Raw genomic sequence first — 141,748 nt, forward strand, 5'->3', positions numbered from 1 at the left:
CATGGTGAGCAATGTGTAATGTTTATAATATAAATTATTTATTTGGAGATTAATTTGGTCATGAATATAAAATCTCAATCTAATTTATAATGTTGTTATCTAAAATCTTTATTGATCATAGGGTTTCTTTTTCTTCAAACAACAAGAAAGTTCTGGTTTCACTTGCTTTAAAATAGAGCATGGGAGATCAATGTGTGATTTTATATTATAAATTATATCAATTAGAGATTAAATTTGGTCCTAAATATAAACCTCAATCTACTTCATCCCTTAAATTTATAATTGGTTTTTTCTAAAATATTCTATATTAATTATAAGGGTTCTCACCAATAAGTCTTTTGCAATTGGAGGAGTTGAAAATTGAGAGATGTGATGCATTGGAATGCATTGATAAGATAAGAGTTCAAGAGGGGATAGTATGGTGATGGTGACAATAATCAAAAGAGCTACGACACTTTGTTTTCCAAATTTAAAATTCTTGAAATTAGTGGTTGTGACAATTTAGAAATAATATTGCCAATCCTTCTCGGTGGATAGCCTCTGGAAACAATAACGATATGGCAATGCAAGAAGTTGAAATATATATTTGATAGTTCAAAGAGGTCAATGTTATACTCTCCTCTCTAGAAAGAATGGAAACTTTTAGCCTACCAAGTTTGTTGGTTTTTTCAGGGAGTATGAAAAATCCATCTCTTTGTCACCGCAACGGTTAGCACCCACGCGTCCAAGCACCAAGACACGTTCTTTTTCCTTGGCCCAAGTAGTTGTTTTAAATCAAAGGTGACAAGTGAAGAGGCCTGATGTTGCTGTTTCTACAAGGAGATTGCTTGACGAAGGAATCCCACAGGTATCCTCAGCTCGCTTCCCCATTTTATGTTCAGATTTTTTTTTTTTTTTAAACATTTAAGTCTCTCTCTTGTGAATTATACATTGTTAATTATTTCATACACAAAAAATGATTTACATTAAATAAAATAAGATACGAGTGTTACAAATACATGCGCAAGCACGTATGCTTTTTATTGCAAGAAATATAGTTAACATGGAGAAGAATGTCCCCACTAACTTCTCTCTCCACTTTCCTCTCTGTTTAATTTCTCCATCATTAGATTAGCTTTCAATGGTTGGATTTAAAATTGAGTAAAAATATTATTATAATATGAAATATAATAAAAATTTATCGTATTAATTACTTATATCAAACTCTAACACTTAACAATATAAATTCATTTATATATTTTTATTAGTTTAATATTTAATATTTTAATAATTCTTTATAAAGTAAATCTTAGCCATTGAAGTTTGATATAATGATGAAAATATTAGGTGGAGAGAAAGTGGAGAGAGGGGTTAGTGGAGACATTCCTCTCCCACAGTTAACCAATGCTTAACACAAAAAAAAAATTATTATATATCTTGAATTTCTTGAAATTATAATCGGATAATGATAGTTTCCTATATTTCAACCAAATTACACATCATCTACTACAACAAAAAATCTTCATTACCTTTATTTTCCTAGTTTAGATATTTATGAGCATTACGATTGCGTAAACAACAATGTCTTTTTGAAGGATTACTTGCATCTAAGAAATGGATTGATACTGCTCCTACCCTTGTGAGACAACTAGCACTCCATGTTTTGTCATATCAAGAAGATGACACTTGCATGTCTCTCTTCAAATTTAGTATCAAACTTTGTTCACTTTATCCATGGCATCAGTGATATCATGGGAAGAATTGACAATTATGGGTTATGATTATAAAGATGAAATCAATTGCAGTTCCATTTTCCGAAAGTTACAGAAACTGGACATCTCATGGTGCAAGGACTTGGAATTTTTTATTTCTGTCTACAATATCTATAGAAATTAAGAATTTAAAGTCCTTGACTATTGGTGATGCTCCTCAATTACATATGTCATTGAGAAATACCAGCATCAGCATTGTTTATCCAATCAAAATAAGAATGACGAGTGGCACTTTGATCTCCCTGCCTTGGAGGCCCTCTGTTTTGGAGATGTACCAAAGTTCATCAGCATTGGACCCATGAATTATAAAATGGCGTCAACATCTCTACCTCACATTTGTTTAGACAAAGCACAACTGAATTTGAATACCACAAAGGTAATGCTCTCTTTTTAGATTTCATGATATGCTAGTTTTCTAGATTTCATGCGTGTCTACAAATATCACTTAAAATTAACTGTATGTGCAACACCTCACTTTTATATATATTAATAGGATCATTTTAATGTCTGTGATCACTAACGCCAGGTTTCCGTCCTGGAAAAAGACAGGGAAATTTTTTTTTTTTTCCTTTAACATTATAATCCATTGATCAAATATTTCAACCCTTCAGATAACTGTTGAGTGATCCAATATCAACCCTGCTTTCAACTTAATCTATTATCACCTAAAATAATTTCATACTATACAATCTTATAATATTATATTAAAATAAAGCAACGCTCACCTCCTTTTTCAAAGGATACAAAATAATATTTCCATAAAGCAAGTAAAGTTACTTGCCCGAATATTTACTATACAATTTACAGAATTATAACAGGTATCTCTGCTCTTCAATCAGCTCACCTTCTTCGTAAACATCCTCCTTATCCTTCGAGTTACTAGCCTTCGCTGTTCATCATGAATTGGGGGGTGAGATTCCGAAGAATCCCCGTAGTAGTAATTTCCATCAAACAAATGTGCAGATCACATAAAACATGCAAAACAAGCCATATGGAACAAAACCTTGCGAGCTAATGCAATTAAGCATTTATGCGCTATGACAGATAGACAAGCTGAATAAATAATGCGCAAATAATAGGCAATCACTGCCGCGCATATAATTGGCAATCACTGCCCCATATCTGTTAGACAAGCTGAATAAATAATGCGCAAATAATAGGCAATCACTGCCGCGCATATAATTGGCAATTACTGCCCCATGTCGGTTAGACAAGCTGAATAAGTAAAGCGCAAATAATTGGCAATCACTGCCCCATGTCTATCAGCTGCACGTGATCACGGCTAAAAATCCATGCAAGGAATTAAGGATTACATGTTCTCATGCTTTTTGAATAGCAATATGGCACAAACAAACATGCAGCAATCATACACAAGTGTAAGGGAGGAAAGAACTACTACCTGAACCTTCTGCTTCAAAATCAAACCTTACTTGTTTCCTTTCTCTTAGCTTCTTCGGTGAGCTTTTGCAGATATCAAAACCTATTATTTTAGTAAGGGTAGGTTAATGCTTGATCCAACATAATTTATAAATTAAATAACTCTCTTTAAATCCCAAATCTTCTTTAATCTCTACCCTTACATAATAGTTGGTCATCCTGGACAATTTTTCTTATTTGAACTATTATCTTTGGAATGCTTCCTTCCTTATCTCAACCCATATATTACTTTACTCAGTAACTAGTCATCTTGGTCAAATATAATATATATATATATTATACACATATAATCACACCAGTTGATTTTTATTTCATTTAATCTTTAAACCTATTGAATTCAAATCATGCAAAACTCAACTTTTTATTCCACTGATTTGGCCGAGACAAACACATCTGATCCTAGCCTCGTTTGTCTATCCATTAAGTTGATTCTAACAATCTATTAGCTTGCTAAATCATTTCTCAATTCAAATCAAGTAACCTTAACTATTATTGAGCAAACTTAGCCGAGATATGTGACTTCATAAAATTTAATATAATCATCACTTTAACGTATTCAAACTTAATTTAATCATAACCCAATCACTAAACATCATTGTTTACATACTTACGATCATAACTTCTCTAACTCACTGTCCTATTATTACATTACTCACCCCTTCTATCAATACCTTGGCTTATCATATCAACTCAAACCTATTTCCTAGATAACCCCTTTTTCCTCCTCCTACTTGATTAAAGCTATTGGTTTCAATTACTAATTTAAATATGGAAATCTCCACATTAAAGAACAATGCTTAGATAACTAATTTAGAATCTTTAAACATAACTAACTACTCCAAATCAATTTCATTTCATTCTATCTTCTTCCACATTCGGCAACTATATTTCATATTAAAATAAAATTTTGGATTCAATTCATATTATCCTACCGCTAAACATTAGACACAACCACATGTATAATATACGTGTATATATATTCATTCTTTTCCTTCGTTTTTCAGTGAACCCGATACTCCACAAACCAAACAGCAAGATTGAGCCTTCAAATTCATCACAAAACAGAATTACTCAACATGCAAACGTTATATATATATAATCTAGTTTTCCACCAAAATCCACGGCTAACTTTCTCAACCATTCCTAAACTGATGAACTAGACGCCCTTAGTAAACACAACAGCAAAGTTCAACCTCAAAGATCATCACTAAACAGAATCAAATGATATATATATCTTCATATTTAAGTGAATCACATCTTCTTCCCTTTTATTCGGCAAGCACATAGAACAACAAAACCAGAGATTATTCAAACTCCAAAACTCTCAGCTAACCCGCAAAAGTCCAGCACATATATGTACATATTATCAATCTGTCGTTTACCCCTAACCCGACAACATTATAGCAGCAAAGATTCAACACTAACAATCAACCATATACCACTAACATTCTTCCAGCAACACGGTTAACTAGGATAGATGAGTGAGCCTTACTTAAACCCATATATATATGTACCCATATGTACACTTCATTCTCCAGAATTCAAAGGACCCGAGGCCATCAACAAGCTTTAGTTTCAAAAGAAGAAAATCATTATATAAAAGAACCAAACCACATACGGTAGCATCTCCCCACATATTTGGATTTCCTTAAATCCTCACCCCTGTTTCGGTAATCATAAGCAGAGTAATTTTTTATTCATTCAACAGCAAAACTTCACGTTAAACCAGCGGCCAGCACCCAAACAAAACGCCACTTTCCCGAACCTTTAACCCCTGTTTCGGTCTTAGAAAACAGAGGAAGAAATCCACATGCAACATTTAAACTCACTTATGCAAGCTTTAATCTACTTGCCCCTATCATTATTCCTTTGGTTTCGGCCCATTTCTTCATAACCAAAAATTTCATCTTTCATCACTCTCCAATCACACAGAGAATGGAGAAAGAAAGGTAGGAGAGTGATAGCCAGACTTACCTTAACCGAAAATCAGTCTTGCATGTAACTTCACCTCCTCCGATCACCCACCTCCGTCACCTCCGTGTTGCTCTCGGTCTCTTCCTCTCTCGTGCTCTCTCCGTTTTCTCAAGCATCAAACGAAAAATGAGAAGAGAAAGGAAGGCTGGTGGCTTTTAAGGGCACGTGAAATGTCCATTATGCCCTTCACTTAATTTGTCATTTCTAATTCTATCCTTCCTTTAAATTCTGAAATTATAATATGAACCCAGAAATTAATCCACAATATTTTATATGGATCTTCCTCATCCATTTGATTACTTGATTCATAAAATAATTACTCTAAGAATTTCAGGTCAAAAATCAACTCCCAACTATTTTTCTTGAATTTTCCAAGAAAATAGCTCCTAATTTCAGAAATTAATCCTTAATCCATTTTAAGGATTTTATGCCTCAAATAAATTCTCTACATCATAAGATAATTTCCCTAAAATTTTCTAGTTAATTAGAAACCTCTAAGTATTTTTCCATAATTTTCAGAGAAAATAAACCATTTTTCTCTTAAAATTATCTATTAAAATTATTTAAGCCATTTTTGGGAAATACCTTTTCCAAAATGTCTCTAAACCCTAAAAATCATTATTCCATAATTTTCCCCCTTTATTTGGCAAATAAATAATTTTAATAAATTTTTTCTCTTTTCTACTCATCTTAAATCATAAAATTCGGGGTGTTACAGTATGCGTATATCACTTAAAAATGACACTAAGATATATCTTAGTGTCAAAAAGAAATATAATTTTGTTAATGACCATGAAATTTAAAAGTTTCAAAAAGGGATTTAGATCACTGGTTAGAATAAAATGTTTTATATTGATTCTTTTCTATATTCTTCATTTTTTTAAGTACATAAATTTAACCACTTCAATTCTTGTTTTTAATATTTTCAATTTTTTAATACCTAAATTTCTTGTTTTGTTCAATTACTCAATTTCGATGTTTTCAACACTCATTTAGTTTCTTTTGTATTGAAATCATTAAAAAGAGTAGTAAATAGATAAAAGTATTGAAAACATTGAAAATAGTAGTATCAAAAAATTAAATTCGACTAGTGAGAAAATCAATTCAACAAAACTTTCGAGTTCAACCAAGGAGTTTGGTCCATATTTGATATTTTTAAAATTCACAGTCCTTTATATAATTAATGTTTATAGGAGATTCTTTGGTAAAAAAAATGTTTATAGAAGATCCTTAAATTTCATTTTTACAAACATTAATTACTTTGATACAAAAAATACAATTATTTATGGATTTTCTAATATGCTAATCCTTTTACATTAATTGTTTGTTTATTAATATTAACTAAATGCGGCGTTATAACTCAAAAGGGGTGACAAAAAGACAAACATTTAAGAATGAACATATTACACAACAAATTATATTAATTTATAAATACGTTGATCATATTGTCATCGTGAAGTGAAACATATATTAATTTGACACAATCATTTATGAATATTCCAATATAGTAAGCTTTTAGATTAGTTGATTGTCGACCCATTGTATATTAGAATATTAGAATGGAGCACAACAATTCAAAGGGTTAGATTTAAGAAAGACGATGAACATATGATAATGTATATTGATACTTTATGAAGACGCTTAGTTATCATTGTTTTGATTTATTGTTATGCTTCGATATTATTTAATTTGCTGTACATTACTGCATATAAAAATCTTACTTACAGTTTGTTTTCGTATAAGAATGATCTATTTTGCTGATTGTTGTTATATTAAAAATATTTTGAAATATTATGTATTATTGTATATTTAAATTTTACGAATTGTTTGTTTTGGAATGAGACTGATATATTTTCTTGATTTATTATCCATTGATATGTGTTTGTAGGAATTAGATGCATCCGTAGAAGGAGTTCCTCCTTTTCTTGTAGCTCAAAGCCTTTTGGTGCAGTCCCTGAAGAATGTTAGAGAAATAGAACTTAAGAAATGTGAGAACTTAATATCACTGTCAACTCTATCCATTGCGGCCTCAACAATTTCATTGGAAAATTTGAAAATCAGGGAATGCCATAAACTGAAGTGCAACACAACACGAGGCAGATGTTCAAGTTGATAATAATAATTACTGTTCTATTTTCCCAGCGCTAAAGAATCTGGAAATCGAGGACTGCAAGGAGTTGGAATTTGTATTTCAATCATCAATACCTGGTGGTCTTCAAAAATTGAAGTCTTTGACTATTAGGGAAGTTCCTGAACTAAAATATGTTGTTGGGAACTACCAGCAAGATCAGCAAAATGATGACCATCATTTCGATCTCCCTGCTTTGGAAAACCTCACAATCATAGGTGCACTAGAGATCAACAGCTTTTGTGCCAAGAATTATAAGATGGATCTGTCATCTCTTCAGAATGTTGTGATGATGAATTGCAGCGTTAAATCTTTTGATGATTATGACATGGTGAATTTGACAACTACAGAGGTACACTCTCTTTAACTTTTGTACAGATGATTTGTTCTGTTTAGATAATGTTAATTACAAATGGAGTATTATGTGATCAAAACGAAATTATTTATGACTGTCTTTATATGTTGAGCGCTTTTTTCCCCGCTCAATTCAGCTTTTATATTAATTGTTCATTAACAAATATTGAATTAATTGTTGCCTAACAAGAGTGATATTAATATATGGTTACTAATAAAGACTTCGAATAAAAAAAGTTACGAATGGATTATGCAAATTAACACGTAAAATTATGTCAGTTAGCTCCATGTATACTTGGGAAAATGAAACTTTATTACTCAAAGTTTCAACCAGTTTGATGTTTTAATTAGCATTAATTTGGTCTTAATGATTTCAAAATGTCAGATAAAATATATCTCAAGCTTTGAGTGCCTTATTGACATCAACGTAACATAATTTCACTTAAATGTGCTGTGTTCTGTTATTAACTACTACTACTTGATAAATAATTTGATTCTTTATTTAATGAAATCGTATGGACCAACTTAATATTAAATAAAACATACGGGTCGAATTGCAAGTCTTTGACAGATTCCAATCTTTGTCTAAATGTGGGACAGAATAAGACAAACAAAGGCAATAATTATTTTAAATTGAAAAGATTTTTTTTTCCATTATAAAGGAGCTCATAAAGAGTTGAATTAAGTTTTTATTTTCTTTGATATTATTTGTTGTATATGATATGACTACCTAAAAAATTTACATACTGCTTTTTAAAATAAATCTTCACTGATTGTTTGTTTTGGAATAAGAATAATTTATTGGACAAATTGTTGTTATGTTAAAGACATCTTTGATTTACTATGTATTATTATATATTCCAATTTAGCATATTGTTTATTTTAAAATAAGAGTGATTTATTCTGTTGGTAATAGATATAACTTTTTAAAGATTTGTGCTTGTAGGAATTAAATTCATTTACAGATAGAGTTCCTCCTTTCCATGCATCTCAAATCTTTTTGGTGCAATCATCGAAGAATGTTAGGAAAATAGAACTATGGAGATGTTGTCACGTAATATCATTGTCAACTCTATCCCTTGCCTCTACAATTTTGTTGGAAGATTTGTCGATCAGTCATTGTAGAGATCTAAAGTGCATTGCAGAAGATGAGGTAGATGCTGGAACTCACATCTTTCCAAAGTTGAAACGGTTACTAGTTTATGACTGTGATGCATTGGAATATTTATTCCCTGCATATGCTTTCAGATGCCTGCATATTTGGAGTCTTTGGTGATCAAAGAGGCTCCTTTGTTGAAATATGTACTGGAAGAAGCCAACACGGGGATAATTTAATTCATCAGAATGAAAGTATCAAAATCCACATAGACTTCCCTACTTTGAAAGATCTTTCAATTAAGGATGTGCCAAAACTTGTTAGCATTTACCCTGAAAACTACTATTTGACAGGGTTATCCCCAATGTCGTTCATTGTTTTGGATGGGTTTTCAGAGTTTACAAAACCTTTCAAAGAATTTTTATTTTCTTGGCATGCATAACAACAAGAAACGAAGGTACGACTCTATTCAACTTCTCTTGCTAGTGTTAATATATTCCCCCAATTGATAAGTTATGTTATAATAATACTTCTCCCTACTTCATTCATGTGTTCTCATAAAGAAGCAGAAATTTATAATATTACATCACTAATTCTCTATTTTCGTGAACTATAAGTTTTTTTTGGTGGGTTATTTTCATGCATACATGTTTGAAAATGACATTTATATTTAAAATTCAAATGTATTTGTTTCTTCTTAATCTTTATTAAATAGTTCCATTCATCCTAAATTCTACTGTGATTTTGTTCAAATTCTACCCATTTCAAAAATGTCTTTTTTTAAAAAAAAATTGGAATTGATATATCTTTCATGGAATTTGTAGGCAACTGAGATGCACGGGCAAACTTCAAAAACTCTTATAGTTCGATTCTCCACAATAAAAGAAATTGTTGATCTGATACACATCTATGAATTGAAAGGTCCAAATGATCAACTCTGCAATCAGTTGTTAGAATCAATAGGTCTTCAAATCGTTCATTTGAAAAAATGGAAACCCTTCTAAAATGGACTCCCCATTCATTAGATAGAGAAGCAAGATTTCGTGATCCGCTGCCGAACTTATTCCAATTCAATAAGAGATCTCTAGTGGACACAGAAAAAAATGGGGATGGTCTTGAACCATTGACATCAAGCTTACAAAAGATGAAATTGACAGATCTAAGTGAGTTGGAGAATACATGTGTGGGGCCTAAACATATCAAATGCTTCCAAAGTCTTTTGGAGTTATGCATTAGTGAATGCGAGAAGCTCAATGTTATCTTCTCCACATCTATTATGAGAGGCTTACCAATGCTGATGAAACTAGATATATCATGGTGTGAAGAATTAGTTCACATTGTTGAAGAAGATAATGGAACAAATGATGATGATCATTTGTGCCATGAACCATGCTTTCCTAACTTAGAACAAGTCTCTGTCAATTTTTGTGACAAATTGAGGTACTTTTTCTTTATCACTATTTCTGGTGTCCTTCCAAAACTAAGATCTTTGAGGATAAGTAGAGCCGATGAACTTGAGCATGTACTAGTAAGACAAGGTGAGATGAAAGAGATGGTCATGAAGGATGTCCTTCCACAACTAAGTCAATTTTCAGAAAAAATAGCCCCTTATCTCCCATAAATTAGTTTTAAAATTATAAGTCATTTTTGGAAAATACAAACCTCTTCATAATATTTCTAAATTCTCAAAATAATATCTCATAATATTTTCCCCAATTTTCCTAGGCCTTAAATAATTTTAATAATTATTTTTTTATTTCCTTAAATTCTCATACAAAATAGACTTTTTGACCAATAATTCATTTTTGAGACATTTAAATTTTAGATAATGTCCCTAAACCTCAAATATGCTTTGAAAATCTCTTCTCTACTTTTCGAGACTTCTCTCAAAATTTTGGGCTTTTTTTATAATTATAATTTTGTTCTATATTTTCTCTTATTTAATCTTTTGCCCCTAAGCTCACTATATTTTTCAACTTTTAGGTCAGCTATCTTATTTAACCCGTATTCAAAATTCAAATATTACAATTACTACTAAATATTTTAGCTAATTCATTAATTCTTTTCCATGCAGAATAATTAGAATTGATTTAAGAAAGGTATCACCAAAACTGACGTTAATTTTTTTATCTATAAATTTTTATTCTTTATTGATGTCTCTATTACACAATAATTTTCTTTCTTTGCTTTAAAGTTGTCATATGAACTTTAACATATAATTTGAAGGGGGATAAAATGGGAGAAAAAAACTCATGTCAAGTTGCTTATATCCATTATGTCAAGTTTTCCAATCATATATGAACATGTGTCTTTTTTTGTTTCATGTAGATTTATAACTAAATGTTAATATTTTAAAAATAGTACACAGTCATTTGTAATTGACACAATGGATATAAGGAACTTGATGTGAGTATTATCCTTTAAAATGGCAACAAGAAACTCTTAACACACATAAATATAGTGTGTATGTGTGTGCGTATTTAAAATTTTTTAATGAATTTGACATGAACTAATAAGCAAAGTTTGATCTGTAGTGCTGCCTATGCAGAAACAATATTGATGTTGATGAGCATGATATCTAAAATATGTCAAAAGAACATATCATCATCATCATCTGAATCATTGTTTTTGTTATGCTGAATAATGAAGAAGAAAGGAATCCTAGTGTTAATGAATTCAACGTTTGGAACTGTTTTTTATCTTCTGCTATATATGAAGCAACAAAGAATACTATTGAAGAAGGTCTAAGACCAAAGTTGGAAAAAAACAAAAATTTTTAAGACTTATTTGTTAGCCAATCTCTTTAAAGCTTAGTTTTATATATTGTGGTGTTGGTCTGGGTACAAAGAAAACAGCTACACCAATTTATCATCTTTGTTTTATATGACCACGGGTTTCCAACAGAAGGTGCCAGTTCATGCAAGTCCCAACCTCCTATAAGAGATAACACTCACGCAAGTGCTAAAATATTTGAAGAGGAAGAGGAAGGTAAAATATTGATTTGTTAGTTTTGTATTAGAAAAATACTAGTTATTTATTTTATGGGTTTACAGACAGCTTGATAACATCCCACCGTCCCCGAAATGGCAAGAAAGTTAGCAGTTCTTCACTAGAGAAAAAGCTTGAAAACTCTACTGATGGTACTTGCTGTTTTCTTTAAATGAAATCTTTAATTAATGTCTTCCTTTGATTTGATATAATAATCATTTTTTCATAGGTGACCCATGTGTGCCCCCAGAAACAACTGTTTCGAGTGAACAAACTTCAACAAGCCTTAACCAAACTCCTTCATCTATTATCTCCAAGTATTCTGGTAGCAAGTTTCTTCGTTGTCTTCTTATATTGACACTTCATTCAATCATTGTAGTATCAGAATTGCCAGAACTATGTATCAAGACTACCTTATCAAGCAAAGGCAGATGTTGCTATAAGAAGTGCCATTGACCTTATAGAAGATTCTAGTCTATGCTCTAATGATTCTAGTCATTGTACTTCTGATCTTTATTTTATTCAATTATTATTTTTAATTTACATTCGAACATCACTTCATTAATTTAAGGGATATATTTAAAATGTTGAAACTACTAACTAGTGAACTCCAATATTGTAGATTATGTTGAAATTTGTGATAAGTCTCATCCGTATTCAAGCTCTTCATTTGAAGGTGTTAACGGCGGGGAAAACAAGGAAGCAGGTATGGTGAAAAATGAATCTAAGTCGAATATTGAAGTAAGTAACCCAACTCAAAGGGAACAAGAGTCGTCACATTCTAAAGGTTATTAACCTATTTCCTTTATTGTTGAACATATAAAACATAAGTGAACTTGAATCTTCTTTCCTGTGATCCATGTCAGTACTTCTCATTCTGCATAGTTGATTTCATTATCTTCATTTTCTAATGCGATGGTCTTTTTCTGGGCCAAATTCAAACAATAAATCAATTGACAGATTCGCAACCAAGAAGAGCAATGCCAGCAACACTTTTTGTTAATATTTCCAAAGAAGAATCCTCAAAGGTAGTACAATTGCTATTTCTTCATACATAAGGATTATAGGTTTTGCTTTATATTTCTCTCTAGCTAGTTCTACTACTATTAGATAAGATTCATGTATTGTCATGCTCTATTATAATAAGTACTGAGTAACTGTCATAAAGGCATTTTTCGCATTTACATAGATTGAAACTCAAGATTTTGTATTTAAGAGACCTTAGTTTCTTCGACTAAGATCAACATCTGTTGGCATAAGATATACAAATTTATTCTAGGATAAAATGGAGTTATCCCACTTTCTTATTCACAGCTAAAATGAATTCTCGTTCTATTTACAAGGAAACTAAATTTGACACACAATCTAAAGAAACAAAAACAACTTAAAAGTTCATTGAGGATTATATTTATGATGGTTTATCATCTCAGAAGAAAACAACTTAAATATCTTTGGTGATATACAGATTGTTGAAGTAAGAGCTGAAGATGGTGCTTCAATATTAAAGGCCCCACATCCAAGTTCCTTAACTTCTAAAAGGGTTTGCTTCTTCCAACAATTTTTCAATTTAATATATTTGTTATTCCTATATTAACAATTATGAATGGTTTATTGTACAAGGAACCTATTCCCTTGAGTCCCAATCTCACTATTCTCCCCAGAAGCCCAGGTACAACTGCCAAAATTTTTGAAGAGGAAGAGAAAGGTAAGATGATAGTGTCCACAATTTCAAGATTTATTGCTCCTTTACTTATTTATCTTGGGCAGTGAATTCTTTGCCAGTTGGAAAAGAGCACAAGACTTTTGATCATGGTATTTGTGGCTTTCTTAAAATGAAATATTTCTCGCTGTGATTTACTAACTCTATATTTATATACTTTGACTTGGTATAGGTGACCCCTTTGTGCTCACAGGGCCAATCATTTCAAGTGAGCAGCAAGCTTCTGAGACAATAAGTCCTATACTATCAAAAGCTCTAATGAGTCCTAAGCAAAATCCCATGTCCACTCCCTCTGAGACTTCTTATGGTGAGTTTTTTTGTTGTCTTATTTTACTAACTACCTTTCACTTTATCATTTTGTAATTTTAGAAAGATGTCATATTCTAATTGCTTCATCCAGGAAGAAAGATCCAAGAGAATGTTGGAACCATTGACCAGCGTTTGCATGAAACTTTGGGTGCTATTCAAATTTCTAGCAAGTCTTGTGTCCTTACCATTACATGTTTGCATTTGTTATACTTGACTTGATTCCTTCATTGAATATGAGTATTTTGATTCTCTGAGCTTTCTTTTATTTTAACTCACCTGCTGATTTGATGGTTTTGGTAGGTCAACTTGCTGAATGTGGTTCATCACACATGGCTCCTTCTACTTATGACACCAATAATAATTTCTTAGGTGTTCATGGGGTGAAAGAGATAGCTGATATGATGAAATTAGAGGGTGCTGAGCCTTTCATGCTAGCAGAAGCATTCCAGACTCATCCACGACTTCATCTTTCTTCAGAGGATCGAAGCGCTGAGTTGTTATGCTATTCCTATAGGGTGTTACTAAATATTTTGAACATTCTGGCCACTAGGAGCCCCTCCACAATCACTGAGGCGGACAAGATATTTTTGGCAAAGCATTTAAAGGATGCTTCTGTTCTGGGATTTGACAAGGATTGGCTTGAGTCAGTTAGGAACAAGGTTTTCAATTGTGATGCATCAGAAATTCATCGCATGCAACAAGCTTTGAAGGGTTTAGGCAATAAGCTCCAAGCCAATAAGATAGAGCTTGCAAATATTTGAGACCAGGAGGCAAAAGCTGCAAAACTGGTAGAAATGACTCAGAAAGAGTTGAAGGCCACACATAAAGAATTAGAGGCAGCATATAAAGGGTTGGAAGCAGCTCAATCCCATTTTAATGTTGCACAACAAGAACATGCAAACATTAGAATACGTCATTCCCAACTTTTAGAAGAATGCAGGGAAATTTCAGAACAATGATAGCAATATTCAGAAATGATTGCCGCCAAAGTCAGGCCTTTTGGCTTTTAACATGGATGCCATGTGAAACTTTGTTATTGTTGTTTCAATTAAGGTCATTGTCGTACGTCTATTTCAAATAAAAAAAAAAATATCGTAATACTGTCATAAACTTTGTAATATTGCCGTGTTTTTAGTTTGCACCGAGGTCATCATTGTGCTTGACATTATAGACTTGTGCCCATTGGTGGATAAGGGTTATTGTTTGGTTTCCAGATGTGTTTATGTATACCCATTTGCTACTAATTATATTAAATATAGTGCATCAACTACACACACACATATGATTGGGCATAACTAAGCACTTTGCTTGAACAAAGGAAGGAAGAAAGCGATAAGAACACTAACTCACTTGATCAAGGGTGTGATTGTGCAATCTTTGAATGTGCCTAGAAAGGCTTTAAATTCAAAAGGCATCTACAAAAGCTCTGAAAATGGCAAAAAAATGGATTTATTTCTTGTTTCATTGAATTTTTAAGCATCTCATCCCATGACTCTCTGCAGAGAAACCATAGGAATTTTTGTCTGTCAATGAATTTATATATCAGAGACAATTCCTACCACATGAACCTTTTTTTTGAAAAAAATAAAATCATCTGCGTGGCTACCAGAGCAATAAGCAGAAGGTCTAAGTGGTGGCAAATGAAAACAACATGTTAAAACACTTTATTACAGGACTTGGTTATCAAGTAAATTACAAGTTGAATTCTTTAAGTCTTGAACCCAAATTCTTGGTCAAGCAAATGAATCAACGGATTCCTTCTTATGTGCTATGCTAAACTTGTGTCTTTCCCCTGTTCTTGAGAAAGAAATTAATTTTGGGCAACCATATCTGATGAAGATGTTCTTGATAGGATATTAAAAATGGCATCGCTTAAGTTAAGCAGAATTTGGAGCGTTCAAGAGATCGATGTTCTTGACATGCGAAAGAGTGACCCTAGCACTCACTTTGTTAGAAACGGAAGAAGAGCATAATTGGAGGCATATATGTCTTTTCACAAGTTTACGATTTAGATCAAAACAGGGACTATGATACCGCTACTAAACATTGACCCCACCGCACAAAATTACAAAATATAGAAAATAAAATGAATAGTTTTACAAACAAGAAACAAATATTGTCTTTGAGTAAAAATACATCATTAATAATAATAATTTTTTTTTTTGGAAAATGTCAATTCATTCTATATAACAAGAACAATTATACATACACAAATGGAACAAGTCACTTCTCGGCTCACACAATCCCTGCATCGGATGTCCTCTGCTTTGATCTCACACGAATCACAATACCAACTTTCACTTAAAGAGTAACAAGTGGAAGGTTAATCCTTGTTTCTTGGGAAAATTAGTTTCCAAGTCCTTATAGTTTGCACAAGCTTTGAATTAGGTCATTTGATTTTTTTTTTCCCTTTTTATGAGGTCCTTTAAGTTTATTCTGATAGCTTTGTTAATCCTTTCTCTTCAAAACTGTTAAATAAGCAGTGACAGTGTTAAAGATTCTGTTTGATCAATTAGAGGTGACATCTCCTATGGTTGATGTGAAAAAAAAAAAAATAATAGTGTTAAATACAAGGACTGTCAAATACAAACAGAATATCAAATGGATTAGGGTGAACCAGAACGAAGACAGAGGAAACAAGGGGCGAAGTGCTCGAATCTCGAAAGCATAACACTTGAAACTGGAATTTCTGTATGTATGTGAATCTAAAACCATCGAACCTTGGCTTCGGCAACATCCACATCTCATTCCATCAAATTTGGAGTTCTTCAACCCAGCCTCGAAGTTCTGTTCCTATCGTATCCTAGCTATTGTTTCTTGAAATATGGCCAAAAGTTTTAAAAGGATTTGTGTTCTAGAGAGGGGTAAACGACGGCGGAACCTTGAACAATGAACAGGTTCTTTGTTTTCGTTTTTACTGCTGATGACATAATATAATTGCCGTCTAAGAATGATTTTTGTGGGTGCATCATATGTTTTGAATCTATGGGGATTTGGGACTTAATTTCTGGTATTTTGTAATCTTCTGAAGCTCCTTGACAACACTAAAGCTCAATGGAATAGAGAGAAGATGATGCCCTAGTGTGTGGCTTCTTTGATGCCGGACTTTTTTTTTTTCCAAACACTAACTACTTCCACATGGATTTTTAGTCAGAGTCCACATTGTAAAATATTACCAGCTATCTACCACCTCAAATTGATCTAACAGAAATTTTAACACCATCACTGCCCATTTAATGTTTTTGGAAATGAGGGATTAAGGGAACCAACAGAGTAACCTCAAGGAATCCCATAAAAAAAAAAAAAAATTTCAGGGACCTATTTCAAAACTCATGCAAACCAGAGGGATTGGGAAATTACTTTTCTCTTGTTTCTTTGTGATTTTGGTGATGATTTTAGTAATATATTTTAGTACGATGGCCCAAGTGTACATCGTATTAGGGCTGCACATGGGCAGGGTTGGGCAGGGCGGGACCCTTGCCCGATGCCCAGCCCGAAGAATGAACGGGCTGGAAAATGCAGCCCGTTGCCCAGCCCTGTCCATGAAAAGCCCTAATAAATTTGGGCTGGGCAAATGCGGGTTGGGCAGGGCGGGCTTCTATGCCCAACAAGTTAATATACTATATTAATTAACTAATTATTTATATCCTTCTAAATAATCTAATGTAACTTTATATTAAAATGGAAACTTGGCCTTAATTTTGTTATTACTAATTAATATACTATGAAACTACTTTTTGTAGTAGCTAAGAGGAGTGGACTATGACAAAAAAATTTGTTAGTATATTTTATTAAACTTAATTATTTTTTTAGTTTCTAACTCTCAAAATCATTCAAAAATAAATAAGTATAATGAATACTGAATATTAATACAACAATGCGTTTGATTTAGGAAATAAATATGAGACAAATAAAATATATATAAATAAAATTATATATATTTTTGCGGGCAGGGCCAAATGGGCAGGGCAGCATACCGTGCCCGATGCCCAGCCCTGCCCAACAGTTTGCCCAGCCCAAAAATGCCCAATAATTCTTTTGGGCCATTTTTTTTAGGACGGGCTGGGCATTTTTTTGCGGGCTTGGGCGGGCATAGCGGGCTACTGGGCTTCATGAACACCCCTACATCGTATATTGAAATAGATGAATACTTTAAACAAGACCATATTTGTTCTCAAGAGAATTATAAAGAGATCTTAAAAAAAAAAATTACAAAATAACTCTTGTTGTTCTTCATTCTAAAATTTACTATTACATGTTGCTAAGTTGTTATTAAAACTTTTTAATAATTTTTTTTTAGAAGTTCATTGTAATTTTTTTTTGTTCTATTTGATAATCCTTATTTCGGTATGGTGTTAGATCATCAAATAAACCATATGATTTTAATACATTTAGCTAGCAAATCTGTGAAGTTATATATGGGTAATTTTTGACGCATGGATGATTTAATTGATTATTTTTCCCCAATTCTCGGACAAAGGCAATTATTATTATGATCATCATCATCATCCAAACACAAAAGAAAGCTCTGTTTTGCTTGCTTTAAAACAGAGCATATTTGGAGATTTCTTCAAAACTCATTCTTTGAAATTTGGCACAACATATGGGACTCTAGCTAGGCCAAAAGAATATAAAGCACAGTATCCACACAAGACACAGACAAAAATAGTGAAAAGAAGGCACTAAAAGGAAAAACTTCAACCGTTCATGAGATCTGTATTCCAAAACTAGGAATAATGGATCTTGGGAATTCAAATAGAGAACCGTGTTCCAAAACTAGGAATAATGGATCTTGGGAATTCAAATAGAGAACCGTGTTATTTGCATCAGGCTTACATCGATAGGTTGCAAGACAGAATAAATTTGAGCAAGTATGAAATGAAACCCGAATAATATGGCTATGCCATTCGGCAGTCTAGAGAAGATGAAGTTGCATTATAACAGCACAGAAGAGAAAGAAAGAAAGGAAAAAGAAATGGATGAAAAGTAACTCGTTTTCGCTACCCAGAAATTTCAGAAGTAAATACAAGAAATCCAAGAAGGGGGGGGGGGGAGGATTCGCGAGATAAAGTAGGAGGCACAGTTGGGTGATGAGCCCCTGAAGAAGACAGTAACTCTGAAATTAAATATAAATGAAAATGAAAAAGGTTATATGGAGGCTCATAGGTTCATCCCAAAAAATGAAATAAATAAGCTTCCGACATCAACCAAAAAATATAAATATCGTCATTAAAAAAAAAATTAAATACATGTTTTTGGGAAAATAATTGTAGGATTCAAAACTAATTTTTTTAAAAGTATAAATGCATAACAACTATTTAGTACTCTCTTGCTTCTTTTTATAAGAGCCTAATAATTAAATTACATGTTTTAAGAAAACAATTAAAATTAGTTAAAAGTAATAAATGTATAAGAAATAAGTGACTATTTGGTTCACTGAATCTTTAGCAATGTAATGAAAGAAATGTAATGTAATGACGATTACATAAGTTTATTTGGCACATCATTAAAGAAAGATGATATATAGGCATAAAAACGTTTGGTTGGATTATAAAAAATATAAGAATAGGTAAAAATAATGTATCAAAAGACAAAATTGCCCCTATTTATATATACAAATGTGTATATATAATGATTTAAAGTTCTCTATTTTTCCTCCAAATATACATGATAACCTTATCCATATATATAACAATAGGTTCAAGCCGAAACATACACACACACACGTAATACACAAACAAATATAATAATATGTATGTATGCTTTCTCCCTTGCAACTAACTAATATATACTTATATATATCACTAAATATGTATCAACCATTCAACTAAAGTTCGGTAATAATATGTAGCAGGTGTACGATTGCCAATAATAGATCAAAACTTCCATGAAAGCAAAACAAAAAGGCCATCAAAAACTGAAATTTTAAGAAAGAAAAAGACGTGACTTTCAATGTAAAAGAACCATAGCAGGGTTAATGAATGAAATATTAGTTTGGCCACGGACATAATGGTAGTAGCAACAAAATGGTTGCTGATGGAGATGATAACAGCAGCAACAGAGATGACCAAATAACGATGACTTCTGTTCTGAGGTGATAGCAGTAACGACAAAGAGAATAGGAGTAGCGGCAAAGAAAAATGGTTGAATGAGCAGGCTATCAATAGGGTTTATCTGTGGGCATGTTGGTCAATTTTAAAAATTATAATGGCAATATTGTCTTTTTAGCTTGATTACAAGAGGTCTGCATCTCCATTCATCAGTTTTAGTAGTGTAATCCAGATTCATTTAATGTAATCAGGACTATAAAATGTAATCTCCTTTATATTATATAAGCCCAACCAAACGTATGAGTCAGCCTATTACACAAGGATTACATGTAATCCTCTCTCATGGAATCTAACCAAACAGGATCTAAATTTTCTTTTAATGTATACCTTATTTATAAGGAGGCAAGTAAGTGAGAGATATAGAATAATAATGAGAGAAAATATAAAAGAGAATGTAGTATGCCAAGTTGTCAATTTTTTAATTAATGCAATGTATAAAATTAATTAAGAACAAAAATGATAAAAACAAGTTAAATGTTCAGGCAATCCAAGTGAGCTCTTATAAAAATGACCAAACAATTTTAATTTCGGGTTCATATAAAAACAAGCGGGCGGAGTATTATTTTTAGATGAAATTGAACTCATGCATTGGAGGATTCATAAAGAAGACAAGAATGAATTCATTGGTCCCTAGAGGTGGTAATGCGGGCTGACGGTGCGGATACGGGCCAGCCCGCAGCGGTGCAGGCCCAAAGCGGTGCGGGCTGAAGTAGCCCGCACCTTGTGCCAGCCCGAGCCCGCCAAGGGGGGTTGGTGGGCCAGCCCGCCTACATATTCTTTTTTTTAAAATAGAAACTATTATTATTAATATAAGTTGAGCTTAATTTGAAATGTTAAAATTAGGCTTCGAATCTTGAATTTGAGTAGTAAGTTATGATAAAATAAAGTGAAGATTAATTTATAATTTAAGAATATATTTTTAAAAACTAATATATTTTTTATAAATAATTAATTTAACTAGTTTTTTTATTCAAAGTAATTTAGTTTTCTTATCCAAATTAATTAAGTAGATATTTTATGTATAAATGTATAAGTATCACATGTTTATTTAATTTTATAAAGGCTTTTATAGTGACACAACAAATAAATGAAAAATAAAGGATGGATGATGATCTTCGTATAACTACACACAGAATCACAAATATATAAAGTGTTTAATTACTTATGCAATGATATGAAAGAAGCAATGTTTAATTGTTCATGTGAAATTTGAGAGTCAAAATATTTTAATTATATTAGAAATTATATGAAAAATTAAAAAGAAAAAAAAAAAGCGGGCCAGCCCGCCAACCCGCGGTGGAGCAGGCTCAAAACGGTGCAGGCTGGAATAGCCCGCACCTTGGCAGGCTGGCATATTGCCAACCCAAGCCCGCCTTTTTTGGCGGGCTGGGCCCCCGTATTACCAGCTCTACAGATGTTGATCTGATTTGAACCTTTTTAGTCGCCTTGGGTTAAATCAAAAATAAAACCAAATTATGCAGTAAAGCACAACTCAGGTCGTGTCTCTTGAGGAGCTTTTTATTAATTCCTAAGTTAACTAAGTGACAAAGAATAAAAAAAGAAGGGTTTGGAAAATGATTTTTCAATTAATAAAACTAATTATGAAAATAAGAAATAAATCTAAACTATTTTTTTTTGTTTTTTTTAAATAAAGAGAGAATGAAAAAAATTCAAAATTGGGTTTTAGAAAATCAGTAATAAGAATGCTTCTTGAAAACGGAATGTAGCTATCCTTGCTTAATAAAAGATATGGGAGTAAAATAATGCACCAAATTAAGAAAAACAACCCTAAACACGGTTTAGGTCAAGTAAACTCAACACTTAACTACCCTAAATGCTAGATAGTAATCAAGTTATTAAGTTACTTTTAAAAACCACTTGATGTGCAATTTAAATTGAGTTAATAAAACTTGTTTCCCTCTTAAAGAATGCTCACGGAGACACTCAATTGCAATACATCTCAATCATAAAATCTAAGAACGTGCCAGATGAAATAATTTAAATAAATGCAAAGGAAATATATATAAGTTCAAATCCCAAGTAATACAACTCAAATTAAACTGTAAAAATCCAATTAACAGAAATTATAACGCATAATCTCAGTCTCCAAATCAAATGAAATATCCTTAACACAGGAAAAATCTAATGAAGTCCAAGAGAAAATTAATTGGAAAACTAAATGCTCCCCTGGTTGATACTCTAAGCTCAAGCTACTCCTCCATCTTCAAGAAGCACAAGGAAATTAGCCTCTCATGGCTCTAGAAGAATCCATAATAACTTTAAACGAATGAGGATCCATGGAGGTTGTGGATGGAAGGATGAATATGGAAGATTATAAAGAATACAGCTGCCACGTTCTTGACCGAAAAGAAGAGGTGAAGACTGGAGGTGGGGAATTGTAGTGTGCGGCGGCGTGGTCTATGGAACTGAATGAATGGATTGGGAAGCTGTGTATGCGTGTGGTGCAATTGGTGTTGGCGGCGTGATACTGCGTGTGACTATGAAGGAACTGAGGGTGTGTGAGTGCGAGTCGGTGGTGTGTATGTGCGGCGTCCTCATACATATATAGGGCAGTTGGCGTGTCGTATGTGGCCTCCATATCTTGCAACTGATAGATTTAATATATATCTAAATATCTTCCCAAAATCCGTGCTTCCTATCTCTTGCGTCTTTTTTTTCTTTTTGTTTCAGCTTTCCTTTTATGTTTATTTTCTTTTCTGAGACCTGCAAAAGATGAGTTGAGATATTATCATAAAATCCAAAATCAATTATTTAAAAAGAGATAAAAATATAATAAGATCTCCTATTAAATTTCTAATTTCATGCAATCAGTGTTTGATTCATGATATCCATAATCAATGCAATTTATCCCATTTTAATTGATAATTATCCTCAAAAAGATATCAAATAATATATTAAAATTAAGGATTTATCATGATCCTTGTCCAAGGAACTATGGTCTCTTACACACAAAATCTCAAGTTTATATTCATGTGAATGCAGAAAACACCTTTATGATAATTACTTATCGCAATTGGGTTTGATAATACTGGAATCTTATCGAATAGCAGTAGATCTAGATAGCAATATCAAGCAAACCTATAATTTTATGTACAAAGAAATAACAATAATATTACCTTTGAGGATTCATCTTCTAAAATAGTAACAAAAGGCGTTGTTGGCATTGATCTTCTTGGTTGTGAATCTGTCAATTGATTTGTTGTTTGAATTTGGCCATTCATTAGAAAATGAAGATAATGAAATCATGTAGAATGACAAATAACAACATGGATCACAGGAAAGAAGATTAAAGTCCACTGATGCTATATGTTCCACACTAGAGGAACTAGGTTGATAACCTTTAGAATATGACGACTCTGCTTGTTCCCTTTGTCTTGGGTCACTTGGTTCAACATTCGACTTAGATTCATTTTGAACCATGCTTTCTTCCTTCTTGTCCCTGTCATCAACGCCCTCACATAAAGCGCTTGAATGTGGATGAGACTTGTCACAAACTCATACAACATTAGAGTTAACTAGTTAGTAGTCTCAACGTGATGTTAAATATATCCCCTAAATTAATGAAGTGATGTTAGAATGGAAACTACAAAAAAAAAAAAACTGAATAAAATAAAGAACAGATGTATAATGAGAGAATTACTACAAGGGCATAGACTAGAGTCTTCTATAAGGTGCACTCCTTATAACAACATCTGTCTTTGCTTGATAAGTAGTCTTGATAGCTATGGCAAGTCTTTCACTACATGTGAACAAATGATTGAATGAAAGCCCCACTATTAGAAGACAACAAAGAAACTCACCATCATAAGGCTTGGGCAGTTTGGTCAAGGCTTAAAGTTTTTGCTGATATAGGATTCAATGGCAAGATTGCCTCAGAAGTTTGTTCATTGGAAACAATTGTTTCAGGAGCCACAAAAGGGTCACCTAAGAAAAAATGATTATTATATCAAATCAAAGGATGAAATTAATTAAGGATTTCATTTAAAGAAAACAACAAGTACCTTCAACAGAGTTTTCAAGTTTTTCCTTTGGCAAAGGACTTCTAGCTTTCATGCTATTTTGGAGACCTCGAGATGTTATCAAACTACATATAAAGCCCAAAATAAATAACTAGTATTTTTAATTTCCACAAAACTAACAAGCTATATTTTACCTTCCTCTTGCTCTTGCTCTTCAAAACTTTTAGCACTTGCGTGGGTGTTATCTCTGGTAGGAAGAACAGTAAGGTTGGGGCTTGTGTGAACTGGCACCTTCTGTTGGAAGCTAGTAGTCATATAAAGCAAATATGATAAATTAGTGTGTGCGTTTTCTTGGTACTCTAACCAACACCATAATGTACAAAACTAAGCTTTAAAGAGATCGGCCAGCAAATAAGTCTTAAAAAATTTTGAATATGATGATAAAACTGCCATTTTTTCGCAACTTCAACTCTTCAATAGTTTTCTTCGTTGCTTCATATACAACACAAGGTTAAAAAAAAAAAAAAGTTTCCAACGTTGAATTCATTAACAATACTTGGGTTCCCTTCTTCATTATTCAGCACAATTAAAATAACGATTCAAATGATGACAATGTGTTCTTTTGACATCTTTTAATTAGATAACATGGTCATCAACAGCATTAATATTGGTTTTGCATAGCCAGCACTACAGATAAAACATTTCTTAGTTCGTATCAACTTCACTAAAAATTTGGAACATAATGTTTGCATTATATTTATATATTCATGTGTGCTAGAGATTATTTGTTTAGAATAAAAATATATAAACAAAATACAGTCTCACTTTTGGTGATCCGTTTCTTGAATCAGTTCTAATTATTCCACACGAGAATGAATTAATGTATTAGCTAGTATTTGGTAGTAATGGCAACTTCCTGAATTTTAAATAGTACTGGTTAGATAAGCTACGTTTGCCCACAAGGTGAAAAATATAGTGAGTTTAGGAGGAAAAGTGTAAATAAGAGAAAATATTGAGTAAAAGTGCAATCACGAAAAGATGCCAAGAAATGAAAGTGAAATCTCAAAAAGTAGAAAAGAGACTTCCAACCCATATTTGAGGCTAAGGGATGTTCCTTCAAAATAAAAAATATTCAAATTTAAATGTCCCAAAAATAAAATATTGGTCAAAAAGCCTATTTCGGGTGAGAATTTAAGGAAGTAAAAAAGAAAATGAATGTTAAAATTATTTAAGGCCTGGGAAAATCAGAAAAAATATTGCGAAATGTATTTTGAGAATTTAGAAACATTATGAAGAAGTTTATTTTCTCAAAAAATGGCTTAAATAATTTAAATCTAATTTATAGAAGACAAGGGCCCATTTTTTAAAAACTTCAATCAAAAATAGTTAAAAACTAATTTTTGGTCCAAAAATATTAGAAAAATTACTTTAGAGGCTAAAAAGGCTAACTGATGAGACACTGTTCATAAAGTGTACTTGAATAATTTCTGGAATTTATTCAAAAAGTTTTTTTTTCCCCCCCAACTCGAAGTGATAAGTAAAACTGTAATTTCACCTTGCCAAGCCCAAAAAAAATGGGGATAATTCTTAGCTCAATTTGAGTAAGTAAAATAACGTATCCTGCCTCTCCTCAAACCACTGACTCAGCACTCAGCAGCAAGCACCCCTCAAATTCATTTCCACCCTTGCAACAGCCCGCGAGCGCGCGCGCACACAGAGAGAGAGAGAGAGAGAGAGAGAGAGAACTGAGGGAGGGATCGAAGAAGTGATTGAAGAAGAAAGAAAGCTCTTTCCTCACATGCAACCAAACATTTAGACTAAGGTAAGGACCTTAAACCTTATTCCATCAATACTTCTTCGAGTGGCTGTGTGTTGTGCAAGTAGATGAGAGGTTTGAGTCTGGTTTTTAGAAAGAGAAAGTTAGGGACACATGCATTGAGCTATAAAAATCATATTTAGATTATGGATTAAATTTTTTGGGCGTTGATTTTATTCCATGTATGATGATTTGTGTGACAAGAAGTGGATGAATTTGGAGTTTCTGTTTCTTATGAGAGCTGAAATATGGATTTGAGAAACTGAATTTCTCCCACCGTTATAATGTTTAATTATATACTAAATTTATATCTAAGTCATTGGAATAGGGAGAATTAAGTTTTCTTGAATCTAAAACCCCCTCAACGCATTTAAAAGATGAGTTTATGAATCTGGAAAAATTTAAAATTGAAGGGAAGGCTGTCTAAAACTCTAAAAGTGAATGATCTACACACGGAAAGGGTCTAATGGCTCCTATATAGTTTGTGAACAGGGACATTTAGACAAGAAACGAATTAAGTTTTGCTGGAACTTCAATAGAATAATGGGATTATAAAAGTTTTAAATTACGAAACTACACCTAAGGCATGTCGAGAGGCCATACACCTAGCTTGTATTTTTGTAAGAGGAAGTTAAGTTTTGGTTCAATCTGAATGTGATAATGAGCTTAGTGGAATAAGGTTTAACAGTAACTTTGTTTATTTTCTTTGTATAAAAGAAATTTTACTTTTTTTTTTTATTTCAAATGTGCGGCCCACTCCTTAATAAAATTAAAATAAATTTTTAAGGTTATCGTCTTAAGGTTACCGTGGCTTATAAAATTAGAATCAAATGATGTAACAAAAAAATAAATCAAATGATGATGCTGTCTGTTTTAGTATTTTTAAAATAACGTCCTTATCATAGTGGAATTAATATATTGTTTCTTCAATACCATGTCCAAAACTACAATTTTTTGCAGTTTATGTCAAGTTCATTAAGCAAGTAGAAAAAACACAGAGAGACTCGTGTGTGCCCACATGTGTGCGTATATTGTTGGCATTTTAAATATGATCTTTGAACTCTGTTTTTCTCATAAAAAGGGTAGAATTTCCTGACCATTGCCACAAAATTAGAACAATCAAGCACACATATAATCATGATGGGGAGACCAATGGAGAAGCAGTAAATTGATGCCATTATCAATCAAAATCATACCTTTGTGAGGGGTTGTTGCGTTACTTCTCCCATGTTTAAAGATTGATATGAAGAAGGCTTTTGCTCTGCTTCTTCTTCAGCTTGAGAATTTGCAGTTTCAAGGCTTGCTTGAAGCTGGGTATCTGAAGTTTCTGCAATTAAAGTAGGATTTTTAAATTTTTTAATGTTATAATAAAACTCATCTAATAGTATTTAATTTAAAAGAATAAATTACTTTTATGGATGCATACCATAAAAAGAAAAGTTGGGACAACCACGCACTTCCATCCCTATATCTACTTTCAGAGTTTGAAAATCAATCCCATGGCAGACACTAACAAGGTTGGGAAGTTTTATTAAGCTCAATTGACAAAGCTGTGGAAGCACTTCCATCATGACCACCTCTTTCATCTCATCTTATGGTAATAGTACATGCTCAAGCTCATTGTCTCTACTTATCCACAAACATCTTAGTTTTGGAAGGATATCAGAAATAGTGATGGAGAACAGGTACTTCAATTTGTCACAATTGTAGACAGAGACTTGTTCTAAGTTGGGAAAGCATGGTTCATGGAGCAAATGATCATCATTATTTGTTTCATAATCTTCTTCAACAATGTGAATTAATTCTTCACAGTATCATATTCTTAGCTCTGCCAACCTTGGTAGGGTTCGGATTGTAGATGTGGAGAAGATAACTTTGAGCTTTTTGCATCCGGTAATGCATAACTCTAGAAGACTATGAAAGCATATATGTTTAGACCCCACACGTATATTTACCAGCTCACTGAGCGATAGCAACTCCAACCGTTGTAAGCTTGATGTCAATGGTTCATGTCCATCCCCATTTTTCTCTGTGTCCACATGTATCCAATCAACAATAATTTCTTTTATTTTGGATCGCCGAATTCTGAGAGCTTTCGAACTTTGCCCACACATCTCAATTCCCTACGAATTCCATGAAAGATATATCAATACCAATTTTTTTTTTTTAAACCAGAGCTTTAAAATGGATAGTCCAATTTGAACAAAATCATAGTAGAATTTAGGGTGAATAAAACTATTAAATAAAAATTAAACAAATACATTTGAGTTTTAAATATAAATGTTCTTTTCAAACATATATGTACAAAAATAACAGAAAAAGCTCCCTACACTTACAAAAATAGAGAAATAGTGAGGTAATATTATAATTTTCTGCTTCTAAGAGAAATATGAATGAAGTGGCTAGAGATATTATTAAAAATGTATCTTATCAATTGAGGGAATATATTAAGACTAGTAAAAAAAGTTGAACAGAGTTATGCCTACCTTTGTTTCTTGTTGTTTTGTATGCCAACAAAACAGAAATTCTTTGAAAGGTCTCGTAAACTTTGAAAACCATCCCAAATCAATGGACTCTAGAGATAACCCTCTCAAGTAGTAGTTTTCAGGATAAATGCTTACAAGTTCTGGCACATCCGAAAGAGACAGATATTGTAGAGCAGGGAAATCTATCTGAGTTTTGATATTCTGATTCTCATGAGTTAATCTATCTTCCTGTTGGATTCTTTCAAACACATATTTCAACACAGGAGCGCTTTTGATCCCCAAAGATTTCAAATATATAGGGCATCTAAAAGCATATGCTGGGGATAAATATTCCAATGCTTTGCAGTCAACAACCTTTAACCGTTTCAACTTTGGAAAGATGGAATTGTGAGTTCCCACATCTCCCTCATCTGCTACAATGCATTCAGATGCTCACAATATCTTATTTCCAAATCTTCTAGCAAGATTGTTGATGCAATGGGTAGAGTTGACAATGATGTTAAGTTCGTACACTTCGCAAATTCCATTTTTCTAATATTTTTCAATGATTCAATCCAAAAGCTTTGGGCTACATGAAAAAAAGGAGCTCCATTTGTGGGTGCATCTGCTTCCTACAAGCCAATGAATCATTACAATCTCATTATGCTATGATACATAAGAGGTTTTAGTCAAAGTAACATGCAATACTGGCTAAATTAATTTGAAATGAAATTTAGTTTGATTTCCATTTAAACAATTGCGCTTGTTTTCTTGGTCATATTATAATTGAACAAAAACTTAAGTCTAAATCATCATAATTGTGCGCTGCCACTTCTAATTATCAAAACAAAACAAAACATATCTGCAAAGTTAAAAAAGTGTGTACCTTTGTTGTTGTCCAGTTCACCGTGTTACAATCACTAAAAGATTTAACGGTGCAACTCCACATCTTGTCGCAAATGCCGTTGATCTTTGGTGCATTTTCAATGTAGAGGGTTTCCAAAGCAGGGAGATTGAAATGCAACTCATCACTTTGCTGATCTTGCTTGTAGGTCGCAACAACATATTCTAGTTTAGGCACTCTCTCTATAGTCAAAGACTTCAATTTTTCAAGACCACCGGACATTGTTGATTGAAATAAAAATTCCAACTCCTTGCAATTTTTGATTTCCGTTTTCTTCAGTGTTGGAAACAACTGGAATTGTGAGTAAGTCTATAATTAGAGACAACGATTTGTCTTCAAGTCATAGTGAGGAAAATAACAACTCCAAGGCCATTGTTGTCTGTAGAGCCACGGATATGGACAGTGTCACTGCAAACTTAGAAAGATTGGATTTGAAACGAGGGGTATGTGATGGTCTAGAAGCTTTTGTTGTGAAAAAGAGAAAGCTTGAGAATGGGGATGCTGATAAGAAGAATACTACATCAGAATTTGCAGATGGCTTAAGAAAAACAAAAGCAAAAATGCGAAGGGCACCTTTGAGGAAAGCCAAGAAGGTTGAGGAGGCCTTTGTGAATATAGTTTCTGATGGCAGGGGTGGGTGGCCTTTAAAAGCCCCCTCAAAGTCGTGAAACTTATCTCTTGGAATTGTCAAGGGTTGGGGGCTGCTTTGACCATTAAGAATTTGAAAGATTGTTAAGAAAATTAGGCCCTCAATCATATTTCTGTTAGAAACAAGAATGAGAAGTGAGAAGTTGAAAGCTCTTAAGAGATCTTATGGTATATATGGATAATGAATTGTATGTGGAACCCAGGGGTAAATCTGGTGGTTTGGCTCTTTGGTGGAGGAATGGAGTGGAAATTGAGCCTCTTTATCAATCTACAAACCTTATTCACACTAGAGTTACGTCCATGGCTTTAAATGTGCTAGCATATATTTCTTTCATCTATGGGGCCCCTAAGGAAGATGATAGGGGTTTGCTGTCGAAACGATTGAAGTCCCTAGCTTGTGGAGTCAATGATACTTGGCTTTATGTTGGCGATTTTAATGAACTTGGTTCTCAAGCTGAGAAACAAGGGGGAAGGCCTGTTTCAGTAAGAAGAGTCTTAAACTTTCAGCTAATGATTGATGATTGTGGTTTAATTGAATTGGAATTCAAGGGTTCGAGGTTCACTTGGAATAATAAAAGGTTGGGGGATGCTAATATAAGGGAGTGAATTGATAAGGCAATTGGCAATGTTCTATTCAGGGAATGTTTTCAAAAATGTCAGGTCTTTCATACAGAGCCAATTGGTTCTGACCACCATCTAATTGTTGTTGATTGTAATTACATAGATGAGTTTGTTCCTTAATTGTTCAGGTTTAATGCTACCTGGACAGGTCATAAGCATTTCAGGAATGTCGTTGCCCAGGGCTGGTGCGTAAAGGATGGTATCCCTCTTTTAAAAATTGAAGATTTGGTCTGTAGGCTTAATAAATGTAGGAAAATTCTTATGGAATGGAGTAGGAAAGAGTTTCCAAACAATAGAAAACTAATTGAAGAGCTGAGATTAAAACTTGAGAAGTGTTCTAAAGGTAGTTGGACTGAGCAAAAAGCACTTGAAGTTGAAATGATTACTAAAGATATGGAGGATGCCTCGGATAATGAGGAAATGTTTTGGTAGCAAAAGTCTAGGCTAAATGGGATTAAAGTTGGGGATAGGGATCACTAGATTTTTTCTCAATTCTGTTATTCAAAGAAGATTGAGGAATAAGGTTCTTAGACTAAAAGCTGGAGATAGACAATGGACAGAGGATTCAAACCTGATTAATAAGCTCTTTAGTAACTACTACAATGAGTTGTTTTCGACAAAGAACACTAGCCAAGATGAAGAGGTGTTGCAATATGTACAGAAGATAATTTCAACAGAAGAAAATGAAGCATTAAGCAAGCAACAAAACAAGAAATTGAAGATCCTGCTTTTGATCTAGGAGCTACCAAAGCTCTAGGACATGAGGGATACATTGCTCTATTCTACCAATCAGCTTGTCCTGAGGTAAAAAGGGAGGTTTGTGCTATGGTTTTTGATTTTTTTGTCAGTAATACTTTGTGGGCTATTAACTTAACTCACATTGTTTTAATTCCCAAAATTGATAAGCCAGAAGTTGTTTCTCAGTTTCGTCCAATTGGTTTATGTAATATATCTTATAAGATTATTACGATAATTCTAACTAAAGGATCAAATTTCTAATGAATAAGCATATTTCTCAGCAGCAAAGAGCATTCATTTCTGGAAGACTCATTCAAGACAATATTATTATTGCTCATGAAGCTTTCTAATATCTGAAAAGAAAAGAGAAGGGTATTAGGAGTGACCTGGCCTTAAAAATTGATCTTAATAAGGCTTATGATAAAGTTGATTGGTCCTTCCTCACGAGAATTATGTTAAAAATGGGTTTTAACATGAAGTGGGTTAACTGGATTTTAGTTTGTATTTCTTTTGTTATATTGACCTTTTGGTTTCAAATAAAAAAGTGGCTAGAATTAGGCCTCAGAGGAGTGAGACAGGGGAATCTACTTTCTCCTTATCTTTTTGTTCTCGTTATTGATGTTTTACCTCTTATGTTACAGCACCACATTAATACAGGTGATTTAGAGGGAGTAAGGCTCTCAAGAGGTGGCCCTATCCTTTCACATTGCTTCTTTGTTGATGATATTTTGATATAAATAAAGGCTGAGAAAAATAACTATTTGGTTCTAAAACAGATTTTGAAAACTTTTAGCACTGCCTCTGGTCAAGAAATTAACCTTCATAAATCATGCATCTACTTTTCCTCTAATGCTTCTAGTGAATTAAGAGATGAGATTCAAAATGTTTTGGAAATTAACAGCTCTATTGAACCTGGTAAGTATCTTCACCTCCCTCTTATTTGGCCTAAATCTAAAAGTGCTCTCTTGAATTTTGTTAAAGATAAAATTAAAAGGAAGTTGCAAGGTTGGAAGCAAAGACTCTTGACATTTGTAGATAAGGAGGTTTGAACAAAATCAGTTGCTACCTCCGTTCCTATTTATTCAATGTCTAGCTTTTTGTTTCCTAAGAAAACATATAGGGAAATTGAGAGCATGATCTCTGATTTTTGGTGGGGCCACAATGAGCAAAATGGAGAGAAGATTCATTGGAAACTTTATGGAAGCAAAAATTGGTGGAATGGCAACATGGTGCTGGATGAGTATTTTAGAGGGAAGAGAACTTTTAAGCAAGAACCTCTTCTGGAAAATTGGTGGGAAGAGTAACGTTAATTTCTTTGGGCAAAAATGGTTGGCATGGGATCCGAGCTGTCAACTTTCTGCAAGTCCAACTACTAATACTGAAAAATCTTTGAAAGCGGGTGATTTAATCTCAAATGATGCTTGGGATTTACACCAGATTGAGTATAAGCTTACTGAGGTAGAAAAGAACAAGATCAAGAAGCTGAGGATTCCTACACTTAATGAGAATGAAGTGCCTCTTTGGCTGTTATGCAAGAATAGCGTCTATACTGTAAAGTAAGGTTACCATTTTGCCAAACAAGAAGAAGAAAAGGAAGCTTTGGTGTGGCCTAGTAGCTCCTATATTGTACCTGCTAAGCTTTGGAATTGTGTTTGGAGTTTGAATGTTCCACCAAAGATCAAACGCTTCATTTGGAGGTTATTGAATGGGGCAATTGCAACTAAGGAGGCATTGTGCAGAAGGAAATGTGCTGCTGATATGAGTTGCCCCATCTGTCAAGCTGAGATTGAATATATTACGCACCTGATTCTTTTATGTCCTTGGGCTAATAGGTGTTGGTTTGGATGTTCATTATCTTTAACTATTAATAACAACCAAATAGTTTGTATCAAGAGGTGGCTAGAGAAAATGCTTCTTCACTGTAAGGATGTTGATGATAAAAGTAAATCCCTCTTTGCGGCACTTTGCTGGGGATTTGGAAGGCTAGATGTGATTTTATTTTCAGAGCAATTCAGGTAGATCCGGTGAAAGTTGTCTCCACTGCTTCACTGCTTGCAAATGAAGTATGATTTGCTAAAGACTGATTTTGTGCAAAGGCAGAGATGTAGTAGTTAGAGCATAGCAGGGGAATTAAGATGGAAGGCACCTTCTGCTGGACCATTAAAAATAAACTTTGATGGTGCATTCAACACAAACTCCACCTCGGCTGGTGTTGGGATTATTTGTAGAGACCATAATGGTTACCCTCTTGGTTGTGTGAGTAAGAAAGTTGTTGCAATCTCTCCCCTTTCAATCTGAATGTCTTGCTTGTAAAGATGCAATAATCTTTAGTGATCGTTTCAGTTGTGAGAAGATCAGTTTGGAGACCGATTGTCTGGAATTATATAGGGCAGCTATGAATGGTTCATCTTGTAATATAGAATGGCAATGTACTGATAATTGTACTGACATTCTTAAGCTTTTAAAGGCTAGGTCAAATGTTTAGCTCACTGTGGTTTCAAGGAGTGGAAATAATGCTGCAGTTTACTTAGCAGCTTGTGCAGAGAATGGGGTGGTTTCCAATGGAATGCTTGTTACAGCACCATCTCATTTTCAACATATTTTAGAGAAGGATGCTCTTAGTGCTATAGAACCGCAGGCTTATATATTTGATTTTAATAGCAGTGATTGTATCGCCAAGGGCAGTGTCAGTGACCGTGTTGGTGTAGGATAATTTTCTGCCATGCTCTCTTTCTCGGATTGTTTCTTTGCATTCTTTTATGAATGCATTGCTTCTGTTTGAAAAAATAATAATTTAATCTGATATAACCTTTTGTTTAAAAACAATAGTATTCCATATAAATTTTGGACCTGGAAAATGAATGCATACAATTATTGTTAAAAATAAAATCCTATTTAAACTAAAAAAAATGACTTTCTTGCGGCCAATATTTCCCAACATTGTATTGATTTTGCCTGCCGGCTAGCTTAATAGAATGTGTCGGCTGGCATGTTTTCAAAAGATAGGTAATGTCGCTCTCTCTCTTGAGCAAGGTACAATTCAGTACGTAGTTTTTTCCTCCTCGGTGTCTCTCTTTTTCGTTTTAACTACAATATTTGCGCAAGTTTGCCGACTTACATTTTAATTTTATTAATTCTTATCATCAATGACGACCAACTATCAATTAGTACATATGAAAAGAAAATCGTAAGTGGAGAGTGCCCTAGAAAATCAAATCTTTAATTTTATGTGGCTGTTTACCCATGATAAAGCACATACAACAAATTTAGGGTTGACAGAGCGATTGCAGATGCGATTGCCTGCCCTTTTGGTTGTGATGGAGATGAAGATTCCTTGCACTTGTTACGTGATTGTTCAAATGCTAAGGAACGATAGAAGTCGGTAGTCACACCTGCTCTCTCGAATGCTTTCTTTTCTCCCCAGTGGAATACTTCATGGCTGACCAACTTGCCACGCATTCTCACATTTTAGAAGAGAATTATTACATCTTTAATCATATTCCATTTTTTCTCATCTGACATGGATAGTGATAATGGAAGCTTATTCCAGAATAATTTTCTTTCTTATTCTCTGTTTGTAAATTAATGTTATTCAGTGCTCATTCGAGAAGGAAAACAAAAGAAAATTGTAAGTCAAGCATATCAATACAAGTACGTCGATTATTTATAGAATTTTGCATATTTTTATCGGCGGGTTCTCTTATTTTCATTACGTATTTCTCATGCCAATCATATAAGCTTAAAGAAATCATTTACGATCAGTCCTTTTGCTCCTTATCTTTCTAGAATATTAGAAAGATCATTTTCAATTAAGTTTTTAAATTTGTTTGTTTAAAATCTAGACACTCTCCTACTTCATTTTTGTTTCATTATTTCCTTTAATTTCTGTTTTATTTTCTTCCATCATTCCTTCTGTCCCACCACGTGTTTGATCTTGTAGATGCAGATATGTTTTTATCATCAGGCAAAAAAAAAAGATATGTTTTTATCAAACATACTTATGTGCAATAATCTTAGGTTTTTCTTCTTTCTCTATCCAAGAATTTGTACCTAATTATTTTTTAAAAAAATACATCAATTTTAGAGTTTTCTTTAAAAAAATCATAAAAAATTAAAAATTGTATATAAGATATCAAAATGTTACTCTTTTTTGGTAGAATCTAATGATTAAAAAAAATAAGAAAAAAATTTGGAAAGTAGGAAAATTTATGGTCGGCGGAAGGGGTAACAAACACCCAAGTCCTTGTATACAATATAGATAAATTGGTAGGCGAAGCGGTGCCGCGCTCTGATGGGATAGAGTTACCTGCTCTGGATTTTTCAGATTCAATGTAGACCATATTGTTGGCCAAAAAAAAAAAAGATGTAGACCATATTTCTATTTTTAATTTTTCAATGATTATGAAGATATAAAATTTAAAATAAAAATAATCATTTAACCATCAGTTTTCAAAAAAATAATTTTATTATTCAGAAAAAAATCATCAATTAAAAATTTATTATCGAACCCGTTGAAATTTTATCTAGAGGATACAAATCTTACCACAATAATAAACCCCGTTTTGCTGTGATGAGTACTAAAATTGAGTAATATGTGTTCATTTTTTTACCAGCAATTTTAGTATGTTCATAGTACCAATATAGAATTTGAAAAATATAAAAGTCCATAACTTGTCATCATTGGAAAAAAAAAAAAATTGCAAGCACATACTATTTAAAATAAGTGAATAAATATTATCTGCTTCCTAAAGGATGCAGTTTATACTTTATTCTTAGTGTGAGTTAGAATCTCCTCATTAATATGAGAATTGTGTTGCTAGATAATTCGTAGGTATTTTGTATAAAAAAAAATTCATACGTATTTTTACAAGAGTTTTTTTTCCCTTGAGTCGTGAAATCTACCCTAATCTTAATATATAAATCTGAAAACTTGTTGGCAAAAATAAAATAAATCTAGGAACTTAATTAAATCCACGGGGACCATATAGCTGGGAATACGAGCAGCCCGCGGGTTGCAGGCCAGCCCGCCACAACCCACGGGTTATGCGGTGCGGGCTGGAGCAGCCCGCATTTTGGTGGGCTGGAAAAGTCCCAACCTTAACCCGCCACAGCGGGTTGGCGGGCCAGCCCGCCAGCTTTTTTTTTTTTAATTTTTAATTTTTAAATCTTATTTTTATTTAATTTTTTAAACTAATAAATGGTGATCCAAAATTTCAAAAGTAATCACAAGTATAAATTATATTTAACCACATTTAAAATAGTCAATATAAATATAAAACAATATATTACAAATATTTTACATGACTAACATTCAACATCAACTTATCAAGTGATAAATTTTATAATTTTTTTTATACAAATGTCATGTTTGATACAAAACACTATCTCTTAATAAATTAGAAGTGTATTTATCTAATTTTTTTTAAAGTTCATTCACCATATTTTTCTAAAATACTTTTTTCTGTAATAAATATTATCTTGTATTTGATTGTAGTTATTAAATTTTTGCTACAAATATGGTATGCTTATTTTTAAAAAATATTTGTTGTTTACATATGTATTATGTAATATGAAAATTGAGATGTAAATGAGAGAAGAAAAATTTCAAATATAATAATATATTATTTATGTGAAAATTAAAAAAAAAAAAGATGGCGGGTTAGGCGGGCCAACCCGCCACAGCCCGCGGGTTATGCGGTGCGGGCTAGAACAGCCCGCATTTTGAAGGGCTAGCAAAATGCCAACCCTAACCTGCTCTTTTATGGCGGGTTGGCGAGCTGGCCGCGGGCCCCAACCCATATTCTCGGCTCTAATCCATAGGCTCATATATACATATGATAGAATAAAAAGAAAATAGATCGAAAACGTACCAGGTCGGATCTCGGATCAGGTCGGTCAGATCTTCTTAACTCATGTTTGAGCTAGACTATAAAAGTCTAAGTTTTTAAGTACACAGCAAAGCACCTCTTTGCAAGAAAGAAATAAGAGAGAGAGAGATAATAGGAAAGCTCAACTACTGGAGAGATAATAGAAAAGCTCAACTACTGGAGTGATTTGAACTGATGGGGTGAAGCCTCTATTTATAGTTTTTGTTAGGGGTATCTTGGGTAGCCAAAAATATCCACTGAGCCCATCAGATAAAATCTAAGATAGGATATATAAATATATCCTTATCTCATAATATCATGATATTTGAATTCAAATCTAAAATCAATCACAACTAATTCTAAATATATATACTTAATATATATTTAATCTCCACAATATAAATTAATTAATTTAATATGAACTAATCAGATTTATATCATAATCGATTGGATATGATTCAGGGTGTTTGACCAAGTCAAACATATCACAATATCGCCTGAATTTTGATTGGTATATTCTTTTTATACCCGGTCAAATAATCCAGCCCATCAAAAGTGGATCCAAGCCCAAAATCCAATAATATCTATCGCGGGTGGGGATGCTGTCTCCTCTAGTGGGTAAGGAAGCGGTGAGATGAAGGAAGAGAGGAGGGTAGAGGGATCGAGGAAAAGAGAGGAGGGGGTAATAATGGAAATCACCAGACTTTGGATACTTTTCTTTTGAAAAATAATAAATTAACGAAAATGATTAAATTGACATGTCAATTAAAATTATTCCAGTGGGAACATTTTTATTGGTTAGACTTCATATTAGCTGGTACTCTAGGAGTATATAAGCAATCAAGCATTTCTCATTATAGTCCCTGTTTTGATCCTAAAAGGAAAATCTTAAAACAAGAAAAAAATTAAGAGAGAATTATAATAAGATCTCAATAAAAAAAAATTATAAAACAAATCTCAGGAATTGTCATTCTCCACTTTAAAATTTGTCATCGTATGCTGTTCAAATTATTGTTGAGACTTTTTAATAATTATTTCTTTTTCTTAAGACTTGATTATAATTGGGAAAAAGACAGAAAAATAACACTTGAATTTGATAATGCCCAAATGGTCTGCTGAATTTAAGAAATCCCAATTTTGTCTCAAGAGACCAAATTGATATTATCATGTTAAAAGAAAAGACAAAATTGCTCTTCATTTTATTTATTGCTTTTAAAATATCAAAGCTCCTACTGGCCGACCGGTCAGTCGCCAGAGCTCCAGCAGTGACAGTCACCTGAGCTCCAGTGACCAATTGTCAGCGACTAGCCGACAATTGGTCACTGGAGCTCCGGCAGTTGGAAACAATTTTTTTGAAAAATTTTACAACATTAGCATAACGGTTAACAGCTTTTGTAACGCTATTAAGAAATTTAGTATAGCAGTTAACAACAGGTTTTCTGGGAAATTCAACAAGTTCCGGCGACTGGAAACAATTTATTTGAAAACTTTTACAACTTCAGTATAACAGTTAACAACTTTTGTAACGTTATCAATAACTTCAGTATAGCAGTTAATAACAGGTTTTCTAGGAAATTCAACAAGCTCCGGCGGTTAGAAACAATTTTTTTTTGAAAATTTTTACAACTTCAATATAATGGTTAACAACTTTTGTAATGTTATTAACAACTTCAGTATGGTAGTCAACAACAGATTTTCTGGGAAATTCAACAAGTTTCAGCAGTTGGAAACAATTTTTTTGAAAATTTTTACAACTTCAGTATAACAGTTAACAACTTTTGTGATGCTATTAACAATTTCAGTATAGCAGTTAATAACAGGTTTTTTAAGAAATTTAATAATTGGTCGTCAGAGCTCTGGCGACCGGAAACAATTTTTTGAAAATTTTTATAACTTCAGTATAACGATTAACAACTTTTGTAACTCTATTAACAGTTTCAGTATAGCGGTTAACAACAGGTTTTTGAGTTTATTAATTGCATTACTGAAGTTGTAAAATGCTACTTTTTAAGTTTTTCAAAAAACTTGTTCTTAACTGCTATATCGAAGTTGTTAATAGAGTTACAAAAATTGTTAATCGTTATACTGAAGTTGTAAAAATTTTCAAAAAATAGTAGTTGTTAAAGTTATAAAAAATGCCATTTTTTTGAATTTATGAGAAAACCTGTTGTTAAATGTTATATCGAAATTATTAGTAGTGTTACGGAACTTGTTAATGACATTATTAAAGTTGTAAAAATACTACTTTTTGAATTTTTCAGAAAACTTGTTGTTAACTGCTATATTGAGGTTATTAATAATATTACAAAAGTTATTAACTGTTATACTAAAGTTGTAATTTTTTTTAATAAAAAAAGTAGTTGCTAAAGTTGTAAAAAAGCCGTGTTTTTGAATTTTTAAGAAAATATGTTGTTAAATACTATACTAAAGTTATTAATAAAGTTACGGAACTTGTTAACGACATCATTGAAGTTGTAAAAATGCTATTTTTTGAATTTCTTAAAAAACATGTTGTTAATAGCATTAAAAAATTTGTTAACCGTTATACTGACATTGTAAAAATTTTTAAAAAAGTTGTTTCAGGCAATCGGAGCTCCGGTAACCAATTATTGAATTTCCCGAAAAACCTGTTGTTAATTGCTATACTATAGTTGTTAATAGCGTCACAAAAGTTGTTAACTGTTATACTGAAGTTGTTAAAATTTTCAAAAAAAATTGTTTCTGGCCATCGGAGCTTGTTGAATTTTCCAGAAAACCTGTTGTTAACTGCTATACTAAAGTTGTTAATAGCGTTACAAAAGTTGTTAACCGTTATGCTGAAATTGTAAAAATTTTCAAAAAAATTGTTTCTAGCCGCAGGAGCTTATTAAATTTTCCAAAAAACCTATTGTTAACTGCTATACTGAAGTTGTTAATAGTTTTACAAAAGTTGTTAATCGTTATACTGAAGTTCTAAAAATTTTCAAAAAATTGTTTCCGGTCATCGGAGCTTGTTGAATTTCCTAGAAAACCTGTTGTTAACTGCTATATTGAAATTGCTAATAGCATTACAAAAGTTGTTAACCGTTATACTGAAGTTATAAAAATTTTCAAAAAAATTGTTTCTGGTCGCCGGAGCTTATTAAATTTCCTAAAAAACCTGTTGTTAACTGTTATACTGAAGTTGTTAATAGCATTACAAAAGTTGTTAATCGTTATGCTGAAGTTGTAAAGATTTTCAAAAAAATTGTTTCCGACCGCCAGAACTTCAGTGACTAATTGTCGGCCAATTGTCGAAGCTCCGATGACTACCACCGCTGGAGCTCCGGCGACTGATCGGCCGGTCAGTAGGAGTTTTGGTATTTTAAAAACAATAAATAAAATGAAGGACAATTTGGTTTTTTTTTAACATGATAATCCCAATTTGGTCTATTGAGACCAAATTGGGATTTCTTAAATTTATCAGACCATTTGGGTATTATAAAATTTAAGTGTCATTTTTTTGTCTTTTTCCCATTATAATTCTCCCAAAAATCAATGCTGTGAACTTGTGAAATGACACACACACATATATCCCTAATTACGCTCTTCATCTGTTTTTAACAAAGTGAGTGTTAGGGCCACTCTTTCGCTTGTTAAGAACATGGATCTCTTGAAAGCTCCAAATTTTGCATCACTTACTTACGCGATGCCGTCTTTGATTACGTGAAATGACATATATGTCCCTAACTACGTAATTTTTCCCCCCGAAAAAAGGTTCATGCGGTGGAAATTTTCTCTGATAGATAAATTCATTGACAGACAAAAGTTCATATGGTTTCTCTGCAGAGAGCCATGGGATGGGATGCCTCAAAATTCGATGACACTGATATTATACGTCAAGGTCGGGCAAAGTATTTAATTATGCCTAATCATATATATAGTTGATGCACTATATTCAATTTAGTCAATAGCAAATGGGTAAAGATAAAACGCATCCTGAAACCAAACACATAGATATATAAGATCTTAACAAGGAAAGTACGTAACCCTTATCCAGCAATGGATACAAGTCTATAATGTCAAGCACGATGACCCTTATGCAAAATAAAAGTACGGCAACATTACAATGTCCTTGACAGCATTACTTTTATTTTTTTTATTTGAAATAGAAGTACGACAATGACCTTAATTGAAACAACAATAACAAAGTTTCACATAGCATCTATGTTAGAAGTCAAACGGCCTGAATTTGGCAGCAATAATTTCTGAACATTGATACCATTGTTCTGTAATTTCCCGGCATTCTTCCAAAAGTTGAGAATAACGTGCTCTAATGTTTGCATGTTCTTGTTGTGCAACATTAAAATGGGATTGAGCTGCTTCCAACCCTTTATATGCTGCCTCTAATTCTTTATGTGCGGCCTCCAACTCTTTTTGAGCCATTTCTACCAATTTTGCAGCCTTCGCCTCTTGATCTCGAACATTTGCAAGCTCTATCATATTGGCTTGGAGTTTATTGCCTAAACCCTTCAAAGCTTGTTGCATGCAATGAAGTTTTGATGCATCACAATTGAAAGCCTTTTTCCCAACCGACTCAATCCAATCCTTGTCAAATCCCAGAACAGAAGCATCCTTCATGTGCTTTGCCAACAATCTTTTTTCCGCCTCAGTGATCGTGGTGGGGCTCCTAGTGGCTAGAGTGTTCAAGATATTTAGTAGCACCCTATAGGAATAGCATAACAACTCGGTGCTTCGATCCTCTGAAGAAAGATGAAGTTGTGGGTGAGTCTTGAATGCTTCAGCCAGCATAGAAGGCTCAACACCCTCTAGTTTCATCATGCCAGCTGTCTCTTTCACCCCAGGAACACTCAACATTATTATTAGTGTCATAAATAGAAGAAGCCATGTTTGATGAACTGCATTCAGCAAATTGACCTACCAAAACCATCAAATCAGCAAGTGTTACAATACAAGCAAACTTAAAGAGCCAAAATACGTACATTCGATGAATGAATCAAGTATAATACAAGAAAACATATAATGGTAAGGTCACAAGACTTACTAGAAATTTGAATAGCACCTAATGATTCATGCAAACACTGGTCAGTGGTTTCAACATTCTCTTGAATGTTTCTTCCTAAATGAATCAATTAGAATATGAAATTTTTTAAAATTACAAAACACTAAAGTGAAAGTTAGTAAAGAAGCCAATAAAGAAACTCACCATAAGAAGACTCAAAGGGAATGGACATGGGAGTTTGTTTAGGGCCAGTTAGAGCTTTTGATGCTATGAGACTTAACGTTGATATTGTTTCGGATGCTTGCTGCTCTTTCTCTATCGGCAAAGAACTCACTGCCTTTATGTCACTTCGATGAGTAGTTACCAAGCCACCTATAAAGCCCAAATAAGAAACTAAAGGAGCTATGAATCTTGAAATTGTGGACGGTATCATCTTACCTTTCTTCTCTTCAAAAATTTCCGCAGTTGTGCTTGGGCTTCTAAGGAGAATAGTGGGATTGGGACTTACGGGAATAGATTCCTTGTACAATAAACCATTCATCATTGTTAATACAGCAATAACAAATATATTAAATTTTAAAATTGTTGGAGGAAGCTAACCTTTTCAGAAGTTAAGGAGCTTGGATATGGGGTCTCTAATATTGAAGCACCATCCTCAGCTCTTACCTCAACAATCTGTATACCACCAGGGATATTTAAGTTTGTTTCTTCTAAGATATTAAAGCATCATAAATATATTCATCAATGAATTTTAACTTTTTTGTTTTGTTTCGTTAGATTATATGTCAAATCTAGTTTCCTTGCAGAGAAAGTAAGGATCATTGTAGTTCTCTGTTTTTGCACATCTTTGCTAAACAACTCATCCAATATGAAGATGAATAAGAAAGTGCTCAAGTTATCTAAAATAAATCTGTATATCTTATTCGAACAGATGTAGTATGGATAAACTTCTTTCTTCCTCCTTCCTTGCTCATTTTTCAACACTGAACTTGAGCCTTCGCTTTCGACATCTTCAAGGTTCCCACCTGCAGTTTCTAGCATCAAACTCCGGCAAAATCCCAGGTATTTCAAACGATGGCGATGTAGGGTCTGTTTCTTTCAGACTTTAATGATATAGAGGGTGGAAAATGAGGTAAGGAATGCGGGCGGGAATAATAAGAAAGAGGATGGAGAGGAAGATGAGAGTGGCGGCGGCTGCTGTTCTGTTTCTTTTAGACTTCAATAATATAGGTTCCAGGACGCAAGGTCGACTTGAGAAATCGAGGCAGGATGAGGAGGGAGTGTGTGTGGCTCGCGCTGGTGGGGGAACGCTGCCCCGTTGCCGACATCTGAGGGAAAAATAGGGGAGATGAAGAGGGGTAAGAGACAAGGGAGATGGATTGGGAATAAGGGAAGAGAGGATAGTAATGAAAATAACCACACCTAAGCATTTTTTTAAATGATTGAGCGGACATGCGGAGTAGAATTATTTGACTTGGAGCATTTTTATTGGTCAGAATTCAGATTAGCTGCCACTCTACAAGCATGCAAGTATTTCTCGGACTATGATGCTGCTGCTAAACATTTACGCCACCCACCACGCAAAATTAACAAGTAATCCTTGTCTCTTTGTGATTTTGGTGATGATTTTAGTAATGAATTTTAGTACGATGGCCCAAATCTACATCGCATATTGAAACAGATGAATAATTTAAACAAGGCCACATTTGTTCTGTTTGACAATCCTTATTTCGGGATCGTGTTAGATCATCAAAGAGAACAAATGATTTTAATACAGTTAACTAGCAAATTTGTGAAGTGATATATGGATAATATTTGACGCCACTGAATGATTTAACTGATTATTTTCTCCCCAGTCCTCGGACAAAGGCAATTATTATTATGAGCATCATCACCATCATCCAAACACAAAAGAAAGCTCTGTTTTGCTTTTTTTAAAACAGAGCATATTTGGAGGTTTCTTCGAAACTCATTCTTTGAAATTTGGTACAACATATGGGACTACCTAGACCAAAAGAATATAAAGGAGAGTATCCACACAAGACGCAGACAAAAATAGCAGAAAGAAGGCCCTGAAAGGAAAAACATGGACCGTTCATGAGATCTATGCTCCAGAACTATGAATAATGGATCTTGGGAATTCAAATAGAGAACCGTGTTATTTGCGTCAGGCTTACATCGATGGCTTGCAGGAAAGAATAAATTTGAACAAGTATGGAATGAAATCCCAATAATTTGGCTATGCCATTCGGCAGTCTAGAGAAGATGAAGTTACAGGATAACAGCACAGAAGAGAAAGAAAGATGTATGAAAAATAACTCGTTTTGGCTACCCAGAAATTTCAGAAGTAAATACAAGAAATCCAAGAAAGCAGAGAGAGGATTCGCAAGATAAAGCAGGAGGCACAGTTGGGTGATGAGCCCCTGAAGAAGACAGTAATTCTGAAATTAAATATCAATGAAAATGAAAAAGGTTATATGGAGGCTCATAGGTTCATTCCCGAAAAATGAAAGAAATAAGTTTTCGACATCAACCAAAAATATAAATATTTTTTAAAAAATAATTGTAGGATTTAAAACTAATCTTTTTAAAAGTATAAATGCATAGCAACTATTTAGTATTCCTTGGTTCTTCTTATAAGAGCCAAATAACCAAATTTTAAGAAAACAATTAAAATTCATTAAAAGAAATAAATACATAAGAAATGATTTTTTTTATGTATACCCTTATTTATAAAGTGGTGAGGGAGGGATATAGAGTAACAATGAGAGAAAAAATGAAAGAGAATATAGTATGTCAAGTTATCAATCTTATGATTAATGCAAGATATAAAATTAATTAGAAGCAAAAATAATAAAAGCAAATTAAATGTTCACATAATCCAAGTAAGCTCTTATAAAAAGAACCAAACAATTTAAATTTTCGGCTCATATAAAAACAAGCGGGCGGAGTATTATTTTTAAATGAAATTGAACTCATGCATAGGAGGGTTCATAAAGAAGACAGGAATGAATTCATTGCTTCCCGTGAATTTAATTAAGTTCCTAGATTTATTTTATTTCTGCTAACAAGTTTTTAGATTTATATATTAAGATTAGGGTAGATTTCACGACTCAAAGGGAAAAAAAACTCTTATAAAAATACCTACGAGTTTTTTTTAATACAAAATACCTGCGAATTATCTAGCAACATAATTCTCATATTAATAACGAGATTTTAACTCACATTAGGTATCAAGTATAAACTGTATCCTTTAGGAAGCAGATAATATTTATTCACATATTTTAAATAGTATGTGCTTGCACTTTTTTTTTTTCCCCAAATGATGACAAGTTATGGACTTTTATATTTTTCAAATTCTATATTGGCACTATGAACATAATAAAATTGCTGGTAAAAAAAATGAACACACATTACCCAATTTTAGTACTCATCACTAGTGGAAAAAAAATCGGACCGAACCGGCCGGTTCAACTGGTGAACCGACCAGTGGTCCGGTCCGGTTAAAGCAATGAACCGGTCATAAAGTGAACCGGCCTCAACCCGGTCAAACCGGGATAAACCGGTGCAAACCGGCAAAAACCGGTAATGAACTGGTTTGAATGATATTTTGCTATTTATCTTATTTTTTCTTATTCAACTCCTAATATTTTAGTCACTATATATTTAAATGAATTTTAATAATAATTTTGGTATTAATAATTATTAATTTTAGTTATTAAGAAATCATAAAGATCAAATCCTTAATGTTATTGTATTTTGTTTTAATTACAATCAAATTATTGTTGTATTTCCTTACATTTTGTTATTAGTGATTATTAATATTGCTATACTTTGTTATTTGTAATTAAATTTTATCATTTTAATGTGACCGGTTTGATCCCGGTTTGACCCCGATCTGACCCATTGACCCTTGAACCACTACCTCAACCGGTTTAGTGTCTGGTCCGGTTTTTTGTTCCTTGCTCATCACAGCAAAACGGGGTTTATTATTGTGGTAAGATTTGTATCCTCTAGAGTCTAGATACAATTTCAATGGGTTCAATAATAAATATTTAATTGATGATTTTTTTTCAGAATAATAAAATTATTTTTTTGAAGACTGATGGTTAAATTATTATTTTTATTTTAAATTTTATATCTTAATAATTATTTTAAAAAATTAAAAATAGAAACATGGTCTTTATTAAATCTGAAAAATCCAGATTAGGTAACTATATCCCACAAGAGCGGTACAGCTTTGCCTACCAATTTGTCTATATTATATATAAGGACTTGGGGTGTTTGTCACCCCTCTGCTACCCCATAAATTTTCCTACTTTCCAAATTTTTGCTTATTTTTTTTAATAAAATATACGACTACTTTTCTATTTTATCTTAATTATAAAAACCTCTTATCTATTTTGAAAACGTATATAAATTTTCCTTACAATTAAAATGTATGTTATACAAATCTTCCTCTTATATTTAATATTCAATATTCAATTTCCATTCACCCAAACCATTAGTTGACCGTTAAGTTTGACTTTAAATTATTTTTTTAATCAAAATGTCTCTTCTTAAATTAATAATTATTTAGATATTTATATTTTCTAAAAAATATTTTTTCATAAAATCAAAAATAATTCTAATACATATATTTTTAAAATTTCTAATATCTTATAAAATTTATTAATTTTGACCTAAATCATAAAATTTTATAATTTTAATATTTTATGACATTCATTCGAAATTATTTACTTTGACTTCTTTTAAATTGTAAAAACATATTTCAAATACATAGTTTGTGTTTATCGTAGAGTTTAAATAATATAAGTTTAAAATATTTTATAAATTATTTAAATTTATGATTCAAAATTTTTAAACATATCTTTATTACAAAAATTTATAAACATGTTTACTCAAAGTATATATATATTTATTAAAAAAATTAGTTAAATTTTTAATTAAGTCTTTTATGTTTGCCTTAACTGAATGAAATTTATGTAACTATAAAAATATAATTTTGGAATTTATCAGAATGAAGAGTAAAATAGTAAGTAAAAGGTATTTTAATATAAATTTTAGTTAAAAATAATATTCTTAGAATCTTTTGAAAATATTCCTAACGGTGTTAACTTATTAGATTAAACTGTATATTTTTAAAATAGAAGGGAAGTCTGCGTAATTGATACAAATTAGAAGGGTAGTCAAAGTATTTTATTCTATTTCTTTTAATCATTAGATTCTATCTAAAAAGAGTAACATTTTGACATCTCATGAGCAAAAAAGGATACAATTTTTTTATGATTTTTTTTAAAAAACTCTGAAATTGATGTATCTTTTTTTAAAAAATTAGATACAAATTCTTGGATAGAGAAAGAAGAAAAAAACCCAAGATTATTGCACATAAGTACGTTTGATAAAAACTGGTCTGCATCTACAAGATCATATATATGGTGGGACTGAAGGAATGATGGACGAAAATAATGAAACAAAAATGAAGTAGGAGAGTGTCTGGATTTTAAACAAATTAAACCAATTTAAAAACTTAATTGAAAATGATCTTTCTAATATTCTCGAAAGATAAGGAGCAAAAGGATTGATCGTGAATGATTTCTTTAAGCTTATATGATTGGCATGAGAAATACGCAATGAAAATAAGAGCACCTACAGATAAAAATACGCAAAATTCTATAAATAATCGACGTACTTGTGTTGATATGCTCGACTTACAATTTTCTTCTTTTTTCTTTTTTGAATGAACACTGAATAACATTAATTTGCAGACAAAGAAGAAAGAAAATTAGCGTGGAATAAGAAAAGATGAAATGTGATTAAGAATACACTAATTCTCTTCTAAAATGTGAGAATGCATGACAAGTTGGTCAGCCATAAAGTTAGCAACTCTCGAGGTATAGTTGATCACAGCCTGCCAATCTCCACACAGCAGTAATCTCGTTTCATCTACTAGGAGGTGTTTGACAAAACCAAAACCTAGGTTTCAGAATCACTTTTCCGTAAAACGAGATAACTTCCTCCACATATTTACTTTGTAATCTGTAAAAGCACTTCTGAAACCATGATTTGGTTTCTATCCAAACACCCACTAGGTCTCTAAACAGGTGTGCAGAAGTACAGTCACTATGCAACAGAATAATAACCTCAATACACTCAGAAAAAACAAAACTATGTCTAAAATTCGCAGACCAGCATAAATGCAGACCATGAATCAAGCCAATTAACTCTGCTATTGCTAATGGAACTATAGAAATCCTGCAACTAAAGCCACGTATCCATCCACTGTTTCTCTCTTTCATAACTCCTCCGCTTCCGTCTTTAGTAATCTTGAAAATCCCAACCAACATCCTTCGTACGAATTTACCCTACTTATCATGAGTAAACAGCTACATAAAGGATTTGATTTTCTAGGGCACTCTCCACTTACAATTTTCTCTTGATACATACTAATTAATAGTTGGTTGCTATTTGTGATAAAAATTAATAAAACTAAAATGTAACTCGACAAGTTTGCTCAAATATTGTCGTTAAAACGAAAAAGAGAGACATTGATGAGGAGGAAGAAACTACGCACTGAATTGTACTTTGCTCAAGGGAGAGAGCAATATTACTTATCTTTGGAAAGCATGCCAGCCAACACATTCTAATAAGCTAGCCATCAGGCAAAATCAATATAATGTTGGAAAATATTCTCCGCAAGAAAGTCATTTTTTTTAGTTTTAATCGGATTTTATTTTTAACAATAATTGTATGCATTCATTTTAAAATGAATTCATTTTAGTCGCCGCTGAAAGTTTTCAGTCACGGCTGCTACGACAACGACTTTTTAGGAACGACTTCAGCGGCAATTTTTATACTTTCAGTGGTGATTTTTTATCGCTGTTAGAAATCAATTTTTTTTAGTGTTTCCAGGTCTAAAATTTATGTGCGACACTATTGCTGACATTATTATTATTATATTTTTGAAGTTTTACCAGTGGCAGGAGGGACAGAACAATAGGAGACTGGTACGGAAAAATAAAAATTTGTGTACATATTTAATTTTCCCAACAAAAATCAGGAAGTTGTATATATAAAAATGGATTCAGTTTGGCACTGAATCTGAACTGTTTGAATCAAAACTGAACGAACCAGTTTAATATAATTTTGTTTTTATATTTTTAATATATATAATTTAAAATAAATATCTTTTAACTGTCAGTTTTTCAAAAAATATTATCTTATTTAAAATTGATGAGTTCAAAATTTTATATCTGAATTATTAACATTGTATTTGGGGAGTTCAAAATTTTTTAATTTATTAACCGCGCTCTTATATACTTTTGTTTCACCAGCTTATTAAGTTTCCGTCCTTTTATCTTTTTTAAATTTTATTTGTGTTTCGAAATGATATATATATATATATATATATATATAAGTCAATATTTCTTTGATTATATCGTCAATATGCACTTTAAATTAGGAGGTGTTTATGTGGAAATAAAACTACAGTTTTAAAAATATTTTTACCGTATATGAAATAAATATATAAAAAAATTTATCTCGATTTACTAAAAAATATTTTTAAAAAGTAGTTTTACACTTATCCAAAACTAATATGCTTTATTTTATATCACAGATTAGACACAAATCATCATGTTTTGATTAGACAGAGAATCACAACTTCAACCAAAAGTAGCATCATTATTTACATAAAATCAAGATGCAGCCTTTTTATACTCTTTTGGATTCTTAATATAAGAGTATGAGTCCGGTCAAAAAAAAAAATATAAGAGTATGAGAACTAATTTAAAAATATTAAAAAAATTAGTTAAATTAATTATTTGTAATAAATATGTGTTAACTTTCTTATAATTAGTTGAATTGAAAAATTAATTTAGTTATAATTTTCCGGCATAATATTTTTTTTATGAACTGTTTGGGCGACTCATGAAAAACATATATGTTCTCAACGCATTTAACATTTTAATTTTTCAATTTGAGATGAAATATGCATTCCAGGTTATATGTTGAATTTGTTGATTTACATTTCTCAAAAGAAGATAATTATGAGATTTAAAGAGATCATTAGAATGAATCACAAGCAATATGATTAAGAAGTTAATTTAATCATTGTCTCTCACTATCAATTTTTTTTATGAGCACCGACAAAGAAGTTCAAAATTGATCATTAAGTTTGAGTTTTAATCAAAAAATAAAAAAAATTTATGATAACTCACATAGAACATCCAATTGATGCGCCTCTCTTCTGCATCCTTCAAGTTCAACGAGGTATTGTTGTATGCACATATAAATTGAGCCTCCATATATAACTTTCGAAAACCCGTCAAATAGTTATTAATTCCTGAAAATTTAGAAAAATGCTTGCCCATCAATTAGGGGTTGACATTTTTTTATGATTGAATTTCAAATATCTCCTTCATGTTTTAGAAATTTAGAAAGGTCAAATTAATTCTTTATCCACACACATGGTGAATACTTGTACTGGGAAAAAAAAGAAGAAGAAGAAGAAGAGCTGTTAAATTTGTGGATCTCCATTTAATTTTTCATTTTTGGCCGACGGTTGATGAACCTTTTCGGAGGAGGGTAATTACAGTGGAGATTATTAGAGTCAATCACAGTCTTCCAACAATTATATTCTTTTATGAGCACAAGGCTCTATATTGGATGTCGACACCATATCACATGGCACGGGGAAGAGCAAGATTACGTAACGGGTGGCTAAAGGGTACGGGCTGACGATGTAGATTTTATTATTTTATTGTGCACGCCATGTGCAAATAGGATAAGGACGAGATGGGCAATAGACATAACGATGAGGTTCCTCTGATTTACAAGTTAAAAATTACAATATTCTCATGTTCTAATCCTATTTATAAAATATTTTTAACATATTTTATATAAACTAAAAAATATTTTAAAATATATTAAATTTTTATTAAAATAGAATTATTTTTTAACTTTATCCATATTTAATATATGCACTTTTCCAAAAAGATAACTATCTACACTATGATAAATGAAGAATAAAATGATACACTGAAACTTTAATGAAGTGACTTATAAATACGATAAAAAAAAAACTTCTCTTTTTGCCCTATAAATAGGACCAAAAGAGTAATTAAGGTATTTAAGAGGTCAAAATCTTAGAGGAAGAAGTACTACCTAATTTGATATTTTGTAAATGTAGTCAAATTACTAAAATAATTTTATATCAGTTTTTAGGGGGAAAAAAGTTATCAAACTTGTCATTGCCAATCCATTTCTTGTTAGTTGTTCAACACTTGTCATTACCAGTTTACAACTTATTAATAAATATCTTGTAATTGTCAGTACATTTCTTATCATTTGCTATTTAACATTTGTTATTGCCTGTTTACAACTTGTTAATAAATTTTTTAATATAAAGGCATTTTTTTCATTTAAATATATTTACAAAATATTAGATCAGGCATAACTTTCTCCCCTAAGATTTTAACCTCTAAGAGATTCTGAATTGGAATATTATAATTTTCAACTTTTTTTTATATCATTTCCTTTGTTTTAGAGAATTTACAATTTTTTAAAAACTATTTACAACCGATTATTCACAGTTTACAAGTGAAATGTATGGATCATATAGAAAGAATTATTCATATTTAGTGTCTAACAATATTTTAAATAAGACTGTCTCCATTAGAAAAATATTTTATATATACATATAAGAACAAGACATCAAATAAGGAGGTGTAAAATAAAAAAACATCATGCTTATGGTAGATAAAGGTCTCCAACATCCTCTACGACAACACATATTGAAGCTAAGAAGTCTTATATATTCTGACTGGGATCTCAAGATCAGCTATACACCTCCGACGAACATAAAAATAAAATGTGCCGACGACATGGCTAAGGAGGCGCACATGCTTACAGAAGAAATGGTCATGATGTGGCACCCACCAGCTGATTGTCTCTCTCGCCTTAGGGATGACTTAGAGTAGTTACTTTTGCTTTTGATAGTACTTTTCAAGTGTAATCTTGCCTCTATTATTTAAAAAAAAAAAAAATCATCTCTTTCTCAAGCGTGGTTGCTTTCAGAAAAGGATGCGAATCTGCTGGTCAAAAAAAGCATATTTTGGTGAAGACTTTGACTAAATTAACTTCTTAATTGTTCATTAAGGATACTCATGTTTTGAAATTTGAGTATTGTTCAGTATCAACTCATCTCTCATCACCGCGCTTCTTGCACTCTTGCACTCTGCTTAACCTCTTACGTTCAGATCTTAGAATCTCTTCTATTTTCTCTTCAAAACAACACTCAAATTAGAGAAAACGAAGGCCAGAATACGTAATGTGTTTATTTTCTATTTCTGTCGTTATATTGACTTCCACAGAGCTCAAGCTCTTTAATGGCGATTTTCAATTTTCGGACTCATTCTATATATATCTGAACCTTGCAACCTTTTAAATTAAATATTTCATTTTAAAATGTGTAAAATTCTCAAGACTTGTTTATTCGAGTTGTTTGTTTCTTTGAATCATGATTTTTGCTTGTTATTCTTTTTCCTCCATTATTCGATTCACAATCAATTAAAAAAACGAAATTGCTAGAATACTTATTGATTATGTTTGTAATATTATTGATAATTTTGATAGTTTAAAACTATAAATTTGACCCTGAAAAACTCCATTCAGGCAGGACTTGTTTGGGGTGTGCTGTTCGCGCTTTCTAACGTACCTTTTTTGGACGCTGAAAAGTTTATACGCACATAATACGATTACTCTAAATTAGTACATCTGAGCAATATGCCTTTCAAACTGGCTTTTTTCAGCAATTTCCCTTCAATAGTGCTATTTGTTCCCTTCCTCCTCTCTTTCGTGTCCTCCTTTTTCTTATCTCCTCAAATGCGCAGCCTGCTCAGCGTTGAAATGTTAAAGAAGTTAGTAAATATGCATTATGATATTTCTTGTACAACTTTAGTTATAATATTTTAGGAATGTCGTCTTTATATTATAATTTGAATATTTTCAGTTATAAATATTTGATTTTTTTTTTGAAAAAGGAGAACTGGGAAATGCATATTTATTTCTTGCCCATTAAAAAAAACGCATTCAGAAAAAAAGGAGAATTGTGAAATGCATTTTTTATATATATAGTTTTAATTGTAATCTTGTAGGCATTATATTTTTAGCATCTGGTTATTAGAAGGCTAATTTGTACCATCCAAATCCTGATATTTATTATGTTAAGTTCTACAAATAACCATACGTCTTCACTTTTTTTTTTTTATGTGAGTTTATGGGGAATAGATAAAAATTTGAAATTAATTATTTATTTCTCCATTTAAGCCTTTTATTGATATACTATTTAATTATAATACCCCATTTAATTTAATATATTCAAATTTTAATTAAATTTAAATTCAAAGTTAATTATTAATTTCTTCATTTGAATCTCTATTGGAAATTGCATTTATTTATAATGTTTTCTATTTAATTCAGTATATTCAAATCTTAATTAAGATATTATTTAAATCTCATTAATTGAGTATATTAGGATCCTATAATCTTATACCCAACCCATTTTCAAACGAATCAGGTATTACACATTTTCAAGAATATAATTGTTGATTGATGATTGATTGATTTTATTTCTATTTAATATTACTCATTTTAGGAAAATAAAAGTCTACCCAATAATAAATAATAAATAAAATAATATATTTACATAAAAAATTTAATAATATGACTTATTAATATAAAAGTTTTATTTTAACTTATAAATAAGATTAAGAAGAAAATACTCCTCTGTCCTATTTTGATATTTTTGGAAAATTTAAATATTCGGCGCGCATCACGGAGATCATGTCCTCATGTACCTTTTTGCTTTTGTTTTTAGTGGGCCTTTAAATTATTGAACCGAGTGGGGGACATTACAGCGCATGCTAATTAATGAAAGACTTTGAATCTTGACTCATTATAAATAGATTTTATAAACACGTAGTATTTAGGGAGTGTTTGGCATTTTCAAAACCGCGGTTTCAGAAATACTTTTCCGTAAAACGAAGTAACTTCCTCTATATATTTATTTCGTAATCCATAAAAGCACTTCTGAAACTATGGTTTGGTTGCTATCCAAACATCCCCTTATTAGCAAAAGCATAGCGTGACAAAAGAAAAATTATTAAATGTTACCCCCAAAAAAAAAATTTATTGAAACTTTAATATAAAAAAGATAGCTTTTGGTGGCTACAGTTAAAGAATCTTGACTATTATCGCACTCTCTCAGTTCTTCTTCCTGTGTTCCTTAAATTCCTTGTTCTGCTTCTCAGTTTTATGTGCTCTTTCTGGTTTCTATCTCTCACTTCCATTCACTTTCTCTTTTGTTGCTCCCTCTGCTTAGATTATTTATGTTCTCTGTCTTCATAAAAGAAAAATTATTAAATGTTACCCCCAAAAAAAAAAATTATTGAAACTTTAATATAAAAAAGATAGCTTTTGGTGGCTACAGTTAAAGAATCTTGACTATTATCGCACTCTCTCAGTTCTTCTTCCTGTGTTCCTTAAATTCCTTGTTCTGCTTCTCAGTTTTATGTGCTCTTTCTGGTTTCTATCTCTCACTTCCATTCACTTTCTCTTTTGTTGCTCCCTCTGCTTAGATTATTTATGTTCTCTGTCTTCATAAAACAAAAACAGATTTCTCTCTGAAACATCTTTGAAGTCGTTGAAGAAAGAAGGCAAGAGAAACAAAAAGACGGTAAAATCTTCATTATTATTGATAACTAATCTTGTAAGTTTAATTATTAGTACTAAATTTCACTCAATATGTTATCTTGTTTATTTTGCAGGACTTTCTCTGTGCTTTGCTATTTGTGTGCTCTAGAGTCATCAAAATATTCCCTTCTACTCTTATTTTCATTCATACCTTCATGTGTATTCAACAAACAAATTAAAAAAAAAAAAGGTAAGAATACATTTTAACTATGTTCTTATGCCAGTAGTATATTCTAATTAGTAATTATGTTTATAATGCTATACCGTTCTCGCTGTTCGTCCGTTTCTTTTTTTTTTTTTTTAATTTTTAATTATTTTATATCTATGTGTGTATATGACAAATTAATCAATATCAGTTAATGAAAATGTTTTAAAAGTTTAATCGAAAAATGAAATCCTAAGCCAATAGCACTTGGTCTGGTGGTGAATCAGCTAGAATCTCATCCTGTTAAAAGCAAAAACAAAAAAATAAAAACAAAAAAAAAACTTGGAGAGAAGCACTTTGATCGCAAAGCCTCGATTTGGATTAGTTGGTTGTTTGAATATCTAGAAATAGGATTCAGAAAAGGTATTGGACACTGGGTAGCCCAAAGGGTATAAAACAAAAAGCAAGAAAAAAAGGAGCCCTAAGCCTTGAGGCTTGTCAGATCAATAGGACTTTTGGACTTGTATATGCTTAGTTGTTGTGTAGACTACTAAGGAAACCAGCCCAACTAAAATATTGCCGCCTATTAAATTCTACTTGAGCTTCTTCAAATGTCATCTCTTTTATTTTTATTTTCAAGTATGAACACATTCTGATTCTAACTATACCTTTATAATTGTTTTCTATTTCTGCACATTTTGTTTACTCTTGTACGTTCGCTCTGGTTATTTCTGCTGCATATAATGGAGTTGTAAAGATTAATAACAATATTTTTTTTTTTAATTTCAAATTCACTGGACTTGATTAAGATGTTTCTGCTCAACTGTTTGTGTGCCCTAGATTTATTGGATTTCTGTCTCAAACCCAAAAAAAGATAAACAAAAAAAGAGAGGTAAGAATGTAAGACAGATTCACAATACAAATAAATAAAACAATAAAGAGATGTGAATCTTCTCATAAAATAATACAGCGGAAGAATCTTTGTGTACCTCTTGCCATTTGTCTTATCTTTAATTATCTCGGGATCTGAGATAAGGGAATAGAGCTGCAAAAGAGAACAACAGTTAGAAGAAAAGAATTGTTCAGGTCTCTTCTAACTGGAATAGGGCACAGTGATGGCAACTGGATTAGCCGTCACCAGTCAGGGAACCTCAAGGGAGCAGATAGGTATTTCACTCGCTCTCAGAATATTCAGCCGTCAACTCAATTGTTGTGTGTCTCACCATCAGAGAGTTATCAACACATATATGGACTGAAAAGCTTAACCCTACTGGGCTTGGGCCTTGTTTGACTGAAAGGGCCACACTCAGAGTATTTTATTAATTTCCTAATATATATCTAAATAATAATTATAATAAAATATCTAACATTCTCCCACTTGGCCCTTATACGTATGTCAACTGCCATGCCTCAGTAAGCTAAGGCTATACTGCAAGAATCATGGCGACAAGTCCCCTCAAGTCGGGTATTATCTTCCATGCATCACAGGCAGCATCCTTACTTAATGGGTATACCTTTATGAACAAACTCAATTTTGTTCGGTTCCTACTTTATGTTTATCAACCTCAAAAACAGAAATGTATATACAATCATAACCAGAGATGATAAACCATAAATTTCATTGCTCATACCTCAACTAATCAATTGGAGGACGAAGTCCCATGTGAGGTACGTGTGAAACAAAGTCATTCGGTTTCAACCCTTTAGTCAAAGGATCAGCTAGCATTTCCTTTGTACCGATGTATTCAACCGAAATTTGGCCATCCATAACCCTTTCTTTCAAGCATAGGAATTTCAGTTCGACAAACTTACTTCGACTCTTATTCCTCTTGTTGTTGGCTATGGCCACTGCAGCGGTGTTATCACAGTACATTCTGATCGGCCTAGAGATCGAATCAACAATCTTAAGCCCAGCAATGAAATTCTTTATCCAGATCGCTTGTGAACTTGCCTCAAAACACGCAATGTACTCAGCATCACCAGTAGAAGGAGCTGTTAGAGTTTGTTTCGTACTCTTCCATGATATGGCTCCTTCTGCTAGTAGGAAGATATAACCAGTCGTAGACTTATTTGTGTCCAAACATCCTCCCAAATCAGAGTCTGAGTAACCAGTCACTTCTAGATTCTCTGTCCTCTTATATGTAAGCATGTAGTGTTTAGTCCCTTGTAGGTATCTAAACACTTTCTTTGCAGCTGTCCAATGCGCCTCACCAGGATTACTTTGGTACCTTCCCAGCATGCCCACAGCAAAGGCTATATCAGGTCTAGTGCAAACCTGTGCATACATTAAACTTCCTACTGCTGAGGCATATGGGATCCTTTCCATTTGCTTTTTCTTGAGCTCGGTTTTAGGACACTGATCTAGACTGAATTTGTCTCCTTTCTCTAAAGGAGTCACGTTGGTTGAACAGTTCTTCATCCGGAATCGTTCAAGAACTTTGTTTATATAGGTTTCTTGAGACAGGCCTAAAAGACCTTGAGTCCTATCCCTATGGATCTTAATGCCAATGACATAAGATGCCTCACCCATATCTTTCATATCAAAGTTCTTAAACAGGAACTGTTTCACCTCGTGCAATAGTCCTAGATCATTGGTTGCAAGTAATATGTCATCGACATATAAAATCAAAAATATGATATTGCTCCCACTAACCTTGTGGTATATGCATTCATCCATGATGTTCTCATCGAAACCAAATGATGTGATCACCTCATGGAACTTCAAGTACCACTGTCGTGAGGCTTGCTTTAAACCATATATTGATTTCGTTAGCTTGCATACCAAGTTTTCTTTGCCTTTCGCAATGAATCCCTCAGGCTGCTTCATATAGACCTCTTCGTCAAGATCACCATTGAGAAATGCAGTTTTAACATCCATTTGATGCAATTCCATATCAAAATGTGCAACTAATGCCATGATAATGCGGAATGAATCCTTCTTTGATACAGGAGAAAATGTTTCTCTGTAGTCGATTCCTTCCACTTGCGTAAAACCCTTGGCAACCAACCTTGCTTTGTAACGATCAATGTTACCTCGTGAGTCTCTTTTGGTTTTGTAAACCCACTTACAGCCAATGGCTTTAGACCCACTAGGTAACTCTACAAGCTCCCATACATGGTTGTTTGCCATAGAGTTCATTTCATCGACCATGGCATCATGCCACAACTTGCAATTCTCATTCTTCATGGCTTGAGTAAAGGTCAAAGGATCATTTTCAATATTAACATCACAGTCAATTTCAGTGAAGTACACAACGTAGTCACTAGGCAATGCCGGCTTTCTCTCTCTAGTTGATCTCCTCAATTCAACTTCTTGAGTTGGCTGAGGTTGCTCATCAGGAACATCCTCTATCACATTCTGTGGTGGTTCCACTTCTGTGACAGGTTGGTCAGCTTGCATATGTTCCTGATGTCTAGCATCATCAACTTGAGTTATGGGATCCACATCATGTTGTATGATAGCTCTAAAAGAAGAGTCATTGACAATTGATGTTCCCTCACCATTTGTGCTAGTGGTCTCTTCTATGTGATCAATTCCTATCTGATCACTCCCACTAATCACATCATTCTCAAGAAACTTAGCATTCCTAGATTCCACAAATCGTTTTGAAGGAGGCGGACAGTAAAACTTATAACCCTTGGACTTTTCTGCATAGCCTACAAAGTAGGCCCTAATAGTCTTAGGGTCCAATTTCTTTTCCTGTGGGTTGTACACTCTTACTTCTGCAGGACAGCCCCATACCCTTAAATGATTCAAACTGGGTTTCCAACCTTTCCAGATTTCAAAGGGTGTTTTAGGCACTGCCTTTGTTGGAACCCTGTTTAGAATGTATACAGCTGTCTTGAGTGCTTCTTTCCATAGAGAAATTGGAAGTTTGGAGCCACTCATCATGCTCCTAACCATGTCCAGCAAGGTCCTATTTCTTCTTTCAGCTACACCATTCATGTCTGGTGAGCCAGGCATGGTATATTGAGCAACTATACCTTGCTCTCGAAGAAATTCTGCAAAAGGACCAGGTGCTTGTCCTTCATTGGTGTACCTACCATAGTATTCACCACCTCTATCAGATCTTACAATCTTAATTGGTTTCCCAATTTGTTTTTCTACCTCTGCTTTATATTCCTTAAAGGCATCTAGTGCCTCGCTCTTATTATAAAGCAAATAGATATACGTGTAGCGCGAGTAATCATCGATAAAGGTGATAAAATACTTTTGACCGTGTGCGGTTAAATCAGGGCAGCAAATATCGGTATGTATAATCTCAAGCAATTCAGAACTTCTTTTAGCTCCCTTTTGTGACTTAGTGGTCTGCTTTCCCCTTATGCAGTCCACGCAAGAATCAAATTCTGAATGGTCTAAGGGTGGAAGTATTTCCTCCTTAGTTAACCTTTTGATTCTATCAATGGAGATATGTCCCAATCTCCTATGCCACAAGCTAATAGAATTCTCATTGATGACACTTCGTTTAATACCACGCGAAATATTAAAAGATTGAACAGGATCACGAATAATTTTAAATAAATTATCAATCATTGCAACGTCTGCAATCTTAACATGATGTCTGCTCAAAAACATAGAGCCCTTCTCAAGACATAAACCATAGTCCAACGGAATTAATTTTGAAATGGAAATTAAGTTCCTCATGTATGTCGGAATATAAAAAGTCTCAAAAAGGTCTACATGAGTATTATTCAAAAAAATGCGATAAGTCCCAACCAACTCCACACGGTCTGGGTTCCTGCTGCCTGATAGAACCCATTCCTCACTCGGATGTGGTGGCCTGCTTGTTAAGAAGCCCTGCATGGTTGTGGAAATGTGGATCATTGAACCAGTATCAATCCACCAAGTGTCATCATCAACATTAATAGCATGAGATTCTAAGGTAACATGAGAAGTAAACATACCTTTACGTTCAAGCCATGCCTTCCTCTTGGAGCACTCATTCTTCATGTGCCCCTTCTTCTTGCAGAAGAAGCATTTGGCATCCTTCTTATTTAAGGCGGTGGCAGGGGGAATTCTTCTCTTTCTTTTCTTCTTGTCATCCTTATTTCCCTTCTTACTACCACCCCTATTGGAGCTTTCTCCCAGATGAGCTTCCTTAGGTGCCCCTTTCCACTCATCAACAGCCTAGTTTCTTCTTGCACACACATGGACAGCAATTCATCAACTGACCATTTCTCCCTATGTGTGTTGTAAGATACTTTAAAGGCATCAAACTGAGGAGGAAGGGAGTTCAGGATTAACTGCACCAGGAATTGCTCAGTAGGCTCCATATCGAAGGATTTCAACTGAGAGGATAAATCTCTCATCTTCATTATATGCTGCCTAGTACCGCCTATACCTGTAAGCCTCATGGCACATAATTCCGACATAATGGTGCCCCCCATCTGCTTGTCTGTCGGTTTGAACTGTTTGTCCACAGCTTCCAGGTATTCTTTAGCAGTTTCGCATTTAGGGATTGCTCCCCGAATGCTCCTAGCAATCCTTGTTTTGATCAGCAGGAGAGTAAGGCGATTGTTTTTCTCCCAGGATTCATAATACTCTTTGGCCTCTTTGTCAGTCGAGCCATCAGCTGGTTTGGGAGGCCTTTCAGTTTCCAGGACATAGTCCATGTTCAGACAACCGAGATGTAAAGCAATGTCTTCCCTCCAATCAGGGTAGTTAGTACCATCAAGTATAATTTTGTTACTAGCATCAGCAACAATGTTAGGGACAGTAAATGCAGCTGCAATATTAGAGAATCAGTCAAACTTCCAAATAAATAGAGGCAATCACAATAACTGTGCCATGTATGCTTAAAACATTAATAAAGCATACAATTATAAATACGTATCACTAAGTTCTCCCTGTGGGCAAAGAAATTAGCATAGCATGTATTTATCTCATATTGATGGAACTAGAACGCATTTATATTTCCTAATACCTGTGGGCTACTTAGAAAATACAAGGCAATTCTATCCCACCCTAATTAAATATACATTGATAATTATCTACCTGTGGGCAAAGATGAATTATGAATGCATATTTAATTACAATTGATATTTTATAAGTCCATTATGTGATTTATATCGCATGCAATAGATAAAGGATGCTGTGGCTACTCCTTAAAGAAGCATGCTAATCACAAATATCATACAAGTGCATTTAAGTCCAGTATATGCACATCTCAATGGAGAATTTAAGCAATTAATTTAATTAACAAGTAAATAATGAACTAAATTCTCCCACTATTTTTATGCAGCCAAATAATTGTTTAAAGCATATCTCATCCCAAAATAAACATTGCAAAATTCTAGTAAATAACCAAATTGCCCAAAATTTAGTATCCAAACATTTAGGCAAACAAACAATTTTGCAAATTTACACAAGATGTGAAATAGCTAAGATTAACTTTTATCTTTATTTAAACAATTCAAATATTTGCATAGAATCAATTACATGTGAAAACTATTTTTCAAATAAATAAATAACTTGCAATTAATTATTTATTTAACATGAACTTATTCTGGAAATTAAAAATAAATGGGCTAAACAGAGTTTAATCAAAATAGGCCCAAAAGGAACATTCTAAAATAACAAATTAGGTGTTCTGGCCCAAAACAGAAGCCCAGTAACCAAACAGTGACCAAAAACCGATTTCTGTGCAAAAACAACAAGCCCAAGACGCACAGTGCAGCCCAGATAGCAAACAGAGAGGGAAAAAAATAATTCTGTACAAAAAAAATCCTCGGCCCAGTTCGAAAATAAAAAACATATGATTACAAAAACCAGAAATCCCATTCGGTCCAAACACAAAATTTTTTTTTTTTAATAGAAACCCAGATCTCGGCCTAAGACCATTCGGCCCAAATTCAGTATAAGTGAAACGGTTCGTTTCATATTAACTGAAACGACGCCGTTTCAAATGATAACAGAAGAAGCCTCCTAAATGCAAAACGACGACGTTTTGGAATCAGGTCTTCTTCCACATGGAGTCGGGTTAGGTTAACCCGACTCCTGACCCGTTTCCGACCTGTTTCGCAGCCCTCTGCAGCCGCCGGCGCCAGCCATGGTTTCCGGCGGTTCTAGGCTATTTTCCGGCATGAAAACCGCCGTTTTCTCTCCAAAAGATGCCATTTCTCAAGGGTGCAACTCACAGAAAGCAACAATGAGCGAGATTTAAATGGTAAAAGGGCCAAAAAGGAAATAAAAAGGAAGAATGAAAAAAGCAGCGTTTTCGGTTCCTCCCAATTCTAACGGAGGTGGCGGCGGTGGTCATCGGAGAGATAAATCTTCTCCTCCCTTCCATCCCATTAACCCGAAAAAGAAACTTAAACAATCAGAAAGGTAAATGACACAACACATCTCCGATTTTGGCCACGCGATCGACGACTATGGCGGTGATCTCTCATAGTTAACGTGAAAGATCATTCTTGTCCCTCATTGGAGCTCCCAAAATCATCACAGATTCAATAAAAATAAAATGGAACTCAAATATAAAACAAAATTTGATCGGACCTTCAGATTTATCCGAATATGGTGATGGTTCATGGGAAATTAAAATTATTTTCCTCCATCCCATTCAGTCCGTAAATATGAAACAAATATCAGATCAAAAATCAAGTTAATCAAATCAAAAGGGATGCTCTCAAAACAATTAAAATAATTTTCAAAGTAGAAAATTAAATAAATTCAAATGAGCATCAGAAAAGCGTGAGGCAAGATGAATCAGAAAACCAGGCTCTGATACCACGTGTAAGACAGATTCACAATACAAATAAATAAAACAATAAAGAGATGTGAATCTTCTCATAAAATAATACAGCGGAAGAATCTTTGTGTACCTCTTGCCATTTGTCTTATCTTTAATTATCTCGGGATCTAAGATAAGGGAATAGAACTGCAAAAGAGAACAACAGTTAGAAGAAAAGAATTGTTCAGGTCTCTTCTGACTGGAATAGGGCACAGTGATGGCAACTGGATTAGCCGTCACCAGTCAGGGAACCTCAAGGGAGCAGATAGGTATTTCACTCGCTCTCAGAATATTCAGCCGTCAACTCAATTGTTGTGTGTCTCACCATCAGAGAGTTATCAACACATATATGGACTGAAAAGCTTAACCCTACTGGGCTTGGGCCTTGTTTGATTGAAAGGGCCACACTCAGAGTATTTTATTAATTTCCTAATATATATCTAAATAATAATTATAATAAAATATCTAACAAAGAATACACACTCAGATGAGTACTACCTTCAGTCCTTAATCAGGTTTTAACTGATCAACCTATCCCCTATCTCTTCTACCAATTTTTGAGTCTCTGGGGCCAACTCTTTTGGTTGGTAGGATTCATATATTCTTTTGTTCTGAGTTGATAATTTCTTTTATTTTCTCTTGGTTTCACTTGAAACAGCACTGATTATTTTTATATCGTGTTTATGTTTTTATTACTATTTCGGTATTTCCCTTACATATATCAATTCTATTCATATAATCAATTCTCTAGCATTTTGATTATGACTTTTGTAGTCTTTTATGACTTGTTGTAACATTCGTATGAATGGCTTCTTCTTTTTTTGGTTGTTTGGCCACCATTGTCTTCTCCCTTTTTCTCCCTTCTTATTTTTCTCCCCTTCAATTTCTTACTTAGATCATTTTTTTAATAACAATGATTTCGCATAATCAAAATGATTTTTTCTTCTTCTTTTGCTATTGAAATTGGTATGCAGTTCTATAGATGTTCCAATCAGTATTATATTTGTTCGGATTGAAATCTCAGAATATTTGATAAATCTATATTACTACCTTCGGTCCAAAATATAAAAGCTATTAGTGTGTATAATTTTAATTTTAATCGTTCAGTCTTTTAATGTTCCGAAATGCATAATTGTGATCCTGAAGGATATTATGTCAATGAACTGATTATTGATCACTTTAATCTCATACTTATTATAATCATTGTCTCTTTCTACATATTTTGTTTACTCTTTTACATTCGCTCTCGTTATTTCATTGTAAAAGTCTAATAAATTCTACTTGAGCTTCTTCGAATTTTATTTTTTATTTTTTTAATTATACGTTCTTAAACGAAAATTTACAAAATAAAAAAAGTATAAATACATTCTGATATAGTGTTAAAATCGTTGTCTATTTCTACATATTTTGCTTACTCTTTTACGTTGGCTCTAGTTATTTCTGCTGTATATAATGGAGTTGTAGAAACTAACAACAATTTGTTTTTAATTTCAAATTCACAGTCACAGGGCTTGTTTGATCTGTTGCTGGTTGGCTGTTTGTGTGCTCTACATTTTTCTGAATTCTGTCTCAAAAAGGGGAAAAAAAAAAAAGACAAGGTAAAAATAATATAATCAGATTTTCTTTATCCAGAGTATTAGTTTTCTATTTGTCTTCTTTCCGTAAATTAAATAGAACAAAATGAACTAAATCAGTGAAGTAAATTAAATCAAAATGAACTAAGTGAGTGATTAAACAAACATTCCTAAAATTCAGGATCTTCCGATAATCTCACAAACTGTCTACAAGTCTCTTCATCAAGGAAAGCGTTTTTTCTTAACTTGGATTAATTCTTATTTTTCTAGTCTCCTCGAATGTATAGCCTGCTGAGCATTGACTTGAATATCTTTCCAGTTCGATCAATTATCTAGTTTTTGTAACTAATGTTTCTTCATCTCAGGAATGGACGGGACATCATTGATGACCTGCTAAGTATAAAATGCTTTTAATTAAGTTAAAAGTACCTAGGTAGCTAAGATGATAGAAACAAAGATAGAAAGATATGTATTCCTCTGGTCTTTAATATAGAAGCTAATTTATAAGACCTATTTCACATATTTATTAATTTTTTTCAAAATTAACTCTATTAATATTCCCCCAACAATAATCAAATAAGAGAGGGATGGAAGGAATTGAGGAAGATGCTTAGGGTGTTTTAAAAGAAACATCACATTAACTAATTTAACTAACATCCTTAATCTACTTAAATTAGTTAATTATATCTTATATTAAGAATTAAGAATTGGAGGAGTACTAAAATATCGTCCATCATCCTATCCTTTGCACCTTGTCGTACTAATTTTTCTCCTATCCTCATCAAACTCCACATGTAGTCTCTATGCAGTACCATGACATAAAACCAACTCTTTTGATGGGTAGGATTCATATTCTTTTTGTTCTGAATTGAGAATTTAATCATGAGCAACATTAAGAAGTTGATTTAATCACATCTTTGAACATAATCATTTATAAGAATAATAAGCATAAGGATAAGATATAAACATATTAGAAATATTTTATAAATAGAATTAGAGAAGTAATTGTTGGGGCATCTTACTTGCGTGATGACACATATAGGAGGACTTTGAAGTGGACTTCATTTGAAAAAAAAAAAGAAGGAAAAAAATAGTTTAATCTCTTTGTAAAAAGTCACTCTATCAGTTCACCTTCCATTGCTCGAACTTTTGCATTCTGCTTCTTCTTCTTCGCAACTTTAGTGCTCTTTTTTCTGAGTTCCTCTCATTTCAATTTCATAACCAAAATACAGAAGCCGAAAAGGAGAGTCTCCGGCGAAGAACATTGAAGTGTCTTTAAAAAAAAAAAAACAAGTAAAAAATTTATAATTCTTACTCTGTATCTTTCCCTCTTGTTTGAATATTGGTATTCTTATTTGCATTTCCTTCCATGTTTAGTCTTTCATATGCTTTATCTGTTATAATATTTAGGTCAAAACTTCTATTTAGTTATTTTTTCAGTTCAGATTATTATTTGTTAGTTTTTAAACCATTCACATTGAATATCTTAAAATACGTATAATTTTATTTTTTTAAAAGAAATTGATACTTCTTTTCGCTTTGATTTTTGTTTGTTCTTCTTCTTTTTCCTCCATTACGTGGTTCACAATAAATTTAAAAAAAAGGAAATTGCTAAAATACTTTTGACTATGTTTATGATATTACCATTTCCATAATTCTTCCATTAAATTTAATCTTTTGTTGCTCACTCTCCTTGTGGTACTCATTAAATATTATTGATAATTTTAATAGTTTAAAACTATAAATTTCATCCTGAAAATGTTCATTTTCGCAGGACTTGTTTTGGGTCTACAGTTCGTGCGTTCTAGTGTACTTTTTATGCTTCCATTCATAGCTTCAACTATCTTTCGGGAAAGAAAAGGCAAAAAAAGAAAGGTAATAATACATTTAAATCAGGAAAAACTGCTGAAAAATACATGTTTGAAAATTTTATTGCCCTAAAGTACCTGATACAGAAAAGCATCAGTACTGTAAAAAGTTTATACACACATAATAATTGAATGTAACTGAATGCTATCAAATCAAAACAGCCTCAAAACAAAAGATCTCAATCATCATCCACCTTCTCCCTTGAAAAAAGAAGGAGGTTGATCAAAGATGGAAAAAGTATCCACCATATATATTGTGGGAAATCTTAGCAAAATGATCAGCTAAGGCCAGATCTCTAAACACATGCATGGTTGATCTGGATCTGCCACTCCCTAAGAATCAAAATCCTAATGTCATTGTTAACAATATCACTCTAAGGATGGTTGGTATCACACCCTCTTGTAGCTAAACTAAGGACATCCGGAAAATCTGATATATGCCCATAATACTAGTACTCTAAATTAGGCACATCTCAGAAATATATTTTTTAAACTGGCATTTTTCAGGAATTTTCCGTTCGATAGTGCTATATTTATTTTCTTTCCTCCTCTCTCTTGCGTATTCTCCTTACCTTTTTTTTTTGGTTTGATAAAAAGATAATATATTAAATTAAAGGGAAAGCAATTAGCCAATTACATAATAAGGTTCACCAACATATTCCTCTAGTCCTATTTATTAGTTACTTATAACATATTTTACGCAGACTAAAAAAAATCTTAAACTTCATCAATTCTTATTTCAAATTCAACAACTTTTCAACTTTATACCCATTTAATATATTTAATATATATTATACCTCACGTAAACAAAGTTAGCACAATAATAAATAAAGAGTAAAATTATATATCTATATAAAAAATTTCTATCAGTGCTCTATAAATAGAAATAAAAAATGTCTTCTCTTTGCTCTATAAATAAAACCAGATGAGTACATGGTGACATTCTGATGGGAAAAAAAATCCTTAAAAAAAACCTAAATCATGATCAATGCAGTGATAGCGCGATATGGATGGGTTCTTTGAATTGAGAAGGAAATATCTAAATGCATTGAAACAAAATTTACAAAAGTAAAAAAGAACAAGACAGAACGAGAAAGATGAAATTATTGAGCTATCTAATTCTACACGTGGGAAGACTTCGAAGCTGACTTCCTTTTTTTTTTTGTTTAAAAAAAATCATTTTATCTCTTTAAATCTCATCCTCACACTTATTTGTAACCCTATCACATTTCTGCTTCATCACAACTTCTGTACTCCAACGAAGTCTCTTCAGGAAAGAAATCGGTAAAATCTTGTAATTCTTATTATGTTTCTTTCCCTCTTGTGTGAATATTATTATTCTTATTTGCTTTTCTTCTCTGTTTAGTCTTTTATATGCTTTATCTGTTATAATATATAGATCAGAATTTTTATGAATCACGTATAGTTATTTTTCAAGCAGTTCAGTTTATTATTTATTAGGTTTCATTCATGCAGGACTTGTTTCGGGTTTGCTAGCTGTTTCTGCGTTCTAGTTTCTTCACAATTATTCCTTCTACTCTTCTTTTCATTCGTAGCTTCGAGCATCTTTCAGGAAAAGAAGAAGCCAAAAAAGAAAAAAAGAAAAAAGAAGGTAAGAATACATTCTAATTATGTTATGTAGTTCTATACTTATGCCCTTCTTTTCTCGCGCGCGCGCGTTGCTTACTCTCATACACAATTGAGAAATGAAGCCGATGACTTGTATATTTACTATTTGTTGATATTATCACTATTATTTGTCTTTGTTTATATATTTATTTTAAATTAACAGATCTTTTTTTAATCTTAGCATATAAATAAAACTTGCGTTTTCTTTATTCTTTGGGCATTTTAGCCCTTGCTTAGTTCAATATAATTTACCAAACTTTTTAGAAAGTAAAGAAGTTAACTTTTTCTAGAAATTTCATAATTAATTGCTTATTTCATTTTTCAAATTCGCACAAAGTTTAACCATTTTTTAAATAAATATATTATTATTTTTATACTAGAAACAAATATATCCTTTTGATTCAATTTTATAATTCTTATGGGCAAGTTTGGGAATATACCTATTTACGGAATTTTTTTTTTGCCAACCCTATATTTATGGAAGCGGAAATTGCTTGCATCTTATTTATTTATTGAAAACAAGAGATTGGTGGTCTCGTGGCTCAAACAAATAGTTGGGGGGTTTAAATTTCAGCTCTTATATATATGTGGTAACTTACTTAGTGGAGGGCTTTTTTGACCCTCAATGCGCAGGAGACTAGAGATGATATTTACTATCGTGTAGTTTGCTCCATGAGCTCATCGAAAGATAATTGTATATGATTGAAATAAAATGATAATTATGATTGTCTTAAAATTTCAAAGAATAAAATACTCTAATCTCACTTTCATTGTCCCCTTAAAATGTTAAATTTGTTAAAATATTCTAAAAAAGATATTTTTAATTAAAATTTGTGTTGACATTTTCTATCATTTTCATGTTGTGTAAAAGCTCTAAAGAAGGAAACTTGATGTCTACAATTGCAAAATTGAAAAATCAATCAAGGAGGCAACGATGGGTTAGATTTTATATCAAATCTTCCTCCACAAATTCTAATAGTTTCATCGTGTCATCTTAATGTTTCATTTTTCTTAGTCTGGATTGTGTGAGATGGGGTTTTGGTTGAGGAGGGAGGGAAGTTTGGAGTGTTGCTTTTAGAGTGAGCTAAAAGGTTGATATATGTGTGTGATGTAGGGTTTATGCTGAATGTGTATGTTGGATAACTAACTGCATTTGCTTGGTAATGAAAGTTCAGTATGAAGAATGCTATGAGGGTTATGTGTGCTGTTAATAGCCAAGTGCAATGTGTTTAAACATGATTTGAAGTTGTTAGAATTTGAAGGTCGATTCTGTTATGCTGATTGTAAAAACTGATTATGATTATGGCTGGGGTTGAAGTTTTTTTATTAATAGCTAAGTAAAACATGTTAAAACCTAATTTGAAGTTGTATATGAAATTGAAAACCTATGAATTATGAATTGAAAATTGTTAATCTATACTTGAAACGTGTTAATTGTGTAATTGAGTTTGTTAATTTTTAAGGTTGTATTTTGATCGAGTTTTATTTAAAGACTTATTGCAAATATGTTATTGAGAAATAAAGTGCTTAATTTAGAATTGCAATGTATTAACTGCGGAATGGAATATGTTAATTTAGAATTCTCTTGTGGTTTCTAATGAAGGGGCATTATAGTTATTTCATAAAATTTTAAAATCTCTTTTTGGGTCATGTGACTTGATTAGGGATTTGGCAAACTTAGTGACTTAAATAAGAATTTGTGTCATTTAAGTATCTTTTTATGGAATTTTTCCTATAATCTTTTAGCCATTTGATGTTTATATTATAATTGAAAGTTGCAGGAAAATTAAGGAGAATTGCGAAATGCATATTCATTGCCTATTAAGAAAACTTCAAAACCGAAATGCATATTCCTTGTGATGTCAATGAATAACATGTGAATAAATCAAGTGTTCATCACTTTAATCTCATACTTATTACATACTAGTATTTTCTATCAAAAAAGTTTTTTCCTCTGCTTTCGCTTGTTTTTTGTTGACAGGGTTTGTGTTCTAGTTTGAGAATTTCTTTTATTTTCTCTTGGTTTCTGTGAAACAACCCTGAAAATTTCTTTAAAAAAGGTAAGGATATATTCTAATTTGATTTTTTTTATTTTTTATATTGTTTTTATGTTTATATTGCTATTTTTCTTATACTTGTATATATACATGCGCGCGCACACACACATATCAATTGTATTCTTGTAATAATAATTTTAGCATTTTGATTATATAACTCCTAATACAAATCTATAACAAAGTGAGTAACAAAGGAAGAAGGAAGAAAAGCCAGGGAGGGGTATGAAAAAACCTCATGGAAGGCCATTGAACCATTAGTATTTTTAGTGGTTTTTGCAAGTTTGGATGCTTTTTCTTTTTAAGGGAAAAACTGTTGGATACGGGAAACTATGTTTAGTGGCATTTGAATAGAAAAACAAGTAGGAAGCTTCACATCATGTCGTTTACATAGTCGTTATTGCAGCTGTCATTGAGAGAAAATGTTCGTGTGCTTAACACGAAACGGGAGGGGTTTCCAGTTAGAGGAATATTTTGTTGAAGAGTTTGACTAAATTAACTTCTCAATTAATAATAATAGTTTTGCATGCTCAAAGGCCAAAAGATCTTATTTTCCATTTCTTTAAAATTCCTATTGCAATTTGTATGCCATTCAGTATTCTCTTTAGGGAAAATGACACATAAATAAGCTTGAAAATGTGAAATGTCAATTTGGGAAGCTAAGGAAATGTAATGATAGAGAGGGAAGTTCTTCTCAAATTGAAATTTTGAAATTCAGGGAAATGACAAAAATGCTCTGTCTTTTTTTTTTTAAAAAAAAAACCTCAGCCCCTCGTCGGTGGCTGGCGGTAGGCAGCCGCAGCCGGGCACCGGTACTGGCCACTGGTGTGATGGCTGCCGATGAAGCCTTTTTTTTTCACAATACATATATATATTTTTGGACATGGGAAAATATAGTTTAAAGTGGCGAGGGTGGGATTTGATCTCACAACCCCTTGGCCATTTGGGCCAATAAAAAAAAAAAGACCATTGGGCCATCAAACATTTCTTAATCTTATGATGCAAACAAAAATATAAGTTGATTCTTTTACTGTGATTTTAGCCCGTGACAACAATTTACCTGAGGATAACAAGTCTAAATTTGATATTAACAAAATAACTTTTCCTGATACATATCAAGAATTAGCATGTACATTAATTAAAAATGACCATAATTTATTTGAAAATGACACGTCTTTATTGGAAAATGACAAGTCTAAACTTAAAATTAACAATGTGTCTTTTCCTGATACATAGCAAGAAATAGCATGTACATTAATTAAAAATAACTATAATTTATTTGAAAATGACACGTTTTTATTGAAAAATGACACTTCTTTAGTGGAAACTGACAACAATTTATTTGGGAATGTACATGTTATTTCTTGTTATGTATCAGGAAAAGTTGCTTTGTTAACATCAAGTTTAGACTTGTCATTTTCCAATAAAGACATGTCATTTTCAAATAAATTATGGTCATTTTTAATTAATATAGATGCTATTTCTTGTTATGTATCAAGAAAAGACACATTGTTAATTTTAAGTTTAGACTTGTCATTTTCTAATAAAGACGTGTCATTTTCAAATAAGTTATAGTCATTTTTAATTAATATACATGCTACTTCTTGTTATATATCAGGAAAAGTTACTTTGTTAAAATCAAATTTAGACTTATTATTTCTCAATTAAGACTTGTTATCTCCAGTTAAATTGTTGTCATAAGCTGAAGTCACAGTAAAAGAGTCAACTTATATTTTTGTTTGTATTATAAGGTTAAAAAATCTTGAGAAAATGGCAATTAGGTCCCACTCAAGGGAATTAAATGCAAAAAGGTCCTTTGAAATCATGAAATTATTTTAAAGTCCCAAAATTTTTTTGCATTAAATTTTATTTGTTTACTTACCAAATTACCCTTCTTCTTTTTTTTCTTCTAAGTTTGCATTGACAACTGAAAGAGCAGTGGTTGACAACTCAGGGTGCAAGGATTGATAACTATCGCGGCTGGTTTGACAACTTATGGTGTGATATGCTGAGAAAATGTGTTGTCAAACCAGCCGCGATAGTTGTCAATCCTTGCACCCTGAGTTGTCAACCACTGCTCTTTCAATTGTCAATACAAAGTTAAAAAAAAAAAAGGGGTAATTTGGTAATTAAACAAATAAAATTTATTGCAAAAAGGTCTCTTGAGACTTCAGAATAATTTCATGATTTCAAGGGACCTTTTTGCATTTAATTCCCTTGAGTGGGACCTAATTGCAATTCTCCCAAAAATCTTTGATAGCCCAATAGTCATCTTTCTTTTTGTTAGTCCAAATGGCCAAGGGGTTGTGGGATCAAATCCCAACCCGCCACTTTGAATCATATTCTTCCATGTCCAAAAAATATATATATTGTGACAAAAAAGCTTCACCGGCAGCCGCCAAAGGTTTTTTTTAAAAAAAAAAATACAAAGGGCAATTTTGTCATTTCATTAAATTTCAAAATTCCAATTTGGGAAGGATTTCCCTCTCTGTCATTACATTTCCTTAGCTTCCTAAATTGACATTTCACATTTTCAAGCTTCTTTATGTGTCATTTTCCCTTCTCTTTATTGCTATTTATATGATCTCAAAAAAATTGGTAAATATACATTGTGATTTTTATGTAGTTTTAATTATAATATTTTATCCTTTTGATACTTATATTATAATTCAGATCTTTTCAATTACAAATAATTGAAAGTTTCCGAAAAATGAGTCTTGCGAAATGCAAATTCTCTGCCCATTATTAAAAAACACCAATAAATAAAAAAGAAATGCGTGCTCCTTGTGATCATGTGAATGAATTAATTGATGATCACTTTAATTTCATACTTATTATACATTTTGTATTAATATGATTTCTCTGGTAACTAAAGCTTCCACATTTTTTTTTATTGACAGGATTTGCATTCTTGTGTTTTGGTTTGAGAATCTCTTTTATTTTCTCTTGGTTCAACACTGAAATCTGAAAAAAGGTAAGGATATATTCTAATTTGATTGAGTTCTATTATTTTTATATTATTGTGTTTTTTTTAATTATTTTCCTTGCACACACATATACACAAATATGGTATTTTCCATGGATTCTTCTTTTTATTTTCCAGTTCATCAATTGGTTTGTTCTGCCCAAATAAGAAAGAAAAGTGTTAGGGTATGTTATCATCATGATTTTATTCGTATGTTAATATGTCTAGTACACACACATATTCAAAAGGATTACTAATCCAATTCAATAAAGTGAAGGAAAAAAAACTGTTTGAAAATTTTGTTTCGAACATTTTAGTAAATTTTTTTGATAAAAAAGAATATTAATACCAATGATCCATGACAGTAGACACGTAGCGACACATTTGCCACGTCATGCCACCGTTGGACGGGCGAGAATTCCTCTGATGGTCTGGTTTGTGGAGACTGAAGACATATATTGCGCCTAATAGAAATATTAATATTTATGTAACAACAATTTTAAAGATTTATTATATTAATATACAAGTCTATCAAAAGTAGTTATTACTAAAGAAACATATATTTCTAATAAATACAATAAAAATAACACTTTTTTTTAAAATTTTATGTTTTAGATTTTTTTAAACAAAAATTTAAGTTTTATATATTTATGATTTTTAAATTATAGTTTCAATGACACAGCTCAAAGCTAAAAGATCATCCATGTTGTTCATGAGAGCTTTTGATGGAATCTTGTTGCTGCCAAAACCTTTTTTTTTTTTTTTTTGCCACGATTATTATATTGCCGCTTCCTATTAGTATATTAAATTTGTGGTTCAATAGTTAACATATTGCTAAGCTATTTAGGAACTCAGAACAATACAAAATAAAAGGACATATAGTATTTTACTTAAATTGTATTATTCCAATAACAACAAAGCTACAGAAATATATAAAAATTAAATCTCCCGAGTTGTTAGACTATTTAGAGCATTATTGGTCTAAATGGTTGGAACCAAATTGAGCCATATTAGGAAGCTAAATAAAAGAACGTGCAACTGTGCAAGCATTATAATATCATAATATTAATTGACTATTTAATATTGAATTCATTATCTAATAAAAGTGACAAAGTGATACAAGTATATTTCAAATTAGCACTACGTACATTTTAGAAGAATGAAATTATGAAATTTCTAATTATATAGTACCTTGTAGTAATGGAAATTACAAAATACTTTAAGACGTTAAAGATATGTGTGAGCAATTATTGAACTGGGAAATTTAATTTATTGTATCGCCATGCTAAAAATTAGTTTTTGTGATCCAAAATAAATTATGTGAGACACCCGGTTAAACTATCTTCAAGATGGTTTACTTTCTTTCTTCTACGTGTTTTATTTAATGGCCAACCTTCCTTTATTTAGTGCTTAAAGAAGCCACTAATTATCACTTTAAATGTTACGTATTATTTATTTTGTATTCATTTCTTTGCCGTTAAATTTTTTTTTTTTGGTGAATTCTTTGCCGTTTAATTTATTAATTGTATGGTTTTGTTTCACACGAATTGTGTTATGATATTATTGTCTAAGAATCTCCTTTAGTTTCTCTTCATTATTCTCTCTAATCTGCTTTGAATTTGAAATAGCTGTGTCAGTTTCTTTAAACCCAAAAATATTGCATTTCCCCAATTTTCTTGTGATGCTTATGTTTTTAACTTTTTGATGATGACTTCTAACATTCTCAGTCATATACCAGAACTTTGAGAGTTTGGAACTGATTAAATTAAACATGGTATTGTGAAATATTTTTAATTTGCAGGACTTGTTTTCGGTGGATTCTTCGTTTTATTCTGCTTTTCATCAAATACTTTGGTCTTCTAATACATCTGAAAAAGAGGTCAGTATATAATATCATACTTCGTCATGGTTTTGTTTTTACATATACGGTTATTGTTAATTTGTCTATTGCCTGGAATACATATTGTGACAAGTCTTAAGTACCATTTTCTTTTGGGAATTATGTTGGAAGCTTAATTGGATAAGGCTAAGTATATTTGAGATATGTATATAGAGGTAGAAGTAAATAATTAAGTAAGATGTGATAATTACCTCCCATGGCAAAATGTCACGAAAGGACGTGAAGCTTCTTGGACTTGATCAAGATTTTTGAAAGAAGGAAAAATCTGCTGAAGAAAGGCTATTTGGCAAATCACAGATGATTAAAAAAGTGAAGGTCATGATAATGATTCTCATTAACTCCAGGACTTCTCATTGATGAATGATTCTTTAAAGTACTGACTAAAGAATTGGACGAGACCAACCAGTCTACTGGTTGGATTAGTGATCAAACTCGGTAATGGCTTGGCTTGGATTAGAAAATCATTTTGGTGGTTGAGCCAGATTAGACCAGGATTGAGCTAGCAATAATTAAGCTGAAACCTGAAGTTAGATCGAGAACTGAAACGATTTTTTAAAAAATTGGACAGTTTTTTTTGGTCTATTAGAAAATATGCTGAAAAAATTAAATTTAAAAACCTATAAAAAATAGAAAAAATTCACCATATGAACAATTGGCTAAATTATACAAAAGTTCCTGAACTTTGGGATCATTGCATATAACCTCCCTCACATCTCAAAGTTTAAATTCAACTCCCTTTATCTTTTACCGTTTTTTCCCTAGTTAATGCTTATCAAAACCAACTCATTACTTTCACTGTAATATTTTTACAATATTATGATCTTATTTTACAATCTTAATAAATTTATTAACAATTTGACAATCGTTTATTAATTAAAATATCAATTTTTGTGTGATTAAAAAATATAACAATAAAATTGAGTGAGATTTTTTTAAATAATAAAATGACATTTCAATCCTTATATAAAAATGATATAATTATTTATAAAATGATTATATTAGATAGGATGCCATGTAAGATACCACATAAGATTGCGAGGTGTCTTATGTTTATCTATCATGACAAATTCCGTTAAAAAGATAATGGTAAGTTAACAGTAAGTTATCCATAATAAAATAATAAAAGATCAGGAGGGTTAAATTTAAACTTTAAAATGTCAAGGAGATTATTTGCAGCTGCCCTATAGCTTGTGCAGTTTTTGTATAATTTAGCCTAAAAAATTCAACATATTTCCATACAATTTCTAGCAATGCAAACTTTATATATATATGTAATGTTATTAAGTTGATAATTAAATTTATTATATATTTATTTATATATATATATATTATTATATATACATATAATTATTTTTATAAAACTTTCATTTAACTGTTATGTCGTCGGTTTTGACAATTAGACCACTAAATCATGAACGGCTGACCTACAGCGGCTGTAAGGATGCTTGTACTAATTTGATGAATGAATAACTTATTTAATAATTACCATACGGACAGTTTTGGACAATAACATCTTTAAAACTAGAAAAATTTAAAATCTTTAAAATATTAAAACAATTGTATCAAGAATATGTCATTTATCACCATTGTTGCAGCTAAAAGTAAATGCAGTCCAATTTAATATGAATAGGAAAATCCAGCAACTACAAAATATAATTCAAATAACATGATCTTTTTATAATGGGAAAACGACTTGAGGACCTTGCATGAATATATAACTAACTACGGTTGCAAATTTTAAAAATCACTGTTGATTTTAAAATGATATTATCATTTTCCCAAGTTAAGACAAAGTGGTTTTAATGATAGGACTAATGAGCCATTTGCTTTCATAACACTTTTGTTCATGCAATCTAAATCTTAAATGGGAAAAAGACATCACTAAAATGCCTTCAAAAATGCTAAAAGACAAATTAGGGTGAGTAAATTTTAAAATCCCAAATAAGACCCCTTGCCATTGCTCTAACTCCCAGTGACTACTTTTACATTGACTACTCTATTTTTACTATTAACTACTTTTGTTTTCAAAGTTCCAATGACTGTTTTTGTATAGCTATTGACTACACAAGAATAATAAATAACTAAACAAAAAGTAGTCGCTAGATTTCTAATAATACTTAATGCCTTTTTTGAATTTTTGAAACAAAAATAGTCAATAGCAAAACTAAAGTAGTCAATAACTAAATGAAAGTAGTTACCAAATTTTTAAAAATAAAAACAGCCAATCACAATATCAGAGCAATCATTAGCTAAATAAGAATGGTTATCGGAATTTTAAAAACAAATGTAGTCAGTAGCTAAAAAGAGTAGTGAAGATTTTTTTTGATAATTACCTCCCATAGCGAAAGGTCATAAAAGAACATAAAGCCTATTGGACTTGATCAAGATTTTTGACCGAAGGAAAAATCTGCGGATGAAAGATTCGCAAATCGGAGATGAAAAATAAGATAATTGATTTTCAAAATTCCCATCGCCGAATGATTCTTTAAAAATCTCCACTAGTAGAAGTTTCCATCAGTAGCCATATGGAGGGCAAAGCTGAGATCGATGGTATTGGAACTATTTGCGAATGGCTAATTTAGTGTTTACTATGATATACAACAGCTAGCTCAAATAGGATCAATCTGCCTTAACAAACAAGGTTCCTAAAGTCTTTGTTATACGTTAAACGCTGGAGATTGAATTACTTTGCTCATAGACATATGTCTTGAAATTAAAAAGGATGTTTGGCATTGATTTGATGGATGAATGGCCATTTTTAATAGCCATAATAGCGACCAGACGCATGGCTTGGAAAATAAAAACAAAATAGTATTATAGTGTATTGCAAACAAGTTTACAGCTGTTCAGCACTTTTACTTTGCATTTTTAAAGATCTTAAGTCACTGGACAGCATCTGTATGATTTGATTACTAGGGATACACTGATTTGACAACTGAAACCCCCGTAATATGATAGTCACACAGACCGACTATAATTAGTTTGAATCCATGTTAGATGGAGGCTGCCTACGTGGCATAGCAAATAATGAAGTTCAAAGTCCGGTGAATCTGTCAGCACGAGAGTGTGCGTTGGGAAAACTCTCAAAGTAGACTTAAAGACGCTGACGGAAAACTCAACCAGATTCTCCAATGTTGAGAGGGGTAGGTTCGCGAGAGTGTGCGTGGAGTTAGATCTCCAAAAGAAACTGGTGCCGAGAGTAATTGCAGCAAACTCTATTTACAATGTGGAGTATGAAGGTCTCTATCTTATTTGCTTTGTGTGCGGTCGATACGGTCATCGCAAGGAAACTTGTTCATGGACGCTCAGGAATCCGCAGCAGCTGGACCCAAGGAACTCAAATGAGACGAAATCAGATGCAGCATCGACTTCAAGGTTGCAGCAGGAAAAAAATAGAGAGCAACCAGATCAGGACTCATCGACGGCGAATTTGAAAATAGCCGCGGAGGAAGAGTTTGGGAGCTGGATGATAGTCAATCGACGAGGCAGATTCCGTACACAAAAAAATAATATGGTTAAAGAAACTAAAAGAAATATTGGGAGTGGCTCGAGGAATGTCAGAGGGCACAGGGGAGAAAACTCTCAGATTCAGTTCACTGTACTAGAAGGTTTACAGGAAGATGAGATGGTTCTGTCAGAAGATAATAAGATTGTAGAGAGAGGAGAAGCCGAATGGTGGCAGAGAGAAGACAATCTAGTCCAAAAAGGTCAGATGGAGAAGGAAAATAGGTTGGAAAAGAGCACTCAAGACGTGGTGGGGTATGCAGGAAAAGAAAAAAAGAGGAGGATCAAGAAGTAAGTCAAATCGGGTAGGAGGAAAAGAAAATGAAATTCCTAATGGGGCCTCTAAAAAAGGTAAGGCCCAAATACCAATTGAGAAGGTGGGCCTAGGAAATAAGGTGAAGGCTAGTAAGGCTATTATGGGTCAAAGGCAACACACCATAGTGCAAGGTAATATCCATGAAATGGGTTCGAGTATTCTGAACTCAGCCACGAATATAGTGTTAGAGGAACAGAACAGAATAGGTCAACAGGGAAACAAATTTTCTGAGAGAGCAACGCAGGACTTGGTGCTAAGGGACTCCCATCAACCGAACCTATCTACTCAACTAATGCCAAAATTAAACATTGAGGTCCCAAGAACAGTAGGCTTACAAGCCCTGACTCCTCAACAAGATGAATAATTTCTTGGGGATCCAGGAGAAAACAGGTTGGGTAGAGACGACACTGCTTTGATTTTAATAGAGGAAGCTAACCATGGAAGCTCAGTATGGCAGTCAAATGAACAGAGGCCGACCTGGGAAGAGGGGGACCTTAACGTTGAGTAAGTGGTTCTGCCTTGTGAATTTTATTTATACTAATGATTGTTGCTTCGTGGAATTGCAGAGGGGCTGGAAATAAGATGTTTCCAGCAACTGTACAAGAAGTGGTGAGGAGGTATGATATAAACGTCCTGTGCCTCTTGGAAACAAGAGTTAGTGGGTGTAGAGCTGATGAAGTGGTAAGACGGTGTGGGTTTAGTAATTGGCTGGGTGTGGAAGCGTCTGGGTACACAGGGGGGATTTGGGTCCTGTGGAATGATCATGAAATGCAAGTAAATTACATCTGTTCTAGTACGCAATTATTACACTGCGAAATTTGTGACTTGAGAAATGGTGAAAAGTACCTTACCTCTTTTGTTTATGGGGAAACTTCTAGAGCAAAAAGAATGAATCTCTGGCATTCTCTGAGAACAATTGCAGGACACTTAGAGAGGGCTTGGTTAGTTGTAGGGGACTTCAACACCTTCCTAAAACCCCAGGATAAACTTGGCGGATCCCCTCCTAATTATCAAGCTATGCGTAACTTTGCTGATTGTGTTTCAGATACGGGACTTATGGAGATACCTATTGTTGGAGAACGTTTTACTTGGGAAAAGAAGGGAGTGAAAGAAAGGTTAGATTGGGCTTTTGGTAACCTTGAATGGGAACTGAACTTCTCATAGAGCAAGGTTACACATGGTTTAAAATTTAAATCTGACCATAGGATACTTGTCATTAATACTGGCACTGGGGCTCCAATTTCAAGATTGACAACACGTCCTTTTAAATACAATGCGGCCTGGGCCATGGAAGAAGGGTTTACGGATGTAGTTGCTAAATCTTGGAACAATACAGACTGGTGTAATGGAGTTGCTACTTTTACACAGGAAGCAAGCTGCTGGAATAAAAATGTGGTTGGCAATATCCCAAGGAAGAAGCAGAAGGTTCTAAGAAGGTTGGAAGGAATTGACAAGGCAAGAAAAAACAAGCTATCCAACAGGCTCTTTAAGTTGGAGAAAAAACTATGGCAGGAGTACTTCAAATTGTCTATGCAGGAGGAGCTGATTTGGTTGCAAAAGTCAAGATGTAAATGGCTTCAGTGGGGAGACAGAAATACTACTTTCTTTCATGCTTCTGCAATCATAAAGAAAAGGAAGAAACGAGTGGAGGCTTTACAAGATCATACAGGCAGATGGGTCTTCGACCAAAACCAGTTAAAGAACATGGCAAAACTCTTTTTCAAGGAATTATATACTAAAGAGGTCGGAGCAAGTAATATCCCAGAATGGGATTCAGATTTCCCAGCTCTGACGCAACGTGATGCCAATCTGATTCATGAAGAACTGAATGATGTTGAGATAAAAAATGCGGCTTTTATGATGGGAGCATTTAAAGCCCTGGGACCTGATGGACTACAACCACATTTCTTCCAATCTCAGTGGGATATCATTGGAAGGAAAGTTTGTGAATTTGTGAAGGAGATCTGGCAGAACCCACAGAGGGTGAAGCAGGTTAATCACACTCATATAGCCCTCATTCCAAAGATTGACATACCAGAGAAATTAAGAGACTTCCGACCTATCTCCTTATGCAATGTCATTCTGAAAATAGTTACCAAAATTGTGGCTAACAGGCTGAAGGGTGCCATGAATTATCTGGTAAGACAGGAACAATGCAGTTTTATTGCAGGAAGACAAAGTTGTGACAATGTCATCATAGCACAAGAAATCATTCACTCTATGAGGTCAAAGAAAGGGAGGAAAGGATGGGTGGCAATCAAGGTAGATATGGAAAAAGCTTACGATCGATTGGATTGGGATTTTCTAAAATCTACTTTGAAATATATCGGACTCAAGGAGGAGATGATTGCCTTGATTATGGCATGTACTACCTCAGCCTCCATGCAAGTATTATGGAATGGGGAAGCTTCAAATCCCTTCCAACCAACGCGTGGACTTAGGCAAGGAGACCCTTTAAGCCCCTATCTCTTCATCTTATGTATGGAGAGACTTGCACAAAAAATTAACAGAGAAGTGGTGGCTGGCAGATGGAAGGGCATAAAGTTTAAACAAACAGGGCCAATTATCTCTCACCTTTTCTTTGCAGATGATTTGCTCCTCTTTGGGGAAGCAACTCTTGAGCAGATTGAGGTGATGAGAAATTTGATGACTCATTTTTGTGCAGTTTTAGGTCACAGGATAAATTTAGCAAAGTCGAAGGCTTTTTTCTCCAAAGGAGTAGGCTTTAACAGAGCTATGGGACTATGTCAACACCTAGGAGTTGGCATGACAGCTGATCTTGGCAAATACTTGGGAGTCCCTCTATTTCATAAGAGGGTGTCCAAGGCAGCCTTTCTCCCCTTGATACAAAGAACACAACAAAAGTTGGCTGGTTGGAAAGGCAGATTGCTAACAATGGCGGGCAGAACGATCTTAATTAAGTCAGTTCTCTCAGCCTTGCCAAGTCACCTGATGCAAACCATGTTAATTCCTAGAGGGATACTACAGGAGTTAGAAAAGAGCAGCAGGAACTTCCTTTGGAATCAACAGACAACGGGCAAGAAAATGCATTTGATCTCATGGGAAACAATAAAACAAGGTAAGGACAATGGAGGCTTAGGCATTAAAGATCTGGTTAGCCAGAACATTGCCTTCATCATGAAACTCTGTTGGGGAATACTTACTAAACCCGAAGCATTATGGGTTCAGTGCCTGAAAGCCAAATATGACTGTGGGAGGGACATCTATCCCTTAATCAGTAAAAAAAGCAATTCCTCTGTTGTTTGGAGAAGTATTACAACTGTTTGGGATAGGTTCCAGAAAAAGATAGGTAGACAGATAAAGAATGGTGCAACTACCTATTTTTGGTGGGACGCTTGGACTCCACTAGAGGAACCTTTAATTCATTATGTAGATAAAAACGTACACTTGTTAGAACCTACAGCCATGGTACGCTCTTTTGTGACGGAAAGTGGACATTGGAAGATACAGGAATGGGAGAGATTTTTGCCTCCATGGATTGTTAACATCATTAAGGGAATCAAGGTCCCGATGGATGTGGAAGGAGACAGATTCATTTGGAAAGGAAGCAATGATGGAAGTTTCACCATCAAATCAGCTTATAAAATCCTGCAGCAGGAGCTAACTACCACTGGCCATTGGAAGAAGGTTTGGAAACTTCAGATTCCGGAAAAGGTCAGATTCTTCTTCTGGCAAGCTATTCATGAGAGACTCCCGACAAATTCCCTCAGAGCTCGCAGAGGAATAGAGATTAGTGAGGAATGCCCTTTCGAGTGTCAAAAAGAAGAGAGTGTTTTACATATCCTGCGTGATTGTGAGATGGCCCGAAATGTGTGGGTCAAAGTTATTAAAGCTAACTTTCTCCTAGATTTCTTTTGCTCTGATTTGCAGGTGTGGATAAAATTTAACTTCAGCAACGAACTGGCAAAGGATGGTTTCAACAGATGGCCATGGAGGAGAGTTTTTTGCTACCTATGCTGGTTACTCTGGAAGAATAGATGTAGCGGAGTCATGAATGGAACTAGAATTCAAGTAGCAAGTATCATCCATGCCTCTTTATATCATATGATGGAATCCTCAGAAAGCGGGAGATACAAACATCAGATCTTCAAGAGTCTGATTCAAACGAATGTGACATGGGAGCCACCTGAGGAAGAGTATGTTAGACTGGATGTAGATGGATCTGTCACCACTGGAGGTCAAGCTGCGTGTGGAGGCTTGCTTAGAGACTCACAAGGCCATTGGATTAGAGGCTTCCAAAGGAAACTTGATCACCTTCCATCGACGGCCGCGGAGATGTGGGCGATACTGACAGGACTAGAGGTATGCAGACAATATAATATCCCCAAGATTAAAGTATACTCTGACTCGCTAGAGGCAATTTGTCTCATCATGAATGACCGTGGCAACCATAACTCCCTGGGATCAGAAATCAACTCAATTAGAAGCATGATCTATTCAGATTGGGAAGTCGAGATTCATCACGCTTCGAGAGAGTCAATGAAATGCGCTGACTACCTCGCAAAGACGGCTCATCATCTGGAGGAAGAATTCACGATCTGGCAGCAACCACCAATGGGCTGTGTTCCACTCCTGACCTTAGATTTGATGTAGAGTTAGGACTCTAATGTTCACTTTGATGTAATTTCAAGACTTTGTCTTGCCCCTCCAAAAAAAAAAAGTCCGGTGAATCTAGTAAAAAATGGAGCTAAATATTTATGTTGTTTCAACAGTCATGTTGAAAACTTTGATCAAAAAAAGAAAATACTAGCAGTAAAGCATCAGGATGTGAAGAGAAAGTTTCAAAAAGACAAAGGAGTTTTCAGTTTTAAGTCTGAAGCGCAGCAAGGGGTTCATCCATATCGACAGTCAAATAAAGAAGAGATTTTTTGTTGGCCGGTGTCCTAATTGCTGGTGGCAGTACCGAAGAGGCAAGGAGTTAGCAAAGAAAACTCAACATATTGAAGATCTATTGGGAAGATGTAACTCCAATATAGTAGCTGATCGAGCAAATATACCAGACGTAAAACACCTTTCTTGACAAGATTTTCTTCATTTTGAGAGCAGAGAGTCAAAGTTCCAAGATCTATTGAAGGCATTACAGGATGATAATTGCAATATGATTGGATTGCAAGGGATAGGGGGAGCAGGCAAAACTTCAATTGCAAAAGAAGTGGCTCATAAACTAAAAGAATCTAACTCGATTGACAAATTCATCTTTCTCATTGTCTCCAAGCCTCCTGATTTTAAAAAGACTCATGATGAACTTGCAAAAGGTTTAGATTTGAAGTTAGAGGAAGTGAATGAAGAAGAACTCTCAAATATAATATGGTCCAGAATCATTAAAATGGATGAAAAGCTGCTTATAATACTAGATGATGTGTGGGAAAAGTTTGATTTGATAAGAAACTTGGGGATTCCATCTAAACATCAATACAAGGGCTATAAGTTATTGATAACTAGTCGTAATTTACGAGTTTGCACAGAAATGGGATGCCAAACGATTGAACTACAGAAGGTGATGGATGAAGAGGCATTGAGTCTTTTTGAAACACATGCTGCTAGTAATAGTTCCTCTTATGGTTTGAAGGGCATGCCACAAAAAATTGTGAAGCATTGTGGAGGAGTATTAGTTGGAATTGTAGCAATAGCAAGAGTGTTGAAAAATCAGCCTACCTCAGTTTGGAAGGATGCTTTGAAAACCTTGGAAGACCATGGTGTTGATCAAAATTTGAAAGAGGCTTATAAATGCCTCAAGCTAAGCTATGATAACTTGGAAAATCAAAGGGCCAAAGAGCTCCTTTTGATATCTTCTTTGTCCCCCAAGTATTGTGAAATTCCTATAGAACTCTTAATGAAAATCTGTTTAGGATTAGGGCTTTTCAAAGAAAATGACAACTATCATTTAAAAAGAAGTAAAGTGCATGGAGCTATAACGGAACTCATAGATTCCTCTTCATTGTTGCATGGTAAGGATGAATGTGTAAAGATGCATGATTTGGTTTGTGAAGTGGTTTTATTGATAGGAGACAGAGATATTCAATCTCAAGAGATTTGAAAATGCCTATAAAAGAGAATTTGAGATATTTGCTGTTTTGGAATATTGTTGATTTTCCTGATGAATTTGATGGAAATGAATTGGAGGTTCTAGTAATATTTTTAAATGGCTCAAAGGAGTTGAATGTCTTGGATATATTCTTTAAGGAAATGATGAGGCTCAAAGTTTTGGTTTTATTTAATAAGTATTTCAAAAGAACTCCACCTCTATCATTAATGAATTCACTCCAACCATTGAAGGACATTCCAGCATTCATTCTTAAGAATTTGGATTTAGGTGATATCTCTGTTTTCATAGGAAACTTGTTGAGTCTAAGGACTATTTGGTTTTATAATTGTTCAATCAATAAATTACCCAGCAAATTTTTGAAACTAAACAAGTTGAGATTGTTGGAGTTAAAAAGGATGCAAAATTGAAAAGAATAATCCTTTTGAAGTGATTGAGAGATGCTCACAGTTAGAAGAGTTAACTTTTGTTGCCAATAGGTGTGACAATGAAGCAATTTCTCAAAATAGATCTCCTCTTACATTACATAGATAAAGTATATCATCTGAGGACTTGTCAAATCATTTTGAGAAGTATGGTTACATGTCAAGATGCATTTGAATAGATGATCAATTAAATCATTTAGTCTCAGAGGCAACATTTAAGCAACTTGTCAGAAGAGCTGAACTTCTTGTCTTGGAAGGAGAGGATGCACAAAGAATATGCAAAAATCTTATCCTTGATATTGTTGCAATAGGCAAGGGAGGCATGATGAATGATTTGATTGTTCTTGATTTGAGCTCATGTCCTACCATGGAGTGCTCCATAGAAACTAAAGATCATGATTATTCTGGTGTCGCTGCTTTTTCTAATCTGGTCGGAATACATCTCTCTAAAGTAGGTGTTGAAGATTTATGTCAGGGTCCTCTACCATCTGGCTTTTTGGAGCAATTAGATATTATGAAGTTGAAGGAGTGTCATAGACTAAAGGCCTAGCCTTTTTAAGCCCTCAGCCCACATGCCTAAGAGTTTGACCTTCATAATAAGATAATTTTAAGATATGCAGGTTTTAAAAGGCCGACTCTTTTAGACTCTTGGCCCTTTAAGGGGGCTAGCCCTTGCTCTAGTTAGCATTTGAATTATGACCTCTATGCTATTGTACTGTGTTGTTTTGGAGTGTCTATAACAAAGTGATAATAAAGCAAGAAAGAAGAAAAGCCAAGGATGAAGAAGTATAGAAAACCTCATAAAAGACCATGGAAACTATTAGTACTTGTAGTGATTTTTTCTTATTCCGATGTTTTGTGTTTCATAAGACCATCTTCTTTTTCTTCTTGAAGTATATAGTACTTTGGTGCACATTGGGTGTGAGTTTATGGCTACATTTGCACCTTTGCCTCTTTAAATAAAAAATATTTTTAACAAAGTGAGGCATTTGGACTTTAATAATAACTAAGACAAAATAGAAGGTTGGTAAGAGCATTTTACTCTAATAATAATAATAGTAATAGTAATAGTAATAGTAATAGTAATAAGGAGATTGATATTGTAATTAAATCTAGTTGGGGATATTATATTGTAACCATTCATCTCTTGCTGTAGAAGTTTATACTTCTGCTTAACTATATATGTACTTGCATTATCATCTTATTATCCAAATCTCTTTCATTTCTCTTTAATAATCGTCTTCTTTAACATTCCAGGCAAAACAAAAAAAACAAAAAACAAAAAACGAAAAACAAAAAGGAGACTTCTCTGTGGGTTGAAATCCCCAGAGCAAAAAAAAAAAAAAAAAGTAACAGTGTATGTGTTTTCTTTTATTTGTATGTTTCATTTCTATTAGTTTATTGATTTACGGTTTCATTGAGCTCTTTAATGGTGATTTGGTAACTTTTCAGATTTTTTATATAAATTATATATATATGGCATTCTAAGATTTGTAAAATCAGTAGTATTTTGTCGTTTTGCTACTCCTATGTTTTTATTTTTCTCTTCATCAATTCTTAGATAATTTCTTAATAATAATAGTTTTGCATGGTCAAAAGCCAAAAGGTCATATTTTCCTTCTTTTTAGTTCCTATTGAAATTTGTATGCCATTCAGTATTCTCTTTATTGCTATTAAAATGATCTAAAAGAAATGGTAAATGTACATTATGATTTTTGCACATTGATATTTATAATCTTTTGGCCTATTGGTATTTATATTATAATTCAAATATTTTCATTTATAAATAATTGAAAGTTTCTGAAAAGAGAGACTTGCGAAATGCAAATTCTTTGCCCATTATTAAAAAAACACCATTAAAAAAAAAGAAATGTATGTTGCTTGTGATTACGTGAATGAAATAATTGGTGATCACTTTAATCTCATGCTTATTGCACATTTTTTATTAATATTATTTCTCTCGTAACTAAAGCTTTCACATATTTCTTGTTGACAGGATTTGCATTCTTGTGTTCTGGTTTGAGAATCTCTTTTATTTTCTCCTGGTCGGACACTGAAATCTTTAAAAAAAAAAAAAAAAGGTAAGGATGCATTTTTATTTGATTGGGTTTCTTTCTGTTATTTTTATATTGTGTTTATATGTTTTTATTACTATTTTCCTTATACACACATATATGGTATTGCGTGGTCCAATTTTTTTTTAAAAAAAGAAGTACCTAACCGGAAAAAAAAGTAATACAATATTCTGAAACTTGTTAATTTGTGGGTGCATAACTCTATATATTCTCATTTTTGAGTTCATCAATTGCTTTCTTCTGCCAAAAGAAAACAGAAAAAAAGAAGGGTTAGGATATATGATCATCTTAATTTTGTTCGTTCTGTTATGTGTAACATACACATAATACTATTAAGACAATTCAATAAAGTTAAAGAAAACCTTGTTTGAAAATTTCATTTCCAATTTTTTAGTAAATGCTTTTTTGAGATAAAAAAGATGATATACTAACACAAATAATCCATGACACTAGAAATTCGGTTACACATTTGCCAGGCATGACAGCGTTAGACCGGGAAAATTTAGTTTGTGTACACATGTAGTGCGCGTTATAAAAATATTGATATTTATGGTCTATATAGTTTTAAATATTTGTAAGTTAATATAACGGTAAAGTCTATCACGTAATTACTAAAGAAACAACATATATTTTTTTAAAATTTTATATGTTTTAGATTTTTTTAAGAAATCTAAATCATATTTTTGTTTATCAATTAGGATAGAAGCATTAGAGCACTCCAATAGAATTTCTCCACTTGTGAGCAAAACCATAATCACTTCTTTGCTGGTTGAAGTTTTACCCAAGCCTAGGGATGAATATCAAAAACATAAAAATATTTCAATGTATATATATTTTAGAATATTAAAAGTAATTTTAAGCTTCTAATTTCATGGGGTTTTAAATTTTTAAATTAATATCTAGCTCTGACGACCCTACTAACATCTCCAAGCATCAATGACTCATTTTACTCATAAGAACTACTTCCTCTAGTCCTAAATATTAGACTCATTTTGTAATGTAATTTACACTACAAAATAAGTCTTATATTTAGGACCGGAGTAGTACTTTGAAGCTGGCTTGGCAACCCCACATTTGATTCAATTTCATAGAATTTTCTTAGTCATGTCACTAAAAAAATTGAATTTTATAGCAATAAAAAGTTATTGCTCAAAGTCCTAAAATCATCAAAGAGTCATCGTTGTTACAAGCGTCACATACATTTGACGTACAATGACAATACTATCTTCAGTTTTTAATATAACATTTAGTTAACTAATTTGAAAATTTTTAAAAAGTTAAAAAAATTATTTAATTAGCTGTGTTAGTTTCTTGTTTGGGCTGCATAACCCAGTTCCGCAACCCCAAAAAAAAAAAAAACAAGAAAAAGTAAATATTCTAACTATTCAGCTTCTTTTTAATATTGTGTTCCCCCATTTTCTTGTGTTATTTATATTTAATATTTATGTTTTTAATTTTTTGATGATGATTTGTAATTTTGTCACTTATATATACCTTTTTTCTGGGTCAATATATGCATTAACGTTAACAGTTTGGAACTAATTAAATCACATATGGTATTCTGAATTATGTTAAATTGGCAGGACTCTTCTTTTTTTTTTTGGGTGCTTATCTTGTTTTTGGTGAATCCAGCAAAGCTTGCATCATCAAACATTGTTCATACATCTGAAAAAGTGGTCAGTATATGCTTGGTCATCATCAATTTGCCTTAACTAACAAGGGTCCTAATAATGGCTTCGTTATTTCTTAAATGCTGGTGAATGAATTACTTTGCTCATAAACATGCGTCTTGAAATAAAAAAAATGCTCGTATAAATTATTGTTAAGGACAGTAAATTTTAGAAATTTTAGTTGATTTTAAAATTGATATTTCAATATCATTTTTGCAATTTAAGATAAAGGGTCCCAAATTGTTAATGACAGAGCACTTTGAGCCATTTGCTTTCATGACATTTTTCGTTTGTATGTTTTCCTTTTCATGAAGATCATACTGTGACGCAAATTAATTCACAACTTTTCAACACTTTTAATTTTCATTTTTTAAGATATTAAGTCATCAGAGCAGCATCTTTCTGATTTAATTATTTGGGGGGATGGGGTATTGATTTGATGATTGAAATCCCAATTAGTATCATAGTCATAGACGGACTATAATTAGCTTGTATCCATGTTAGATGGAGAGCTGCTTGCTTGACCCTGCAAAGAATGAAGTCCAGAGTTTGGTGAATCTTGTAAAAAATGAAGCTAAACATTTATGTTGTTTCAATAGTTATGTTAAAGAATTTGATCGAAGAAAGAAAATACTAGCTGCAAAGCACCAGGATGTGAAGAGAAAGTTTCAGAAAGGGAGAGGTGTTTTTAGTTTTAAGTATGAAGCACAGCAATGGGAACATGAAGCAGATGACATCATCAATATAGATACTAAAATAAAGAAGAAATTCTTTTTTGGTTGGTGTCCTAATTGCTAGTGGCAATATCGAAGAGGAAAGGAGTTAGCAGAGAAGACTCAGCATATTCAAGAATTATTGGGAAGATGTAATTCCAATATAGTAGCTGGTCGAGCAAATGTATCAGACATAAGACACCTTTCTCCACAAGATTACATTCATTTCGAGAGTAGAGAGTTAAAGTTCCAAGATCTTTTGGAAGCATTACAGGATGATAATAGCAATACAATTGGATTACAAGGGATCGGTGGAGCAGGCAAAACTTCAATGGCAAAAGAAGTGGGTTACAAACTAAAAGAATCTAAATCAATTGACAAGTTCATATTTCTTATTGTCTCCAAGCCTCCTGATTTCAAAAAGATTTGTGGTGAACTTGCAAAAGGTTTAGATTTGAGTTTAGAGGAAGTGAAGGAAGAAGAACTCTCAAGTACAATATTTTCCAAAATCACAAAAATGGACAAAAAATTGCTTATAATACTAGATGATGTATGGGAAAAGTTTGATTTGATAGAAAATTTGGGGATTCCATCTGGCCACAAGGGCTGTAATTTATTGATAACCACACGTAGTTCACAGGTTTGTATAGAAATGGGATGCCGAGTGATTGAACTATGCATGTTAAACAACAAAGAGGCATTGAACCTTTTTGAAGCACATGCCAAATTAAATAATTCCTCTCGTGGTTTGAAGGGTATGCCAGAAAAAATTGTGGAGCATTGTGGAGGAATACCAGTTGCAATTGTAGGAGTAGCTAGAGCATTAAAAAATCAACCAGCAACAGTTTGGAAGGATGCTTTGAAAACCTTGGAAGATCATGTTGTTGATCAGGAATTGAAAGAGGCTTATAATTGCTTCAAGTTAAGCTACGACAACTTGAAAAATGAAAAAGCCAAAGAGCTCTTTCTTATATGTTCTTTGTTCCCAGAAGATTACCAAGTTCCTATACAAGTTTTAACCAAAATTGGTACAGGGTTGAGTTCTTCTGGGGAAAATGACATATACCATTTAGCAAGAACTGAAGTGCATGGAGCTATAATGGAACTCATAGATTGCTCTTTATTGTTGCATGGGGAAGATGAATATGTAAAGATGCATGATTTGGTTCGTGAAGTAGCTTTGCGGATTGGAGTCAAAGATATTCAGTCTTTCATAGATTTGAAAATGCCTATAAAAGAGAATTTGAGATATTTGCTGTTCTGGAATAATAATGATTTTCCTACTAAGTTTGATGGAAATAAATTGGAGGTTCTAGTAATATTTTTCAATGGTTTAAAGACGTTGAATGTCTTGGATACATTATCCAAAGAGATGATGAGGCTCAAAGTTTTGGTTTTACGTAATAATTTTTGCATAAGAACTTCAGCTCTATTGTTGATAAATTCACTCCAACCATTGAAGGACATTCGAACACTCATTCTTAGGGATTTGGATTTAGGTGACATCTCTGCCTTAGGAAACTTGTTAAGTCTCAATACTCTTTGGTTTATGAATTGTTCAATCATTGAATTACCAAGAGAATTTTGGGAACTCAAGAAGTTGAGATCATTAGAGGTTGAAGGATGTAAAATCAAGAAGAACAATCCTTTTGAAGTGATTGAAAGATGCACTCAGTTAGAAGAGTTAACTTTTGTTGGTAATGAGTGTGAGAATGAAGAAAAAGATGCAATATCTCATAAAGAATCTCCTCTTACATTACATAGATATCGTATATCATCTAAGGACTTTTCAAATCATTTTGAGAAGTATTATGGTTCCATGTCAAGATGCATTCAAATAGATGATCAATTAAGTCATTTAGTCTCAGAGGCAACATTTAAACAACTTGTCAGAAGAGCTGAACTTCTTATCTTGGAAGGAGAGGATGCACAAAGAATATGCAAAAATCTTATCCTTGATATTGTTGCAATAGACAAGGGAGGCATGATGAATGATTTGATTGTTCTTGATTTGAGCTCATGTCCTACCATGGAGTGCCTCATAGATACTAACGATCATGATTATTTTGGTGTGGCTGCTTTCTGTAATCTGGTTGGACTGCAGCTCTCTAAAGTAGGTGTTGAAGATTTATTTCGGGGTCCTCCACCATCTGGCTTCTTGGAGCAATTAGAGATTATGAAGTTGAAGGAGTGTCATAGACTGAAGAGCTTATTTTCTAATGGCAACTACAACTTGTGTCATCTTAAGTCCATGGAATTGGAAGATTGTCCAATGTTGGCGTCAGTTTTCCAACCATCCACTGCACAAAGTCTGATGAAATTGGAAAAATTAACAATTAGGGACTGTAGTGCATTGGAATGCATCATAGTGAGGGAAGATGGTGACAGTAATCAAAAGAGCTACCAGGAAGCATTGTTCCCAAAATTGAAAATACTCCAAATTGAACGGTGCAGCAAATTAAGGATAATATTGCCAATCCTATTCGCTGGAGGTCTTGCATCTCTGGAAACGTTAAGTATATGTTGGTGTTGGCGGCTGGAATACATATTTGATAAGTTCCAAGAAGGGGAAGATGCCATGCTTCCCTCACTGAAAGAGCTGGAACTTTCTGGAGCACCAAGTTTCATTGGAATGTGCAAAGAATATCACCAACTCATGGGTTCATCAATGCAAAAGCCATCACCTCCGCATTCAAGACACAATTCCAACAACACAAATCAAAGTCCTGCCAGACGTGCTTTCTCTTGGGTTCAAGCATGTTGTTCTCTCAATAAATCGAGGCCCGCCAGTGAAGATGCCAAAATTACCGTTTCTGAACAAAAACCGCATGACCACACAATCCCACTGGTATGCTACACTTGCCTCACTATTTTTGTTCAACTGTCTCTTGCCTTACAATGAAATAGAATAAGGCCTGAGTGTTAAAATCGAATATCTATTGTGATCCTTGTTATGACATATCATTCAAAAGTAGTGTGAAGTACTAACCTTTTAGGGGTGATATTAACATTTGTTACCAAAAATGACTTCGAACAAAATAACAATTATTTTCAGAAAAACGTTATTTGGCTCCCTATTTATTTGAAAAAACAATAGAACTTTTAGTTCTCAAAGTTTCAATTAATTTGTTGATGTTTTAATTACCATTAATTTGATCTCAACGATTTCAAAATGTTAAATGGAATATCTTTCAAGATTCGAGTACCAAATATATGAGGATAATTTAACTATTTATGCAATGACACTGCATGGAGCCAATTAATATTAGTTAAGACATATAGATCAAATTGCAAATACTTTACTGATTATTTATTTTGGAATAAGAACGATTTATTGCAAATATTTTACAGATTCCAATGTGTCTTAGACAGATGAATTTGAATACCACACAAGCAATAAACATTTTAAATTAAAAAGTTTTATTGTATTGGGATCATTTTACTCAAAATTTTATTAACACATTATAAAATGTACTGAATGCGGTCACAGAATTTATAAAGCATTCCTCTAGTTTTGCATAAAAAAATATTTGAAAAAAAAATGAAAGGATGTTATTATTTTGATTCATAGCCACGCTTTGATATTATTCGTTGTGTATTACTGCATAAAAATTACTGCATCTTTAAATTTTATTGATTGTTTAATCTTGGAATACGAATGATTTATTTTACCGATTGATGTTTTGTTTAAAATATTTTTATTTATCATGTATTAATGTATATCTAAATTTTATATATTGTTTGTTTTGGAATAAGATTGATTTATTTTCTTGGCGATAACTCCCTAAAGATTTGTGTTTACAGGGATTAGATCCATCCACATGTGGAGTTTTTCCTTCCCACCTAGCTCATATCGTAAATGGACTGTGTTCTTTCGTTAACTACTGCTTCTCATACTAATATTAATTATAACGCCGCGTTCAATTTATTTAACATTTTGAGGTCATTTATGTTTAATTATTTGACTTATATCTGAGGATAATTTAATTATCTATTCAGTGAAACTGTTTGGACCAAATTAATATTAGTTAAGAAATATGGATCAAATTGCAATTACTTTACCGATTATTTGTTTTGTAATAAGAATGGCTTATTTTATTAATTATTTTTATGTTAAAAATATTTTAATTTGATTTACTATGTATGTACTATATTCAAATTTTACATATTGTTTACTTTGGAATAAGAATGATTTATCGCAAATATTTTACGGATTCCAATGTTTGTTTGGACAGTTGAATTTGAATACCACACGGGCAATGAACATTTTAAATTAAAAATTTTATTGTATTTGAATCATTGTAATCAAAATTTTGTCAACAGAGTATAAGATATATCGAATGCGGTAATAGAACTAATAAAGCGTTCGACTAGTTTTGCATAAAAAATATACTTGAAAAAAATGAAAGGATATTATTATTTTGATCCATGGTTACGCTTTGATATTATTTGTTGTATATCACTGCATAAAAATTATTGCATCTTTAAATTTTATTGATTGTTTGCTTTTGGAATAAGAATGATTTATTTTAGCGATTGATGTCTTGTTTAAAATATTTTTATTTATTATGTACTAATGTATATTTAAATTTTATACATTGTTTGTTTTGGAATAAGATTGATTTATTTTCTTGGCTATAAATATAACTTTCCAGAGATTTGTGTTTATAGGAATTAGATCCATCCGTATGTGGAGTTTTTCCATCCCACGTAGCTCAAAGCCTTTTGGTGCAATCATTGAAGAATGCAAGGGAAATAGAACTATGGGAATGTGGGAACTTAATATCACTGTCAACACTATCCATTGCAGCCTCAACAATTGCGTTGGAAAGTTTGACAATCAGTGAATGTCATAAACTGAAGTGCATCACAACGCATGAGGGAGATGCTCAAGTTGATAATAATAATTACTGTTCCATTTTCCCAACACTGGAGAATCTGGAAATTGAGGATTGCAGGGAATTGGAATTTTTATTTCAATCAGCAATATCCGGTGGTCTTCAAAAATTGAAGTCTTTGACTACAGCGGAAGTGCCTAAACTAATATATGTTGTTGGGAACCAAAATTCATCCGCTCAGAATCAAAATAATGAGTTGCATTTTGATCTTCCTGCTTTGGAGATCCTCTCCATCGATGATGCACCAAAGATGAACAGCGTTTGTTCCAAAAATTATAAATTGGCGCTGTCATCTCTTAAGAATGTTCGGATGTGGAATTGCGGCATTAAATCTTTCACTGATAATGACATGGTGGATTGGACAACTACAGAGGTACATTCTTTTTAACTTTGAACATAAGGTTTGTTATGTTTTGATCATGTTAACTAGAAGTGGCGTATTTGATTAAAATGAAATTATTTTTGTGATGGAAAAAAAAACGAAATTATTTATGAAGGTCTTTATATGTTAAGCTCCTTTTGTTTTTTTGCGGTCAAGTAACTCTGTTATGCTTTTAGATTAACTGCTTGTCGAGACAGTATATATTAAAGTGGGACAAAATAATTCGAGAGGCTAGATTATTTTTCTTGAAAACAAAGATTGAATAGACCATTGTGAGAGGTCTTGTAAATTTATTTTTGAAATAAACTCAACTTTCAAAATACTCACCTTTTTGTTGGATTGATGTATAGTGATATATTTATGATGAAGACGCGTGATTATGATGGTTTAGAGTACAATTTTTAAAATGAAAAATCAAACTAAATTTTATTTCAAATTAATCTAGTTAATATACTACTCCTTCAATCATTTTAGTAACAGTTACTTAACTAACTAATTTAAGTAGATTAAAGAAGCTAAATAAATAGCATAATTCCAATAAATATGATCTGGTCTTCATAAAATATTCTTGTATAACAGTAGATACGTATGGATTTATAAGTTAGATAAATTAGGTTGGAAAAAATGATTAACATGAGGAAAAAGTGAATTAAGGTTGACGAAAATCAGAGACCTCTTATATTATCGCACAGATTTTATTTATTTATTGGCCTGTAGCAATTACATCCATCCATAAATAGAGCTCTATTATTTCTTGCCGCCCAAAGCCTCTTGATTCAGTCATTAAAAAATATTATAAAAATGAAACTTTTGTATTGTTCGCGAGAGTTTACATTAGCGTCAACTTTATCCACTGCATCAACTATTTTGTTGGAAGATTTGTCAATCAGGAGATGTCATCAACTCACTGAAATATGCATGGATCAAATTAATATTAAATAAAACATATGGACCAAATTGCAAATGTTTTACAAATTCCAATGTTTGTTCTTACGTTGGACAATTGAATTTGAATACTACAAAAGGCAATAAATTAAACATTTTAAATTGAAAAGTGTTATTATATTTTAGTCATCTTACTTAAATTTTAATTAGCAAAGTTTTAAATGGAATGGGTGTAACACCCCGAATTTTATGATTTAAGATGAGTAGAAAAGAGAAAAAATTTATTAAAATTATTTATTTGCCAAATAAAGGGGGAAAATTATGGAATAATGATTTTTAGGGTTTAGAGACATTTTGGAAAAGGTATTTCCCAAAAATGGCTTAAATAATTTTAATAGATAATTTTAAGAGAAAAATGGTTTATTTTCTCTGAAAATTATGGAAAAATACTTAGAGGTTTCTAATTAACTAGAAAATTTTAGGGAAATTATCTTATGATGTAGAGAATTTATTTGAGGCATAAAATCCTTAAAATGGGTTAAGGATTAATTTCTGGATTTAAGGGCTATTTTCTTCCACAATTCAAGAAAAATAGGCAGGAGATTATTTTTGACCCGAACTTTTTATGGACATTATTTCATGGGACAAAGAAGCTAATGGATAAGGAAAATCCATATAAAACATGGTGGAATAATTTCTGTGTTTATTCTCTAAGTTCAGAAAAACATAGAAAGGATGAAAGTGAAAACAAAAGTTTATTGAAGGGTGTAATGGTCATTTCTGCTCTCCCCATTTCATTAACCTGGCGGCAGCTTCTTCCTTTCTTCACTCTATATCGATCAAGCAGAGAAAGAAGAGAGAAAGTGAGAGGAAGACGGAGGAGAGAGTGAGTGGCCGGCGAAGTGATCGGAGACCCTAACCATACATGCAAACCGATTGATCGGTCAAGGTGAGCTTCCTAATCATTCTTCCACTCTTCTTTACTGGGTTTGCTCCGTGGTTATGGCGTGCTTGGGGAGAGAGAGACAGAAGGGTAGTGAGAGAAAGTGATGGAAAGGATAGGAGGTTCGGTGAGTTTATGTGCTATGGCAAGACTGAAGTGTATGAAGTTAGTTTTTAAGCTTGCATGTCTTCCTTCTTGCTGTTGCCGTTGGATCCTGAAGTTGCATGTGTATGCTATGTTTCGAAGCTTTGTGCGTGCGTGTCGGGTTCAGTTATAGGAAGGTAAGAAATGAGAGGTATAAGCGTGAAGTGGTTTGCATGTGTGACTGGTTGCATGCGCTGCTTTGCTCTGTTTTGTTCGTCGAAAACAGGGGAAGATTAGCTCTTTGATTCAAAGCTTCGGGATTTTGAGATTGAACTATAAGATTTTGATTGTTCAAGTGCATTTACAGTTACTCTGTTTTTGTTGCTTGAAACAGGGACTTTGTTGCTAGCCTTATGGGTCACTCGGGTTCCATGGGATGATTGGAAAATGATATATAAATGTACACATGCATATGTTTGTTGCGGCTATAGGAATTTTGGAGCTGAATTGTCTAACCTCCTTAAAAGAAAATGGGACGGACAAACATTGAAATAAGGATTAAATGCAGGTTTGATGTATAGAATTTTAAAGAGAAGGATGTTTCTTATATATATAGATATATGCATGTGCCGTGGGGTGCTTGGCATTTGAATCTGAAACGTTAATTTAATTAGACGTTAGGGGTTGATTACCCTGTTCTATATATGTGCTAGATATTGGGTTTAGGATAATGTGAATTTAATTGGAAGTATGTTAATCTGGAAAAAATTTCCAGATTTGTTAAGTTGTGTAAGATGCTTATGGGAAAGAGTAGAGGAGAATCAAAATAGGATGATAGGCTTGAATTGTTTGGTGTAATAATGGTTTTAGGTGTTTAAGTTGTAAAGAGATTAAGAATGAATTTGATTGTTGTGTGTGTGCTGACCGTGGAAGTTGGGGATGGAGAATGTTGAATCTGAAATTGTTTTTCACGAGGAGGTTAGGCTGTGGGGTTAATGGAAGGAGTGATTAAAACATAATTGATATATTTATATATGTTTGTTACGCGCGCGCGCGTGTGTGTGTGTTGATTGGAGATATATAGAAATCTGGTAGCTCCAGATTGAGAAAGTAATTGAGCATTTTTGGGAGTTAAATGATAGCTAGGAATTTGGGTGTTAATAAAGTTGTTGAGAATGTTATTAAGGCCTATCTATAACTAGAACTTGAAGAAAAGATTAAGAGTGATTGGGAAGTGAATAGATGAAGTATTGGTATTTCAATTGAAGCTAGTTTGATATAAGATTTCAAAGTTCTGGTTTAAAGGCATTTTGAGAGTATTGTAAAAGGTGTTAGGAGAGAGTTAAGAGTATAGTTGTATAATGAATATAATGGGAAGTTTTAGATATTAAATGATTGAACTTAGAATTTAATTTGGTGGCTGTTTTGAGGATTAAAGAAATTAAGCTAGGAATTGATTTGAAATTTTATTGTTGAGGTTTGTTTGAGATTTCCACATGGTGGATGGAAATTGTAAATGGATTGATTGATAGTCATGATGTATGAAAATTATTTAAAGTTATGTATTTGGAAAATTCTCAATGGTACAATTAATGGCTAAGGTAGGGGTTAAAATTGGTAATTGATAGAAGTTGTTGGAACGGTTGTTGGAGGAATACTAGACCAAAGTTTAAGATGGTCAATAGATAATTGGAATTGAGATAAAATCAATTGGTGCGATGATATAGATATATATATATATATATTTTGTGTCTCGGCCATGGGTGCAAAAATCAGTAAAGATGGATTTTAATTAATTTCACTTTATTGGGCTTGGATGATTGAGGTATGAAAGACGCCTTGTTTGTCCTTAAATGTAATAGACAAGAAGATAATATTTTGACTAGTTATTAAGTAAAGTAACTCTTTAGGTTGATAAAGAGAGAAACCTTCCACAGTGAATATATTGAAGAAGAAAAATTGTCCAAGACGACCAATTATTATGTAAGGATAGAATTTACAGAAATTTGGAATTTAAAGAAGGTTAGTTAATTTTTAACTTATGTTGGATCAAGTGTTAATCTACCCTTACCAATATGATAGGTTTATATATCTGCTCAAGCCCACCAAGAAGCAGAAAGAAAGGAGAATGGTAAGGTTTGGTTTGGAGGGAAGCTGACCAGGTAGTAGTTCTTTCCTCCCTTACACTTGTGTATGATTGCTGCATGTCTGTTTGTGCCATATTGCTATTCAAAAAGCATGAGAACATGTAATCCTTAATTCCTTGCATGGATTATTTAGCCGTGATCACGTGTAGCTGATAGACATGGGGCAGTGATTGCCAATTATTTGCGCTTACTTATTCAGCTTGTCTAACCGACATGGGGCAGTGATTGCCAATTATATGCGCGGCAGTGATTGCCTATTATTTGCGCATTATTTATTCAGCTTGTCTATCTGTCATTGCGCATAAATGCTTAATTGCATTAGCTTGCAAGGTTTTGTTCCATATAGCTTGTTTTGCATGTTTTATGTGATCTGCACATTTGTTTGATGGAAATTACTACTACGGGGATTCTTCGGAATCTCACCCCCCAATTTATGATGAACAGTGAAGGCTAGTAGCTAGAAGGACAAGGAGGTTATTTAAGAAGAAGGTGGGTTGATTGAAGAGCAGAGATACCTGTTATAATTCTGTAAATTGTATAGTAAAATATTCGGGCAAGTAACTTTACTTGCTTTATGGAAATATTATTTTGTATCCTTTAGAAGAAGGAGGTGAGCATTGCCAGGTGCACGTATATGCTGTCAACCAAGAGCGTTGCTTTATTTTTAATATAATATTATAAGATTGTATAGTATGAAATTATTTTAGATGATAATAAATTAAGTTGAAAGCAGGGTTGAAATTGGATCACTCATCAGTTATCTGAAGCTTTGAAATATTTGATCAACGGATTCTAATGTTCAAGAAAAAAAAAATTCCCTGTCTTTTCCCAGGACGGAAACCTGGCGTTAGTGATTCACAGACGTTAAAATAATCCTATTAATATATATAAAAGTGAGGTGTTGCAATGGGCTAATAGAACTCATAAAGGGTTCAATTAGTTTATCTCTAAAATATTTGGAAATAGAAATAAAAAAACATAATCATTTTGATTTATTGTTATGCTTTGATATTATTTAATTTGCTGTACATTACTGCATATAAAAATTTTACTTATATTTTGTTTACGTATAAGAATGATATATTTTACTCATTGTTGTTATATTAAATATATTTTGAAATATTATTGTATATTCAAATTTTACGTATTGTTTATTTTGGAATAAGAATGATTTATTTTCTTGATTTATTATGCATTGATTTGTGCATGTAGGAATTAGATGCGTCAACAGAAGGAGTTCCTCCTTTCCTTGTAGCTCGAAGCCTTTTGGTGCAATCATTGAAGAATTTAAGGGAAATAAAACTTCAGGAATGTGAGAACTTAATATCACTGTCAACTCTCTCCATTGCGGCCTCAACAATTTCGTTGGAAAGTCTGACAATCAGTGAATGCCATAAACTGAAGTGCATCGCAACATATGAGGGAGATGCTCAAGTTGATAATAAGAATTATTGTTCTATTTTTCCAACACTAGAGAATCTGGAAATTTGGGATTGCGAGGAGTTGGAATTTTTCTCTCAATCAGCAACATCTGGTGGTCTTCAAAAATTGAAGTCTTTGACTATTTGGAATGTTCCTGAACTACAATATGTTGTTGGAAACCACCAGCAAGATCAGCAAAATGAAGAGCTGCATTTCGATCTCCCTGCTTTGGCGACCCTCTCCATCCGAGATGCGCGAAAGTTCAAAAGCATTTGTAGCATTAAATCTTTGGATGATTATGACATGGTGAATTTGACGGCTTCAGAGGTACACTCTCTTTAACTTCTGTACATATGATTTGTGCTGTTTTGACAATGTTAATTACAAAGGGAGTATTATTTGATCAAAATGAAATTATTATGACTGTCTTTATATGTTGAGCTTTTTTTTTTCCCAGCTCAATTCAGCTTTTAGATTAATTGCTTATTTACAAATATTGAATTAATTGTTGCCTAACAAGGGTGATATTAATATATGGTTACCAATAAAGACTTTGAATGAAAAAAAGGTTATGAATGGATTATTCAAATTAACACGTAAAATTACGCCATTTAGCTCCATAAAATATGTCTCAAGCTTTGAGTGCCTTATTGACATCAATACAATTTCAGCTAATGTGATGTGTTCTTTTTTTAACCACTCCTATACTTAGGTATGTGGATAATTCAATTATTTATTTAATGAAATTATATGGACCAAGTTAATATTAAATAAAACATTTCAGTCAAATTGCAAATCTTTTACAGATTCCGATCTTTATCCATATGTCGGACAATAACACACACAAAGGCAATAATCATTTTAAATTGAAAAGATTTTTTTTTCCATTATAAACATTTTACATAATTTTTTATTAACAAATAATCAAATGGAATGGGGCGTAAGGGAGTTTATAAAGAGTTGAATTAAGTTTTTATTTGCTCTGATGTTATTTGTTGTATACGATATGACTACATAAAGAATTTACATACTTAAATTTTACTGATTGGTTTTTTTCAATAAATCTTCACTGATTGTTTGTTTTGGAATGAGAATGATCTGTTAAACTAACTGTTGTTATGTTAAAAATATCTTTGATTTATTATGTATTATTATATATTCCAATCTTGCATATTGTTTATTTTAAAATAAGAGTGATTTATTCTGTTGATGATAGATATAACTTTTTAAAGATTTGTGTTTGTAGGAATTAAATTCATCTACAGATAGAGCTCCTCCTTTCCATGCATCTCAAATCTTGTTGGTGCAGTCATTGAAGAATGTTAGGAAAATAGATCTATGGAGATGTTGGGACTTAATATCATTGTCAACTGTATCCATTGCCTCTACAATTTTGTTGGAAGATTTGACAATATGGAACTGTCATAAACTGAAGTGCATTGTAGAAGATGAGTTAGATGCTGGAACTCACATGAACTATGATTCCATCTTTCCAAAGTTGAATCGGTTAAGAGTTTATGACTGCAATGCATTGGAATATTTATTCCCAGCATACGCTTTCACATGCCCTGCATACTTGGAGTCTTTGGACATCAAAGGGGCTCCTTTCTTGAAATATGTATTTGGAAGAAGCCAACATGAAGACAATATAACTCATCAGAACGAGAGTATCAAAATTCACATGGAGTTCCCTACTTTGAAAGGTCTTTCAATTACGAATGTGCCAAAACTTATTAGCATTTGCCCCGAAAACTACGATTTGACAGGGTTACCTCCAAAGTCGTCCATTTTTTTGGATGGGTTTTCAGAGTTTACAAGACCTTTCAAAGAATTTTTATTTTGTTGGCATGCAAAACAACAGGAAAAAAAGGTATGACTCTGTTCAACTTCTCTTGCTAGTGTTAATATATTCCCCCAGTTGATAAGTTATATTATAATAATATTTTTTCCTACTTCATTCATATGATCTCGTAAAGAAGCAGAAAATAATAATATTATCTCACTAATTCTCTCTTTTCGTAAACTATAAGGGTATTTTGTTGTTGTTTTCAGACATACATGTTTGGAAAAATAACATTTATATTTAAAATTCAAATCTATTTTGTTTTTCTGAATTTTTATTTAGTAGTTTCAGTCGCTGTAAACTCTACCATGATTTTGTTCAAATTGGACTGCCCATTTTAAAGTTCTTGTTGTTAGAAAAATAAATTTGGAATTGATTTATCTTTTACGGAATTTGTAGGAAATGGAGATGTGCGGTCAAATTTCAAAAACTCTAGTCGTCAGGGACTCCAAAATAAAAGAAATTGTTGATTTGACACACGTGAACACAGAACAAAATGGGGATGGACTTGAACCATTGACATCAAGTTTACAAAAGTTGGAGTTGCAAAATCTAAGTGAGTTGGTGAATATATGTGTGGGGCCCAGACATATCATATACTTCCATAGTCTTCAGGAGCTATCCATTAGTGGATGCAAAAGGCTCACAGTTATCTTCCCTGCATGTATGGTGAGAAGCCTACCAATGTTGCAGAAGCTAGGTATGTCGGAATGTGAAGAATTAGTTCACATTGTTGAAGAAGATTACAAAACAAATGATGATCATCATCATTTGTGCCATGAACCATGCTTTCCCAACTTAGAACAAGTCTTTGTCAATGATTGTGACAAATTGAAGTACCTATTCTCTATCACTATTTCTGGTATCCTTCCAAAACTAAGATCTTTGGAGATAAGTAGAGCCAATGAACTTGAGCATGTACTGGCAAGACAAGGAGAGATGAAAGAGATGGTCATGAAGGATGTGCTTCCACAACTAAGTCAATTGGAGCTCATAGATCTTCCCAACCTTGCTAGTCTTTGCTATGGGATTGATTTTCAAACTTTGAAAGGAGACGATAATACGAAAGTAGATGGTTGTCCCAAGTTTTCCTTTTATGGTATGCATTCAAAGAAGTATTTATTCTCTATAAAATTCAAAATTATTATATGAGTTTTATTATAACATTAAAAATCCTACTTTCAGAAATTTCAACTACCCAGCTTCAAGCATGTCCCGAAACAACATGTTCTCAAGTTGAAGAAAAAGCAGAGGAGAACCTTTCTTCTCATCTCAATACTGAACAATCTTTAAATATGGGAGAAAAAACACAACAATCCCTCACGGAGGTATGATTTTGATTGCTAATGGCATCATTTTACTGCTTCTCCGATGGTCCCCCTCATGATTACATGTATGCTTGATTATTTTAATTTTATCGCAATGGTAAAAAAATTCTATCCTTTTTATGAGAAAAACAGAATTTGAAGATCATATTTAAAATGCTGAAAATACACCCGCGCGCGGGTACACACAAGTGCGGTGTATCCCAACTGCTTAATGAATTTGACATGAACTGGAAAAAAAGAAAAAAAAAAAAAACTTATAGTTTTGGACAGGGTATTGAAGAAACAATATATAATTCCATTGTGATAAGCATGCTATTTTAAAAACACCAAATTTGATTTTTTGTTACGTCATTTGATTCTAATTTTACGAGGTGGCAAACCTTTAAGAATTTATTTTAATTTTATTAAGGAGTGGGTTGGAAATCTGAAATAAAAAAAATTAGTAAATAACAATTTTTTTTACAAAGGAAATAAATAAAGTTACTGTCAAACCTTATTTAGGTTCACTAATTAAAAATGTTTAGCCATTTAAGAACCACTTATGATCCCTTAGAATCCCAGAAAGGCCAACAATTAAAAATTTTTTCCCCAAAACACTCTAGGTTCTATCACTAATGCTTTCCTATTATTGGGATAAGATTTTCTAAAATATTTAAAAATTTATAACTAATGCAATATAGCTCCAAAAATAGTGGTTTATAGCTTTAACTTTGGCTCTTGAAAAAGCTTTATGCTCTAACTAATTCTTAGCTCCCCCTACCCCAAAAAAAAAAAAATACTGTGCTACATTTAAAGCTATTGGAGCATTTAAATTAATCAATGTTCATTTTTATCTGCCTTAAGCATGCAGGCTGAACATGGTGGCTTTACAAATTTAATTTTGTGTCTAATATTCCCAAACTTAGGCTAGAGACTTGCTAGTACACCAAGGTCTCTGCTAAGCTCATTATCCTATTCGACTTTAACCAAAACTCAGCTTCCTCTTACAAAAAATATGCTATCCAAAACAGGGCCTTTAGACGTGCCTTTGGTGTAGTTTGGGAATTTAAAACACTTGTTCCATGCCATAACATGTCAAAACTACATTTAAACCTCTTTGAGTCACAACTTTGAGTCTAAACAGGGGATAAGAACTAAAGTTCACAAGGCTAATGCTTTGATATTCCTATTGCCCATCTAATCACTATGTAGGAGCCACCAGACCCTTTGCCTGTGCAATTCATCCGCTTTTAAAGTTTTGGACAGCCTTCCCTTTACATTTTAAAATTTTCCAGATTCATAAACTCCTCTTTTGAATACATTGAGGGGTTTAGACTTTATATTCAACCAAACCTAATTGTCTTTATGCCAATTACTTTGACAGAGCAAGGGAAGAGGATAAAACTTGGTTTAACCGCTTCACTTCATCCATATTTCACCTCGAAGCCTCTAGGTGTTTGCTGTATTTTAGTTCCCAATTAAATATAAATTTAATACATAATTAAACATTAAATTAGTGGGAAAAATTCAGCTTCTGAATTCCAGATTTCAGCTCCAATAAGCGAAGTCAAATAATAATAGTAACCCCACAAGCTTTAATCCATCATTTAAATATGATCTCCATAGCTTAATGCGCCTGTCCCTCACTTTACTGTCTAGAAACCAGATTTAAACCTCTCGTCTACTTGCAAAACAAACAGCCACTGTAAAAAATATTCATGGAACAAGGTTTAAGGTCCTTACCTTGGTCTAAATGTTCGGTTGCATGTGAGGGAAGAACTTTCCTTCTTCTTCGATCACTTCTTCGCCTCCCCTCAGCTCTCTCTCCCCCCTCTGATGCTCTTCTTTTTTGGACTTAGTGCACCACATCTGATACTTTTCAAATTGGCCTATGCATTGGCCCAATTTCCTTTTTAAACTTGAGATAGTGAAATTGCCATTGTGCCATCACTATTGGCACTAAACTTTCCTAATAAATTCCAAAAATTAGTCCGGGACACATTATGAAGATTTTTTTTTAATTAGCTTCTCTAACTCCTAGAATAAGTTTTGTGAAATTTTCAGGCTAATGTTCAATTTTCAGAAAAATAGGCCCTTATATCCCATAAATTAGCTTTAAAATTATAAGTCATTTCTGGAAAATATAAACCTCTTCATTATATTTCTAAATTCTCAAAATAATATTTCATAATATTTTCCCCAATTTTCCTAGGCCTTAAATAATTTTAATAATTATTTTTTATTTCCTTAAATTCTCATACAAAATAGACTTTTTGACCAATAATTCATTTTTGAGACATTTAAATTGTAAATACTTCCCTAAACCTCAAATATGCTTTGAAAATCTCTTCTCTACTTTTCGAGACTCCTCTCAAAATTTTGGGCTTTTTTTATAATTATAATTTTGTTCTATATTTTCTCTTACTTAATCTTTTTCCCCAAAGCTCACTATATTTTTCAACTTTTAGGTCAACTATCTTATTTAACCCATATTCAAAATTCGGATATTACAATTACTACTAAATATTTTAGCTAATTCATTAATTCTTTTTCATGCAGAACAATTAGAATTGATTTAAGAAAGGTATCACCGAAACTAACATTAATTTTTTTTATTTATAAATTTTTATTCTTTATTTATGTCTCTATCACACAATAATTTTCTTTCTTTGCTTTAAAGTTGTCATATGAACTTTAACATATGATTTGAAGGGGATAAAATGGGGAAAAAAACTCAGATCAAGTTGCTTATATATCCATTATGTCAAGTTCTCCAATCATATATGAGCATCTGTTCTTTTTTGTTTCATGTGGATTTATAACTAAATGTTAATATTTTGAAAATAGGACACATAGTCATTTATGATTAGAGAACTCGACACAATGGATATAAGAAACTTGATGTGAGTATTATTCTTTAAAATGCCAACAATAAACTCTTAACACACATAAATATGGTGTGTATGTGTGTGTATTCCAAATTTTTTAATGAATTTGACGTGAACTAATAAGCAAAGTTTTATCTGTAGTGCTGGCTATGCAGAAACAATATTGATGTTGATGAGCATGATATCTAAAATGTGTCAAAAGAACATATCATCATCTGAATCATCTGAATCATTATTTTTGTTATGCTGAATAATGAAGAAGAAAGGAATCCTAGTGTTAATGAATTCAACGTTTGAAACTTTTTTTATCTTCTGCTATATATGAAGCAACAAAGAATACTATTGAAGAAGGTCTATGACAATAACAAAAATTTTTAAGACTTATTTGTTAGCCAATCTCTTTAAAGCTTAGTTTTATATATTGTGGTGTTGGTCTGGGTACAAAGAAAACAGCTACACTAATTTATCATCTTTGTTTTATATGACCACTGGCTTCCAACAAAAGGTGACAGTTCATGCAAGTCCCAACCTCATTGTTTGTCCTATAAGAGATAACACTCATGCAAGTGCTAAAATATTTGAAGAGGAAGAGAAAGAGGAAGAGGAAGGTAAAATATTGATATGTTAGTTTCGTACTAGAAAAGTACTAGTTATTTGTTTTATTGGTTTATAGACAGCTTGATAACATCCCGACGTCCCCGAAATGGCAAGAAAGTTAGCAGTTCTTTACTAGAGAAAAAGCTTGAAAACTCTATTGATGGTACTTGCTGTTTTCTTTAATGAAATATTTAATTAATTTCTTCCTTTGATTTGATATAATTATCACTTTTTCATAGGTGACCCATGTGTGCCCCCAGAAACAACTGTTTCGAATGAACAAACTTCAACAAGCCTTGACCAAAATCCTTCATCTATTATCCCCAAGCATTCTGATGGTAAGTTTCCTTGCTGTCTTCTTATATTGACACTTCATTCAATCATTGTAGTGGTAAACTTGCCAAAACTATATACCAAGACTACCTTATCAAGCAAAGACAGATGTTGCTATAAGAAGTACCATTGACCTTATAGAAGATTCTAGTCTATGCTTCTAGTAATTCTACTCATTGCACATCTGATCTTTATTTTATTCAATTATTATTTTTAATTTCCATTCTAACATCACTTCATTAAATAAGGCATACATCTAAAATGTTGAAACTACTAACTAGTGAACTCCAATATTGTAGATTATGTTGAAGTTTGTGATAAGTCTCATCCGCATTCAAGCTCTTCATTTGAAGGTGTTCAGGGCGGGGAAAACAAGGAAGCAGGTATGGTTCAAAATGAATCTATCTCGAATGTTGAAATAAGTAACCCATCACAAAGGGAACAAGAGTCGTCAAATTCTAAAGGTTATTAACCTATTTCCTCTATTGTTGAACATATAAAACATGAGTGAACTTGAATCTTCTTTCCTGTGATCCATGTGAGTACTTCTCATTCTGCATAGTTGATTTCATTATCTTCATTTTCTAAAGCGATGGTCTTTTTCTGGGCCAAATTCAAACAATAAATCAATTGACAGATTCCCAACCAGCAAGAGCAATGCTAGCAACACTTTCTGTTAACATTTCCAAAGAAGAATCCTCAAAGGTAGTACTGTTGCTGTTTCTTCAAACATAAAGACTATAGGTTTTGCTTTATATTTCTCTCTAGCTAGTTCTACTACTATTAGATAAGATTCATGTATTGTCGTGCCCTATTATGATTTAAGTATATGATAAGCACTGAGTAACTATCATAAAGGCGTTTTTTGTATTTAGATAGATTGAAACTCGAGATTTTGTATTTAAGAGACCTTAGTTTCTCTGACTAAGATCAACATCCGTTGGCATAAGATATACAAATTTATTCTAGACAAAATGGAGTTATCCCACTTTCTTATTCATAGCTAAAATGAAATCTCATTCTGTCCACAAGGAAACTAAATTTGACATACAATCTAAAGAAACAAAAACAACTTAAAAGTCCCTTGAGGATTATATGTATGATGGTTTATCACCTCAGAAGAAAGCAACTTAAATATCTTTGGTGATATACAGATTGTTGAAGTAAGAGCTGAAGATGGTGCTTCAATATTAAAGACCCCACATCCAAGTTCCTTAACTTCTCAAAAGGTTTGCTTCTTCCAGCAATTCTACAATTTAACATATTTGTTATTCCTATATTAACAATTAGGAATGGTTTATTGTACAAGGAACCTATTCCCGTGAATCCCAATCCCACTATTCTCCCCAGAATCCCAGGTACAACTGCCAAAATTTTTGAAGAGGAAGAGAAAGGTAAGATGATAGTGTCCACAATTTCAAGATTTATAGCTCCTTTAGTTATTTATCTTGGGCTATGAATTCTTTGCCAGTAGGAAAAGAGCACAAGACTTTTGATCATGGTATTTGTGGCTTTCTTAAAATGAAATATTTCTCGCTGTGATTTACTAACTATATATTTATATACTTCATTGACTTGGTATAGGTGACCCCTTTGTGCCACCAACGCCAATTATTTCAAGTGAGCAGCAAGCTTATGAGACAATGAGTCCTATGCCATCAAAAGCTCTAATGAGTCCTAAGCAAACTCCCATGTGCACTCCCTCTGAGACTTCTTATGGTGAGTTTTTTTGTTGTCTTATTTTACTAACTTACCTTTCACTTTATCATTTTTTGATTTTAGAAAGATGTCATATTCTAACTGCTTCATCCAGGAAGAAAGATCCAAGAGAACGTTGGAACCATTGACCACCGTTTGCATGAAACTTCGGGTGCTATTCAAATTTCTAGTAAGTCTTGTGTCCTTACCATTACATGTTTGCATTTTTTATACTTGACTTGATTCCTTCATTGAATATGAGTATTTTGATTCTCTGAGCTTTCTTTTATTTTAACTCACCGGCTGATTTGCTGGTTTTGGTAGGTCAACTTGTTGAATGTGGTTCATCACACATGGCTCCTTCTATTTATGACACCAATAATAATTTATCTAGTGTTCATGGGATAAAAGAGATAGCTGATATGATGACATTAGAGGGTGCTGAGCCTTTCATGCTAGCAGAAGCATTCCAGACTCATCCACAACTTCATCTTTCTTCAGAGGATCGAAGCACTGAGTTGTTATGCTATTCCTATAGGGTGCTGCTAAATATTTTGAACATTCTGGCCACTAGGAGCCCCTCCACAATCACTGAAGCAGACAACATATTGTTGGCAAAGCATTTAAAGGATGCTTCTGTTCTAGGATTTGACAAGGATTGGCTTGAGTCAGTTAGGAACAGGGTTTCCAATTGTGATGCATCAGAACTCCATCGCATGCAACAAGCTTTGAAGGGTTTAGACAATAGGCTCCAACCCAATAAGATAGAGCTTGCTAATATTCGAGACCAGGAGGCGAAAGCAGCAAAATTGGTAGAAATGACTCAGAGAGTTGGAGGCCACACATAAAGAATTAGAGGCAGCATATAAAGGGTTGGAAGCAGCTGAATCGCATTTTAATGTCGCACAACAAGAACATGCAAACATTAGAGCACGTTATTCTCAACTCTTAGAAGAATGCCAGGGAATTTCAGAACAACAGTATCAATGTTCAGAAATTATTGCTGCCAAATTCAGGCCTTTCGGCTTCTAACATGGATGCCATGTGAAACTTTGTTGTTGCTGTTTCAATTAAGGTCATTGTCGTGCCTTTATTTCACATAAAAAATAAAAGTAATACTCTAATGGACATTGTAATATTACCGTACCTTTATTTTGCACAAGGATCGCGCATGACATTACAGACTTGTTGTACCTAAGGGTTATTTTCCTTGTTAAGATCTTATATATGTGTTTGGTTTCTAGATGTGTTAATCTTCGCCCATTTGCTACTAGTTAAATTGAATATAGTGCATCAACTACATATGTGATAAGGCATAATTAAGTACTTTGCTCGACACTGACACATAATATGTTAACATCAGTGTCATGTATAATTGTCAAAGGGATGCAGCATCTCATTGTTTAAATTTTGGCTCTACACATTTTCTAATTACATGTTTGAATTTTTAACTCCAGACCTCTAACTGAATCTCATCCAACTGATCATTCAAGCTATCCGCAAGTGACAAAAAATTACCCAACTTGTTCATGAATTTTGTTTGCAATTTTGACTTCAATAACATTTTACGCTGATTTATTTTAGAATTACCAAGGACTTTTATGATAGATTTAAAATTTATTCTGAAAATATTATCATTTAAATTTTGTTCTTAACCTAACAATTAGTTAGATAACTAGTATTTTTTGTGTCAATATCTTTAGCTATATGTTAATCAGTTTGCACATGATTTGTCTTCAATTTATTTTATTATCCTAAAATATTTTGATAGATATTAAGCAACATAATAAAGTTCAAAATTTTTTAAACAAATTTTAAGTAAATAAATAGTTTTTAATCACTTTCTGTTAATCAAGAAATCACCACATTGACTAAGTAATTTACAACTTTTCACTGGCAAGTCAATGGTTTGAAATTTCAATTTAATGGGCAATGATTTTTGCATTTAATTGAAAGCATATTTAGTTTTACCTTAATATCTATCAAAACTATATAATAATTCTGTTTTTGGGTAAAATTAGCTCCTAATTGGTTTTTCCTGCTTGCACAAAATTATTAGTTTCTGATCTATGAAATATTCAAGCGCAAGGATTAAGAAAGCAAGATGTTAAGCAAGGAAACGACATACATAATATTATACAAGACCAGGCCAATCATGAAAAGTGAAAACAAGATGACAACCCCATGGGGGAATGATTAACAAGAGAAGAAAGGAAGAAAATGATAAGAACAACAGATCACTTAATCAGAGACTACTCTCGGATGAGATTGTGCCATCTCTTGAACATACCCAAAAAAAAAAAAAGGCTCTATTCTGAACAAAACTTCACGAAGGCATCTACAAAAGCTCTGAAAATAGCAAAAATTGGATTTGTTTCTTGTCTCATCGAATGTTTAGGCGTCCCATCCCATGACTCTCTGCAGAAAAAGCATATGGAAGTTAAGTTAGCTAAGGGAAAAGAAACCTAAGCAGCAATAGCTCACATCTAAGTGACATGGCATTTGAGATCAACATGGTACATTTGAGATGCATACATGATACTCCTCCGATCTTAAATATAAGACCTATTTTGTAGTGCACCGGAGTATATACTTACAGATTGATTCTTTCTAAAGTTGGAGACCCTCTCCATCAAAGGTGCACCGAAGATCAAAAGCATTTGTGCCAAGAATTATAAGATGGATCTGGCATCTTGTCAGAATGTTGAGCTGTGCAATTGTAGCATTAAATCTTTCGATAATTATGACATGGTGAATCTAACAACTACAAAGAGGTACACTCTCTTTAACTTTTGTACATATGATTTGTTCTGTTTTGATAATGTTAATTACAAATAAAGTATTATTCGATCAAAATGAAATTATTTATGACTGTCTTTATATGTTGAGCTTTTTTTTCCCGCTCAATTCAGCTTTTGGATTAATTATTTATTAACAAATATTGAGTTAATTGTTGCCTAACAAGGGTGATGTTAACATATGGTTACTAATAAAGACTTCGAATAAAAAAAGGTTATGAATGGATTATGCAAATTAACACATAAAATTACGTCATTTAGCTCCATATATATATTTGGGAAAATGAAACTTTTATTACTCAAAGTTTCAATCTGTTTGGTGTTTTAATTAGCATTAATTTGGTCTTAATGATTTCAAAATGTCAGATAAAATATATCTCAAGCTTTGAGTGCCTTATTGACATCAATACAGTTTCAGTTAATGTGCTGCGTTCTTTTTTTAACCAATCGTATACTTAGGTATGTGGATAATTTAATTATTTATTTAATGAAATGGACCTAGTTAATATTAAATAAAACATTTGGGTCAAATTGCAAATCTTTTACAGATTCCGATATTTATCCATATGTCGGACAGAATAACACACAAAGGCGATAATCATTTGAAATATAAAAGATTTTTTTTCCCTTATCATAAACATTTTACGTAATTTTTCATTACCAAATTATCAAATGGAATGGGGCGTAAGGGAGCTCATAAAGAGTTGAATTAGGTTTTTATTTGCTCTGATATTATTTGTTGCATATGATATGACTACATAAAAAATTTAGACGCTCAAATTTTCCTGATTGTTTTTTTCAATAAATCTTCACTGATTGTTTGTTTTGGAATAAGAATGATTTATTTTACTAACTGTTGTTATGTTAACAATATCTTTGATTTATTATGTATTATTATATATTCCGATTTTGCATATTGTTTATTTTAAAATAAGACCAATTCATATTTTTCTTATGTTCACATAGCATATAAGAATCAATTGAGAATCAAAATTTTTTACGCTGGATATACACACAGCATGTAAGAAACATATAACTTTTAAAAATCACTGTAGCCAAGCTAATTATAATTCATTGTTTCTTAGAAATTCCTAATCACTAATTTATTTGAGTTAATATATGATTTATTTTCCTTAGGCTTTTCCAGTCACAAACTTGTTACCTAATAATTAAATTTTCTACAAATAACAGTTATTCCAATTAACAAGACCGATTATGTAAATAACAAATTCACTGTTGTAAATAACAAACAAAGCATAACAAGTTCATTATTGCGAATGATAAGTTAACTATTCAAAATAACAAGTTATGAAAATAATAACTTCTACTGAAATAACAAGTTAGCAGGAAGAGGAAAAAAAAAAACATAGACATTTATGTCCTATACGAATTCTAGTCATGGGGGAAAAGAGAAATATACTCAAACCACATATAATATATGCATCTGTTTTCAACTAATAGTATCATTCTATTAAACAATCATATATAATATGATATTATATAATATATACAAGCCCCTACACTGAACCATATAAACAAGGGTAGAGTCAATAAAAAAAATTTTGACAGTAGCTAGGGAACTCCTGCTACGATTGTTCCATGTGTCTGCAATATGTCCAAACAAAAGCAGTAACCTAATCAATCATCAACTCAAAAATCAACTTAATCGTAATTTTAGAAATTCACTTAAACAAACCCCTTTTGATTAGCATAAGGAAAATAATAACAATCATAACATGGAGCAATGGATCAATCCGTACTTCCAAATCTTTTAGACCATAGTGATGAATAAATCCAAAGGAGTAATTGTAAAATCTATAAGCCTACGTTGCAACTAGGAGTGTGCATGAAGCTCAAATGCCTGTTGAGGCCGCCTAAGCCTGAAAAAAATTGCCTCGCCCGGCCCAAAAAAAAGAGCCCAAAAAAGGATGGGCATCTTTGGGCTAGGCATTGGGCAGGACATGCTGCCCTGCCCATTTGGCCTTGTACGGACTATATATATATATATTATACAATTTATGAAATAATATTAATATATTACATTTCTTTACCCAAAAAAAAAAGTTATCTCCCTCCTCTTTGCAATTTAATTTATTATTGTCATATGTCTATTAGTTTTCTATTCTAGAGGATCTAATTCTTCTAAAGAAGCAATAGTATCTTGCTTTTAACTTGTTCTTCGTGAGCTTTATTGGGTATATCCTATTGTGTGTTACTGTTGTAATGTTGGCTATTTATAAGTCAGTCTTCCCCTCTATGCCATTAACAACTTTCTTTGTTAGAGAATAGAGTTTATACATTAAATATTTGTATAAATCAACAATTTTAAATATTTATACAAGATAGAAAACAATATTGGGGTAGGAGCAGGGAAAGAAAAATGGGGTTTAATTATCTGAATTACATGTTTTATTTTTTTATTTAATTTATATTTAGTTATTTTGTATTAATTTTTTATGAACAAGTCATATGATGGAAAGTCTTTTAGTTGTATGGACTGCTAACTGCATTGTATCGCATAATAAGTGTTTGTATATTAAAAGTGGTTATATTAAATTATTATGAGATTTTTTATTTTTCTTTTTACAATTATTTCCACCCTATTTTTATATGGTCTATATTATTCCTGTTAGCCCATTCCTTCAATTTTAATATCCTTTTGCAATCCTTTAGGTAAAATTTAATTTTTGCCACTTGAATAGATAATCAAACTTCTATCACATCGTCATCCCTAATCCTCAATAGAATATCTCAATGTGCTTCAACCCCTCTTCAATTTTTTTCAGATGTTTTATTCTTTTTTCAACTTTTTGGAGATTGATGCAAACCATTTGAATTTTGAGATTTAATTACAGTCTTGAGAGTTGTTTTGTTCTAAATGGATTACGAATATTATTTATTTGAATATTTGCTAAGACTTGTTTTGAATTATTTCTAGATTATTTCAATGTGTGAAAATGTAAAATTATTAAATGTAATTTTCAAGTATGGATGAAAGTTTTTTTACATGTGATATCGACAGGTCATCACCATTTGGGCAGCGAAACCTGCCCTGCCCAGCTCACCCATACCCAACTCAAAATGGTTAGGGCTTCTATGGGTAGGGCCGGGTAGCAGGCTGCATTTACTTTGAGCTGGGCATTGGGTTGGGATCTTATGCTGCCTAGCCCTGCCCATATGCACCTCTAGTTGCACCTTATATTAGGCCAACCTCTACCTCCTTAGATTGATTTTGGTTCTTTGCTTCACCATAATTCATGTTTATGGGGGAAAAAACCAAATCTAATTGCTAATATATATATATATATATATATGGTGCATTCACAAGAGTGCCTTAGATATATACCTTTATTTGATAAGCTCTGATTCATCCTCTGACAAGCATTTTTTTCAAACATATAATGTGCAGCATTGTTCCCATAGGCCAAAGTTCAGGAATTGTGATGCCAACAACACAAAGAGAAAGACTTGAATCTGCTAACAATAGTGAACCTAAATGACCTAGAATGAAACCTAGAGGAGTTCAATTTCTAGACGGGAGCCACTGCCTCTACCGATGGTAGCGACAACTTTATCTCCCATAATTCAATCAGCTCGTTGGGAAGAAGGAGGAGTAAAAGATGGATTTTGAAAGACAGAAGCATATTGGGGAGGAGAAAGAGAGCGGAGGGATCCAATAAGAGAGATTGTGACTGCAATTAAAGTTATAGGATATGGGTTTGTGAGGATGGAAATATGAAGACGAAGATGGCGAGAGAGATAAAGAGATATATGTGAGAAGAGGATATGAGAAACAAAAGGGCATTTCTGTCTTTTAACCAAATTTCATAATTTCCATTTGGGACCGGGTCTATGACAGAAATTATTTAAATTCAAAAACTCAAATTGCAATTTTATATATTCCATGGTCTTTATTTGCCATTTTCCCTAAATTATACTCTTTTGATTTTATTTATAAGATAGAAATAGAAAATGTATATATCAATAAAAGTTACTTATAAATATGATCAAAGGAGTGTTGGTAGGAAAAAAGGAGTATTTTTCATGAAGTTTAAGCTCATCACACTTCGCTTAAGAAAACCAATTAATACTACCTTTGTTGTTTGATATGAGATCTAGTTTGTACCCTGTTGAAAAGAAAAAGATGAATCCACACTTAAAAATGATTAAAATTTCAAAATAATTGCTCTCATTTCTCCCACGAGGACTTTATTCTCAAAATATCAGAAAAGAATGAAATTAAAAAAAATCAAATAATTTTTTTGTGATGGAACAAAATATCTCACATTTCTCTCACGAGCACTTTATCTTGACTGTATCGCACTATGTATTACTCCTCCGGTCCTAAGTGTGTATAAGGGTCTTACATTTAGAACCGGAAGAGTATTTGATAACATAATAAATCTTTGATCCTTAGCCCAAAACGAATTTTTAAAAAAATAGAGAAATTTGAAGCATATTTAGAATTAAATAGAACTTGTCAACATGACAAAAACGAATACGAATGAGTACCCAAACTCAAAAGCTAAAGCCATACCGCACCTGTGTCTAGGCATTGCATTCCCAAAGAACGAAGTTGAAGGAGAGAATGACAGACAACATCCTCTGCACTTGTGACCACGTAGTGCTTAGCCTGTGCTTAGACAAGATTTCATACTCTTGGGCTGCTTTAATATTAGGGATTTTTTTGGTTGCGGAATAGAAAAAAATTTTGATTTCATAATTGTGATATTGTCATCTCGCCAAAAGGGAAAAAGAAATCAATTGTTTAGTCCCAATAATTTACCTTTATCTTATCATGCGTGCGAGATTCTAGTCTACCAATCTTCTTGAATCATTCCCAAAAATCTTCACATATCCCCCCACAAGCCTAATCCGTTTTGTGTGTATCAGACCAAACTCTCTCCTTCATTAAACTATATTTATGCCATTCCTCCATTGCTTCCTTTGCCTCGTCACCTTGTTTTCTTCATCATTGCCGTGACACCCACCACCCCAAGTATTAATACCCAGCACCTTATTTTATTTATGGTGCTGTCACCTTGTTGAGATTGGTATTAAAGAAATAAAAAATTGCTAAAAATATTCTCCATTGCAAAATATAAGAACCTAGGTGCTTAATTGAATATAAGTTACACACAGCTGAAGAAAAACTGTGCCCAAGTTTTTGTACAAATTTTATGTAGCTTTAAGCAATAACTTAAAATAAGGATTTTCCAACAATTTTTTCGGAAACAAGAAATCACCCAACACCCGATCCTCATGACCTTCCCTCTTTTCCATGCAGACACTGCCTTCTCATTGACCTCTTGCGGCTTGAGCGAAGACAGCTGAGCATAACAGTTAAATAAAAAATAAAAAGATTTGACATCTATATTAAGAATAACTTATCACCCGTTAGGCTTCCATGCAACCTAAAATAAAACTCCTCCGGCCTTAATATAGATTAAAGATATTAGTTAAATTAGTTAATATGATATGTTTTCCTAAAACACTTTAATTACCTTTCTTAATTCTCTCCCTCCCTCTCCTACTTAATTATTATTGGGTTGATTGGAAAAAAGATAAAAATATTAAATAAATCTTACATACAGGACCAATATTAACTCTTAAATTAGATCCTATATCATTAAGAACTGGAGGAGTAATCATTTTTTTCCTTAAATAATCTTATATACTACCTCCGGTCCTAATTATAAGATCTATTTTATGGTCTACAAATGAAGTCTTATAATTAGAACCGGATGTAGTACAACTAAAATGTATATGGTTAATAATATCTTTCTTTTTCTTTTTTCTTTTTGGGTGTACAATAATATATTTCTTAAGTAACACAGCAAGCCATTACACTTCATAACGTATTATAAAATATCAGAGGACAAAGTTTAACATAATCGGTTCTCGTCATAATTCCATGTCTATGGTAAACCAGACATGTTAGTCAGGAAAAACCACATTGAAGACATCTATACTTTCTCTTTAATTTTAATTTGACACGTGCTTTTTATTAATTAAATCATTTAATTTTACTTTTTTAATATCATTATTAGTTCTTGTAACTTTATTCTATTAGCATTTTTAGTTTCTATGCAAGAGTTAACAATATTATTAGAGTAAAATTAAAGATTTTATAAAATAAAAAAAAACACATAGGTACCAAATTAAAATACACACACCTCCAAAATGGTCCTCCCTCTTAGTTACATGCTTACATCTCAAACTTACAAACACTTGATATACATACATACATGTACATGTATACATTACGGTTCCAAAAGGACTAGCTACAAATTATATATATGTATATGTATATGTATGTAGACACACACATATACATGTCCATTCAAACATATGCTCCATGTCAGGGTCTATTTACATTGATTTCTCCTCGCCAAATCCTAAAGCTTCCCCTGGACATTTATTGGAAACGAAGTGATATAAAACCTCAACAACTGTATGATCCAGTATACACACACAAAATCAGGAATGCATCTAAATTAATAAACTCATTTTTTCCCCAATCAAACCCGACAATTAAGGATTCTCATGTCCATTAAATAGGATATTGATATTTCTTTTATGTTTAGTATCAGATGTTTCAATGATTTTATGGTTTGTGATCATAAAACAAAACAAGACTCCACAACCATAAAGCTATGACTCTGTTTTCACAAGAATGTTATTTCCGAGACGCCAAAAATGACAAACTTATAACCTAGGTAAAGATCAACTGGCATGTGATTGCTAATCTAATCACATTGTGATTCTCTTTACATCTACTAGAATGTTGGTTGGAGCACCCAAAAAAATACTAAAAGAAATTTCCTTCAATAAAAACAATTACTAGGATGTTGGTTGAAGCACCCAAAGAAATATTAAAAGAAATTTCATTCAATAAAAAAAATATAAAAAAAAGTTATTAATGCATGCACACTGTTGTCTTTGTTTTGTATTTGCCTTTTGAATTAACTGACTAATACACACACTCTTTTTTGAAGTTATTTTGTGATGACATGATTTATTGTAATTAAAAGTTTCATGGACACATTGTTTTTTTATGACATTCTTTTACTATTTCTTTTTGATGACATTCTTTTACTCTTTCCCAAATATGATTATATGTACAATACAAGCCTGTATTAATGGTAGCCATTCTCTAGCACGTAATTGTTTCTTTACTGTCTTATGTTAATAAGGTTTCCTTCATATTTTTCTGATTAAATCTGAGTAGATTTCATATAATATGTTCACTTCATTCAGGTGCAACAAAGTCAGAAATCGTCTTCTAATGTAATGGCTTTACCTTCTTTTGCTGAGACCGATCAAGCTCTCAATGTTGCTGGGTCGCACGAGATTGTTCATTGAAGCACTCAATTGATCCAAGCACTCAAATAAATCGTTGAATCCGTTCTCATGTTCTTATCATCTCAAAAAGTGCTAAACCTATGTCTTTCCCTTGTTCTTGATCGGATATTGAAAATGGCATCGTACAAGTAAGCGAGGCAAATCATCAAACAAAGAAAGGGCATTATGGTGACCTCAACGTCATGTGAGGATGACATCTTTAATTCTTGATATTACACCCATAAGACCATTAGTTTTGGTGAACGTAATTTTCTTACCTTTTTTTTTTTTGGTGAAAATGTCAATTCATTATAAAATTTTCTTGAAAGGGTTCCCATGTTTTTTTTTTTTTTTGGTGAAAGTAATTTTCTTATCTTTTTTTTGTCAAACTCAATTCATTATAAAATCTCTCTTTCCAAGTTCCCATGCTTGAAAGGGTTCGTAATATAACATGTTTTTTTTTGGACCACCACTTTTTTTACCTATAATGTCACAGTTAATTATAAAATTTTCTCAGCATCCCCAACTATTTTCTCATATGCACCCCGTGTTTTGAACTTATTTGAGTTGTAATTTCACCCTTAAAGTTATTATATTAATGTAATCTCATCCAAAAATGACTCCCAGTTAACCTGCTGAATCACCAAGAATTTGACTAAATTAATCTTAGGTGGCATATAACAAGTTCATGACATGGCAATTTTTCAAAGTTGGAAAATAAAAAATAAAAAAACAAATTATGGCAGAAACATTTGGTATATAGAACTCATGGATATCGCAGTTAATTCTTCAGACCGTCGTCAATCTTTGAAAATGAACAAATTTAAGTTACAGGAGGCTAAAGCAAGTGACTTGGTGGAGGAAGAGAAGGCATGAAGCAACTAGCTGATTCTAAAATGGGTCCAAACCAGTCATCTTCATAAGGAGAGGGGGATGGATTATCATGCTCATAGTGATAATAATGACAATCTTTTCATGGATGGATTTGCACCGGTTAGTGAGTTTCAAGAACACGTGCAAACACGCGCAATCAAAGACGAAGGATCGGGGGAAAAAAAATGAAAGCTTTGTCAGATCCAGACCTTTAGCCCCAGGCTTTCTTGTCTCTTCTGCTCTCTCCTTATCTGGATCCAAAACCAAAGCATATGAAAGTGAACTTTCCGATCAGTGGATTCTCCAAGTCCGGCGACGTTTAGAGGTGCACGCGCCACTTAGATCTAGTTGAGTCCGACCTTCCGTTGATTGTTTCAGATCCTAGGTTCGCGTCTTGGGATTTAGATCTGGTAGCTCTGGCAACCTTCCTCCTCATACAATATTATGATCTTGTCTCCCCTTAATCGGACCTGCTCGTCATGTCCAATGGACTCAGGTCTGATCCTCATCCTTGTTGTATTAGATTTGCTTGGGGAAGTCTGTATATCTTCTTGTCCCTCTTCCTTTTCTTTTCTTTTCTTTTCTTTTTTTTTCTTTTTTGCCCGTCTCTTCTTTTCCAGTCGTGCTGCTTGCTAGAGCTGGGAATCAAGGCCGGCCCTTCAGGGCTGGCGGGCTTAAAAGGGCCGGCCCTCCAAGGCTGAAATTTTAAAAATACCCCAATTTACTAGGCCCGGCCTTTAAGCTACAGGGCTAGGGCCGGCCCGCGGGCTTTTGGCCCGTTTAAGAAAAAATACTATTTTTTATATTTATTATGTTTTTTTATAAAAATATAACAATAAACCAATGAAATTATTAATAAAAGACATAAATATGAATAAAATTAAGTCACAAATATAAAATATCATCATATATAAATATTCATCAACATCTAAGAACATCTAAAACATTCATTAACAAGATAACAACATTTAAAAGTTTTATCTATAATGCAATTATGCAATAAATAAACACTATCATTAATCTTTTGAAACTTCATCATCACTATAATTAATTACTTTTCTTCATAAGTATGCTTTTCTTTCGTAACAAAAATATCAAGTTTTTCTTCTTTATAAGAATTTTATTTTTAAATTTTGTAATCTAACTATTATTTTACTTTAATGTGAGAAACATTGTTGTTGAAACTCATGAATTTCTAATTCAAATTATAGAATCACAAGTTATATAAGTATAAAAATATTCTATTATCAAATATATATATATAGTTTAAAAATATCAACGCATATAATATAAATCAAATCATTATTAAAGTCCAAATTAACCCATTTTTTAAAAATTTAATTGGATAAATTATTGTCTAAAACTAAATTTAATTTTAAAATGATAATAATAACTAAATATTTGAAATATTATTAACAATGTAAAAAATTAATAACATTAATATTATATAAAAAAATTTAAAAAATAAAAAAATTATAAAAGGGCTTAAAAGGGCCGGCCCTTTTAAGCCCTCGGGCCTCCAGGGCCAGCCCTCCAGGGCTTATTTCTCATTTTAAGAGAAAAATATCAAACCCAGCCCTCATAATTTCAAGGCCTAAAAGGGCCGGCCCGATGGGCTCGGCCCGTTTTCCCGGCTTTACTGCTTGCTAGTAGAATTTTTTTTTTCAACTTCGAAAAATTGCCAAGTCACGTGCTTGTTATATGCCACCTATGATTAATTTGGTCAAATTCTTGATGGTTCAGCAAGTCAAGTCAAAATTAATTGAGAGTTAGTTTTGGATGAGACTATGCCAATTTAATAACTCTAAGGGTGAAATTGTATCACAAATAATTTCAAAATATTGAGTGCACCTGAAAAAATAGTTGGGGTACTAAGTGCATCTTAACCTTTAATTAAACAAACTCTTCCAATTGATGACTTTTATTGAGGACAATTTTAATATTTTTCAAGAAATAACTATTTTCAGTTAACTTTTTCAGTTTATGTAAATTTATTAATAAATACTTATAAATAGTATCATACGAGTAGTTTTTATTTTCAATGGAAGATATTCATAATCTTAATTACCAAAAGCTAAAAAAAATGGATTAAAGTATTATTTAATGAAGTGAGTGATAAAAAGCTGACTCCTTTTTAATTCCTCTCTCACATCTGGTTGGATGCGAGAGTTAAATTCTTGATTTTAACTCAATTTCCATGTGTTTCCATATCATATTAAAAAATATTTGAGGCATGAATGATTGAACTTTGTTTCCCCCAATTTTCGGAATAAGGCAAATATCTTAAATTATTTTAGGATCACTTAACTACAGCTGATACATATATATTAATTGCTTAATTTTGAATATTAAGTTATTGAATTATTCTTCTTCTTCAAACAACAAAAAAAGCTCTGTTTCACTTGCTTTAAAATAGAGCATGGTGAGATCAATGTGCAATGTTTATATTATAAATTATTCAATTGGAGATTAAATTTGGTATTAAATATAAAACTCAATCCCATTTATAATCTTTTCTCTTAAATATCTCTATTAATTATAAGGGTTTTTTTTTCAAACAACAAAGAAAGTTCTGTTTCACTTGCTTTAAAACAGAGCATGATGAGATCAATGTGTAATGTTTATATTATAAACTATTCAGTTAGAAATTAAATTTGATTCTAAATATAAAATCTCGATCCACTTTATCTCTTAAATTTATAATTGTTTTCTCTAAAATATCTCTATCGATTATAAGGGTTCTTACCAAAGGATAGTTTTAATGTACAGAATTAAAAAAGATAGTTTAGGTTGGTCAACATATATTTGTTACAATTAATCAACTTAAGTAATTTTCTTAATCTTTTAAAATTAGTTATCTAGCTATTATATTAAGGACAAAAGATAACACAATTTTTTGTAGCACCTCTAGATGAAATATTATTCATGATTTATATAAATATATATAGCTATGTATTATTGAGTTAGTTTTGAGTAATATTATATCTAATTGGAAGTAAATTTATCAACATTATGGTGCAACAATGAATTAGGTTCTTATTGGTCCTTCCGAACCCATACATAAGAGAAATATGTCAGAACTCCCAAAAATAACATGTCACTCAATCATCTCTCATAAGAAGACCTACACTAAATTTTGCTTCAAATACCACAAAATCTGGTATTCATAATGGTGAACTGTGAACTGGAGTTTAAAAAAATAAAGAAAATAGCATTAGGTATAGAAAGTTTTAATTTTTTATCCCTAATAAAAGCCTCAATTAAAAACTTAATTCAGTCAAAAGTCTTCAACATAATTGTTTATTGTTTTTGGGGGGATCATGGAAAAAATATATGCTCTTAACATTTTTCAGCCTTTTATGTGTTTAATCTGAGATGAGATGAAGTGATCCAATAAAGTGGGGATGGGATGAAACATGCGTTTCAGCTTATATATGCGTTGGATTTGTGGATCAGCTTTTTCAAAGAAAGATAATTCTGAGATTTAAAGAGATCATTAACGCTGGCCATGAGCAACGTTAAGAAGTTGACTTAATCATAGTCTTTCAACATAATTATTTATAAGAATAATAAGCATAAGGACGAGATAAGCAAATAGGCATACGGACAAGTTCCTACAATTTGCAAATACCTTTTCAGAATTTACAATTTCTTAAAAATTATGTACAAGCAATTATTTACAATTTACAAGTGAATATATGGATCCATATTAGAAAAGATATTTATATTTAGCATATGATGATACTTCAAATAAGATTGTCTTTATCAAGAGAATACTTATACAAATCAATTCACAAATTTGGATTTTATAATAAGAGAATGAGAGAATATGTTTTAGATTTGGTGCAACACATGGGACTTAGTAAGGCCAAAAGAATATAAAGCAAAGTATAAACAGCAGAAAGAAGGAAGCGATTGTAATCGTTTTTTTTTTTTTTTTACTCATAACCTATAAACAGTAATAAAAAAAATCTCCAAATGCTACATGGTAGGAATTATTTCCTCAAATACTATAGTAAAACTTGTTCAAGGCTTGAACAGCTTCTAAAATTCATCTAACCAAGGACAATATCTTCAATAAGTTTCATTTTTTTGCATAACTAAACTTCATCTTATTTTAAACAACTTCTAAACTTCATCACCCCTTAAACAACCTCTTTAAAATCTTATACTACACAGAGATCCCCTACAATGATTTTAATAATGATTGGATTATCATTTGGATAATGAATTAAGAGTAAATAGTTGGATGAGCGTTAATCATTATATCATAATAATAGTAATAGTTAATGCTATATTAATTAAAAAGTGATTAATGAAAATAAGTAATAATTAGGTTTTAAAAAATTAATAATAAGTAATGATTAAATTGACATGAATATCACATCTTCTTCTCCTCCACATATGTTGTGATCATCATTGTATATTCACTTTTTCTTAAGCATAATCAAATATCTCAATATGTGAAGTTGGCATATTTAAATCAAGCAAAGGTGATTCAATTAAAGAAATTGATTGCTGAGAGGCGGAAAATACTTCATTTGATGGACTACCTTGCTTAATAATAAAAGCGTCATATTCGACCATAAATAATGCAAGATCATCAAATAAAGACATGGATAACTGAAATTGAGGAGGATTAGGGGAGTCAAAATGGGATGATGTTGATGATATTCATATCTTTTTCACTAAAATCAAATAAGTGATCAATCATCCAAATGTCTGCAATATTTCTTGTGAATCAGTATGTAAAATGGAATGAGCTAAAATAAGAGATGGTTGTCAAATGAAAAGATTATCTACAAATAAGTATTGTTATTAAATATTCTAATAAATTGGATAAATGAAATATATACCAGTATTTAGAAAATTTAAAATATAAAATTCCACATATACAAGATCACATTTGTAGTCCAGTAGCAACATTACATCATATCCCAAAAAAAAGTCTCCTAAATCTTTTTTTTTTGGTCCAAAAATAAAGTCAGTTTTATTAATTTAAAAAAATTGGTACAACCACCAATAGCATAAGCCATCACTAGACAAGAAAAGACGCAAAACCTCCTTGCCTGTTTGCGATTACGTTTTTTATTAATTCAAATCGTCACATGTCTGTTTGGGATCATGTTTATAAATATTTATAAGCACACATATTTTATGTAAACTGAAACAAAACTTCTCTCACATACTTAGCTCATATTTTATAAATTACGATTGAAAAGCTACTTATAAGTTAGGGTAAAATACTCTTTGACTACCCTTCGAGTTTGCATTAATTACATAGACTTTCTTTCTATTTTAAAAATATACAGTTTAATATAATCAATTAATACCATTAAGAATATTCTAAAAGATTCTAAAAATATTATTTTTAATTAAAATTTATATTAAAATAAAGCTTATTTACTAGTTTATTTTTCATACAGGTGAATTCCTAAATTATATTTTTATAGTTACATGAATTTCATTATGTTAAGGCAAATATAAAATGCTTAATTAAAAATTTAACTAATTTTTTTAATAAATATATATATACTTAACTAAATATGTTTGTAAATTTCTATAACAAAGATGTGTTTAAAAGTTTTTGAATTATAAATGTAAATAACTTATAAAGTCTTTCAAACATATGTCATTTAAACTTTATGATAAACAAAAACTATCCATTTGAAATATGTTTGTACAATTTAAAAGAAATCAAAGTAAATAATTTCTAATGAATGTGATAAAAAATTTAAATTATGAAATTTTATGATTTAAATCAAAATTAATAAATTTTATAACATATTAAGAATTTTAAAAATATACGTATTAGAATTATTTTTTGATTTTATAAAAAATATTTTTTAGAAATACAAATGTCTAAATAATTTTAAAGTCAAACTTAACAGTTAACTAATAGTTTAGATAGATAAAAATAAAATCTTAAATATTAGATAAAGGTTTATGTAATATACGTTTTAATTTTTAAAAAAATTATATACATTTTCAAAATATAGATGAAATGTTTATATAATTAAAATAAAATAAAAAAATGGTTGGTATTTTACCCTATAAATTACTCTACACAAGCAATATTTTCAACAAACACGTTGAAAATCCATTCCACAGGACACTTTCACGGGGCCTGGCCACTAAAAGTCGTCCTTTCCAATGGGGCCACATTTAATGTCATTAGTCATTACGAAAAGAAAGACTATTTGCTCATTTGCTGCAACGACATTTATTTGTTATGCTACTCTTTTTTTGTTTTTTTTAATACACTGGGAATCAGAAGCTAAAGAGTAAATCTAGTCAAACATTCCAAAAAGAAGAAGTTGCCGTAGGGAATCTGGGTGGAGGATCTGTAGTCCGAAAGGGTCGCTGAGGGCAATTTCTTCGCAACTATGTCTGCCGTAGTGTTTCCTAGTCTGTCAATAGCTTGTACTTCAACTCGCCAAGCATGTCCTTCACTTCAGCGAAGTTCTGCTGTCAGGTGGTCTCCCTCCTCCAACCTAAACTGCAACCCTTCAACTAAAATGTTGCCATTTTCGTTCAGGACGCCTCCGCATGCCGCTGACTGCTGGAAGTTCATTATGTAGTAACCGAGCAAAAGCTTTGCAATGTTCAGGGATCCTGCTTTTCCAAATTACTTTCCAATCACCCGTCGTAGGTCTTAAATCCAGCTCTAGCATACTAAAAAAAATAAAAGTTTAGTCATTAAAGCATATTAAAATAATAAAAGTTTGTTATTTTACTCCCAAAAAATAATAAAATTGTCTTTAATATTGTATTTTTATTATGTCTCCTCACTCTCCTATATTTTGTTTTCCTAAACACTAAAAAGGTGTTTGAATGAAACCAAATCATAGTTTGGAAAATAGTCTTTAGAGAATAGATCCTGAAAAGAATAGATTTTGTGAAAAAGTGATTCTGATAGAGTGAGAGTATTTTGATAGTTGTTATCAATAGCACTTTTTACATGTACGAATTACTAAAAAGGATATAAGTTAATATGATAATTATATAAATGATAGATTTTATAATATATTTTAATTTGAAGAAATGAAATTGTTAATAAAATAATTTTTACTAACATAATTAATAATATATAAGATAATATAATTAATAAATAAATAATTAATATGTGTATATATATTTATAAATTATAAAATTAAATATGTTTATAGAAAAATAATTATTTTTTAAAATATGATTCTGAAAAACAGTAAAAATAGTTTTATTTTAGATCTCCAGTAAAAGAAGGAATGGCAAGGAGACTTTAGAGCGAAGGACGGAAGGCCGAATGATGAGTGAGAAAAGGGCATGAAATAATTGAGGACTCTTTTTGTCATGTATCGTTGGCTCTTCTCTGCAGAGTCAAATTTCAGCCAAAAAACCAACAAAAAAAAATGCTTTATCGAAAACTATGGTTTTGGGTTCCAAAACCATAGTTTTGGACCAAACTATAATTTCGGATAATTTATACTTATTTGAATGATTTTTTTTTCAAATTATAATTTGGCTTTGATATCCAAACAGGGCTTAAAACACTCTTATTTATGAAGAGTGTGGATGGAAGAGAGAGTGGATGAAAAAAATATGAGATAAGATGTCCAGAGAAAAGACACGAGAGAGACTTATAATTTGATTAGGGCTAAAATGTATAAAATGTTAGATACTTTCAGAATATAACTTATAAAAAAGACTAAACACATTTTAAAAAAAAAAAGTCGAAGCTTATAAATAAATAAATAAATCAGAAGGAGTTTTAGTTAGGGCAAACTGAGTAAGAGTATTGGTAGTATGCCTTGTACCCTAATGCGTAAAAGCTCCTTGAGAGGTCTCAGGTTTGGTTTCATTTATAAGGTACTAAAATTTAAATTGATTCAGTCTTTCTTACAAGATCCTACTAAGAATTATCTAAATATTAAATGTGTTTTTATCAATTTTGCTCTTAATTGATTTTAATTGTTTTTTAAACCGTATAATTTAGTTAATATGTTCTTATAAAATAAACAGGAGGAAGTATCACATTGCTGACGCCTGCTATTTAAATTTAAAAAACAAAAAGGGAAAAAAAATTTGCCCTCACGCTGCTTTGAACCTATCCATTCTCAGTTCCGTTGCAGGCATCTATTTCGCTGTAGGAAAGGACGCGGATTGAGACATATCAGCTTTTTAACTTTCTCGTTATTTAAGACAAGGAGAATTCTCAATTTTTTTTTAATTTTAATGATATTTTTTTTTGGATATTTTTCTTTTATATATATTATTCCATGAGAACAAAGTCTATACTATATAATAATAAATAAAGAATAAAATTATATATTCATATAACAAATTTAATAAATAATTTATAAATAGAATAAAATTTTTTTTATCTTATAAATAGGATTAAAGGAGTATTTTTTTAAATTCTAAAACTATTTATAAGATAAAGCATAGAGGTAATGTGTTTTTTTTTTTTGCTCCTATTTATTATAAGTTAAGTTATTAAATTTTTCATATAAAATTAATTCTTTTGTTTATTATTCAAAGGGAAAATGTTACTGAAAAATAGAGTGCATATTAAATGAGTTGAAGTTAAAAAAAATTAAATTTTAAGATATAATTAATTAAATTTAAAATTTAAAAGTATCTCATAAATAAGATTAATGAGTAATTACTGAGATATCTAATTCCACGTGGGACTAACGAAGACTTTGAAGTTAACTTGATTTTTTAAAAGAAAAAAAAAAAGAAAATCATTTTATCTCTTTAAAACAAAGTCATTCTATCTGTTAGCCTTTCATTACTCAAACTTTGCATTCTGCTTCTTCCTCACAACTCCGACGAAGCAGAGTCTCCAACAAAAAGAGTCTCCGAGTTCCTCTCATTTTAGTTCTACGAGAAAAATACAAAAACTGAAAAGGAGAATCTCCGACAAAGAACGTTGAAGCCTCTTTGGGAAAAAAAAAAAAGGTAAAAACTTCTAATTCTTGCTTACTGTGTTTCTTTCCCTCTTATGTAAATATTGTTATGTATTGTTATTTGCATTCCCTCCCATGTATAGTCTTTCATATGCTTTATCTGCCATAATGTTTAGATCAAAACTTTTGTTTAGTTATTTTTCCAGTTCATATTACTATTTATTAGATTTTAAATCATTCGTACTGAATATCTTTAAAAAATTATAATTTTATTGTTTTAGAGTTTGATTTTTTTTTTTGTAAATAAGAAGGACTAGCTCAGATTTTTGTTTGTTTTTCTCCTTTTTCCCCCATCATTCGGTTCACAATAAATTAAAAAAAATTAAAATTGCTAAAATACTTTTGATTATGTTTGTAATATTAACATTTCCATCATTATTTCATTAAATTTGATCTTTCGTTGCTCACTCTCCTTATGTCATTAATAAATATTATTGATAGTGTTAATAGTTTAAAACTAGAAATTTCGTCCCATAAATTTTCATTTGTGCAGGACTTGTTTCGCTCTTGCTGTTCGTGCTGTCTAGCGTGCTTTTGTTTTCTTTCATAGCTTCGTGCATCTTTCAGGGGGAAAAAAAGGTAATAACACATTCAAATTAGGAAAAATTGCTGAAAAATACTTGTTTGAAAATTTTATTGCCCAAGCTTTGTTCGGTTCAAAAGAGGGGAGGGGGTTAATTAAAGAAAAAATTATAATTAGGTTTCACTCAAGAGAATTAAATACAAAAAATCTCATGAAATTATTGTGAAATCCTTAAAAAAAAAAGAGTTAAAAGGAGGTCATGCGTTTTATTTGACTAGAGAGGAGGGAAAGGAAAAGAAGATTTTTGGTTTGGTTTATAATGAGAGGGAAAGAGAGGTAATTATAAATTGATAAATATGTTCTTATTTGTATATTTAGACTATTTTTTTAATTATAATTTTATATTAAAATTATTTTAAGAAAGATAATAATTAGTCAACTAACTCTTATATTTATACTTGAAGGTAGTATATATATGTGTATATGTAGTGGTAGAGAAATATCATTTAAAAAATTAAAAATTGTAGGGAAGGAAGAAGATTACAAACATATAATAAAATATAGACCTTCACGGCATAATTCAAGAAAAAAAACAAAATAGGAATGAAAATATTGGAGAAACTTTTAATCGGAGGCAACAATGCATAAACGAGAGGAGGCAACAATGCATAAACGAGAAGAACCATCGAAAGGGAAGTGCCAAATAAAATTAGGATATTAAAAAAGCAAGAAGGCTATTTTAGTAAAAAAAATGACAAATTAATTCTCTTCTCTCTAAAATCTTCTAATTTGGGAGGAGAGAGAGAAGGGGAAGCGACAAAGAGGAAAAGACAAAATTTTTTAACTCCCCCCGCACTTCTTAACCAAATACACTCATTTCTTTCTTTTCCCTTCCCTTTCAAAAGCTCCAACCAAACACTACTCAAACGTCAAAAGAAGTGCTTGATGCATGGGAAAGTGCCAGTGCCTTAAAAAGTCTGTGGACGCAGTATCAATACTTTAGACACCTATCAGCAATAAACTTATCAAACAGGCATTATTTCAGCAATTTTTCCTTTCAAATTATGTTCGTAGTGCCATATTTATTCCCCCTCTCCCCTTCCTTATAAAATCATGACAAATCGTTACTTCGTCCGTTTTTTCTCTTCTTTTTTGTTTTTGTTTTGAATGTTCTGGATTAAACCTTTTTTGGGATCATTCGGGCTTAATTATCAATATAACTCATCGGTCTTTTTATATAATATTTTATTTATATTGAATAAAATTAGCTTTTTATTAAAAAAAAAAAAGGAGAATTGCAATAGAGTTCTGGGAAAGAAAATAATTATCGGAAAGTCAGTTGTTATTAAGACTAATAATTTTTTTTTTGACTTAATTATAATTTTTCCTTTAAAGAACCGAGCTAGGTGGGGGGCCATTCATATGAATAGCAAATATTTTAAATATTCTCCTGCATCACGTGAGGATCCTGTCATCATTTCAAAAAGCACTTAAACTTTTGTAGCACTGCGCCCACATGAGGGCCCTGTATGATTCAAAGCACTTTAACTTTTGTAGTACTGCACCTTTGAAATTATTGAACCAAGAGGGGGGGTCTTTTTTTTGGGCCTTCAAGTGGGGGTCTTTGCGGACTTTGAATCTTGACCTCATCATATCGAATTATTGAGAAATTATAGTTTAAAGAAGATTTTTTTGTGATGCCCGAAAATATTAAAAATAAATAATTATTTTATTTTATTTGGATCATCTCCATTGAAAAAATTATTTGTGTTCGTGTAATTTTATTTATATTATTTCAACATGAATTATTTAAGAAGGCTAGTATAAAAAGTTAAAATTAAATATCATATTGTATTTTAGAATTTCTCATGACATTCATCTTGAATATTAAAATTTATAATAAACTTAATACTATCTCCTGTCCTAAATATATTTAGGACTACGAGATAGTCGGTAAAATATGAATCTTTAATAATAATAATAAAAAAAATACAGTTTCTGGGGGTTTTAGTAAAAGAATCTCAATTGTTTATTTATTATGGCACTCTCAATTATTCTTGCCTCGTTAAAATTTCTACTTCTGCTTCTCAGTTTTCTGTGCCTCCCGTTGCTCTTGTCTCTGTTCTCTGTCGCTATAAAAACAAATTTCTCTGTTAAACAACGTTGAAGTGGCTGGAGAAAGAAGGCAAGACAAAAAACAAAAAAAAGTATGAACACGTTCTGATTATAACTATACTGTTAAAATCGTTGTCTATTTGTACATATTTTGTTTACTCTTTCCCATTCGCTCTAGTTATTTCTGCTGTATATAATGGAGTTGTAGAAATTAACAATTTTTTTTTAAATTTCAAATTCACAGTCACAGGGCTTGTTTGATCTGTTGCTGCTTGGCTGTTTGTGTGCTCTACACTTCTCTGAATTCTGTCTCAAAAAAAAAAAAGGACAAGGTAAGAATAATATAATCAGATTTTGTTTATGGTGAGTACTAGTTTTTCTATCTGTCTTCTTTCTATAAATTAAATAAAACAAAATGAACTGGATCAGTGAAGTAAATTAAATCAAAATGAATTAAGTTAGTGATTAAACAAACTTACCTAAAGTTCAGGATCTTCCTTAATCTCACAAACCATCTACGAGTCTCTTGATCAAGGAAAGCGTTTTTCCTTAACTTGGATTAATTTTTATTGTTCTTGTCTCCTCGAATGTATAGCCGGTTAAGCAAAAATACGGAAGAACGTTGAAGTGTCGTAGAAAAGAGAAAAAAGAAGTAAAAAATTTATAATTCTTACTGTCTTTCTTTCCCTCTTGTATGAATATTGGTATTCTAATTTGCATTTCCTTCCGTGTTTAGTCTTTCATATGCTTTATCTGTTATAATATTCAGATCAAAACTTCTATTTAGTTATTTTTCCAGTTCGGATTATTATTTATTAGATTTTAAACCATTTAAAATAGGTACTACTATAATTTTACTTTTTTTTTAAAAACTGATACTTCTTTTCGCTCTCGATTTTTGTTTGTTCTTCTTTTTCATCCATTATTCAGTTTACAATAAATTAAAAAAATGAAATTACTAAAATATTTTTGATTATGTTTGTGATATTAACATTTCCTTAATTCTTCCATTAAATTAAATCTTTTGTTGCCCACTCTCCTCATGGTACTCATTAACTATTATTGATAATTTTAATAGTTTAAAACTATAAATTTCATCCTGAAAATGTTCATTTACGCAGGACTTGTTTCGGGTTTGCTGTTCGTGCGTTCTAGTGAATTTTTTTTGCTTCCATTCATATCTTCGCCCATCTTTCAGGGAAAAAAAAAGGCCGAAAAGAAAGGTAATAATACATTCAAATCAGGAAAAACTGCTGAAAAATGCATGTTTGAAAATTTTATTGCCCTAATACTTGAAAAGTTTATACACATATAATACTTGAATGTAACTGAATGCTAATAAATCAAAACAAACTTGAAACAAAAGATCTCAATCATCATCCACCTTCTCTCTTGAAAAAAGGAGGAGGTTGATCAAAGGTGCAAAAATATCCTTACTCTTTAAACTCACATTTTTCAGCAATTTTCCGTTCAATAGTGCTGTTTATTACCTTCCTACTCTCTCTTGCATGTTCTCCTTACTCTCTCTTTTTTTTTTTTTTGATAAAAAGAGAATACTGCATCCGGTCTTTAATATAACAGTTTGTTCGATTTTTATTTTGGTTCTAAATATAAGATTCCAATTCACTTTATCTTTCATATATGTCCACTTATTTTTAAGATAGTCCTTGTAATAACAATAGTTCCAGCTACTATACTTGGTTAGTAAGGATATTTTAGAAAAGACAATACATATTTATTATAAATAATTAACTTAACTAATTTTCTTAATCTATTCAAATTAGTCAACTAGTTTTTATATTGAGTACTGGAGGTAGTATATTAAATTAAAAGAAAAGTAATTAGCCAATTACATATTAAGGTTTACCTACATACTTTTCTGTCCCTATTTATAAGTCATTTCTAATATATTTTACGCTGACAAAAAAAAAACCTTAAATTTTTCTAACTCTCATTTAAAATTCAATAACTTTCAACTATTTAATATACATTATATTTCATGTAAACATAGTCAACATAATAATAAATAAAAGATAAAATTATACTCTACATAAAAATTCTTTTTTAATACCCTATAAATAGGATAAAAAATGTCTTTTGAAGTGGCTCAATAAGAGGAAGGATAAGATGAAACATGTGTCCCAACTTATAAGTAGAATTGTTGACGAAGATAATTATGATATTTAAACGGATTATTAGCATTAATCATGAGCAAATTAAAAGGTTAATTTAATTATAGTCTTTCAACATGCTACTTTCAGTTTTAAATAAAGAGTCAGTTTGTAGTGTAATTTACATTATAAACTAGCTCTTATATTTATAATTAGAGGTAATAATATTTGTGATGAGCACTAGGTATACGAGATATCCACATCACATGACAAAGTGAAAGTATTGTGATTTGCTGGACAAAACGTTGTCATTCATATTTAGCAATATGCTAACACTTATAACATGCAAAGCTGAATTTGAGAAACTAGTTATCCCTGATTTTAATATTATTGTCGTTGGCCAAAAAAAAAATATTATTGTCATTTCATAGAATAAGGGTTGTAATTTGTTAGTTGTGATTTCGTTTTTCAAATTTCAACGTAAGCGTATTTAAGTAATTTTCCTACGAAATTTAATTTCATATACTAATAATTTAGGAACGGCTTTTATCTTAAAACAATTGAAATAAAGCGATGGTTTTAAACAAGCAGCACAATTTTTGGAAGACGCAGCGAAACCTTTCATAATACTCAATTTTCTTCTATCAGTTTTTTAAAATATAAGACACTAATGACTAAGCTTATACAGACCAGATATAAAATAGGCGAAAAATATATGAGCTCATTAAATTTCCCAATAAAATTTTTTTTCAACCTTCTATTATGTATTTTAGGCTTCAGACTTCCCCTCATGATGTATCCTGCATCCTTTAGAGTGTGTTTGGTATGAGAAATTTGGAGGGGAGGGAGGGAGAAGGATTTTAATCATTTCCTCTTATTTGGCAACATACAAATTTTAAGAAGGGAGGGAAAATTTTTCCCTCCCCTCCCCTCCTCAACCTCCCCTCCAAAATTGGGAGGATTTAGAGGGAAATGGTAATATTTTGTCATGTTATAACTATTATCTCCATATTTATTTTTAATATCCCCATACTACCCTAAATCCTTTTCTTCTTGTCTCTTTCGCATGTAAATGTGAAATTTGAAAAGATAAAATGGACAATTCAATGAAAAAAGTTTTGAGAATTTAAATTTTGACATATATAATTTATATATATCAAAATCTAAATCCTCAGAGCTTTGTAGTCATAAAAATAAAAACAAATGAAAACGAGATCTCATGTCTAATGAGCTTATTTGTTTGACTAAATATTTCATTTAAAAAGGGATATAGTGTAAGTTGTGGCTGAACATTCTTTCAGCATTCTTTTTAACAATACTTCACGTTCTAAAGTATATTAGAATTTTGGTATAAGTATTGCTTAATATATTAAATGTTATTTACAATTCTATTTTATTAAACAATCTATAAAATTTGAAGAAATAATCTTAAATAAAATAAGGGTAAAATTGTTCATTTTAAAATATTTTTCCCTCACCTCCCCTCATGAACTAAACAAGGTAATATTAAAACTTCTCTCCTCCCCTCCCCTCCCTTTTTATAAATCCAAATAAGATAATATTAAAATTCTTCCATTCTCCTCCCCTCCCCTTCCTTTAATTAAAATCCCTTCCCTCTCTTTCCTCTTATTAAGCCAAACGGACCCTTAAGGAACACGTCAATTAATATGATGCAAATTTTTGCAATGATGGTTATGTGTGTATTGGTTGAGTAAATGATAGATGAATTGATATAGAATAATATTCACTTCCTTATAGTAAGACCCGTTTTAAAGGAAACAAAAAAAATTTATTTAAATTTTCAAGTGGATATTAATTATGACGCAATTTTTTTATGACTCCTTAAGATGTCATTCTTATTGTTTTAGTTATTTGATATTCTGTAATATATATTAAATCATATCTAAGCATTGTTCGACATTATTAGACATGAATTTGTATAATTTTTTCACTTTCAACAAAAATCAAATAATTTAACCTCTTTTTTTTTTTTGCCTTAGTTTAGTGAGGACTTTAAGTCCATCTTATAATAGGAACAAAATCATTGCATCATATCAAGATTTAAGGACAACATAAGACTCATATTGAATCATAATTATGAGGCTCAATTAATTAAAGTGACAATTAAAAATTAATTCAATCAAAGTAGGAGAATATTTTATATAAAAAATAAAACATCCAATAAAAAGTGCTAATGGCTGCTAGCAATCAATTGTAAGTCATTTCATCCAATCCAATTATAACAATAATAATATAATAATAGAAAACTGGAGTATTCTTCTTAAAAATATATTTTGTTGAAGACTTTGACTAAAATAATTGTTAATTATTTATTAAATATATTTGGTTGGTTAGAGGGGAGGGGAGGAGAAATGAGCCCCTCCCCTCATTTGGTTAAAAATTTTAGAGGAGAGGAAAGCCAAAATGTCCTCTCCTCTTCCCTCCCCTTCCTTCTCCCATTCTAGCTCCCTTCCAAATTGGGGGTTTTTTTGGAAGGAAGCTAAATTTTTGGATCATCATACCCTCATAGTTTTTTTAATATTTCACTACTACCTATAAAATATATTATTATAATATTTATTTCAAATAAAAAATATATTATCCTAAGTATAAAAAATATAAATTATTATAATTAAAAATATATTATAACAAAAATTAATAAAAAATAAAAATATTTAAATAAAAATTATAATATTATAAAATTAATTGTTTTTTTTATATTATTTATTAAATATGTTTTAAATCTGAAAAAAAGGATAGCCTAAAGAGAATAAAATTTTATTTTTCTTAGAGCATAAAAATTTGTTAATTTGATTATTTCAAATATATTATTATATTAATTAGAATAAAAATTACTATACCAATTTTTAATACACATATTAGCATGATAAGACTGAGTTTTCATTAAATTATATAATTTAAGTTAAGATGTAAGTTAATTTATATAATATATCAATAAAAAATATAAACTAATATGTAAGGGTAAAATAGTAAATTGATTATTACTATCCCTTCCCTCCTTTTCTTGAACTAAACAAGGGATCATTAAATATCATCCCCTCCCTTCCTTTTTAATTAAACCAAACAAAGTGATAATAAAACCTCCCCTCCTCTCTCTCTCCTACCCTCCCCTCAAACCAAACAGGCTCTAAGGAGAGTGATGTTTCCAGATCTGAGGATTGTTCAGTATCAACTCATCTTTGATCACTGCACTTCTCGTGCTCTGCTAAACCCCTCTAGCTCGTTCTGATCTCAGAATCTCTTCTGTTCTCTCTTCAAAATAGCACTCTAATTTCCCCCGGGGGAAGGTAACAATACATAATATATTTCCTTTTGGCTGTATTTTTGTCTATTTATATTATTATATTAAAGCTCTTCAATGGTGATTTTCAATATTAAGACTTATTCTGTATAACTGGATCTTGTAACTTCTAAAATTAAATATTTCATTTTAAAATTAGCAAGACTTATTTTTTATTTGTTTGGCAACTATTGTGTTCTCTGTTTTCTCTCTTTTATTTTCCTCTTCATCAATTTATTAGATATCATTTTGGCAATAATGATTTTGCATTATCAAAATGTCTTATTTACCTTCTTGCTATATATATATATATATATATATATATTTATATTTATATAATATATATAAATCTGCATGCAATTGTACATATTTTTATATTCTATTTTTTAACGTGCCGTTTCCTTTAGTATTCTCTTTATTATTGTTGAAATCTCGAAACATTTGATAAATACGCATTCTGATATTTTTTGTATAGTTCTAATTATAATGTTGTAGCCATTTGATTTTTATATTGAATACTTTCAATTATAAAAAATTGGGAGTTTCTGGAAGAGGAGAACTGCAAAATGCTTGTTCCTTGCCTACTAAAAAAATAGTTCAAAAGAGAAATGCATATTCCTTGTGATATCAAAAAAATATCATATGAATGGATTAATTTTGATGATCTTATACTTATTACATATTTTCTATTATAATTAAAGCTTTCGCTTGTCTTTTTTTTTTTTTTTTGGTTAACAGGGTTTGTGTTCTTGTGTTTTGATTTGAGATTTCTTTTATTTTCTCCCATTTTACCTATGAAACGACGTTGAAATCTTTTTTTTTTTTTGACAAGGTAAGAATATATTCTAATTTGAATTTTTTTATTTTTATATTGTTTTATGTTTATATTATCATTTTTCTTTTACACACACACACACATCAATTGGAGTATTGTATTATCATTTTTCTTTTACACACACATCAATTGGAGTATTCTTCCAATCATATTTAGCATTTTGATTATGACTTTCATTACAAAAGGATATGCGAAACTGTATGTTTAGTTGCATTTGAATGGAAAAACAAGCGGGCCAGGAAGCTCCATACCTTTTTAGTTATTCATAGTTAGCTGTGTCTTCTCCATGTTTGGCATTTTAAAATTTGTAAAATTAGTAGGACTTGTTTCTCTCAGTTCTTTGGCTACCGGTTTGTTCTTTTTTCCTTCTATTTTTCTCTTCGTCAATTCTTAGATCAATTTTTTAATAATAATAGTTTTGCATGATCATTAGTTCTTATTTTCTTATTTTTATAATTCATGTTGAAATTTGCATGCCATTCAAGATTCTCTTTACTCTGATTGAAATCGCAAGAAATTGCTAAATATACGATATGATTTTTGTAGAGTTTTAATCCAAATATTTATATTGAAATCTCTTTTACATATTTCTGATTGACAGGATTTGCATTCCTGTGTTCTGGTTTGAGAATCTCTTTTATTTCCTCTTGGTTCAACACTGAAATCTGGAAAAAAAAAAAAGAAGTAAGGATGTATTTTTATTTGATTGAGTCTATTTCTGTTATTTTTATATTGTGTTTATATGTTTTTATTACTATTTTCCTAACACACACGTATTTATATACGAATATGGCATTGCATGATCCAATATATTTTTTAAAAAGAAGAAGAAGTACCTGATATAACATTTTGAATTTTGGACTTAGAAACATAAAAAATAACCTGAAATGAGCAAGTTACTGGACCTTAATTGAGATGAGTCTCAAAAGCTCCCTAAAAAGATAGAAGGATTTTCAAGGATCAAATGACAAAGAGAGAGTTTGTTGGGACCAAGAAATGAGAAAGATGAAGACTCTGATGAAGTCTCGAGAGCTGTTTACAGGAAATTGAGATGAATATAGACTAGAAGTCATTATAATAGAGACCTTGATGAGATAGTTTCTAAGACTAAATATTAGCAGTGACGTTATCGTAATTTTAATAAATTTTAGGATGTTACACTTTACTAGGGAAAAAAAGTAAATATGATATTCTGAAACCTGTTAAATTGTGGGTGCATAACTCTATGTTCTCACTTTCGAGTTCATCAATTGCTTTCTTCTACCAAATGAAACCAGAAAGGGAAAAAAAAAGGTTAGGATATACGATAATCTTAATTTTATTCTTATGTTAATATGGGTAACACACACATAATACTATTAAGCCAATTCAATTAAAGAAAACCTTGTTTGAAAATTTTATTTCCAACTTTTTAGTAAATGTTTTTTTTAATAAAAAGGATAATATACTAACACAAATAATCCATGACCGTAGACACTCGACTACACATTTGCCACGTCATGACAGCGTTAGACCGGGAAGGTCTAGTTTGTGGACACATATATATTGCGTCTTATAAAAATATTGATATTTCTGGATTGTAGTTTTAAATATTTGTTAAGTTAATATAAAGGTAAAGTCTATACCGTAATTACTAAAGAGACAACATATATTTATAATCAATATATTATAAAAATCATATATTTTTAAATTTTATATGTTTTAAATTTTATAAGAAATCTAAATTTTATATATTTATCATTTTTAAATCATATTTTTGTTTATCAATTAGGATAGAAGCATTAGAGCACTCCAATAGAATTTCTCCACTTGAGAGCAAAACCATGATCACGTTTTCTTCTTTACTGGTAGAAGTTTTACCCAAATCTAGGAATGAATACCAAAAACATAAAAATATTTCAACTTATATATATTTTTTAGAATATTAAAAGTAATTTTTAGCCTCTAATTTTATGGGGTTTCAAATTTTAATGTAGTCCAAATGACCTCCGATTTAAAACCACTACGCAAATCCAGCTTCAAAATGCATTCATTGAGTCATAACATATGACCTATAGTGAATTTCTTTCAGGATTCATCTTCATGTATTTTACTTTCTAAGATGATTATACTAAATACAAAATTAGTATATATTTTTCTCCTTTTTTAGTTAGTCTCCTTTATTTTTCATCTTATTAAAATCATTATGCTTGTATTTCACAACTTAAATCAAGATAGAAAGATAGAATAACATTAACTTTATTTCCATGTTAGATGAAGAGCATCGCTCCTAACTTTATAGAGAAGGCAACCCAAAGTTTAGTGGAATCGGTGAAAAATGAAGCTCAATATTTATGTTGCTTCAATAGTTATGTTCAAGAATATGAGCATGCAAAGGAAAGATTGAATGCAAAACTTGAAGATCTAAGGAGAATAATTGATCAAGCAAGAGGTGTTTCTCATATCACATTTGTTGCCCTACAATGGACACGTGAAGCTGAAGAACTCATTGATGTTGACATTAAGAAAGAGAAATGCCTTCATGACTTGTGTCTTAATTGCTGGCATCAATATCAGAAAGGCAAAGACTTGGTGAAGCGGACTCTAGATATTGACAAACTTCTAGAGAGATGTAACTCTGACATAGTAGCAAGTCCAATTGATCTTCCAGGTATAAAATACCATTGCTTACCAAATTTCTTACATTTTGAGAGCAGAAAGTCAACATTTGAAGAACTTAAAAAGGCACTAGAAGATGAAGAAAACAATATGATTGGACTGGAAGGCTTAGGGGGAACAGGCAAAACCTCAATGGCAAAGGAAGTGGGTGTTGAATTAGAAGGATCCACGTTCGGAAAAGTCATCTTTCTTGTTGTCTCTAAGCTTCCAGATTTCAAAAAGCTTCGAGGTGAAATTGCTAGGAATTTGGATTTGAAATTAGAGAATGGAATGGAAGAAGTACCCCATCACAAAATATTGGCCAAAATCAAAGCATTAAAAGAAAAACTTCTTATAGTACTAGATGATGTGTGGATGGAGTTTGATCCCACAAAAGAGTTGGGGATTCCTCCTCCCCACCTGCAGAAGGGTTGTACTATATTGATAACCACCCGGATTGAAGAGATTTGTACAAAGATGGATTGCCAAAGAAACATTCATCTAGATGCATTGACCGATAAGGACGCATTGTCTCTTTTCCTCAAGCATACTAGTAGTTCCTCTAATTTGGAGAGTTTGCCACTTATTGTGGAGCACTGCCATGGAGTACCAGTTGTAATTGTTGCTGTAGCAAGATCATTAAAAGGTCGACCTTCTAGAGTTTGGAAGGAAGCCTTGAGGAACTTGCAAAGCGGTGAGCCAATATTTAAGGTTCGTGATGATGATTTAAAAGGGGTCTATGAAGGTTTGAAGTTGAGCTATGATAATTTGAAAAATGAAAAAGCCAAAAAGCTCTTGTTGATATCTTCCCTATTCCCTGAAGATTTTAAGATTCCTATTGAGTTTTTAATCAAAATTGGTGTAGGAATGGACCATTTTGGGGAAGTTGATAACTACAATGAAAGAAGAAGAAAAGTACTTGATGCTATAGCGGAACTCCTAGGTTCTTCTTTATTATTGGATGCGGGGAGGGAATGTGTAAAGATGCATGATTTAGTTCATGAAGTAGCCTTATTAATAGGAGAAAAGGATGTTCAATCTGTCATTGAATCTAAACAGCCTAAAAAGGGCTTGCAATGTTTATTTTGGAAAAGCAATTCTTTTCCAAGATACTTTGATGGTAGAAACCTTGAGGTTTTACTTTGGGTTCTAGATGACTTAGAGGATTTGGAAGTCCACGATACATTCTTCACAGAGATGAAAAAGCTCAAAGTTTGGTTTCTATGGAGTGAAGCTCTCTATCAAATTTCAGCTCCATCACTATTTTCATCAATTCAGTCATTTCAAAATATTCAAACTCTCAAGATAGGAAATTTTGCATTATGCGACAGCATCTCTATGTTGGGAAGGTTACCAAATCTTGAGAGTCTGTGGTTTGATCATTGTTTAATTATTAAATCACCTGGAGAAAATTTTGAGCTAGAGAAGTTGAGATTCTTAGGGATAGAAAATTGTGATATCAATATGAGTAATCCTTTTGAACTGATTGAAGCATGCCCAAAGCTAGAGGAGCTGACTTTTTTGAGAAATCTGTATGATGAGAAGGAAATAGAAAATA

General features: G+C 32.0%; 4 protein-coding genes across 4 annotated transcripts; all 4 read left to right on the plus strand.

Moving 5' to 3' along the window:
* Positions 1 to 61,984: 61,984 nt before the first annotated feature.
* On the plus strand, positions 61,985 to 79,492 carry LOC114746133 (uncharacterized). Its single transcript, XM_028934320.1, has 3 exons — positions 61,985 to 62,112; positions 77,566 to 78,303; positions 78,895 to 79,492. The coding sequence occupies exons 1-3, from the start codon at positions 61,985 to 61,987 to the stop codon at positions 79,490 to 79,492; spliced, it is 1,464 nt and encodes a 487-aa protein (XP_028790153.1).
* Positions 79,493 to 83,447: 3,955 nt separating this feature from the next.
* LOC114746134 (disease resistance protein SUMM2-like) lies at positions 83,448 to 85,367 on the plus strand. Its single transcript, XM_028934321.1, has 2 exons — positions 83,448 to 84,297; positions 85,018 to 85,367. Exons 1-2 carry the CDS (start codon positions 83,448 to 83,450, stop codon positions 85,365 to 85,367), a joined length of 1,200 nt encoding a protein of 399 aa, XP_028790154.1.
* Positions 85,368 to 89,066: 3,699 nt separating this feature from the next.
* On the plus strand, positions 89,067 to 96,907 carry LOC114746135 (disease resistance protein SUMM2-like). Its single transcript, XM_028934322.1, has 5 exons — positions 89,067 to 89,114; positions 89,361 to 92,123; positions 93,947 to 94,546; positions 96,630 to 96,664; positions 96,862 to 96,907. The coding sequence occupies exons 1-5, from the start codon at positions 89,067 to 89,069 to the stop codon at positions 96,905 to 96,907; spliced, it is 3,492 nt and encodes a 1,163-aa protein (XP_028790155.1).
* Positions 96,908 to 139,806: 42,899 nt separating this feature from the next.
* LOC114746136 (probable disease resistance protein At5g63020) lies at positions 139,807 to 141,407 on the plus strand (the record flags this gene model as incomplete). Its single annotated transcript, XM_028934323.1, has 1 exon — positions 139,807 to 141,407. A coding segment is annotated over exon 1 (1,601 nt), but the record flags the coding sequence as incomplete, so codon positions are not given.
* Positions 141,408 to 141,748: the final 341 nt, after the last annotated feature.

Source organism: Neltuma alba, unplaced genomic scaffold (assembly GCF_004799145.2).
Source record: "Neltuma alba isolate B1F8T4 unplaced genomic scaffold, ASM479914v2 tig00004911_pilon, whole genome shotgun sequence".
Taxonomy (NCBI): domain Eukaryota; kingdom Viridiplantae; phylum Streptophyta; class Magnoliopsida; order Fabales; family Fabaceae; genus Neltuma; species Neltuma alba.

Coding starts and splice junctions, on each gene's coding strand:
- LOC114746133 (XM_028934320.1), top strand. CDS start 61,985: ATGAAAAAAGCAGCGTTTTCGGTTCCTCCCAATTCTAACGGAGGTGGC. Junction 62,113..77,565: donor AAACTTAAACAATCAGAAAG/GTAAATGACACA, acceptor TGAATCTGTCAG/CACGAGAGTGTGCGTTGGGA. Junction 78,304..78,894: donor AAAAAGAGGAGGATCAAGAA/GTAAGTCAAATC, acceptor GTGGAATTGCAG/AGGGGCTGGAAATAAGATGT.
- LOC114746134 (XM_028934321.1), top strand. CDS start 83,448: ATGATTGGATTGCAAGGGATAGGGGGAGCAGGCAAAACTTCAATTGCA. Junction 84,298..85,017: donor TTCCTCTTCATTGTTGCATG/GTAAGGATGAAT, acceptor TAAATCATTTAG/TCTCAGAGGCAACATTTAAG.
- LOC114746135 (XM_028934322.1), top strand. CDS start 89,067: ATGGAGAGCTGCTTGCTTGACCCTGCAAAGAATGAAGTCCAGAGTTTG. Junction 89,115..89,360: donor AGAATGAAGTCCAGAGTTTG/GTGAATCTTGTA, acceptor CCTAATTGCTAG/TGGCAATATCGAAGAGGAAA. Junction 92,124..93,946: donor ATGACCACACAATCCCACTG/GTATGCTACACT, acceptor TTGTGTTTATAG/GAATTAGATCCATCCGTATG.